The sequence below is a fragment of the Anopheles marshallii genome, chromosome 3 (assembly GCF_943734725.1).
Source record: "Anopheles marshallii chromosome 3, idAnoMarsDA_429_01, whole genome shotgun sequence".
In the NCBI taxonomy this organism is placed as follows: Eukaryota; Metazoa; Arthropoda; class Insecta; order Diptera; family Culicidae; genus Anopheles; species Anopheles marshallii.
This window is the reverse complement of record NC_071327.1, coordinates 22,948,207-23,063,712: the sequence shown is the minus strand read 5'-3', so window position 1 is coordinate 23,063,712 and position 115,506 is coordinate 22,948,207. Positions and strand designations below refer to the sequence as shown.

Sequence of the window (115,506 nt, the reverse complement as noted above, 5' to 3'; positions counted from 1 at the left end):
ACAGCCGAAAGTAGAAAGAAAACCATCGAAAGCTTGATTCTCGGGAGCGATCCGCACGCTGTACTTTCGGAAGAGGATGGGTAGGCCAGCAGAAGCCAAATCCCGGGGGTGGTGGGAGGTGGGAGAGGATGTTTCTACATTGCAGACAGAGATGCAAGACACACGGAAAGGCATCGAGGCACAAAGATCTTTTCACCATGCGCCGCCGCTTCTTGGCGTGATTCGCGATCGCACCCCTTCCTCCCCCTCTCCCGCACACATACACACGGGGGGAGAAACCCTCAACACACACACACACGCACACATGAAGTCCACTCTCTTCTGGCTCTTCTTCCTTCCTTCGGTCGTCACCATCGTAACGCAACACGGGGTAACACACAACAAAACACACTACACACAATAACACGCCTCCCAACCCCTCTCTTTTCTCCGCCTTCCGCTCCTTCCTCCCGTTCCCCGGCCCACCAAACAAGCATCTGATTTGGCCCACACCGAAAGGAAACCGAATGGACAAGCATCGCTGCTTTCTCCTCCGGTTTGCTGTGAACGGGGTGTTGTGTTTTTGGAGTGTATCTCTCGCACGCGGCCGATTGCGGGGGGAACGGGGGAGGGGGAGGATGAGGTTCTTCGATCACCGAAGGCAACAACAATAGGCACACCGCACAACAACTAACAGCAACATCATCACTAGACGCACGATGGAAACGATGGGCGGGGGTGGTTGTTGGGGAGTTGTTGCCTTCGAGTCGTCCTTTGTCATCTTCAAACCCCCTGTTTGGCTGCTCCGGAGCTCTGTGACAGCTGATTCTTCTTCTTCTACCCGTCAAAGGGTTCGCCTTTGACCAAGGCACACCTTGCGCCACATTCCTCGGACACAGTGCTCCGGGCGCCGTACGCAACCAAAATGGGCCTTGCCGATGTCTCGCAGGGGTTTCAACGCAAATATGCACACACGCACACACGGTACACTACGTACGGTCAGGTTTTAACTATATTCACGCAGCGAAATTCTTGTGCCTTTTGGGCACCCAGCGCCATCAGGGAAAGGTGGCGCTTTCTCGTTCTCGCGCACTCATTTACGCTGCGGGACTGGATTTGTTGATGATGCTGCCCCGAAAGGTTGTTGTTGCAGATGCACGAAGATCTAGGTGGTACAATGTAAGGCCCCCGTCTGCCTTTCTCCTCCACTGTATATCCGCACTACCACTCTCTCTCTCTCCCTCCTATTCGCTCTATCGCGCAAACGGCAACAGTGGTTGCGGAGTGTTTTATCTGGAGCCCACCCTTCGAGAGGGAGCCCCACGGGGTTTGTTGTAGAAAGGGGGAAAACGTTTGTATTCACACACGCACGTCTAGGGAACTTCAGCACCATCCAACACGCTGTATAGACCGCCATAGCGCAATCTCTTAATAGACCGTTTGTTATACAGGTCGGGATGGTGGTGTTGTGCCGTACCGGTGTACCAGTATGTTGACTTACGCACTGTAAAAGCTCTCACTGAGAACACTGGCGATAAATAAAAAACGGCAGCACAATAAGGCAGACAGACCTACAGAACCCTCCGTGCCCCAAGTGCTAGGTTGAAGATTTTGCTCACCTTTTCACACCAAACTTTTCACACACACACATACACACACAGACGTGCACGCACACAACCCTCCACTCCGGGTGGTGGAGTGATAGCGGGGATAGGTGTGGACACGCAGACAGATGATATGATGACCAGCTTCTGCTTCTTCTCGGCGAACAACCGACGAAACTTCACCACGGGACAAACCAACAACACAACAAAACTCCACCGAAGGAAGAAAAGGTAGCGAAAGAGCGAACACACACACACACACTCACACGATGGTGCAACAGAAGCAGAAAAAATAGAACCGGACCTGGACAGAGGCTAACCGCAAATGCCGTGAGATCGTCGAACGTTTGGGTGGCGTGCGCTACTAAATCTCGCGAACAGCAGAAAACAAATGAATGAACCGGGAGCTGCACGGATCGAACCGAACGCCACAATCCGAAACTGTGTGCGAACTCCCCAGCGAGCGGGAGAGAGCGAGAGCGTATGTTTGCTGAACAAAGTTTGGCGAGAAATGAGCTGCGTTTCCAAAGCTCCCTACGAAGCAGCGATAGATGCGAGAGGGAGAGCGAACACGTGAAAAAGAGAGAGAGAGAGAGATGTACGAGACTGCTCTCTGCGGTGTGATGAAGAAAATGCGTTTTCATGCCGCACAAAGAGTGCGGGTTGCAGAAGCGGTCCAGATTGTGTTGGAACGGGTTTGGAAGGGGTTTGACGGTCGGAAGGTGGTGGGCAGGTGTAATGGAAAGGGAGGCACACATCTTCACTAGTGGGGGACGGGGGAGTAAATTTGAGAGCACGCATTCGCCCTCTCGCTCGCACAATCGCTTTGAGAGGCGTTGTGTCTGCGCGAATCCAACCTGGAGAGCCAAAAATTGGGGAGCCCAAGCGTCAACGGAAAAGACCAACAACCAAAAAAAAAAAAAACACACACACACGCACATCAATTTTGCCGGGTTTGGGGAAAGCAAAAACTGTTCTTGCTGTGGGTCGCACTTATGTTGGTGTGAATTAAAATATAGAAAATAATTACTCAACTGCCAAATTTCCTTGCCCGATATCGGGCAGGCGAGGCGAAATGTATGAGCAGCGGAAGCGACTTTCCTGCAATCAGTGGCCTCGCACGACAATTCATTCATTCCTTTCGGACCTAGCGAACCTTGCGATGACACAACTGCAGCTGTTGCCGGATAGATGCACCGATAAAGAAATCGTCCCGCGGTACAAACACCTGCCTCACTAACCGGGGCTAGTGAGGTAAGCCAATTACACAAACAGCAGCGATCGTCAAGAAGCTAGAATGAAGAAAACTGCACCAAACCCAAAAACCATGCAGCCATGCCTTTGCACATACTTCCAAAACGCTTCGTGTGTGGAGTTGGTGGCTGCCACACCGCACCGCTGGAATTGCTTTTGCAGCTTTGGTGGATGACCACCACACCACGGAGGAAATGCCTCTGCTGCCAAACACGCTCCTCTCCTCTCCACCTCTGGGGCAGAGCAACGCTGAAACGCTGAAGATATGCAACAGCCACAGCAAACCAAACGAAACCGATATCGGTACCGTCTTGTACAGCGGCGATAGCTCGCCAAGAGGGGCGTCACACCTGGATGCATCTGCCGCACTGGGAAAGCTCGCACCGACTCGACAAGGCCGGTTGTATTGCACCTACCTGTCGATAACATTCTTCATACACCGTACGGCTCTATAGTGCTACAAGCCGTACGCAACACATATACCAGCCAGCCCGGTTCTATACGGCAATGACCTGAATAGCAGCAAAATGCATTTAAACAGCGTGTACCAAATTGCCACAATTTCTGAGCAACAGCAGACATCAGGAAATCGGATCGACGCGTGCCAACTCCTCTTTTTATGGGAGCCGTTTATTTGTTGCTGTTTGATAACCGGCACCGAAGGAGCTTGTTTCGCTTTTCGTAGCAGTTTCGGTGTGCAGGTCTTGATAAGAATATTGAATATTGACCCCCCAAAAAAAAACACACGAGCTGAGCAGCTTGGGCAAATGCAACCTCAAACAAGCAATCGAACATTCTATAGGAGATATGCACCAAACTAGTATTGGGTAAATCTGATTCAGATTCATGAACGTGACTGAATCTTTGAACTGATTGAATCAATCTGAATCTCTATTTCAAAGATTGAGGAATCCTCTAGAATTCATCATTCGTCCAAGAGATATGGCATCTACCTACGAACTTGTCCGTCCGTCAATTCCAGATTTGAATGATGTCTCACTACAGATGCATATGAATGACTCTTCTCAAAAGATTCATTAGGCAAAACACTACACCAAACACTGTCTCTTTGAGTTCCGTTGTAACTATAACGTACCTCAGCACCAACTTTACGCCATCTTTTGCTATCTAGTAGAGCAGGGTCACAAGAACTGAACCTGTACAGTGCGATCAGTTACTTTAAGTGAACGTACGAACTTCGTCCGTCTGATTAAGTTCCAGCAGTTCACGAATAGTGAAACCCCGGATGAACTACCTATATAGGAAGGTCGAGTGAATTATGGATGCTTGAGCGAACTACATTCTATGAGCGATCTGGAACGGCAGATCGAACGAACTACCAGCCGATTGTGGGAACAACCCTCCGGTCATCAAAGAACGAAAAATCCGTTCAGTTCTTCGCAAAGAAAGACGCAGTTCGCTCAACTTCATACAAAACGAATATTTTACCCAACCCTAGCAGTAAGGTGAAATACGAAAACAAAGGAACACTGCTGAACAAACACATTCTGCCGAGATCGCTTTGGATTGGAATTTCATGCCCATGGAAAGCGTTGATGCGATTGAAGGCGAAACAACAAAAAAAACCTAACAGAAAAAATTGGACAACCAACGTGCGCGATGACGATCCTCGCCACCAGCCTGTCATGGTTCCCTGCTCGCTAGGAATTATAACCGGAGCTTCGTCGCCAACCAAACGCAAACAGGGGTTGGGTGGAATTCCGCGGTCATAACACCTAACCTAACTTTGCTACCCTCATATTTCGCCATTAGACACGAGGAAGTTCAGAGCTGCTAGGCTTCTACCCACAGTTGCTACCAGAGATAGTGGTTACGTTGGGCTTTCCACTTGGATGATATATGCAACGACTTCCTTCACGGGCGATACCATGTGAAGTAAACCATCGGAACACTTCATCTAATAGATGTGTATTTAATTATCCCACATTTTGAGATAAGATGCATAAGATCACACAGCTTAGCATTCAAACAAGCACTTTATTCGCAATCGTGAACAGATTACACAAGTACTGCCGTGGAGGTAATCTGTTTGGTTGGAGGCTTACGTGCCTTCCCAAAAAAATAGCCCCCCAGCCTGTTCTCCCTGGAGTGGTTGAATTTCAATTTTACGATTGCAAATTGTACCACACAATCTCACAAAGCGAGCAGAGCAATTAATCTCAATGTATCACGATGACCGATGACTCATAAACAATTCCACCGGAGGTCGTGGGTTTTTGTTTTTGCACATTCTCGGGACATTGTGTTCCGGGGCGATATCTTCCCAGGGCGCAGCGGCAGAACTCCATCCTGTAAGTTGTCCGGGCGCTGTTGCTCCCTGGAGTTGGTAGTAACTTGGAGTTTACCCCCGTCTATCGGTGTGTTCCGTTTCTGTTTTCCCAAAGCCTCATCGTTAATTACATCTTTATGCAAGTGGAGCAACAAACAACCGCGACTACCGCTAAGCGGATGGTAATAAAAGTTATAGGAAGAAAGCAAAGCAACGAAAAAAAAACATCTCGTACACGCGCGCTCGAAGCCTTTCCTGTGAACTTCAGAGCCTGAAGTGGTTGTTCTACGTCGTACACCACAAGAACTAGTCAAAAGACTATGTTTTCCCACACCGCATGGGTTCTAGTGGTGTAGCCGAGACGGTTGGTGGGGAGCTGTTGGGCTTTAAATGATTCGGAACTGCGGACACTGCGCCGCCAACTCCGGTGCGCGTTAAATTCAATCCAAGTGCATGGATCCGTGGCGGATCGCGATGACGATGGGGGTTTTGATGAGGCCCTTCGGTGGCAGCGAATCAATTCTACCCTTGCGGTACGCACTACACGAGAAACGGCGGTTACCGGGCGGTTTCGAAAGGAAGGTAGACAAGACATTAACAGCTTTACTCGCATCCCGTTCCTTGCGGGCAATTCCAGGCATCCCGTACTGCTACCATACGCACGCTGGACGTGTAGTAAAAGGAGAGCAAAGAGAAGCGAACAGAAGAAAAAAAAACATACAGAATCGTTTATTAACCTTAACTTGATCTTCCGGGAAGGCAAACGCGATGTGCGATGTGGTTAGGCTCGGGTGCGGTTTTGAAGCTTGTGTTGCTTGGTGATGAGTTCTTTACCACACGCACCACCATCATCAGATGGCAGCATGTTGAACCAGTACTGGCAGACGCGTCCGGGCAAACCTTTCCATTACCGTGGCGGACGCAGGGCCGTGATCCGAACCCAGTTCCCCGGCCGTACTGTTTGTTGATATGATAATAACTTCAATTACACCATTAAGCAGCCGGTTCCTTGGCGTAAGGAAAAAGCGACCGTGATTGCACGCCGGCCCACTATCAGTAGATCGGTCGATAGTGGCGTTGCGTAGCAGAACAGGTCTTTGTTTGTTTAACGATTTTCCCCCCACGGACACAATTGAGGTCTTGTTATCTTGGTTTTCACCTCGATTTGGCACGGGCAATGGAAATCGTTGCGGAAAACTGTTCTCCGCCAATGGAACCTCACGTGACAGATGGCTTCGTGTTCACACGGCCAGCTTCCGTTCGGTCTTTGGTCACACCAACATCGATCAGAAACCGAACCGACCGTGGTTATGCTTTGGATTTGCTCCGAAATGTCCAGATAAAATTCACCGAAAATTAAAACCATCACCAATTGCGTCACCAATCGCCATCGGGTAACGGGTAAGACGGACGGAACAATCTCCCAAAACAGCTGACGATCGGCGTCACGATCTGTCTTGCTTTGGCCCGATTCCCGGGATCATTATTGCAGATCCGACGACCGATCTGCTGCCATGATTGATGGCTTATTGCGGCTAATGACGCTCCGGTCTGTTTTTGGTCAGCTTAACCTCCTGCTGAGCTATACACACGACGGCAAAACTCGATCCCTGTGTGCCTTTTATTTTCATTTGCCCGTCGTCCATTGTGTGAAAAATGCCGGTGGTCAATTCCCGTCCCGGGAAATAAGAAGTCGCCCGATTTACAGCGCATTCGGGTTCACAGGCGTTGATCTCGCCGGTGAGAGTGGCATTGCCATCCGGGAGATTTACTATGCAACCGTGCACCGGCGTGACACGGCTGCTCGGCTGTCAGCTTGGTTGCCAGCCGCGCAAACCATCGATAACCTTTCGAATTCGTTGCCGGTTGCACGACGGGCTTGCCCGAATGACGAAAGGTGCCCCCTTGCGGGTTGGCGCGTGATGGAAAATCAACGAAGCGTGCACGCGACGTTCGCTCGTGATGCAATTTCCACCGAGCTGCCTCCCCACGGCTCGATCGACAAAAGGATCGGCGAGTAACAAATCCAACAAAAACACTACACACTCAAAAAAGCAGCAAAACAAGCGTCGATTTTCATAAACAGAAACCTTGAAGTGTATCGTCTTCAGTGAAGCCGGGGAACTACACACCATGCGGGGTGTGTGCATTGCGTCGTGTGATGGCGATGGCGTTGCACAGCAACCGTTGCCAAGCACCACAAACGATTTGCGATCGGTTGATTGGGAAGCATTTAATGGTTCTTTTCTTGCTGCTGGTTTGGTAGGTGGCTATCGGTTCCTTGGTACGCTCGACCTTCTTTGGCATTTCGAACCGATCCCTCCCCACGGGCACGGGGCAGTGTAATTGCATCATGTAAAAAAAAAGAAGATGAACCAATGCATTACGGCTTACAAACCAGTAACAATGCGAAAGAAAACTGGCTCAATGTCGTACCGGTATGAATGGGTAAGTGTGATGTTGAATGTTTTCTTTGGCGCTTGTTGCAACACCCAAAAAGGTGTTGAGGTTCCTAAGTTTCCATTACTTCCAATTTGTAGCGAGTGGCAAAAAAGAAAGATGGTTTTGTTGAAGTCTTTCAATCATTAGTTGAATATCGTCCCGAACTTGGTACAGACTGAAAGAATATACTTACGATTAAACTTTCCATCATTTCTAGAATTCAATCTTCTGAGACTACAATTCTGAGCTCTTCAGCACGATGGTTCTGCACTTTGTTGGCGAAGACTTGTCCCATGCATGAAAACCTCACTATTTATCGATGCCTATTTATTCTTTATCCTTTTTTAGCATCCTTTCACGCCACCGAGCCACCCCATGCCGCTCCAATGCCTGCAGGTCCAGATGAATGGTAGGCTACTGCTACCATACTAATGCTCCAGGATCTCCAGGAACACTAGTTTGACCTCCATCACAATTTAATATTGGCTAATTGGAAGAATTTACAATGTACAAATAGGGCTCTTTCGAAGTGGTCCAAAATTTCAGCTATCTTGGGTCAAAAGTCAGCACCGACAATAACTTGATGCGCTCTAAGGTGCTGGCTGCCAATCAGTCATACTACAGTCTGCGGAAACTTCTCCACTCAAAATACCTGTCGCGAAGAACAGGAAGCTGGGACTATATAGAACCTCTATAGTTCCAGTACTCACATACGCCTCTGTGACATGCACTTTGTCCAAAACTGACGGAAATCCTCTGACGAAGCCGTTAGAGAGTTAGAGAAATTCTCAGAAGGATTTTTGGCCCCGTATGTGCGGGAGGACAATGGAGGAGCCGCAACAATGACGAGCTCTCTGAGCTGTACTGTGAATTTACTGTCGTACAGAGCATTGAATTCGCCAGGCTACTGGGTGGGTTGGTCACGTCATGAGAACGACAACGGACGACTCCACCCGTAAAGTCCTTTTAGATCGTCCACATGGACAGAGGTGGCGTGGTAGGCTTAAACTGATATGGAATGATGGCGTTGATGCGTCCGCCAGAAAGGCCGGAATAATGGATTGCTAGACGAAGGCGCTCCACTGCGAGCGGTTTAGAGGACTCTTGCAGCAGACCAAGACGACGAAGTAAATAAGGCTGGATGGTATGGTAGTTACACAGGTATTGAGGACTACAATATACCCACATGGCAAGAGATCCATCGTTTAATATCCAAAGATCTTGCCATCTATTCGGAAAACTATCCTGAACCTCCAGTCACATTACAATTTTTGCCTGTTTGGATGACTTTTCATGACGATTGGTAAAAAAACCATTAAAAATAAATGATAATTTGGATGAAATCAAATTTCTTTGGCAATTGGCAATTGCATCTCACCGATTCCAAACTTTTTTTCTTACGAATTCATTCCCGTTGATAAAATTCACCAGTTAAATAAAGAATCGCATTGATAATGGTAGATAATGTAGTCAGTTTTGAGGCTAGTTTAGCAGATTCTCCTTCGTCTCTATCAAAGATAACGTGTATTTCTATTAACTATTCTTCAACATTCAATATCTTTCAAGATCTTTCGTACACGATTGAGGCAAATCTTAGCTTTAACCTCAAATCAGTGTTGATATTCTTCCCTTCCGGCGCTTGAATGACTAATAAGTGGATACATTCACAAGAAGAAAGAAAAACTCCAGCGAACGGAACACAGATTGCCATTACGCAATACATTAGGGACAAAAAGAGAGAAAAATCCCCGAAACACGTCCTTCCTTGCACAACAACAAATAGCTTCGAGTTCGGCGGTGGTGAAAAACAAAATCTAATAAAAGCCCGGCCTGAAAAATTGGCAAATCCCCATTTCGCTCCGAAAGAGGCCACCAGGCTGACCATCACACACACAGCCATCGGCAATCACCGGTAGAGGCTGAATGTTGAAATCACGTCACGTCGTTCCGCGGCGCGCCGATATAGAACTTCCTCGAGGACGATTTATATGTCACTCGAGTTGTGTTGGCGCCACACACCACATGGAGCAGATCCGTCGAGGAGTGTGGCAGCGGGTTGGGAGGGCGCGAGTTTCAGTTCCGACTGCTTCCAGGGAAGACAAATATTTGTGCCCACCCCATCCACACCTTCGCCCGGCCACAATGCACAAAAAGTTTATCCGGGTTCGCTCTCTTCAGGGCATTCCCATTGAACCATGGGAAGCAGGTTTGTGATGTATTCTCCTATTTATTTTTTCCTTTTTGCCACCTTATCCATATTTACAGCACCGACAAACACGACCGAGATAGTGTCAACGAGCAGAGAAGCACTTTAGGAGCGCCAGCAGCAACATCAGAGTACGATAACTCGATGACTCCGGCGTTGCCCGACGAGACATCCCGTTTAACGGGACGACCGTACGCCTGTACGCCGTTTCCCGAAAGTAGATTATAAATTCTAATTTGCATCGTAAATTGATCCACAGCGCTGTGCGTTTGATGCAATTTGCATACGGTGCAATGGCCCTTAAATTGCTCCCATCGTCGAGCCAAGCGACAGTCGAGCTCCGGAAAAGAAACCGGTAATATGTTGCCATCTCTAGCACTGCGAATATTAGCATGAATCTACTATATCTGCTAATAGTTGATGTACAATTACTGTTTTCAAACGCTTCGAACCTCCAACGACTCCCAAATGCGACCGTTAAGACAATATCCACCGCATCGCATTCCCACCCACACGGTAAGTCGCGCGCCGGGTCTGGACATAAGGCGTAAGGCGATTAGCACGGAAATAGCCTGATCGTAACCAACGCATGACCTCGACACCATCGTCGCACCGGAACACCTACAGCGCTTATATTATGGCGTCTTTCCCGTCCGGACCTGTATGCAAACAAACAATCGGCTTTCGGCTTTCCGTTTATCGCATTCGCCGGACCCAGTGCTTTGCGTAATTCCGCCACGAAGGGAGCAGAGGGACGGCGGGGAAGCGATTTCCCTGTCAGTGAAGGGATTTTGGAAGATGGTCTACACCGGTCTTTGCTTAACATTCCACACCTTCTTAAACGCCGCTCATCGACAACGCTGAACGGCTTATGCCGGAGGAGGCTTCATGTCATGTCGGCACACAACAGACAACTCATTTCGAGGATTCAAACCGATCAAACCGACAAATCATCGGGCGCCTCCATCGTCGTCCCGTTGTCCGTCCGCTCGCCTCCTTCACACACACACACACACTGTGAGGCTTCCTCGATCTTTCCTTTTGGAGGAGCCTTTCGCGATAGGCCCCAGCTGTAACGCCCCAGCGCGGCACACCATAATTTGGAAGCACCAGCTGCAAATAGCAAGCAATTTGTAGTGGCGTTTCTTTGTTGGATGTCTAAATTTTTGTTGTGGATCATTCGATTAGCTGCAATGTGACACAATTCGGTCACATTAATGTCAGCTGTCAGCAGCAGCAGCGCGTGATGCGATGTGGCATTGTTGGGCCCTGTTCGTCCTTGAGCTGTTATACAACGGACGCCCAATTCAAGTTGATCACGATGGATATGAGATAGCATAGCGTAGGAACAACTTTGAACTGTGTTTGCAAAACAAAATACAAGTGGAGTTCAAGTGGAATGGAATTTATGGATCAAATGGAATCGTTTAAATGAAATCGTTGTCACTTTCTAATTTTTTTGTTCCAAATGAATTTGGTACTGTCAAAAACTTTCTTTACTGAGTCTTATTTGTAGATTTAGCAAGTGTTTTAAATTAAGAAAGCTTTACTCAGACTCTTGCACACCTTATAAAAGACCTACATGCTCAACTTCAACTTGAAAAGTATCTATAAGTTGGTCCCAATTTCCCTACTTTCACTTAAAAATTCTGTAATAGCTTAATACTCAAAATACCTGTCGCAAAGAACAGGAAGCTGGGACTATATAGAACCTCTATAGTTCCAGTACTCACATACGCCTCTGTGACATGGACTTGGTCCAAAACTGACATAATCCTCTGACGAAGCCGTTAGAGAGTTAGATAAATTCTCAGAAGGATTTTTGATCCCGTATGTGCGGGAGGACAATGGAGGAGCCGCAACAATGACGAGCTCTCTGAGCTGTACTGTGAACTTACTGTCGTACAGTGGATTAGACTCACCAGACTCCGGTGGACTGGTCACGTCATGAGAATGACAACGGACGACCCTGCCCGTAAAGTCCTTTTAGATCGCTTTACTCAGACTCTTGCACACCTTATAAAAGACCTACATGCTCAACTTCAACTTGAAAAGAATCTATAAGTTGGTCCCAATTTCCCTACTTTCACTTAAAAATTCTGTAATACCTTAATACAGTACTTCAAACTGCAAGTTCTAGGATTTTTTATTCAATTCTTACCCATGGACATTAATGAATAATCGCGTCATCTGTCTATGTGAATGACCTAAACAGACTTTACGGACTGAGACGCTCGGTGTCATTCTCATGACGTGACCTGCTCACCGGAGCCTGGCGAGTTTAATCCGCTACCAAAAACCCTGAGCATCTTACTTTCGAGGCTAAGTAGGTTTCGTCAGTTTTGGACAAAGTCCATGGCCATGTCCATGTTCATGTCTAATAGGTGACAGGGTCACTATGTTCATGTGAGTACTGGAACTTTATAAGTTTAATATAGTCCCAACTTCGTTCCTCGCGAAAAGTATGTTATTTTCAGTAGAAAACATTCATCAGACTGTAGAAAGACCCTAACGTGTATCTCAACGTAAAGGAATTTTCGACGACTTTCAAAGTACGCTCACCTAACTGTACATATCTGTACACCTCTCTGTACTTGCGTAGCTTAGAATCAGTTAGCAGTGTCGCCACCAATTTGGCTTTTGCCTCGTGAATCTCCAACCCGAGCTTTTCCGCTGCTCAATCCTTTGTTAAGCATCCACTACGTAGGAGAGCCGTAAACCAATGATGTCTATGTCAACAGCGAATGCCAAGATTTGGATTGACTTATAGAAGATAGTGCGCGAAGTTTCCACCTCCGAGTCGCGGATGGCCGTCTCTAGCGTTAGGATTAAGAGAAGACAAGCTAGCCCTTCTCCATGGCTCAGATCCTTGGTGGTAGCAAAGGGCCCCGAGAATGTTTCATCCACACAACACCTTGTGTGTCATTATCATTCGTACGAGTCCGGTAAGTTTGACCGACATAAAAAAAGAGGTTTACTTACCATAAAAACATCAGAAACATGCAAAAAATCTCCAATTAATAGACGCCTCCGGCTCAAAATTTATCGAGTTGGCGAATCAAATCTCGCGCCTTGATCAACGATCTCCTATAACGCAAATGTCAGTAGCATTGATCAACGCCGTTTGGAACAGTTGATGGTCACCAATTATTGGGCAACCCCTCTTCCATCGATCGCCCATCGAAAGCAACAAACTTCGAACCAAACAGAACTGAAGCATAGGAACGGCCTCGCGTCTTGGTGGGTAATGGTCGGCGTAAAATGAAATGCCAAATAGATTTCAAAGTTCATCACCATGTTCGTGGCGGCCGTTAACAACATGCAACATAGCATTCATTCTTTTCCTTCGCTTTCGCAATTTAGCAAAGCAACATTATTTATGCTTCGTCGAGGCGCGGAAAGATAGCACACGTTGGTTGGTTGGTTATGCTTGGCAGAATTTTTCCTCGCTGGGTTTGTGTTTTGCTGAATGCTCGGTCGGCGCACAAATTTTCCGTTCCGAATCGATTGTACTGTGGCGTATGGGGTTCCGTTCTTCTCCGGCTTGCGGCGAGAAAGGGTAGAGACCGGCGGCCCCCAATCCCCCATTCTAATTACCATACATTGGCGGACGTCTCGTCCGTACGCCGTAGTGAGTGGCCTGACATTCGCCTATACCCATTGTCGAAGAGCTGGTGAAATTCCACGTAGTGCTAAACCAAGTCTACGATCACCGTCTTTGATAGACCTTTTGCACCACCTTTTGCACACGCGTACGGAAACGAGGCTTTTCCTAGAGACATTTACATACAAATCCTGGGGGAAATAACAACACTTCCAAACGTTCTGCTTCTGCCATCAACAATTCACTGTTGCTCTGGGGCAGTTCTACGGTCTTCACAACGATACGGAACACTATCTACGAGCATAATGGAAGTTTATTACATTTGCTCCACAAAGTGCCCCAAAACGCGTTCAATTTGCACTGGAGATGTGCACAATGATGCAGAATAAATTAATGAATGATTTAAATCTTACTAGAGAGAAGTGTTGCGCACAATGATTCAGAATGAATGAATGATTTAAATTTTTCTAAGGAGTAAGTTAATTTAAATCTCCAAGAAGAGTATTTATAACTCTTTGCGATTTATCTCTCCATGGCGACCTTCAACTCACGATTTAAATCTCGCGATTTGATTCTTCACGGCGACCTCATTCTAACTCTTTAACTCGGATTTAAATCCTTGAAAAGAATGAGATTTCCAATCTCTACCAGAGAGTGAGTTTTTTTTGGGTTAGCTAACTCTTCATGGTGTCTTTTAATTCATGATTAAAATGACGATATAACTCATGCGTGAATCAACTGAAGATTTAATTCATAAAAGCGAATTTCAACTCATAAATTTATTCGTGATTTAAGTCATCCGTGAGTTATTTAACACATGAGTTAGTTACTTTGCCAATCAGCGCCAATAACCCCTGCTCGTTTACTAAAATGCTTTAAACCCTTAATGAGTGAGTTAAAGAGTTAAATATTTATTCTAACTCATTGACTCTTATTTAAACCCTTCAAATGAGTTAGATTTCTCACCTCCCCTTCTTCGTAGCGATATGATGATCATCAAGTTGTAAGTCAAATTGTTACGATATCATTTCCGAGTTCTTCCGTTTTCGGGACAAAACTGATTACTGACTCATCATAACACACGACCCAACAAAAGGGATAAATGACTGGGTTGTTTGGAATTTCTTTGTTATAAACTTAGTCGATGATCACCGCGTGTTATTATGTTGGAATCATCGTTTTACTTCATACATAAACACAATGTTTAAGCTTTAAGCATATTTAAACATACCACATAATCTTCCATTTTATCTGCCATTCTGCATGATACTTTCGATTCGTTTCGCATGTACATTGCGCCCTGCAATCAAGCTGAACTTGCTGACTAAAAACCACGGGGCGTTTGCACATTTATTTGCTTTCCAACTTATCGCCTGCCTCCCCGCCAGGCTTTTTTGCCACTGGCCGTCCCGAACGACACCACCCAGACCATAATCTGTTATGTGGAGCTCATGCTGATTCATCGTCAAACATTGCCGGGGACCCGTGGTTGCAACGAAGTCACAAGAATATTTACAATCATTTAAGGTCTTCCACCACTGGCTGGCCACAGGCCCCCCAAGCGGCTTGTCTGGCCCACTGGTTGCGGTTGTTTTGCCTACAAATTGATACCGCTTCCCCATGCACACACGGATGGACTGGGAACACTTGGTCTGTTCAATTGCACCACCCTTTCTGTGGACAGACGTTAGCGAAATCGTGTGAATATGTGCTTCCTTGAGCTCTTCCTGGTTCGTAGCAAACAGGCCCCGAGCGTGTGTTTTATTATTTTTTGCTTCGCTGTAGATTGCATGTACAATTTGAAGTAAAAAAAAACAACTCTCCTTATACGCAAGGGTGGAGAGTGGTTTAGTCTCATTAAAAAATACGCCGTATCATTACAAAAAAAAAAACGGAACGAAACGGAAAAAATGCAAATTTACGCTGAGACAGCCAGCCTGGCTGTACCATTCGCGACAGAATTTGAAGCCCATTTGTTTACCGAGGACGCTTTTGTTTTTATCCATTGCAATTATTCACACCACAATTGCATACTCCCTACTTTATTCCAGACCACTTCAGATCTCACAGTCTAAACGGGGTTATCTCAACGTTGGTGGTATGAGATTTGAAACAATTATTTTATTTTTCCCCTGCAGACTCCACTGGGAGCCCGTAAGGAGGAGCGTGTTTTTAGGTTAATTGCAAAGCACGTTAGCAGATAGTTGGAAAATATCACATATCGAAATTGATTTTATGCGTGTCGTCTGTGGATCGATCGAACAGTCTGCCCCCCTCCCACCAATATGGTGGTGAAAATCATCATGCAAAACATTGGAAGAAGGCACCTTCACGGCCGTAAGTCCTTGTGCGAACTGACGTAAATGCTATCAAAATTTGGAACTTGGCGCTAAACTCGATTAAAACATCGAACCGAAAACGGGGAGCCACTCAGTGAGATTGAACGGCATGGGATAGCACACCTGAGACACCGGGAGACCGGGATTCTTATAGAGAAACATGAATTAGTATGGGAAATATGGTATTGTGCGAGAACCTAAAGACTTGTGACTAAAACTGATAAATTGTTTGCAAAATCTTTACAATTATTCTATAAATGCTCTCCAACGGTGAACGGTGTAAAGCCCGAAACGAAACCAATTAAGCACGCTGTATTTCCGAAAATTAAATGTTCTAATTAATTAATCCAAAATGGCACAATCTGGCCCATCGAGCAGCTCCCCGTTCCCGTCCCGTTCTTTGCATGGATGTATGGTTTTTGGGCGTAATGAACTATGAAATGTTTCACAAGATTGATCGATAGCACGGTAAGTGGAGCAAACGAGTGAACCGTTCAACGCCTAATTGCATAAATTAGGCGTCTGGTGATATTGCCAACATTCTCTGGTCGGAAGTGTCACGCCGCTTTACGAGACCATCTCACGCTTGTCACAAGTGCAATGGACATCACGAAGCAAACTTTATTGTTTAAGCGGGAGTAGTATAATTTGTGCTTAACAAATTCTTTGGAGTGTCTTCTCTAAAAGCTAAGCAGTGTGGCAGGAACTCCAAACTTTACCCGGCGAGATATAATGCTGCAAACCATGTTTTCAAAGTTGGCGAACATCATTACTCAAAAACGGTACGTCCAATTTGCTGTCGGTTTAAATTTTAGGGTTCTAAAACATTGTTGTTCTTTCATCGTACGTAGCCGTTTTATTTTATACTTAAATAAAGGGTTTTCGGTGTTAGCTGCAATGTCCAATTTTGCCCCAATGATTTCTGCAATGATGTAAATTTAGTCAAATTTCAACCTAATGGAAAAATCCTACGCACAATGACAGATTATTTATTGTATTTTAAAGTAAAAATATTGTTTTATAACAATGCGTCCTCTACCATATCCGCCATTCTGCAAGATGCCGTGCCATAATGCATTTAATTTAGTGTGCATTGTACATGGAAAATTTTTGTTTTTGCAGTAAAAAATACAGCAGAAGCTACTTTTGTCTTACATTCATAGTTTTTTCAAAACGAAAACCCCGAAAAAAAATGTTTTCAGTCTGCCAAAGTGTACTCTCCGCCCTTCGGAGTTCTTTTAACTGTTCCGAAATTGGGGTGGATTGTTAGTTTCTTGTATAATAAATGTGTCTAAAATTATACAAACAAACGGAATAAAAGTTTATGTAATGATTGGGAATAGTTTTAATATTAATTCGAAACACATGAAAAAACCTTTTGCCCGCATTCTTACAAAACCTGCTGCAAAAGGAATGAAAAAAACAGGTGAAAAATGACATTTCACACAGCGCTCGGCTCGTTTCTCAATGGCTGTAAACAATTCTTCACAGCAATCAGATTCTCTAGCCTACTCTGTTCTGATAACATATGAAATCTCTTAATCGCACGCTCTCTCCCTCTCAATCTCTCTCTCTCTCTAGCTCTTTATCCCTTTTCTCAAAAGTCTTGTAGATGCTTTTTGACGCGGGGGCAAAAGTACTTCAGATGTAAACACGACGCAAATGTCTGGCCACTGCATCATTTTGCTTCCCAGCATCTTGGCTACTGTGCTCCACCAAATTCTAACTGCACATCATGTACCGCCCGTCTACACAGACTCAAACTGTTGCAGCAAAAAGGTGTGATTTAATCGCCATTTTGTACCTGCGCGCTGTTTTGCACGTGCAGGCGACGACACAAAGCTCAGAAGAAGCTGATTTTTTTTGTAGTAAACTTGCACAGCGTGCTCTGTGCATATCTTGTTCGGTTCTATTAGTATTACATTCCAAGAGATAGCAAGTTTCCAAGTTTATATTAGGCCAGACTTACCTTCTCTCGATGGCTGCTGAGTCGGGAATGTTTTATCTGCTTCCGATAACAATATTTTGCACGTTTCTGGTTGGCTTTTCTATCACTTATTATTCTTCGCGTATCGTTATCGTTATGTAGTATAGCTTCCACTAATACTTTCTCTGCACGTATAAACCATAAACACTGGAAACTACTAGCTGAAGAGTAGCGAAAGAAAGAGGATGCGATGGCGTAGAGTTGACCACCCACCCAGCAGTGGATGTGTAATATGTGTTTTATCACCAAAAGAAAGCACTCCCACCAAAAAACGCACTGGAACGCACCTCTCACCGACGCGACGATAGATAGGAAACTGAAGGAAACAAACGAACTCCGGACCCGAGAACGGTGAGACGATACCACGTTCTACAGTGCGGGCCAAGAATAATCTAGGCAGGCGACGAACGGTTGCAACTGTCGCTCACGGCAACACTCGGGGCTGTGGTTGTGTATGGTGAGAAGGCGAACGTACCGAACACACAATGGAGATGATGGATGCTCCGTTTTTGCCATGGCTGTTGTTACTGTTTGGTGTACACCCGACTGTATTTAGCGCACCGCGTTTCCCCTCTTTCGGTTTTGGGGAACGTCAAAAATGGCGCATGCGTGTTACCTTTCTCCGTAACGTACGCGTACAGAGAGCTTTGCTCCAAGCGAGTTGGAGCTTTTCCGATGGAAATCCTTACCAAAACCTCTTCTCCTCCGCGTAATGCGTCGCATGGTAAAACGGTTTCGTTCAAATAATGTTCCACCAACTTGACGAATGTTTTGTGTTTCGTGCCACTAGAAACGGTTTGGGGAGCGGAGTAACCTGCGGGACAAGTAGCAGGTTGTGTGCGTAAAAACCGAACGATTGCTATTGATTTTTCCTTCAGTGCAGTGCAGGACTGTCACCAGCAGATACCTTGTGAATACATCCAAGCAAGCGTTTTTCCTTTTGTGTCGCTGTGTTAGTCGTCATTAACCGTTCTGTTGGTTCTATTTCCGTGCGTATTGCAGTACTTGTAGTGAAAATTGCCTAAAACTCGTATCACAGTGGAGAACAAAAGAACCGAAAGTTGTTCCCTTATGTTACCAGTTCTGGCAGTGCACAAGGTGTAAACATTGTAGAATTGGTAGGGAAAGCAAATAATCCACTGGAACCCCGCGAACCACAGCGAGCTGGCCGTCACAGATGTCACCGAACGTCCATCAGAAGACTACAAGCAATTGAGGTGCTTCTTTTGTGCATAACGATGTTCACGAAATGTGTTACTATCTTTCACTTTGTCGTCTTAGAAAACACGTCCAGTGAGCAGCGGCGGTCGATTTTTCATCCAACAACGTGAAAAATATCACACCACACCTCGAGAACAAACAATCCCGCCATGGACCTAACCCGGAGGCAATTTAACTTAATTACCACCACAGGAAAAATGGCTCCCAGCGTTCTTTCGCTTTTGTTGCTGCTCGCCACCATTGTTCCGTACCGTGCAACGGTTGCCCTGACGGAGGGAACGTTTCCGGTCGCGAAGCGTATGAATATCGAAACATGCTCAGGTAGGTGACCGCCTCTTTAAACCCACCAAATAGTTCGCTTAACACTACTTTTTTTTTGTTTTTCCTTCCACACGCTGTCTGCAGTTCGGTTCGATGTGCATCTTAATACCATCATACGCACGGAAGAATCGCGATCGATGGGTGCACGCTTTCTTGACGATGCTGATCTTAATTCGCGCGAGCAGTGTCTACGGCTTTGTTGCGAAACGGAAAACTGTGACGTGTTTGTGTTCGAAGAGAAGGTAAGCCGTCGGGTATAATCCTTTAGAAGCAGAATGAAGAGTATCTGGTGCATAAGCTGAAGTTGTCCGGTTGTGTTTCAAGGGTATATCCATTAGGCCAGTTTGATATATAAGACTTTTTTTTTCTTGATAGATGTTAGGCTTTCGTTATAACGACCATCAAACACCACTAGTGTTGGGTGAATCTGATTCAGAGTCTGATAAATATTGTAAGTGTAATGAATCATCATGATGACTCTTTACTAAAGATTCGTATGAATGACTCCTCACTAAAGATTCGCATGAATGACTCTTCTCCAAAGATTCATATGAGTGACTCTGCTCCGAAGATTTATATGAATGACTCTTCTTAAAAAATTCGTTAAGCACAACACTAAACACGACGACTTGCAGGAGTTGTTAGATGCAAACCCAACCAAACCTCAACCAAAATTTGATAAACAGTTCTTTAACAGTTCCAAAGAAAGTTCTTTTTGAAGAACAAAATCTGATCTTTTTTCGAGAATTATCTTGCTTTACTTAGCACAAGTGAATTATTTTAATGTGGCATTGTTGCAAATCTGAAACATAGCTGGGACATTCTATCACACCCGCATTCATTATCAATACTGATGGGGAATCCCCAATCTTTTTCTTTAAGATGAGCAAACACATACTACATTGTATCAAACTACTTTGAAGTTATTCTGAAACTTATATGTTTTCATTGTCGCTGGTGAAATTCATAATCATGTCTTCTGTCTTTCAACCCATAAACTCACTTCTTCAAAGGGTCATAATGGGCAAAGATCTTAAAGCTTGCCTCAATGATCTCATCTACCCTCATCCATTAATAGGACACAATGGGTTGAACCTCGGTCCCCAAAAAAAACACAAAATTATATGGAAAAAAAACCTTACGCAGGTGTTACATTGACGCTGGTAAAGGTGAGAAAACGTCACACGTTACATGCAACCCAAACCCACCATTCTGCTTCTTGCTGAACGCCTCAAATTTACACAGGTTTTATTATGTGTAAATATGAAACTTCCTCTTCATTCGCTTCTCAAACATTTCACAAACAAGTCAACCCGTCAATTGTAGGTGTTTGCTGTGGAACGGCATCCACAGTCAATCCAGTTCCCGTTACCCACCACTGCCTAAATGTTGCTTTGTTCTAACGTTGCATTATTCGTTCCCATGCCCCAACCGTTTCCCTCATCCCGCAGAGTCCGGGTACGTGTTTCCTCTTCCAGTGTGGTCCGCCGGAGAACTTCCGCTGTAAGTTTACACGCCACTCGAACTACACTAGCGCGGTTCTGTCCATCCCACCGCCGCCTCCAGTCGAACAACCGCCTCCACCACCACCGCCACCGCTAGCCGCACAGATACAATCGTTAGCCGCACAGCCGGCCGCTACCAGCAATGGTGCCACAAAACTGCTCTCCCAACACGAAATGGAGCTGGTCAGCTTGAAGGACGGTGGGGGCGGCAACAGCAAACTGCAGGGCACCAATTTTGTGCTCGCCTCATCCACCACGCCCTTGCCACCGTTGGGTGTTCGGCTTGGCGAGATGCTCACTACGCCCAGTGCCAGTACGCCCAAGCAGCAGCTTGTTATGCCTGCGCCGCAATGTGGCCATTTTGAATTTCCTTGCCATTCTGGTGAATGTATCGCGGTGTACAACGTGTGCGATGGCATCCCACAGTGTGAGGACGGTAGCGATGAAGGTGCCGAATGCCCGCAGAAGAACGCTGGACCGATCGTATCTTCGTCCGCTTTGAACCAAGGCAGAGATCAGGGTACGGAACACGGCAGGGCGAGTATGGGCGGTGGTTCTGTGAATCAACCCGTCATGATGATATCCTCGGTGCGTGGCGTTGGTAGCGGGAATAGCCCGTTAGGGATGGGCTCCGCAGGAATGCTTCCACTCGACCAGCGAATGTATCAACCGATGGATTACCAGCAGACACCCAATCGTTTCGGGTTGTCGTTGGAACAGCAGCAGCAGATACACCGTAACCGGGAAGATCCGATGACGGCTCCAAAGCCTTGGCCTCATCCAGCCATCAATGAGCCGAACTATGTCGGTAAGTGCCGTACAATTTGCAAACGAAGAACTGCTGCTATTTCCTGATCACTTTTTTTTTGATGACCCAACTTTAGATACTTCCGATAGCCGTATCTTCAACCATAAGGGTGGGCTGCAACTATCGGCAGTTAACAACCTGGTTCCACCGTCTCAATATCAGGAAACACTACCAGAGTCGAGCTACATGCCATCTTCCTCCGTCATACGTGCGGGAGGTGCAAAGTCATATCTGACTATGGCCGGCAGTAATGGCTATCCGCAGCAAGTTTTACCACAGTTCCCAGCCGAACAAACGTCACAACAGCTGTCGCCGTATAAATCTGCGCTTCCTTCACAGTGGATCGGAAGTAACAATATGCGAGCCTCAAACTGGCCATTACAACCGAGCGATGTTTTGCCAAGCGGTAGTGATGGAGTTCCTCCGAGAGAACAGTACATACAACCACCCGTCCAACAGCAACGTCCTTCGATCGCAACGCAAGACATTCAAACCACCTCCAACGGTGCGGATGCTTCTGCGTCCTCCTCGATTACGCTACAGCAACCGGCACCGAACCAACCATCTCCAGCTGGTGCACAGTGGTCAATGGGATCACAGGCAGTGGCGGGAACACCAACACCACCGGGTACACCGTCTACTGGGGACGGATCAGCGAATCGCGCCGGGCTCGAAAGTTCCGTGAAGGATCCATCCACAAACCATGACACGTTACCTGCTGCAGGTGTTGCCGCTCAAAGTGGAGCCAAACACAAGCCTGCTGCAAGCGTTCCATCTGACGGTGGGACAGAGTACGAGGAAGATGCATATGACGATACCTACCCCGAGTCTACGAATACAGCCGGAGCGGATGATCAATCGCAACCACCTACCCAAACGGAACCACCGAAGAAAAAGGTTCGAAAGCATCACAAACACGAACACGACCATGGTGGTAAGCAGGCGGGTAGCGGTTCGGATTCGGACAACGCAGGCGAACTGTCGACCGAACAGAAAAGAAAGAAAAAATTAAAAACAATAAAAAAAGATAAGGCAGCTAATCAGGCAGATCATGACACCGGCCATCATGCTGGAAGTGATCCTATCGTGCATGAACATCTGAAGGCGCTGCACAAGGAGCTCGAGATCGAGTTTGCGGATCACGATGGGTACGCCGACCGTCCCGGTGGCGCTATGCTATCACTTACCCTCGGTGTGTTGTTGACCGCGGCCATGGGCATACTCCTGAGCTGCCGGATGCGTGTGGCTCGTCGAAGAATTCGTCGCCCGGGCAAATCGTCCTACGCGCACGATGCCGATTTTCTCGTTAACGGCATGTATCTGTAGTTTATAAGTCCTGTTGATAAAGAAGAACAGCATCAAGGGTTCCCGATTTTTTGAGGTTAGCTGCTGGGTTATATACGGCAAACGGTTAACCTCCCCGATTTGTTTGTGGTACACCATTTTTATGTTATATCCCTTGCATCCCCCTTGCTGCTGTGCTTGGATGTGTTTGGTTTCTTTCCGCCCGTAGAAAGATGTGGGAGTGGCGATAGCGCTAGGTTTAAAATATTTTATTCTTAGAGCTGTATTTAGTGAAGATCAGTAACACAGAATTATACAGAAAAAAAGAAATAAAATTACAACCCGAACAACAATATTGGCGAATGAAACAGAAAAACTCAACTGATGTGTGTTGGTTTGACTGCTTAATGAGGAGCTCTATCTCATACCTTATTTCTCATCCTTTTTTTTGTTAAATAAGAATAAATTACTTGAACTAGACTAATCATTGCAATATCATCGGATGATAACGTTTTAACATTCGTTCGATAATCTTACTGTTTTCGACTATCTTCCATGGTTTGAGTTTAAACGGATAATAAAATCAATCATTCATTTATTCCGGTAACTACCGACGAAAACGTAACAAACCGCGCCCTTCTGTGTGCAGTGTGTTCCCATATTTCCTTCAGCTCAAGTTATATGGCCTCAGGCCATCCCAGGATCGGTAATAAATATTTCAGTAGTTTTCTACGACTTCTACTGAACCATCATCACAATATGGTTCACCGTGTATAGCCTATGCGATTAGCGTTATGCTGTAACAAAATGTCTTATTTTTCTGTAAGTCATTTAGTTCGGTATGCAATCCTTAATTGTGCCACTTGTTTCCTGCTTTAGTAGTTACGTTTTAGAATGATGGTATTCAATTTTAGGACCGTCGTGTGTTAGTATGAGTTAATTATCATTAACGGTTTACTGTTCATTGTAACGAATATCGGGTGGCTTGCATTCACTCTAGTCAGCTATTTATCCACTCTCTTTGCTTCTGTTGATTAGGTGTTTCTTCTTGCTTGTTGTATAATTCTTTACATCCACCTACAAACCTACACTAAAATCAGCCTATAATTCTTTTTCACGTTTTCATATGTCTTTTTTTCTTCCTTCTCGCAACATTATGGGCTTATTTCGTACTCTAACAAGAATAGATAAACTCTAGCTTGTATTTTAGCTGCTACCTAGCTTTAGAGGCTAGATACTTATCGACTGAATCGGGATCGTGTTGATTGAAAAATAAATGGAAACAAATCAGTGCTTCATGTATGAAAAGTTTACATTAGATGCAATAGCAGAAGTTACAAAGCAAAACTTAAGGCAACTGTTCACATCCAACCACGAGTCGGGTGCCTATAGAAACGAAATTTCTAGCAATTATACAATTCCTGGCGAATTATAGAAAATTTCGTGTCAGCAAGCTGCTCGTTGCGGTGTGTGGCTTTTACTGGCTACTTAGCCGGGTATGCTTTCCACTACAAATCACAGATCTTTTAGTAACAATTACGTGTTGTTTCATAATGTCTTTCCTCCCGCTGAACGGATTCCGGTAATATTAGTTGCTGTATTAGGTAGGCTGTTTATTTAGGTTCATTACAGCGCACAGGTTCATTTTGATGATTTCACTAAGCACAACAGTACAATCAATTACCTCTCCCATATCTAACACATTCAATAAATAGAAACCACTCGACGTCGACTATCTAGAACGAGTGCAAAACGGAAAAATGGGAACCTTTTGTACGTATATGTTATTAGCGCCTATCTTACACAACACACAGTTAAAACGAAGAACTATGCAATGGTACAAATTTACCAATTCGTAAATGGCAATACAAAATGAATATTACACATTCCTCTATACACATACACACACACGCTTTGTAGGGATTAAAATTTGATACACAGTACGCGTGTGTCCTGTGTGTCCGTCCTTCATGCCGTTTTGCTGCAATAAAAACTAAACCGACAGTAAAGGTATCCGTAGAAAGTAGATACGGTATTGGAAATATGGGAAAAACAGTAAAGAGCATAGGATATAAAATAAGCTTCGATCATTTTTATAGAAACAACCGTATAAAAATGACGAGACTACATTAGGCCATCGTGTATATGAGGGAGGAGGGCATACAGCGGAGCCGCGAAAAAACAAACACTAAAACAAATGGCAAAAATCTTACCCCGATAAACATAATGACCGATTTACAACAAACAAAAACACCCAACATAGAGGCTCTCCATGTGTTCATCGCCTTTTCGCTTACTGGTGTGTGTCGACAGTTAGCAGACGACGCTACGGTAGCCCTGGCATAATGCCACCACTCAACCCGTGGTGACTGCCCGAGGACGAGTTTGACTGGCTGTACTGCTGCATCCAGTTGGCACGATTACATTGATGCTCGAGCCGCTGCACCTGCAACATGAGCTGGGAATTTTCCGCGTACATGTCCTTGACTAGTATATCGTTGTTGGCCAGCCGTGCCGCCTGGTCCGAGATGACAATGCACTGCGCTTCGAGTCGGTTGCGCAGATCGTTAATCTCGCTGCGCTGCTGCTGCCAGATTTCTGTAACAAATAGAGCAGAGAGTGTGTGGATTACCAATCGTCGTATGCTAGCAGTAGCTTTGACAATGCCACTTACGATGCAATATGGACTCAGAGTATTGCTGCTGCTGTTTAACCATCAGCTGGAGATGACGATTCTTCTGTTCAAGGTTTTGTATTTTTTGTATCTGATTAGGATGTGATGCCGTTTTGGCGTATGATCTTGCCAAAACCGATTTCGCTTCCTTTAGTTGCTGCAGCTCCATCATGAGACAATCACGTTCATGGGTAAGATCTTTAATTTCATCCTGCAACTGTAGCTGCATTAACCGCATATGCTTCGCCTGCATCCCACTGGCACTTCCCTCTGAATGTTGGCTGCAGAGAGTAGAAGGACGAGTTAAGTTGTGTAAAAAAAAACGGCAACAACAACAAAAAAACGTTCAAATACAAAAAAAAACGAATATAACATCAATTGCTCAAGGTTGAACAGCTTGCCAAAACGTGTGTTTACTTACATGCTGTGCGTTGAAGCGAGACTGTGCGTACTGCGTGCCGATCTAACGGAACATGCATCGGACGCATCGACTTGATCCAACACGGCCACGGTAGTGCAATGTTGGCTGACGTTTTTTTTCGCATCAGAGCTTTCGCCATCAAAGATTGCCACAGTCGTGGGTTTCTGGATCGGTGAAATAACACGAGCGAAATTTGACCCATCCAAACCATCGATCTCCGCCGTAGATGAAACTCCGATACATTCATTGCCACCCTTTTCGATCGCCGGGTCGGAGGATAGCACTGCCGCCATGTCGGCCACGGAGCCCTTGCCATCAGCTTCAGGAGCACATTCCGAAATGGCATGGATAACCGCCGGTGGACGCCAATTGGGATTCTGATAATCACGCACCGGTCGTTGGATTGTACTTTGATTCCACAGATAGCTTATCGGGGAGCTGGCTGGACGATCCTCTACCTCCGGTGTATCAACACGCGGCGAAGGAGAACTGCTGATCGTTTAATCGGGAAAGAGAAAAAGAAAACAAGAATTTATCAAGCATGCACGTACAGTCCACGTACCCAGTACATCCAACTTACAGCAGCATCTCCGAGGGATATTTGTGCATCTGTTCCATGTCCTGTATCCTTCGTCGCAGCTTATCTACTTCGGCCGTCCGTTCCTCCAGTGCCATCTGGGCCTGCTCAAAATCGGCCTCCAGTTCGAGATACTGTTGCTCTAAGCCATCCTTTTCATCGATCGGTGACAGGCGACCATCCTTCTCGAGCTTCGAATGGCCCGCAAACTGTTCCTCGTACTCAGCCACCTTCTTCAGCAGCTCGGTGAACTTTTCGTCGTTTATTCGTTGCTCTTCCTCGTACAGCACTCGCTCATCGTTCACCTTCGCCTGCCAGTAATCCTCACAGTCTTCGTACTCTTTGCGCATCTGCTCCAAGCTGGATTCGAGCTCCTCGCAGCGTGCCGTCAACTTTTTGCACTCCTCATCCTTAGACGGTGGTGCAGAGACCGGCGCGGATGATACCGGTTGAGCCGAATCCGTGACATTCTCCCCCACGGCAAACACTTTTTCCGGCACATTGATTTCTTTTTTCGCTTCTCGCAACTGCACCTCCAGCTCTTCGATTCTCGTGCGCAGTGCTTTGATTTCATCGTCACGGCTCAATGACGATTCGTTCATGCTTGAAATTCCTGACGATGCACCGGTCAGCTCTGCACAGCTAGCAGGCAACGCACCCACCGTATCCTCAGCGCACCGGATGCTCTGTCCAAGTTCCGAGTGCAAGGCCATCCAGTCCCCGGACGAAGAGTCCGATTCGATGTCATTCTCGTTGCTGCATCGACGAAATTTGCCCAGCCGGGGACTTTCATCCGACAGTCTCGCCTTGCTCGGTGAGTCACCGCGTCGCTTGATAGCGGCCGAACTGGTCGGACCATCACCTATAGCAGCTACACTCAAATCATCCCCAACCGCAGTGGATCGCTTGAGCTTAAACTTGCTGAGCTCCACGGTGAGCATTTCAATCTCGGCACTCAGCTCATCGTTCTTATCGCGCAAACCCGTATTTTCGTTCTGCAACAGCGATATCCGATCGATCAAGTCCAGCACTTCTTCACTATCCTTGCGCACAAACCCACAATCATCGTCGTCCGCATAATCGTTGCGATTGTTTTCCTCCAGCTCGGCTATATCCCGGTTGAGTTTGATGTTTTTCTCCAGCAGATCGGTAATCTCCTTCGTCAGATTCTCCTGATCCTGCCGCAGTTCATCATTTTCCTCCGCTAGTCGGGACATTTCTGTCTTCAGCTTTCCTTCCTCGTTCTCCAGCGCTTGGATGCGTTTTTCCAGCATCGCATTCGCGTGCGACAATTGTTCCCGTTCGAAGGCTAGCTGTGACGTGAGCTCCTTGACCGTTTCGTGATGACGCTGCTCCAGATGACGGATTTTCGTACGGGTAGAGTTCTCCAGCGAATTGTGCCGCTCGTCCACTTCCTGCGCAAGGACCAGCGCCCGATGGTTAACCTCCTTGTTGTCGGCGTACAGTTTCTTGTTCTCCTCCACCAACTGATGGAACGCTTGCCGTAGTGCGGTCACTTCTGCCTTATGCAGTACCAGCGAAGCCTACGCGGTGCGAATGGTCGTGGAAGAGAGGGGAAAAATAAAAGTTGAAAAGCTTTATCAATCGAATGACGATAACAACGAAACGACGATTACGAACGATGATTATGATTGCGTGTCTTTATTTGTGTCCCATAAACACAACTGAAAAAAACCCATGATACTCAGCTGCTAAACCCATATCACCCAAAACCTCGTAATCATATTAAAGGCAATCTCAAAACAGTCCTATCTTTCTTTTTTGAAAGCCTCAAACAAAAATCCATTACGAAAAGGTGCAAACCGTTTTCGCATGAGATAAATTCCATTGCAACCGATACCAGAATGGCAACAGTTTTGCCTCCATCTTATCTTTTCTTATCTCGTTAACAAATTAGTCGTAACGGCAGTCAGAACAAGATAACTTTCAAGGCGTTGGAAAGGCTTACAAATGAAGCATCACAAAATTCTTAGTGAAAAAAATAAATTTTTTTATAGTGCTTCTATGCAAATAAATTATACAGTTCCATACACAGTTGCTTAAGGAAGGCCAACTGGTTGATAAATATTCATAACTTCCAACATAGTGCCAACATCCAATGCTTGCAAAGGCAATTGACACTCACGGGTTATGATCAATTAGCAGACAAGTGAAGATGTGTGGGTTAGATGGAACGGTGCGAAACGGTTCCGACTATACATTCACCTACGCATTCGTCATCCGGTTTGTGCAATGGCCCTCAAAAAGAGCAAATATAAACATTGTCACCATGACAAACGCTTTCTGTTCCGAACCCAGATATTAAATACTCACCCGCACGATAAGTGCAGCATCGTCGAACGGATTGTTGCTGATGTTGCTAATGGTGCTGCTGTTCATGTGTCCACTAATAATCCGCTGATGTTCCTCCTCTAGCGCTTGCACCAAATCCGCCACATGTATCACGTCCCGGTTGAAGCCCAGCTCGTGCAGCAAATTCCCCGGAGTTTCTATACCAGCTGATTCCCACAGGTCGATGATAATTGACGCTGCCAGTGATCCTATTTCCGATGTCCAATCTGTAGGCACCCCCCAATCAAAACGAGAGAAATCAAACGTTAAGACGGAAGAATTATAGCCGACAGCCAATCAAACGTACCTGGGGGCAATGCAAGTGTGAAAGTGCTTTCTTCTGGCGTAACAACGGATGAAACGGCGGTGGAACCACCGCAATCATCGAGCTGCAGCTCCTTGGTTTCACCCATCGGCAACAGATCGGTATTGCTTTCGAGCAGGGCTATAAATTCCTCAAAACCGATACCCTCGCTCGGTTGCAACGACAGCTTGTTAAACACTTCCTGGGCCGCCAACCGGGCCGGCACTTTCTGCAAACCCACACGCTCACACACTTCCTCCAGCTGTGCCTGATTCAGCAGATCTCCCTGCCGGCGGTCACAGTCAAGCAGCAGCGAGTTCCAAATCTCGCGCAAATTCTCCGACAGGTTCATGAAGTAGATCTTCTGATCGATCCGCTCATCATCCATGTGGAGCTGCTCGCGTATGGTGACCGTGGTGGTGTTCCGTTTGCTTTCCACTGCCGGACGCTGCCGGTGTGTCGGTAGTGAGGCACATCGTTTTAACCGATGTACACCCGTACTACCAACCACCGGACGACGCCGTTTCGAACCATGTATGTCACTTTGGGATGCGGAACGCTGCACTTTTGAGGACGCGGCAACGGTACCGGTTGCAGTGATAAAACTTTGCCGCGTTCTGCCAGGCAGCTGTTGCTCCACGATCACACCATCATTCTCTGCCGGTGTCTTGTTCGTTGCCGATTGGCCCGCTACCGATTTCACCGTGACCGATTCATTGTCCGAGTTGGAGGAAAGCGAGGATGAATCGAGTCCGTTCACATCCTCCCGTGGCCTTGACCGGCGACCGTACTTCTTAGTGCCGACGACAAACTTCGGCGATACTTCCCGATCCGACGAGTCATCCAACGTGGCTTCTTCCGGTGGTAGCTTCTCGGCATCGTTCCGCGCTAGCTTCAACGCACGGTTTGGATGATTCAAGCATTCATTATCAACCACTGGAACGCAATCATCGCACGCCTTCTTCTTGTCGTGCTGTGGCTTCGCTTGACCGATTAACGACGAGAGGCTTACGTTCTGCTTCTCGTACGCTTTGGTGAGGTTTTGCTCTAAAGTTTCCACCTTGCGCTGGACGCTTTTTGGGGCCGTGCTGCGTTGGGCTGTCGCTCGATGTTTGCTGCTGCCAATCGACACATTGCTCCCGGTAGTATGGAATGATGGCGAACCGGATGTGGATGAAACTCCCGATGTACTATTACTACCAACGCTTCCGTTAGAGTTACCACCACCACCATCGGTGTGATTATTTTTGCTAGAAACTGTTGGATGACCTGTCGACGAGTATGAATCCATTTGTTGCACCACAAACTGCTGTTGCGGTTGCTGCTCCTGCTGCTGCTGATCTGGCTGATCGGAGTCTACGAAAAAACGAGGAACAAAAACACTAATCAATCCAGGTGTGGCAAAGTTTACGATCAAATGGTCAACATTACATAGTATAATAATCATTTTGACAGATCGACTAGAAAATCCTTCTCCTCTTGCATCAGCACCAAAGGCACCAGGGCGGACTAGAAGCGATGACGAAACCAAGGCACGAGTCGTGGTGCGTGTTGGCTTGTTAACAAAAACCCACGCTTGAACACCATTCCATAATAGCACCTGCGCTGCCTGAAACACAACGTGTCTCAGAGTTTTCTCTCTTTCTCACTCTCTCTCTCGCTCCCTCTGTTTAAATTTCAGCTTAATCACACATTTCCTTGCCGCGCACTATCGAAACCACCCCCCGGAAGGTCGAACGGATTACGACGCGATTCGCGTTCACGCACCAGCCTGAACCTCGTCAGATCTTTGGTTCCTCATCGCGTGCGATACGGTTAACTCTCACTCTTCACGCCACGACGCTTGGGTGTTTGCGATACGTTTCTCGCGAACACACAAAAAAAACCCCGTCAATGTTGCGGTGGCGGCTATGTGTGTGCGCCACAGGACTGCATCGAACGCGCGCCACGGCTGCTACACCTTGCGGACAAGCTAACTGACTGATTGACTGACTGCCTGGCTGGTTGCTGTTTGTTGTGCGGTGTTGTGGTTGTCTGTCTGTCCGTTCGGTTCGGTTCATTCCGATTCGGTTTGGGTTCGGTTCGGTTTCGCAGTGTGTTGGTGCATTCACGGACACGGTGCTTTTAGTGCGTCATATACAACGCTGCACACTAGCAGCTACTAATAAACAGCAGCGCAATATTGTCCATGTTGGGGAGCGCACACTCTAGCAGTGTAGTCGACACATCTTCCCCGCGACATAGCCACTTAATTGAGTCGGTGTGCAGCTGTGTGAGTAGCTGCAGTCAGCCGAAGAAAACACAACAAACCCAGCACAATGAAACAAAATTCGGGTGGGTTATAAAAACAAATCAACACATCACTATCGTTTTGAAGAGTGAATCTAGTGAAGAGAAAGACAGCAGGACGGCAGGCGCGGAGATGTGGCCGACTAGGTGAAACCAGGCAGGCAACAATATGCAGTAGAACTCACGTATACAAAGGCGCGGGCGCCCGTACACCAAACCAGGTGTTGATTGGTGTAATGACATTGTTTATGCGGGTTTTTATTTTTTGTTATTTCTGCTGTGATCTGCCGAAATACGTGCAAAATTTAAGGAAAGAATTAAAAGCTATCAAACCACGAAGTGATCGTGTGTCGAAGTCACTTGTAATGAATGCAACGACGCCAGTAATAATAACGTCTTATAGCTACAAATCCTTTCAGTAGAAGCACCAGAACAACTATGCGTGTTAACGCAATAAATGGCGTTTTATTAACATTATTCAATTACTATTGTGTTTCCAGTCCAACAAGCATGCTGCCGATAGAACATACCAGGAGGTTATATGGTACCTTCAACCTAGTGAAGAAGAGAACGCAAGTTCACTGCAGTTTACAGGTGTAACAAAAGAAATAAAATGGAACCAGCACTGAAATTATGGATACTAAAGCCGTATTAAACGAGTTTTACAAGCAAGTGGCTAGAAAAAAGAGGCGATTTTTCATTTAACATACTCTTTTTTCCTCTATTTCAGCGGCAGTGTCATGATATCCTGGTGGACATGATAGAGGATGCACGTTTGGAACTAGAACAAAATCATTACAATTCTCTAAATCTTCAATAAATCTACCGTCATCGTACGTAGGGGTTTTTATGCTTATATTTAAAAAAAGAGTGTTTCGACTTTTCTAGAAAAAAAAACAAGATTTAGAATATAAAACCTATCAAAAAAGCTGGTATTGAGGAATTACATGAAGATTTTAGGTTAAAGAGAAACGGCTAGGTACGATGACAGGAAATATGAAGTGGAAATCAAAAATTTAATCAACTTTAACCAAAGGAGCGTGTTTGAATTATAATGTCCGTCAACTTTACAGCCACGTTTTCCAGATAATCGCGATCGATCGGTCTTAGACTAGCTACTTTTAAACGGAGTTCCTTATGCACTTTTCAGCAAGTTTAGAATAAAATAGACATCTGAATGATTTCTGTCACTACTTTACATCAACACCTTCGCTTTACCTCTCTGTTACATAATCTCTTAAAGCCTCGCTTTTAAGCATCGAACCAAACTGCATGTATGGGCATTATCACTATTACACAAATGTTACGTACGGTTGGTCACAAAGGCACAGCCAGCAAATGCTCTGCAAAAACAAAACAAAAAAAAACAACACGAACGTATTTACACGCTTCACACAAACAATTAATTTTTCCACCCGTACTACACGCGTTTCCCAAGCCCACCGAGCAGTGTATCACAGCGCGGGGTTGGAAAATAATTTTACATTTTCAATTCATTTTATTGTACACCCATTTTCCCAGCCCTCTCACTGTCTCTCAATCTCTCTTTCCCTCGGTGTGCACACAGGAAGGGAACCCGAACCAAACCGAGAAAAACCAAAACGCAATGCAATTATTAAGCGACCACCCTTTTCTCGCAGCATTTTTTTCCTCAATAGCGTCGCATGAGACACGTCGAGAAAAGTTTTGGGTTCTTCTTCACCCGAACGATTGTAAAAATAAAACACAGTCTTCAAGGTCGTAGAAAAGGTTTGTTTCGTGCACTGATCCCAGCACGGAATTATTAATACGCGCGTAAAACCTTTTTTTCTTACTCGCTGTATTCGAGTGTCTTTGAGACATGTAACTAAGGTCATAAGACATACAAAAACGTTCGGTTATTTTGCTGCTGGTTGTGGCCAGTGCGCGCACGGGTACGGGTTCAACTTTTCAAAGCAGTTATCACCATCGATCAAACAGATCTCGTTGCATGTTGGTGTGGTTGGTGGGACCAGATTCTTTGTGGCACGAACAGCCCCCGAAACACCTTTGCGCTTCATTCGAGAGTCCTAAAACAGCAAACAAGAGCAATTTCGACATAAAGAATCATTGTTAATGAACAACCCATCAGAATGTGGATTTTATTGGGAGAAAGATAGTTTAATTATACCACTAGCCTGTCAGTTGAATTTACGATCTTAGCCAAACCCACTTGTATAACAAACTATGCCTTCACCAAGTGGAAAGGAGCTCCGGTGCTCTGGTGTTTTCGTACATACAAGACAAAATTTATGGCGTTCGAATATGTTTACGGTTAGCGTGTTGTGTGTTGTCGGTTTCTCATACATTCGCCCATTGTTGCTTATTGATTACTGGCGCAATACTTGTTGCATTATGTAGGTTGTAATAAAAATTGGATCAAGTTCAAGCTATTCCGGCGGTTCCGGTTTGTTTGTCACCGTTAGCCTTTTCCAAACTGTTGGATAAAAAGACATTGAGTGGGTAAATCTGATTCCGATTCATGAATCTGAATGAATCTTTCCCTCTTCGGGTATCCGTTTGCCAAATTGCCATTTCGCTAAGAACCTCCAAAGGGTCTAATTCGCCACTGTTCTTACGATTCTTGAATCTTTTGAGAGACGATTCATTTTAATGACTCTTTTCAAAAGATTCTTTAAGCACAACACTACACGGGAAGAATTGAACCGAGTGTGGTAACGTTCCAATTAGTTTCATTAATGATTGGTCATGAATTTCACCCATTGCTCGATCGGTTGATAAGAGATCGGTTGATAAGTACACTATGCAAGTTGCAAGTAGCTTTACATTTCATTATTCTTATGAAAAATTTTCGAATATCTGCATTATCGTAAACTTAACCGGATATTAATGACACACTCCGGTTCAAAGCTAAAAATCGAAAAATCGAAGGAACTCTCAACTTCAAACGCCATCATCTTGCGGTCAATACCTTCAAAGTAGTCCGATTTCAATGCGGTTTAAGTTTTTGATCTGCCTTTTTTTGTATTATTCTGTTCTATTCTATTTGAAAGTAGAATTAGAAGGGTCCCGTACTAACTCCAATGATGTCACACTGCAGCTGGTGTAACAGCAGAAGGAGTTGCCCAGTGACAGGATAACCATATGTATTTTATTTACATATTGCGTTTATAGTCGTCTTGAAGCTCCAAAACGCCAGAGTGTGCTACCCCAAAGAAGCCTGTTTGTTGGTTGTTTCGATTTTCACCCGCGGAACAGTCATCACATGACGCAGAACAATAAGACGGGTTGGAGCTTGGACTGATTACCTCAGTAAAAGAAAACCCCCACTACCAATACGACTTGTAAACGTATTTGCACAATGCGACAAGCAGTACGATGCAGCGTGGTATGGTGGGGCCGGCGGCGGGGCTAGATTGTCACCGTTATGACGAGCTTTATAATGGCTACAAAATGTCTACAGGGAAAAGGGGCAAAAAGAAGTGAACCAATTCACAAACAGTGCGTCTTAAAAAAGCGACCAGCGTAGTAGAAACGGGTGGGAGGGGGGAGGGACATGCAAAAAAAACTTTCTAATTGAGAGAGAAGTTTTTTTTTAATTTTTATGTTGCAATAAACTATGCTAAAGCTCAAAAGATGGGAGTTAGATGGGGTGTGTTAATGTCGTTTGTGAAATGAAATTTTTTTTCCTTCTCAACTTATTTCACTGATTTTTAACGATCTCAAACCATTAGTCGGGATATCAATCATCTGAGATTCTTGTCGACCTCCCAATGCTTCACGCAGCGAATGCGAATGCTCCACGTCCAACAAACCTCCGAAACCCGCATTAGTGACAGGGAATTGATGTAACAACACATAAGGTGAAGGGTGGACACACTTTTTGGAACATTGTTTACGTGTCTTACGTGCAGACAACACAGTTGTCTGATGAAAACGCTTTATAGATAACAACAATATTGACCTAAATTAACAAAAAACAATCCAAATTCTCTGTGCCTATCATGATAAACTGCCACACCTTTTAACCTTTAACGATACGTACATCCTTGAACCCCGCGGGTTTCTCATCTGCATCATCAATGACTACGACGGCGATGGCATTGGAAGGGCGTTGAATGTGTTGACCTAATGCCTAACTTTACACCCACCTTTAGGTGAGCTTCCCTCTTGTCGGACGAAACCCGTCCCTACGGCGAGCAACACAGGGCAAACGGTGGGCAATCGATCGATATTCAGTGGGTTCACCGTCAAGAAACTAGGCTCGGCTACAGCAGCGATAACGATTGTTCCTCCTTTACCACTCCGGAACTCCCCAAAACATTCTATTTCACCGTGGTCTTTTCCGTATGTGGCGTTTTTAGTTAAATTAGCTCCCTTTTTTCCAAACGCGTCAATACCTTCCCGCTTTTGCTCCGAGTCTATCCTTGCACCCCCTGCAACACAGTAGGGAAAGGGCCTACTCCCTAGAGCGGCCCTTCCTCGAAGCCATAAACCACTAGTGTGACCGAAGCCACAGAAAGAATGAAATAATTGGGCACCTGACACAGAAGCGGAAGTGGTCGAGCAGCGACATAAAGGGGGTCGTAGTAAAAACGTGATAAGCATCTACTATGCGAGGTCCATCGATCGTTACACCCGTTTCGCGCTTTTTCGATGTTTGAACCGGAAGTCTTGCTACTGGACCGGTCCCATAACATGCACGTTTTAATAACACGCCCTGCTTCGGTTCAAATCTCAACTGCGCGGTCTTGGCTTGGTCGGCGTCGTCGTCGTCAGGAGAACCAACATCCTGGACATCCTTTCTGAACGTATCAGTGGCATTTCTCCACCTGAATTTGGGGCTACGATGTCTCCTCCTGGCTATGTGAACGACATAACAAAGCTATAATCGGGGTTGTCCGGTGTCATTCTAATGACATGACAGTGAATCTAATAATTAATTGAAGAATAGTGAGTTCATAGAACTCATCATTGTAGCAACTCTTCCATTGTATTTCCAAACATAAAGATATATCTGATCATCTTCCTCTCAAGGTTCCTCTCAAGGTACAAATTGTCCATGGACTTGTAATGGCTCGTATTATCAGCAGTGGATAATTCAAATCGCCTAGAGATCATTATCCTTTGAATTGATATGGCGAACCAAATTCACTGACGGTATCAGACCAACAGTTCTAGTGGATATTGCCCTAACTCGTCGTGAGTTCTCTGCATCTTTCAGGTAATTATAGCTCACAGGCTTATTTCCTAGTTCAGTCTAAAATATTGATTATAATGCCCGAGATTTCTTTAATGAAATAATAAAACTATAATATTAAGAAATGCTGTACTGGACTGAGTACGCCACTTCTTCATTTCTTTTTGGAACATTTGTTTCGCAAACAATGGAACAAATGCAGTTTCTTGTTTCGATGATCAGTCATAAATATCTCATTCGGTGTGTGGTGCATTCCCTATCGGTCAAAAAATCAGGTTTTTTTTTACAGATACGGACCCGGCACTGTACACAATATTTCTAAAACACGCTGATACCATGATGAATTGCACACCGGACGTCATTTGCTTTATCTAATCGCTTGTCTCTTGTCACGGATTTGTGCAAGATAAAGCAACGGAAAGGAAAAAAGGCAAAAATTACACTTCCGTTAGACAGTGTAACTTTTATAAACGTTGCTTCGATCGGTTGCTATGAACCGCACACAGCCTGCTGAAGCTGAGGGTTTTTTTTTGTATCCGGAAGCAAAAAAAAAAAATGCCTCGTTTGCTTGGGAGGAAATCTTCCCGCATTCTCTGCGTACGATCGTAACCCGTAAAGTTGAACGATCTTTGCCGTCTGTGGCTCCCATATTATTTTAGGGAGCGGAACAGAGATGCCTGGCGTTACAGCTTAAGCGTTAATTATGGCCGCAACCGTAATTAGATCTGTTCGCATTCGATGTTTTTGTTTTCCGGGCCTTTGCTTTCGTCTTTCCAAATGGCGACCGGTGCGGCGATGGCGTTATTTGCATGTTGGAAGGTCCCGAACCCTGAACAACGGGAATTCAGAGTGTAAAAAAGAGGTGGCTTGGACCAGCAGAAGCGCTGCGGGAGGAGAATGATCATTTTTAGATAAATTTTCTGTCGATGATTCTTACCTTCGTACGCTTCCTCCGCTCTGTTGTTGGACGCCATTATCGTCGGTGACGTAGCGTCCACTTCGGTGCTGTTGCTGGCAGCCGCGATCGATTCTTCGTTACCGCCTAGGATATGCAGGAGACCTTCGCGAAATTCACGGAAGCTGACGTGTGTCTTGCAACCGGTCATCAAACACTTGACCAGCAGATGGCCCCGCTCCTTCAGTTCCAGTGTGCGGCATAGCTTGATCAGTGAATCTCGATCGAGTCCACCGGTACCATCGCCGGTACTGTGCGACTGAAACATATGATACAGCTTCTGCTCGTACGGATCGGATGAGAGCGCCATTTCGCCTATCTGCCACGACGGTGCCACAGATAGGGTGGAGAAACAAACAAACTTACGCAAAGGAACACAATTTCGCTGGCACCCAAGTATGGAAAATTGCACACAAACGAACGGAATATGCACATAAAAACGCACACACGAACAGGCAAAAACGCACGAACGGAACTGCCCTTTACATGAATGGAGACGAAAAAAAAGGGCCACTTTCCAACATTACACACGGCAAAGGCAAACTAGCCTAACTTTCTCACACTCAACACACACTGATTGCTTTTTTGCGTCTTCTCTCTCTTGAATCATCAGAGATGGCGCTAAAGCGCTACTTTCTTGGACGTTTGAGACACGGTGATGGTAACCTGAGCCTGGAACAGAGAGGAGCCAATGAACATTTCTTTACGATTGTATTGCCGAACCTTTAAGGCAATGACACCAGCAACAAATGACACCATATAGCAACCAACCATACACACTGTACCGAACAACGGAGCACCAGATTGAAACCGCACTTGAAAAATGGTCACCCTTTCTGTGATTCCCAATTGACCACTCGCGACGTTATGTGGGACAGCACTGTTTGTTCTACTGCCCGATTTCACCATCAAGAAACGATCCGTCACTTGGATCCAGAATCCATTACCTCTAGGTACTACCGACACGACACACTGGCAATTGGCATCGCGCCTTCGCCGTGGAGAAAATCAATTGAATTTTTCTTCCACGCTCGCTACGATGTGTTTGTGTTGCTATACAGACCATTCCATTGGCCTGATGTTCGTTGTGACCTGTTTTATCCGCTTATCGGCCGCAACTAACGCTTTTTAATCGTACTTACTAAAACACATACCCCACCAACCTCCTCCTATCTCGTGACAATACCCATGACACTACCATTCAGGACCCCGCGAAACACTGCCTTTCTTATGTAAAGCCCCGTAAGAGCCGAGTACGATACATATCCACAACCGGACCAAGTTAACTAGAAGGAATTCTACAGTAAAGGCTTAAAGACTCGTAACACTTTGTGTGAAATTTTACGTTCTAGTCACGGTGAAAATGCGAGTTTGAAAGGATTAAAATGTCGTTTGTCCCTTGTTGTCTTTGGCCCTATGCTATGAATATGGTCTTTCACTTCTGCGAACTGACCGTGTGACTTTTTGCTGTAGTTGCACGCACACATTAACACACCGGACAGCCACACACGCACACAGGCGCGCTGGCATAAGCTGTTTTTGACAGCCACAGAAATGTCATCTCGAATTGAATGTTGAAAATTCTTCGGAGAACGGATGTTATTGTGGAAATTTAAATTACATAAAAAGATAACACAATTATTGTTATGTAAAGAAAAACTAATCTTTCGTTATATTTACAGTTTTTGCTTTTAATCACTATCACTAGATCCGGATCCATAGTTGCACAGCAGCAGTTGAGGGCGAGTTTCGCCCTCAGTCTTGGATGCATTTGGTTCTTCAACATTCGTTTCAGGAACTACTATCGTCGCCACCTTGGGCCGTTTTTCCTCCACTGATTGTTTGGTGGATACCTCTCCAGAGCTAGTTGCTGATCGTTTTACGATACCTAAACTTTTGGGTTCTAGCTTGGCGACTATTGTCGATTTGCTAGACGAAGTCGAGGGCAGCACGGGTCGATTAAGAATAGCGTTGCGCCGTTCTTTGTCTTTTTCGTGTACTGTTTTTGAAGAGTGTAATCGCATCAGTTGTGCCATACGTCGATCGTTATCACTTTCCGGCAGCAAGGCAACCGCTAGGCTGGAACGTACCAGCAAGGCATTGTCCTTTTCCTCTTGAAGTTTTAACTCCTTTTTCCGTGTCTGTTACCGAGATAAGTAAACAAATCAGTATTTATAGTTGGATAATTTATGAATTATAATTAACAACTATTCTACTCACCCTAAACTGTGCCCGTAATCGACTGTTCGCTTCGAAATCATCCCGCCAAACGGAATCGTTACGTTGAAACAATCGCCCCAGCACGGGTTTGGCATCTTCAGCCGCCTTCGTGTCTTTCGCTCCATGTTCCAGCTTGTACATAGCATCGTCGAACAATTTGCGTTGCACTTCCTTCGTTTCCGGTACGATCTGCTCGTTTTGTGTCGGATCCCATCGATTTTCCTGGCGTCGCGCACCGGAAACAATCTCATAATCGAGATTCTGTGGATCGGTTTTGATCTCAAAGTGATTGTCACACAGGTGGCATTTCATCCGGAACTGGTACACGGGCGTGGAATAGTACATGCCGACCTTTTTCTTCTCCGCATTATATCGCACACCCATGCCTATGTGGTTTTTGCACCCATCGCACCAAATGTTATACGGCATCTCGAACCGGATAATCAAGATGCCGAGATGGATTTTGCGGGCGCGTTCCCGCAACGCGTGTGTTCCTTGCCATTTGTTCAAACCACCGGCTTTTGGATCGTAATCCGGTGGATAATACAGATTTTGTCCCTTGCGTTCTCCCATTTTGCCAAAGTGTTGTACGGATGTTTATGGAAGAGTTGTTCCAGGGGGTTGCGTATTTTAACAATACAATCACAGGTTTAGCATTCACTTTATAGACACTTTGATTTTACGCCAAAACTTGATGCAAAAGATGTTCGTTTGGCTCAGTATTTATCGATTTTTCTCATCCAAAACGCGAAATTTAATCGTTTTCCATTTGTTTTGTTTAGATTGTGCGATGTGATGTTGTTAACACGGGGAAATGTCAATGTGTTTTCGTACGTAAGAAACTGAACGAAATCATTCCTTCGTTGAAATAAAACTTTTGTAAGCATTATTTTTTCAAGCGAAATTTTTACTGTTCGCACAATGGGATTTTTCAACCTAGCAATTTATAGTTTTCATCACACATATTTCAAATTAATTTGTTTCCCTTTTAATGCATGTAATTCGATCTTGTTTTTCCCCCAAAATGGAAGATAATTTGGTATACAGAATTTTGCAGATGAAACAGATTCTTCTGCCGTATTTTAAATAGACCACCGGCTAACACTACACTCTGGTCATTGGGAAAGCGCCGGCGTAAAACAACTGCCACCTCGTGTTTTGACAGTAAGCACAATCGTTCTCCTTGCCTTGGAACGGGAATTGGGATTTTCTCGACTTGGGGCTTTTCGATTTTGCGCTCGGAATAACCAGTAGATCGATTGCATAGTAGTTCGAGGTCTTTTCTCCGTCAGTTCACAGAAAGTGCTTGGTTGCAACATGATTATCTACACCAACACCGGTAACCCTTTCGGGTTGAAGCTGCTAATTTGTGCAAATTTGGCCAAAACCAACGTGGAGGTTAAGCATGTTACGCTGGGTGGTATGTAGTAGAAAAGGGTCTAGCCGTATCGAAAATCGGCTTTCATCTGATTTTACCTATTTGTTTTGTCATCTATAGATCCCGCTTTGGGAGATATGAAACATCTGCCCATCCTTCAGTTGGGTAGTGGAGTCCAGCTGTTTTCGACGGACGTGGCGGCTAAATACCTTTTGCCGGGTGATGATGCATCTAAAGTGGTACAGCGTGACGAGTGGCTTGAATGGTCCTCGAAGCGGTTAGCCCCGGCGTTAACCCACAACATGGCGGTCGGTACACGGGCCGACCCAAACACGAAACCGATCCTAAACACGCTGGTAAAAATGCTTGACGATTGCCTCAGCAATAGCACGTATCTGACGGGCGATAAAATCAACAGCGCCGATGTGGCAGTATGGAGCCTGCTCGCTCCCGACGGTACGCTCAAGGGAGCGGTCAATATCGACAATCTGCTGCGCTGGTATCGGCAGATTTCGGCCCTTCCCGAGGTACAGTCGGCACTGTCCTCGCTTCCGCTGAAGGATCTCAGCTTTGCATCACTTCAGCATAGCAATCGGTACGGTGGATTGCATCACATTGTGCTCAATCCGGAAATTGCTGATTTCGAAGGTGAGCTGCTTGCCGACACGTCCGCAAACATTGCCGAAACGGTGCAGCGGGAAGAGATCGAGGCGGCTCGGGCTGCTTTCGGAGATGTGGACGATCGTGCGGTTCGGGATGAGCCGAGGATCGTACTGCCGAAACCGGGCCAGAAGAACAATCTCATCACATCCGCCCTGCCGTACGTGAACAATGTGCCCCATTTGGGAAACATTGTCGGTTGCGTCCTTTCGGCAGATATCTTCGCTCGCTACTCACGGCTCTGTGGGTACAACACTCTCTACATCGGTGGTACGGATGAGTATGGTACGGCCACGGAAACGAAAGCGCTTGCGGAAAAACTTACCCCACGGCAGATTTGTGACAAGTATTTCGATATTCACAACTCGATCTACCGGTGGTTTGGAATTGGGTTTGATTATTTCGGCCGCACGACAACCACCGAGCAGACGCGGATCGTGCAGGAAATATTCAAGGATCTGTACGCCACCGGATACATCGAAACGCGATCGGTGGAACAGTTGCTCTGCCAGAAGTGCGATCGTTATCTGGCGGATCGCTTTGTGGAAGGAACATGTCCCCATCCAGGCTGTGGGTATGAAGATGCCCGCGGAGATCAGTGTGACGGTTGTGGCAAACTAGTAAATGCGATCGAGCTGCTCCGACCACGGTGCAAGATGTGCAACTCCTCGCCCGTCATTCGTGACTCGAGCCAATTTTTCCTCGATCTCCCGAAGATCGAACCTTCGCTACGGGAATGGGTAGATCGGTCAGAGTCCGGATGGACACACAATGCGCGGGTAATTACACGTGCCTGGTTGAAGGAAGGGCTCAAATCTCGCTGTATTACGCGTGATCTTAAATGGGGCATCCCGGTTCCGCTCGAGGGCTACGAAAAGAAGGTGTTTTATGTGTGGTTCGATGCTCCGATCGGGTACATCTCCATCACTAGTCGCTACTGCAAGGAGTGGAAGCAATGGTGGCAACCGGACACGCTCAACACCGGTGTGAAGGTCGATCTGTATCAGTTTATGGCGAAGGATAACGTACCGTTCCATTCGGTCATGTTTCCCGCTTCGTTGCTGGCTGCGGACAAGGGCTACACGTTGGTGTCGCACATCATGGCCACTGAGTATCTCAACTATGAGGATGGCAAATTTAGCAAGAGTCGCGGTATAGGCGTGTTTGGCAACGATGCACAAGATACGGGAATACCGGCTGATGTGTGGCGTTTCTATCTCGGTGCCGCTCGGCCCGAAGGGCAAGATTCATCATTTAGCTGGAGCGACCTGCAAGCACGCAACAACAACGAACTGTTAAAGAATCTTGGTAACTTCTTCAACCGAGCACTGGTGTTTTGTGAGAAGTTCTTCGACTCCACGATACCGACGATGACGCTGCTCGAGGAGGATTATACGCTGCTGGCGCTGATTAATCGGGAACTGAAGGGATACGTGAATCAGATGGAGAAGGCCCGTATGCGCGACGGCATTCGACATTTGTTGCAGATTTCTCGCTACGGCAACCAGCTGATGCAGTCGGAAGAACCGTGGGTAAAGGTGAAGGGAACGGATGATCAGAAGGCCCGTGCTGGCACGGTAATTGCTCTGTGCTGTAACATTGCCTGTGAGTAGAGACATTGTAATGGTCCACTGGTTGATGTGTCTAATTTGTGATGGTTCTTTTTGCAGGTTTGCTAGCAACGCTTATCTTTCCTTTCATGCCTACGACGGCGAGAAATATGTACAGTCAGCTTAACGTTCGTGGCGGATTCATTAACTCCGAGTACGTACATTCACTGATGAGTATTGTAGGCGTTTGCTTTAACCTTCTCTTATTTTTAACGCTTCAGAAAACCATTGATCCGGACTCTTCTACCGCCCGGTCACAAGATCGGTAAGCCGGCAGTACTGTTCACGAAGATCGAGGATGCCCGTATCGAGGAACTGAAGCAAAAGTATGGTGGAGTACAGCAGCAGCAACAGCAACCGGGTAAAGCTCCCGTGCCACCAAATCAATCAGCACCAGCAACTTTCACCTCGCTGAAAGACGCCCAAAAAGCGGTCGACGAACAAGCAGCCAAAGTCCGTAAAATCAAATCCAGTGGTGCCGATCGATCTGTATGGCAGCCAGAAGTGGATATTCTGCTCGGTCTCAAGAAGCAGCTGCAATCACTGAGTCAACCGCGCACCTCAGAAAGTGCTCCAGCAGCACCGGGAGAAAAAACTTCCACGAACAACGTTGCGAAACAGGCAGTGGTGACAAAGCCGGCCGCCGCGACACCTGCAACGGCCAACACCGTTCCAGCAGATGTGAAAGCGTTAGAAGAGGAAATCGCTCAGCAGGGTACTAAGGTGCGAAAGTTGAAAGAATCCAACTCGGATAAATCCGTCTGGCAGCCGGAGGTATCGTTGTTACTGTCGCTGAAGCAAAAGTTGGCCACTTTGACCGGTATTCCGGTGGCTGCTCCGGCCGGCAGTGGAAAAAAGAAGGGCAATAAGAAGTAAATCGCTACTTTCTGCTATTCTGATCCTTTTTGGCACCACAAAGATGTGGTTAGTTTTTGATTTCATTTCATTAACACCTTGGCACCATGTCCGTGGTCCTGCGATCAAGCATTGGTAAAATACTGGAAGACGTACAGTTTCAATTGAATATTACTTTTGGCAATAAACGTTATTTAATAGCAATGAAATTAATGTAAATATTTGAAGGAAAGAGACGTGAGAAAAATTGGACAGAGAATAGTCAAGACTGTTAAGAAGTTTGAATCTATATTCCAATCCTTTAAAATTACGCCAGTTGAAGCATTTTTCCGTACACCACTGTTGTGTTTTGAATGAATGAGCTGTCAAAATTGTTATCAGCGCGGCTGTCAATAGTGTGTTGGTAAACGTGTCTCTCCTGTGATAAAAATAAGTTTAAAATCATAGTTCACCATGAGCGGTTCGTCGCTAGGCAATTCGAGACCCTAATCCAGTTTTGTGGCATCGTACTACTGGTTGCCCTTTCACTAAACTGGATCCGTTCGTTGTGCAATTTTCGGGGGGACCTTTGCCTAGAGCCTACCAGAAACTTGTTTACATTCACAGACACTCCCCTCCCACGTACTGGTAAACGGTGCTAGTGCTGCATTGTGTTGGCGTGAGTGAAACAGAATAGGCGCGTCCTGGTCATGTTGAGATAGCATAACCGAGACTCGTCATCATCGGTTTCCGTGTTCCCCCGTTCACCCCCACAAAGGCCTCTTGATAGCCACACAGACAAAACTGGTCGCGCCTCTGCAGCAGCAACACAACGGCGGGGCAGTGTAGTTCGATGGTGGTTTCATTGTAGTGTGGCATCCGTTGTGCAACGAAACGGTCGCAGATTCGAGTGCGTGTGAAAGTTTTTTAATACGGGATGAGTGAAAGGTACGCCACGATTGCTGGCCAACTGGCCAAATGGGACCAGGGCCATCTGCTGACGTTCTGGGAAGAACTGACGGAGGTGCAACGGACCGGATTGCTAGATTCGTTGTCCGATAGCGTCGATTGTGCCTCGCTGGATGAAGCATTCCGTCGTGCCATGGCAACCGCCACGTCGACGAAGGAAGATTTAAACGAATTGCTAAAACCGCTCGCCCGAGAACGGTACCTATCGGTGGCTGAGGCTACTGAGATCGAACTGGAAGACCTAAGACAGGCGGGACTGGAACAGATCCGGCTGGGAAAGGTGGGCGTGATACTGTTGGCCGGTGGGCAAGGCACTCGCCTCGGTTCGACCGCCCCGAAAGGCACGTACAATGTGAACCTCCCGTCGGGAAAACCGCTCTTCCAGCTGCAAGCGGAACGCATCCGGAAGCTGCAACAGTTGGCCGGAGGCGAGGGTCGCATCAATTGGTACATCATGACCAGCGAGCATACGCACACGGAAACACTGGACTACTTCAAGGAGAACCACTACTTTGGTCTCCCGGCCGAGCAGGTTCGACTGTTCCGGCAGCGCAGTGTTCCGTGCGTTGACTTCCAAGGTCGAATACTGCTGGACGAAAAATGGAAAGTGGCCACCGCGCCCGACGGTAACGGCGGCATTTACCGCGCCCTCAAGGACGAAGGCATTCTGGACGAGTTGGAGCGGGCGGGCGTACAGTACCTGCATGCCCACAGCGTGGACAACATTCTAATCAAGGTGGCGGATCCGGTTTTCATCGGGTACTGTGTCCGCAAGGGGGCCGACTGTGGCGTGAAGGTAATCGAAAAGGTACAGCCGGATGAAGCGGTCGGTGTGGTGTGTGAGGTAAAGGGAAAGTACCAGGTGGTCGAGTACAGTGAGCTTTCGACCGAAACGGCCAACCGACGCAATCCGACCGATGGGAAGCTAACGTTCAATGCGGGCAACATTTGCAATCACTTCTTCACCACACACTTTCTACGCCGGATTGCCGACACGACAATGCCACTGCACGTGGCCAAGAAGAAGATACCGTACGTTGATCCGGCTAGCGGTGAACGGCTTAAGCCTAGCGCCCCGAACGGCATCAAGATGGAAAAGTTTATCTTTGACGTATTTCCGCTGGCGGAAGCGTTCGTGGCGTTGGAGGGCCGACGGGAGGAAGAGTTCAGCGCTCTGAAGAATGCGGACACGGCTGGCATCGACTGTCCGTCCAGTGTGCGGGGCGACATCTACCGACTGCACCGGAAATGGCTTATCAATGCGGGCGCAACCGAAGTGCTTGATGCAGCCGACGCATCGTTTGATTGCGAAATTTCGCCGCTCTTATCGTACGCTGGTGAAGGTCTAGAGGCGGCCGCCAGCGGTCAAAGCTTCCGCTGTCCGGTGCATCTGACCGGTGCCGATGAGCGGCAAGCGCACTAACACCCAGCCGGAGCTAAAAATAATATTCCAAGCTACTGATCCACGCTGCCAGATAGAATCGATGCTGCTGGTCAATGGGAGCAACACAAGCGCGAGCGTGATAACTGAAGCACCTCTAATCGGGCCTTCCCATCGAATAATCTCGCGCGTACTGCTTTGCGTGGGGCCGTCCAACCAGACCACCAATAGAGAGACGGACATTAATTGGGCAGCAAAAAAGAGGAGCAACAGAGTACATCGAACTGAAAGATGTAATTATCTTATTAGCACGTATCGGTGGCAAAGTGATGTTTTTCTTTTTAATGTTGCTTTACTTATGCTCAATGTCCCAAAAGATTGGTCCAAAAACAAAAAAAAAGACTATCAATCGATCTGTTCATGTTACGAATATTTTTCTCTTTGCTTTTAATTCCCAATTCATCAATACCCCCGTGTTGTTATGCGAATAGGCCAGACTAATAGCGGACAAGTTTCAATTACCAGTCACGACGACGTATCTCAATTAACTCGATTATTTCGCGCACACGTTTAACCCAAGTCCCCCGTTTTTCCCAATCCGTATGTATTCTGCATTTAACATTGTTTGTCTAATGAAGCAACACAAAAACACGCATCTCCGTACAGAGATAATAAAGGTTGCCTCACGAAAGGTTCCAACGAGCAATCGAAAGGGGCCCAAAACATTCCGAACCATCCCTCTTTCCCCCTGTGTGGGTTTCAACAGGAACTCAATCTTCAACGTTCGCAGAAATGAATCAACGAAACACTTTCTAGTGCGGATCTCGTGACTGAAGTGGATGTCTCTCGCGCGTTTTACGATAATCTTCCTCCTCCTATACCCGTAATTGTTTACACTGTGCTTGTGACTTATCTTAAAATGTAACACGCAAGCAAACCCCGCAATATGTTATAATCCCCCTCCAGCACCTTTATGTTTGTTATCTGTTTAGTTATAAATATTGAGATGTACTACAGTTGATAAAGAGAAAGAGAGAGATAGAGATAGTGGGTGTTCGCATAAACCGTGTTTTCCTTAGCATTCATATCTAATGAGATTTCATTTACTATATAGAACTGATTTCTTAGCTACGAACCTAGCGCGCAATATGCTATACTTAAGAACAGTGTTTTTACCATTTTATGCATATTATAGATCAATTATATTGGCGGCTCCTTTTATATAGAAAATCAAATAAAATGCGGAATAAATCAAAATGCCTTTTGAATCAAATGTTTATCCTCACTCCTGTTTTATTGACGCTGGATGAAGAATGACTTGCCCCATTTGTAGTGGGTACTACTATTACAGGGGATTCCCAAAATATGGAGCGATCAACTGATGAGAAAGGATGATGGCGGAGCTACAGAATGCAATAGTAGCTCAGGATGAAGCTCTTTTATCTCAGTGAGCTTTTTCTGATCGAGACGATGACAAACTTCGCATGTTAACTGAATGCTAATCTCCTCTTGCCCTGAGTCACCTCGAAGAATCTGCACTCGGCGCATAGACGCACAATATTTCGTTGCCACAACTGACAAAAAGAATCTAGCGTTGTTTGGTCGTCCATATTGCATTTCAATAAGAAAAGACCATGATAGACAGACAGATATTTTAAAAACTCACCAGTTATAATCGAATTCGTTCGAATCGAATATTCGGGAATTATTATTGATTTCGTGATTTTCAGATGGTAGAGCCGTAGTAGAGCCTGTTTATCTTATGCACCGCATTAAACGTGCGCATTCCGTTCTTCACGTGCCGTAGTTTCGAATATTTTTTCCAACAAAGAAAAATCCCAACATTGCAGTATGTTTCATTTTCAGTGCTGCACTTAATTCACCAGCATCGGAATTACATTTATTTTCACGCTTCCTCCTTTGCACCTTCCTTGGTGTTAATTGCAAAACCCCCTTTTCACACAGCAAATATAGTTTGTCCATCACGTTTGCAACCTATTTTTTGTGAACGCTGTCTTTAGTGTTTGCAGCTACCGTGGTTCATTTGGTTGAATGATTTCGAACATTTCACATCCTTCTGTACTGTTCAAATATAAAGTTATCATTTTAAGTTAAATTACATACCTTTTTCATTGAAAAATGTTGGACGTAGGAGAAAGATTGATAAAATTTTCACCAAACTACGATCTTTAACAACCTGTTGTGGCCTAGGGACGATCAAAATGATCGCTTTGTAAACGTATGTTTGTGTCTTTCTTTTCCTATACGACAAGGAAGAAACAACGATTTGTTATTTACAATTTTGCTTTACAGTAAGACCTAACTGTAACAATCAAATAAAATATAAAATAGAAATTCACTATTTCATCCTAACTGCGTTCTCGCTTTCTCGGATGCGCGAAACGACACGCCGTGTGGGGGGTGTGGGTCTTTGTTCAACAAGTGTTCCTAAACTAAACGAAAGTTCAAACTCATTCTCTGTTTCACAATCCCCGGACACAAGAACACTATCCTTTTAAAGGTATGACCAACACTGCAACTGTAAACAAACACGACGTTGGGGTACAGTGGAGTGGAAAGGGTCCACACAATTAAAAACAATACACATTTACAGGCATTTAACATAGCAATTAAATAAAACAGCATCCTTACTAGTCCATTCTGCTGCATCCCTTCGTTATCGACTAATCTTCTGACTTAAGAGGCACATTGTCATACTTATAGGTACACATTTTCAAGTTTGGGACTTTACCCTATAAAATTAATTACTGTACACGGCAACATAGGTACGCTGGTGGCATTTCAAATTACACCCGTACCAACACTGACGCCCGGTTTTGTATAGTAAAACGTTAATTTATTGCCACAACGGTTACTTCCTTCGCCGGATAGCACCATCAATTTGCTCACACTATTATGCTAGCCTAGTTCTAGTTGATTCACCTTATACCTATTGTATGGTGCGTACGGAGTACGACTTAACCCGTTGTCTTGAACGATAACGGAGGTGGTACTCTTTACCAGATCTTGACGCTTACCGAGCAACCAGTCCACGCATGATGCCCGTTGGCTGTCGGTAACATGCTGGTCCAGCCACCGATCAACGACGCTCTTAAATCGCTGATCCATTCGTGTCGTAACTCGACAGTGACTCTGGAACGAGGCAAGACACATACGATTACTATCAGCTCGATGTTTAAATTGCAACGTATGCGTAAACAATTAAGTATTTTTCGTATTAAAAATTCGTTTAAATTAATCCTTTTTTATGCATACGTTAGCACACATTCTTACAACACTTACCTTTCTCGAACGTGTTAGCGATCCGTGCCAATACATGGTGAAATTCTTTTTCTGCACTTGGGATGTTTTGTATGTGTTGCGTGTCACTTTCATCTGCTCACTATCGTCGATGTACAGCAAGTTGCGATCCGCCCCATTCATGTTCGGCAGGCGGCGATCGGCTGGAACTGCTGATGGTGATTGCTTCTTAAAGCTACCGCTACCAAACCATAGCGAAGGATTGCTCCCAATGTTGTTGTTGTTGTTGTTGATATTGTTAGGATTGTTGTTATTGTTACCCCCACTGGTGGTGCCTCCGCCAGTATCCTTGGTCGAAGAAGGAGGCTTAGATTCACCACCTTTCGCCGTTGTCGTACTTCCAGCGGCAGCGCCAACATTCTCATTCTCGTGTTGTGCTTTTCCGGCACCGGATGCTTCACGGACGTCATTTTCTTTCCGGCTAGCATCTCCTTCCGCACCAGCAGCGTGTTGTGGTGGTTTCGAGTTGTGGGTGGTAGCCGTACTTTGCAACACGCTCGCGATGATTGTGTTTGATACGGGCAACAGTGCATTTTTGTCCTCCGCTGATGAGATGCTATCACCTGCCACGGTGTCCTCCTCTATGTCGCTAGCCTGCAGCTCCCCCATCGAGACCGATTTCCCATCGATGGTGACCGAAACCGTACGTTTGGTGTTTTTTCGCCGTTGTTTCACGTTACGGGACAGAAACACTGGCATACGTGCGGCGCCCGACAGTGGTCGTAATTTCTGTGCATGTACCGCGAACAAGGTCCCGGAACAACAAAAGGGAGAAAGAGAGAAAAACAAACCAATCACGATAACAGGAAGGAATAGAGAAAAAAAGAACAAAGAAAACGAGACGCATTAATTGCTTTGCTGTGTGGCGTGAGCTGCAGCAGGTGGCGGCCTTCGTCCCCACAACGGAGACGATGGTCTCTATTTTGCCTATCATTTGCGGTGATGTCAATAGAAATTAACTTGCAAACTTAGAAGCGCGATACTATCAAAGGGACTTTCAGGGAAACGCCACAGATCAAAACAAGATAATGTGTAACAATAACAAGACGGAAAAGCGATATAAAAACCAGGAAAAACCACAGATAAATACAACAAGTGTACTAAACAAATGCATGGACTGTTTTAAAAAAAAAGACAGTATGAATCGCAAATTTAATGCAATAGATAAAAAGCATTTTAAAAAGAACTCAGAAAGAGAGACATGCATTTCATAAACCCACAGCAATATCTAACCAAAAAAAAGATCAAGTTCATACCCAACCACCACACGAAGAAGAAGGATAACTCTGTGTTGAACGAGACACACAAACACTTTTTGTTAAGGATGAGAGGGAGGCAAATGTTGTAGTTTTGTAGCAGGGGACAAGATAAATACTTTCCGTTTTCTTCGTACCAGGTCAAACATAAAATTAGTTTTATAAAAAGCTAAAATTTCCTTTCTCTCACTGAACACAGTTTTGTTTAAATTTGAGGTTCCCACATCATATTGAATTAAGCATATATGACTGTAACGTAAATTACCCTAACAACTAGCGACCAATTAATCTATTCCTAAGTTTAATATAAATTAAAAAAAAAATAGATTCAAACGACGTATTATGTTCGTCACTACTAAGAACTTTACATAAAAATACCACACAGAAAAAAGAGTAAGAGAAAAAAACACACTTCACTTCATCTACAAGCTATTTAAATGTTTTATATAGGGGAAATAAAGGGAAGTTATACATAAATAGTACCCCAAATTGAATTAATTAAATAAAAGAACTCGGGAAGAATGCGTTTCTACCTCTAGTGGCAATCAGAAAGCTTGCATTAAGCAAAACATTAATCAATAATATAATATGATAAATAGTAAACGTAACAGGGCAAGCATTAACAATGAAAAAATAGATCAAATGTAGAAAGAAAGTAACGCGCGTCGAGAGATAAATCTACTTTATATAAAAAAAGGACCCACCCAAAGAAGTGTGTTTTGGGCGAGAAGTTTTCAACATACCTATATTGGCAAACAATGTTTAAGTGGCCCCACATACCATCATATCGCGCGCTATTCCCTTCCGATCCTTCTGCTTTTGTGGTCATTACGTGCTCGTTATCAGTATGTGTATGTGTGCAAAAAGTATTCCTTTTCACGCACTATTGCACAATTCGTAAAACATAAGTGAATCATCTCGTCGACAGAAAAACAAAAACATTAACAAAACAATGTTCAATTTGATAGCATTGAACAAATGAATACAAGTAAACAAATCTAATGTACGATTTAGAAGCAAAATAAAATTAACAACAAAACAAATTGCAAAACTGAAAGCTACTTTATGATTTCGGGTGTTATCATTTTTTTCCGCGATGCAATTGCAGTGTAAAGACACGCATGCGAAGAATTAAAAAAAAGAAACGATTGTTTGTTTGTTTCGTAATATTTGCAAATTTTCTTTTGTTATTGTTCATTTTCATGTTTGGTTGAAACATTCAATCAGACACAACTCGAGTTCCCTTCTTTTTTTGCTCTTTTTAGACGTATAGAAGATTAGATTGCATTTTGTTCATATATAGATTTAAACTTTTATCCTTTACACCATCTCCGTTAGCACACACAACGCGGCCATACACTCTGTTGTGCGCACCGCATGATTTCACATTAAAATTACGGAAGAAATGTACCCTCGCGTTTTGCAGTATTATTATGCGTTGTGTGTGTGTGTTTGGGATGAATTTTCTTCAGCGGTCGGGAAATTGAATTCACTGTTTCTCCTGTACAACAATTCATCATTGCCATTCTCGTGTGTTTGTATAAAATCATGCGCATCCCCTATTCTTTCCCTGTCAAGAAAGTGTACATATGTACATTTTTGCAAAATACTGTCAAATAACATCCTTTTCCTCGATGCTCTGTTGATGCTCTATCTGATCCACTGAAGCACATTTTGTCCAAGGAAAGTTGAAAAGTAAACACAACTCGTTACTATTTACAAATTACTAAATTTAAACTATACCTCGACTCAGTCTCCTGCTTCTGTTATATAAATTAAAAATATTATCTGCATTGAATATTGTACAGAGATTGTTTTATCTTATGGTTTGATACCATTTCCGCTTATTCACAACGTTCTTCTGCTACCACTATTTGTGTAATCGCTGAAAGCGTTCTATTTTTTACATAATTTTTTTACAACCCTTAGCTTCGACACCGCCACTCGGCTTACTGTAACACTAAAAAACTAAACTGTTGTCGTCACCCTCTTTCCTCGTTTCGCTGTTCGGTTCAACGTTAGCTATCCAGCAGCAATACATAATATTCCTCCCGCTAAGATAAGATGCTTGTGTTTCTAACAGAGGAACATTTCGTTTCCATATGGCAAAATTAACAGAATCGCATCGTTTATAGTACATCACTGTTTGTTCCTTTATCATTTCCCATTTTAAAACCTCTGTGTTCTGTTTATTAGGTATTGCTATCAGCAAGAAATGAAAGCGTTCATCATATGCGGAAGAAGCTTTTTGCTCTGTTTAGTCCTTCTACAAGTCGTCGTAAATGAGCAGTTGCACCACAAAACCTTTTTCTTCAGTGTGTTACGTTACGCGAAGGATCCGAACTAATACCTGCCTGTCTTGCTAAGAAGCTTTACTAAACATACAAACCACCCTGTGTCTTTGTACGATCACCCGCTTAGCGTATGATCAAACATCAGCGGCAGCAGCAGAGAAAAGGGATAACTGAAATTCAATCTTTTCGTATCTTTTCTAAATATTGCCTCATACATCCAGTCAAACATTGAAAGGTTGAAGTTTTTTTTTAATTATTCCCTTTTTTTGTTTGGAGGTGTTGTTGTGCTGTATATGCTTCCTTCCTTCATTAGCCAAAAATATACATCTGTTTCACACCATTTCAGTACCCCTCACGCACGCCGTATCCTTTCGACGCACGTATGCACCGAGAAGGTAGTTAATAAGGAACTGATTTGTCACTAGTTATTCTCACATCTTGGTTGGTTGCCTTCTACGTACGTGCGCCTTCGTGTAGCAGCAACGAGAGGCTTTCGCTAACAGCCAAATAAAGCAAAGGCATGCGCATCTGCCAAACACACCATTAAAATGTGCCGGGGAAAAATTCCAACAGCAAATAAATAAGAACATCACACTCGGAATGATCGTTGTGTATATGCATGGATGCACAAAAAGAAAGAAAAATCACGTTAGTCCAATTTTACATCCTTTGCACTATGCTAAACCCTATGCAGCTGTAGAAAAATGAGCACTGCTCAAAATGTTTCGATATCGAATGCGATCGATTTTAGATCAACCACAGATCTACTGCTTGCGGGTGTCTACCGTTTCTCTTTTTCATGTTTTGTTGTTCCTATCAAATTGAACGCTGAATGAATGTTGGATTCAAGTGATTAGAAACGATTTACAGGTATGCGATAGTAGAAGTACTAGTAGTAACACAAGTTTTGGTAGTGGTACACAAGTTGGTAGAAGGGGGAGGGATGTTGTGTGGTCGTGCTCGTCCCCCGTTTAGATCACAACTTTGATTCGCAACAGTGGCGCAACTTGCGTTTGTATGTAAGCATTGTTCAATTTGTATGCATTTTAAACATTTTGTTTGACCTGGCACAGAAAAAAGAATGGTTAAAAAAGAGAAGAAGAAGGTATGAAGAAAAAAAGCTTAAATTAGTCAAACGTATTTGGAAGAAAACACAGTCGATTATTTTTAAATGTACTATTGCGGCAGGGTGGTAGCCAAAAATTGAATTGTTTCTTTTTAAAACCCGAATGGCAAATTGGTGGCTCGTCTTTGACCATCAAAACGTATGTATTTCTATCGCCATAAATGAAAAAAAAAAACGGGTGGGGCGAGGGCCACTGGTTTTGTAAGTTATTAAAACTAAACAAAAATGTAAAACGTTTTGCTCGATAACAGGGGCGACATAACAAGTACGAACATAAAGTAAAATAAAAAAGGGAAGAGTAACGAATAAACTTTTGCATTATGGCAAGTGTGTGTATCATACATCTGTGTAAAGTAAGTACAATGCGCTCGCGAAGTGCACTTACTAACAAGTGTACAACGGAAAACGATCGGAGCGTATAAAAAAAATAGAAACGAAACCCAATGATGAATGTAAATTTAAACAACACTATAAAAGAAACAATAACCGTAATCGCGAATGAAAACGTCAAAAATTCAGTCACTTTCAACTGAAGTGTGTGTCTAAAAATATCAACCGATTAGGAAAGCGCTTAAGGGCGATCGTTAAGTTATTGGTATTGGTAATTGATAACATATTTTATAAAAGATGAGCGAGAAAACAAATAAGTTTGCTTCTCTCCTATTACTCCAACTTCTGACTATCGTTTCAAATTCTCGATTCGCGATACCGGTTAATGTTTTTTTTATTTGTAATTTAAGCGTGAAATGAAATTGCGTGAACGAATTGGTTACAAATATATGTACATTTTTCAATTAGCAATAAAAACGCGTTCCCACCAATCCGCCATCCACATCCCCAAAGAAATGGCCTATAACACCTTCACACACTAGGCAAAAAATTAGTTTTGAAAAGTGCAACAAACAAATTATTCAGCACACACACACACAATTATGGGGGAATAAGAGGGCAGGAAAACGATCAACGATCAACTCGAGGTAAACCCATTTCCTGTCACTCCAATTTCGCACGCCACGCATTGTGAAGTAGGGTGCGATGTTAATAAACGGTTGACTAACATTTGCTACTTACCAGCTCCTCGTCGGGAGTTTCTGTTTTGACTTCGGCATTTGTTGTGCTGCCGCCAGTGTTGTTACTACTACTGCCACTGCCAGTGTTGGATCCGGTGGGAGCGTTATTGAGATTACTACTGTTCACACTGCTGCTGCTGTTCGAGCTCAACGGTGCACCGGCTTCTGCAATTCCACTGCTACCACCACCAACACCACTACTACCAACCACACCACTTCCACCGACAACACCACCACTTCCACTAATTGCGCCACCACTACCTCCGCCACCGCCACCACCACCACTATCACTGCCCGTACCGGTGGCAGCTGGGTTTGAGAGACGATTCACGTATGAGCCGTAGGCTTGCGTGTTGGCGAAATTAGTAGCCGTATCATCTGATTCGGTATCCAGAAGCTCGATTGTTACCCGACAATCGATTTTGTACTAAAAAAAAACAATCATAACAAAACCATTTAATACATAGCTCTGGAATCCTAAACCAACCTTCACAAGAAGCAAATACTTACAATGTAAATTTTGAAACAATTTTCATCTTGTAGAGCTGTTTCTGCTTTCCGTTGGTAGGCAAGCTCGGTGGCAATTCGACGATTAGCCGTCCGGCAAAGACCACCAGCACCTCCCCGTCGTTGTTCGGCCTGGAACAATTCCACACACTCTAGTGCTCCTCGCTCAGTAACACAATGTTGCAACTGTCGTACCGCGTTTTGTACAACCTGTACAAATTACACATACACAAAAAGGATTCTTATTATTCCGAAACTAATCCGAAAATGATCCGCCACTACATACCCGATCGAGCGTAAATGCGATGTAAGCGTGAATGCCAAACATCTCGCGCAGCGTGTCCTCGTAGCTGCTTGACTCCATATTGCCGTCGAGAAGATTTTTCAACATCTCCAGAAACGTGTTGTAGTAATCTTCGATGCGGATTTCGCTTTTTGTTTTCAACCGCAACGCGGTAGCGGTACTGTTGTTGCGTGTACTCTCGTACGCGCGTTCCTCTGCGGCGATTATTTGTGCACGCTCGTAAATTGTGCGCAACCGTTCGCATAGAATCGCATGTAACCTCAGGAACAAGTACCAGCTATTGTTGGTGAAAAATAACGTATATGCTTCTTCCTAGAATTTAGAATAATCGCACACAAAATTAGCAACAATGAATTATGCTCACGCGGATAAGTCATAATAAACGGGGGAAACTTTCAATCATCGGCCACTTTCACGAATTATCAAACAAGATTTCACACAAGTGAAATAAGTACGACTCGGGTTAGTGGTCGATTGGTCGTGAAAGCTTCTTCCATTTAAAAGGTGCTTTAAAGATCTTCCATTCACGTACGATATGTTTGCTCACGGCGTGTGGAGGCAATGGTGGACTCAATGGCTGTTGCTGCGGCGATGACGTTCCAGCAGCTGCCGAACCTGGTGTAGCAGCTCCTGCATCCTGCATCACAGATGCATCGTTTTCTTCCTTAATTTCCATCTTTATTGTCGTCGATTTATCCGAGGTGCTATCTTCCGTAGCATTGCTGTTACCGTTGCTATCTGCTTTAGGAGTAGTGTTATCTCCGGTGATTTCGGTGCCGGGTCTCGTCATGGACAACGCTGACGATGTGGAAACAGTTGGTGTTAGTGGTAGCAACTCAGCGGAGGTTGAAGCGATGGAAGACGCTTTTGCTGCCGTTGCATCATCTCCACCTTTGCTACTTTCTCTATCCTTAGACACCCCCTCAGGCTCTACTGTGACCGTAGCTGACGCATCGGAAGAAGCAGCTCCCCCTGCGGATGCGTTAGTGGATGGATTGAAACTACCGCTTGTATTACTGCCGGAAAAACTGGATGCAACCAATGAAGCTTTCTTAACGCCGGTAGATGATTTGCCTGTGCTGCTCACTTCTTCATCTTGTTCCATTTCGGTATCTTTGTCGTCTAGCGAAAAGAATAAAGCTAAATTAACCAACTTGAACTGAAGCAACTCAACTTAAATCAACTCATTATGAGTTGCATCACCGGCCAAACACATACCTTCTTCTCGCTCATCTTCACTGAGCTGCTGCCGAGGAGCGAAAAATAGATCCGGCACAAATTGTCGCAATATGTGCTTTATTCGGGCTTTCTCCTGCTTTTGAATGCCCGTCTGACGCTTCACGTGGTGTATGAGCAAATTCGCTGCATCCTCCAGTATTGTCTTGTCTTTGTACGGTATTGTCATGTGGGGCCCACTGGCCTGCGGAACCGTCGCCGAATCGTCGTTCTGTTCATGGCGCTGCATAAATTAGAAACAATATTAATTTGCATCACTGAATTACCATTACCACGCTATCTACTCCTACTTCTTGCTCCCTTCTTTTACTCTCCCTCTCTATTCAATACAACTAAGTAAACAAAATCAACACAAGGTCAATTTATCCCAAAATAGACGCAAATTTTGCCAAACATACTAACTCCCTACACGACACGAATACGACAACTGTTTTACCACAAAACGACAAAGATGACACAGAAAGAAACTCATAAAAAAGAAACTGGGGACGATCGTGTTTACCTTCATGTAACTCACCTCATCAAAAAGTGTCTCAATTTCATTGAACAAACTTTTCGATCGGAGGGCTTTGATGTCCGTTTGCTTGAAGTTGATACCCTGATGGTCCAACGATTTTAGATAATATTTTTCATTCTGCTCCCGCCATTGCTTGTTGAAACTCTGTCGAAAAATAGGGGGGAAAGCAAATGTTAGAAAATAAGATGAAAAATACAAGAAGAGAAAGCAGTTGCATTACCTTTTGTGCTTCTCGCCATTCCTCCTCCTTGGCTTTCATTCGTCGCAAAACGACCGGCACGGCCACAGAGGGATTCTTTTTTAACCCTTGTATAATGTCCGCCGCTTTGTCACCATAAATTCGTCTAAGCGCTCGTTGATGAATCGTCGATGACGTTCCACCGAGACAATCGTCCAACCGGAACCGGCTGACTTCGTCTTGCGACATACGGGTCAGTTTTTTCTGCACGCCTTCCAGCACGCGAATGGTGGCACTGTTGGATTCGATCACCACGTCCAACTCGAACCGCTCGTCCTCGCACCGGTAGATGAACTCTTCGTACTGTGTCTTGCGTGACGTTACGAACGTCGAATCTTCGGCCCAGGTCGGGAAGGATACCCACGTATCGTTCAGCACATCCCGGCATAGGCTCGTCCGACCGGAACACTTAACACCTTCGTGCGATTTGGGCAGCGCACAGTAGCTAGCACCGAAACGTTTACACGTGGACAGATCCACGTCCGCAGCAAGTTCGCTTTGCGTGCGGTCACGATCCTGACGGGCGGCGGCCGCTGCTGCTGCCGTCAGAGGTATACATTCGTTCGATACGCCAACACCAGATCCGGTGGACGGACCGAGGAAATCCTGGAACCACTTTAGCAGATCCGGAAACCGGCTGAGGAACGGTGTGATCAGTGTCTGCAGTTCCGATTTCGATACAATCTCCTGATTGTACAGCGTTAGACAGCGCAGGAAATCTTCGTACACGTCCGGACTGCGTAGTGCTTTCCGGACCTTGTCGAAGAACGCGTAATCGTTCAGTGTACCATACTTGGACGCTTCGGCTAATGAGACATCGCGACAGATAGGTTTATGTCGCTTAATTGGCGGTGGTCCTGTACCGTCGCCGCGATCACGCGCTGCGTTCATGTTGTTACCGTGACCCGACGGGCCACCGGACCCGACGAATCCAATCTGTGACGCATACGAGGGCGATCGTTTGATGGCATTCACACCACCGCCACCACTACCAACACTGACCGGCACTAAATTTGCCATTACGTTCGAAACGACATTAGGCCCACCGGGTTGAAGTACATTACCGCCTACCAGTCCAGCAGTCGGATTCAGTGCAGACAGGCTTGCGCCGTGAATATATTTCGCGTTTAGACCACCGGCACCACCGAGCGATCCACCACCACTTCCCGGTCCTACGCTTCCCATGTGATGGTTACGATCTTTCTCCACCATTACTGCACCGCCGGCAGTAATCATGCTTCCGCCAGCGGTTCGAATGGCACTGCCCACGGGAATACCACTGCCCGGTGGAATACCACCAACTCCAACACCTGCACCATGCATTCCCACGCTATCCGCTCCCATTGCGGCATATTCACGATCCTGCTGCAAACGGGCCAAGTTCGAGGGTTGCATACTATTGTACACCTTCAGGTTGGCGAGTGCACCACCAGGAACGCCTCCGATATTGGAACTGCCAAGCTTTTTTCCACTGCCACCATGCACAACCGGGACGGCCGCATTTCCACCCAGACCAACGATTGCGGTCGTTCCTGTTGTCGTTGGTCCACTTCCTCCTCCTAGCTGCTGCTGTTGCGAATGTTGATGATCATGCATTGAAGCGTTGACCACTAGATTGTGCGAGTTCGTTTTGCCCGATGCCATATGGTGCTGTTGCATAGCTGCCTGATTGTGATGGCTTGTCGCGTCCGGCAGAAATTGACCGAACTCGCGCAACAAATCTTCCTGATTGTCGAACAGTTGCGCCACTTGTGTGTACACTTCTGCCTCGGTAAGCTGCTTTGCGTTCGATAAGCAACCGCTCTGCGCGCCCTCTTTGTACGTTTTCTGCTCCTTTTGGTAGGTGTGAAGAATCTCCAGGAACCGTTTGTACTTTTCTGGCTGCGTGTGGAATCGATTTTTGATTTTGTTTACGTACGTAATGGCATGATTGAATTCGACCGGCTGATTTGCCGTTGCCGTCGGCGTTGGCACAACCGTCGTCGTTACGGTTGCTGTTTGCGCTTCCGGGGGTGGTTGCACCTGCTGCATGGTCGTTTGCTGATGATGTTGTACCTGTGTCGGAGCGGATACCATGCCTGTCGGAACCATTCCACCAATACCGGCAGGGCCTGATGTTTGCTGTTGCGATATAATCTGCTGTGTTAATATCCGATGTATGTTGGACTGTGTTGCTTGTGACGGTTGTTGGCCCGTCACGACCGTCGCACCGGCACCACCAGCCGATGAAGCGTCCACCGCTGTCACAACCGTTGTCGCAGCGGTTGACGATGCGGTTACGCCTGCAGGAAGACTCGCATTGCTTGCGGCCGATCCGGTCGATATCGTACGCTCCCGATGGTGATCGCCCCGTGAGGAAAAGTTTTGTGCCACTTGCGGACCTGATCCTCCTCCACCACCACCTGCTCCCGCCGTAGTTGTTGTGGTTGTAAGTGATTGGGCATTCTGTGCTGTGGCCGGACTGGCGTTACCACCAACCGAACCACCTGTCGGTTGTTGCAGTGTCGTTCCACCGTGCACTGGAACACTCGCACCAGGCGCTGTTGCTGCTGTGGCTGCATGTCCACCGCCATAAGCCATGAGATTAACGGCACCGGTTGTCGTACCCCCGCCAGCATTCCCTCCAGTGCTAGCGGTTACTACGTTCGAAACGCCCGCTGCTCCACCACCGCCGCTTCCGGTCGATTGCACTATTTGACCGCCGCCCTGGAAGATTGTGTTGTACTTGTGCGGTGAAGGTTGCGGTGCGACCGACGCACCAGACGATGCCGTCGGCTGTACGGACACTGACACCTGGAACAGATAGCATCCTTGATCGTTCGCTTGCACCTCGATTTTGTAGCCGGGTGGCAGGAACGTGTTAAACCCGACGATCAGTTCCGGGTGGCCACGGAATAGGTTGGACACACGCTGTATAACGCCCGGCGTGTCGATGCTTTGAGATTTAAACTCTTTCATGATGTCAAGGAAATCGTTGTACACTTGCGGCTGATTGCCGAAGCGGTACTTCACCTGATCGAGATAGCTGAGCGCATCCTCGACCTTTAACCGCTGGAGTTGCGCTTGGCCTTGGGGTGGAGGAGGCGGTGGGCCTTGCGCCGCACTCCCAGCGCCCGGTAGAACGCCTGGCGACATACTGGTTGTGATCACCTGCTGTACACCTCCGGTGACACCGGTCGTACCCGGCCCGCTACTTACTGAAATGTTATTGTTTGGCGTAGCCGCGGCGTTGGTCGCGACCGCAGTAGCATTGACTACCGCGTTCTTGTGGCTTGGACCGCGCACTTGATTGGACGCGTTAACTACGTGTATTTGTTGCTGTTGTGGATTTGTCGTCTGCTGAGCTTTTACCAAATTTGCTCCAAGCGTCGTATTGTAAGCTGTTAACGAAAAAAGAAACACAGTATACCATGTGTTAGTTACCGTGCTTCTCAGAATGGAAACGCATCAGCCTACTTCGATTCTACTTACAAGTCGTGTATTGGACACTAGTAGCTTGTTGTGGTGGTACTACAAGCTGTGTCGCTTGCTGCTGCTGCTGGCTGCTCAGATTCGTCACTGAATTGACCGATTCGGGCGGTGTAGACGTCTTGATGACGTTCGGCGGGATTTGATACTGTATGGTCGTGCCAGTACTACTGGCCACATTATGCGGTTGCGTGGTCGTGATAATACGTTGCTGACCCGTCGGTGGCTGAACCCGCGGTTGCCCAAATTGTATCTCTTCCGTTCTACCGCGCTTCATGATGGGTTCATTTTCTATTATTTTTTGTTTCCTCTTCGGCTGCTTCTCTGCTGGAAAAAGCTTTACACACTTAACTCAAACAGCACTCAAATCTTTTTTTACATACACACTTCATGTACAATTGGGAAGGATGATACACCCCGCACAGCTTCACACTACACTCGATTTTTTTCTTCTTTACTCACTTAAGCTATGATTTTGTCAATGTTTGTTTTTTCTTTTACACTTTTACCAATCCTTGCACCGTTTAAATGTATCTGCAGTCCTGCCCGCTGAAGCTGGAACTGTTTTATAGTCATTTGCACTCAGATAACTGGACGAAATCGCTCTGATAAATGCTGCAAAATAGAAGGGAAAATAAATCTTACGTTAGTGAAACTACTCAAGAATGTATTGTAACTTATTTATCTCAAAATTACACCGTTTTTTCTCATTAGAATAACACACAAATTGCAAAGAACTTTACAGCACACGCTTCCTTCGATTAACAAACATTTCGGGGTAGGAAAATAATGTTTCTTTGTTTCGTTCTCTGCTCGGCGCTCTCATCGAAAAAGCCGCGATCGTAGTAACACACACTTATAGGGGGGAAACGCACAATTCCTGGCCTGTGTTTCTCTTTATCAACAAAAGAGAACATCATATCCATAAACATACATTGGCGGGGGGGAGGCTTTTTATCATAGAAAAGTGTGATGAGAAGCATCCTGTGTGTATCAATTATCTTCAATTTTTGCGAGCGAAGCAAAAGAGCGAAACATCTGTTCGAACGGATCGATTTACAAGCGTGCGCTTCTCGTTCTTTTCCAACGTTTGCCGGGTGCGCCCTTTTGTCTTGCTCGTGCACAAATACCGAGCAAACAGTATACAACACGGCGAAGTGCTCTCGGGACTCCCGGGAATGCCATTGTGGGCCTGCGCACTTGCATAAGAGTATATTATCCCGTCACATTACGAACAAGCATTTACACAAGCGTATAAAATGATATCCTTGTTCCGCTTCCGGAGGCAAGCATCAGAATGAGAACTCAAACTGAGAGTAAAAGTGCTATTATTTCAACAATGAACCACACGTCCAAAGCAAAAATTTGCAGTATTTTATTACCAAATTCTTTTGACATAATAATACTGCAAATTTTTATTTTTACAAATTTCCTTAAATTAATGTGTAACCCTTTTCAAAGGTCCACAAAGAGAACTCCGAGTTTTCAAGAGCATCATCAGAACATTCTCCCATCTCTTATTCTCTAACAAAAACACAGCACAAGCACCCATTGAACCGGTATTTACTGCATTATTGTGTTCGGCAAGTCCTTCTCCCGGTTCGGCAAGCGAGACCGGAATGGGACGACTTTCCGGGGTGACACAAAAGGCGGTGTGTGCCGCGTGTGTATGTGTAGGTGGTTTGGAAGGTGCATCAAACTACTTGGGTCAGAATGCTTGGGAGAGAGAGATCGGGTGCATTTTTATGTGCATTTTGGGGTAGTAGTGCGCACCGGATCTTGGGCGGTTGTCTCTGAATTTTTCGTCTATTTGAGGGGCGATGGTGGATACACTATTTATACTAAAAACTGTGGAGGAGGCGCACACAAAAAAGGTTCATTTTTGCTTCCCTAATGATGATGGAGAACGCATACAACAAATATTACAGAAGCATTACATTCCTGATAAAGAATTCATGTGGTACTGGGGAATTTTTAGATAGTGCCGATATGCAAAAGGATATTTCATATTTTATGTTATATAAGAATTATGTTTTTAATAGTAATATAACAATATTCGACAGCGAAACCAATAATCGAATTATCCGAATCCATGAAAATACCGGTAAAATCCTCTAATAAGGGTATATTGCAACACATTGTATTACTTTGCTACAAATGATAGACAAGATCTTCCTATTTCTCAAGTTCCACAAGATTAAATGAAAAAAAACTACAAACAAATAGAAAACAAATTCTTGCTCCGAAAAAAAAACTTCGAAAGAAGGAAGCCTCTTTACATATTGAAGTAACGAATCATACCACAGCAAAACATAACTTTGCACACAGCAGCATAAACAGCTACCCTTCTGGGTGTATGCAGAGATAATACTGCATTCGCAAAACATATCTAATCTAAGCGGTTTCTGTGCTGCTACGTTGGTCTTTTTCCCCCATGCGGAGGACGGAGATTCTCAGCCTTTCCTCATCGCACAACGCACAAATGTTGTATCATTGGGAACGATGTATTGCCAAACCCCTTCCACTAGAAGGTAAAGGTGGCATAACAAAGTACAACTTATACGAGATTTATACATTTGAGAGCAGCATAACAGCATTGCTCCTGCTCTTTTAACCCGACAAAGCTCACTGTGCACTCGCTCACTCATTTACAGCACACACACGCACGCAAAGTCACAGATCGCCAAACACACACATACGTGTGTGTGAAAAGATTGCTCTCACACATTCTCGTTTGGCTGTAACCAGAAAAAGGCGCGGATTACACACGATCTAGTAGTCTCTCACGCAAAATAAATAAAAAAAAAATACTATCAACGCATATTTTCTTGCACCGTTTAGGGCTTTTTTTAACATAAAAAGTTTATCATCACACACTTTTGTAGGAAACTGTTTTAGGTACGTTAGCAATATGTGCACTTTCGCGCGAGGGTTAAGCAAAAAAAAATCTAAAGAAGAAAAGCGAGTCTTGGGATACACGAAGAGCGACAACAGCATAACAAGTATTTTTTCCACTTTCTTCTGACCTACATAAATAAAACTAGATTCACCAAAGCTCGATATTCAACAAACTCCCTTCGTCAAAATGAAGTATTCATGTTGTGTTACTATGACGACAAAGGCGGCTTGTAGCAAAAGTTCTGAACGAATTAAGTTTGTTACTACTGAACAGGTGAAAAAAATAACAAAAAGACATCTTTCAAATGGAACAAATTTTCAATGAGTTATCACTTCTGTTAAACAACATTTTTGAGCAGAAAATTGTCCGACACACCAATGATAGTGACACCCGCAGGCAGAACACACGCCAAATCAAGCAACTACTTCTTTCCCTGTTCTTTATCTCGTTTCTTGTTGTTGCCCACACACCACACACCAACCAGAATGTTCAACCTCCCCAAATGGGACCAAATACCGCAAAGTCAAGAAGGAGGCCAACACACCATCATCAACGGTTCTCCTCTGGCGGTCCAACCAGGCCAAGGCGGTAAACACCAGCGCGTCACACGAGAGATATGCTTTGCTGCGTCGTGTATGCGTAACTCTCCCTCACAAACACACACACATCCACATACACACACACTTTTAACGAATGGCGATTACGTTTTCACCGCGGACAAGGTAGCCATTGCAACCATGGCTGCTGTTCTGTGTACGCAGCAAAATGTGTTTGTTGTATGGGAACACGCACACGCACACACTTACGCGACCGTTGTCTCTTTTTCTAGTTTGTTGAAACCGTTTTTAGCTCGGAAAAGATAGTCGAAAGGAAGGGGGTGCTTCGAATCACACACATGGAAGAGAAAACATCACACAAAACATGAAAATACCTGTCTGCAAATTAATATTAACAATCTCTGGATGCTTGGTCAATAGTTTAGAATACTCTATTGAGCGACATTCAATTTGGTGTTCATTCTTCAAACTGGTAATGAAGATCAGAATTGCTTCAACCGATTCTAAGTGCATATGAGTGTTTTGCGTAGATGATCATTTCCTTATTATTTGAGGTTTAATTTTTTTTCTTGCATCTATACATTTCGAACTAGCGAGACATATCACAAACACATACGTAGCAATACACTCACACTACTCACGCACTTCAAATGCACTCAAACTCACACCAACCGTACCAACCCGGTGTCTTCTGATTTTACCTTCCTGAACACCGAGACGATACATTCCCAAACAACGTAAAAAAACCCGTGCAGAAAAGCGTAGAAAAAAAAATCCAAAAAAGGAAGCAAATGGGAAAAAAAACTCCCAAAGCGACTATCGCACAAGAGACTGCGTCGTGTGCACACACAGTAGTGCACACGGCTCTGCGTGTAGTGGTGACAACATTAGCCAGTCCACGCTCCCGCGCGATATTTCCCGCTCTCACCACTACACGCAGGCATGCACATATACTTTTTTGCTCAGTCTCCCCCCACTCCACTAATATGTGTGCGTAAGCGGGTACAGTACGCGTCACGAGAATATGAGACCCACGAAGTGGTAGGGGTTGTGCGCGACAAAACTAAAGGGGGTATCGGAACGACAGGCAACAAAAAATGAACGTATCGGGACCGATCGAATCAGCGCGCGGGTCATACACTAGGGGTGGAGAATGGCAAGAAAGAAAGAGTGGGAATAATTCGAGTCGCAAAAATGGAATATACACACGCACACGGAGTACACACATGCCTAATAAAACTTATTAAAATGTCCATGGTCAAATATGCCCAACCGTCGGGTACGTGGGTGTGTGCGAAAGAAGTTTATTGTGTCCTTCACAGTTTAATACACAATAATATATTTCTATAAAGCCCGCCAGACTGGAAATACCTCTCGTTCATCTCTTCTACACGGCGCACACATACACACACGCACTCTCAACCAACCAGCACTAGTGAGAACACGAAGATGTGCAAAAGTGGCACGAATATTATTACGTTTATCACAAGCAGTGGACAAATAATCACACGCATCCCGAACACTTCATCACAAGCAAACAAAAAAAAACACTGAACCACAAGAAATCAAAGGCCCTTGAATCCTACCCCAAAAAAACGGGAGCTCACCTTTCGTTGGTCGGAATGCACAGCACGCTACGTGAACAAACCGAATATGCGTTTACGCTTTGTATTATGTCTTGCAAAGCACTGTAACCCTTAACCGTAACGCTACAAAGAAACTGTAACTCTTTATCAATAAACTTTGTATCTTCACCAATTTCACCACAAAACTACTATAAACCCAGGATTGACACAATGACGGAGCGAGCACAAAATGGGACTTTTCTTCTTCGCATACGCGACGCGTCTCTGGGTTGCACGAACAGCCGGATGAAGCCTGGCCTGCTCTTTTCTTTACAGCGACGGATGACGACTGCGGAAAAGATGACAACGAAGGCCAGCAGCAGCAGAGCGGGAGAGAGCGATTTTGCTGCTGCGTTTGGGTAGATCCAATACCAACACACACGCAACCGTAGGGTGCGCCTGGACGCACACACGCGAACCTCGCGGCGAACAGTGCGAACTGTCAAGTAACGCCATTGGTGTGACGTTCTTGGGCAATATTATCGAAGCATGCCTCGGCGAAAACGAAATTTGTAACAAATTTGGTGCGTATATTAAAACTCCATTAACTTTCGAATATTGGTGCCGACAAGTACAGTGTTTTGCATTATTCTTCACATTCTTTTCCTTATCCCTATTCTCCAATTTGAGGACCATTTTTTGACGTTCATCTATACCCGGCGTTATAAAAATATATCAGAGTTTTGTCAATTTAGAGCGAACCACACACGCAAAAAATGCAGTATCAATCTTATTTCCTCTTCCTCTTCCATTTGATCAAGTGATTCAACAAAAGCTGATCGAACTATCGTCAACCTCCAACATTTTTTTTACTCTCTGGGCCCGTACAAGTCAATGCAAAAATTTAATTGTTAATGTACCGCAGAGAGTTCTTGTCAGTGTAGTCTATTCCTGGCTAGGATGGGTTATAACTACTGATCATTGCTGATATTGAGTTCGAGCTTCGTGTAGGCTGCTCCATTTCTAATTACATTGTGAAAAATCGTGGTTCTAACCAGTGACTGAAAGAAGACACTCTCTGTACAATGTCAGCAACATCAGCAATTTACGATAAACAAAAAAAAAAAAAAACACTTCCGTTCCGTCCCTTTGAGTGGCGAAGAATTCATGTGGTTTTATCACCAGCAAAACTACAGTGGTGTGACATTACAATGTGTACACAAATAATCAAATATCTAATCACACACATTCGCTCTGGAGCCCTGCACTGCTTAATATTGTCCATTTGCCACGGTGGCGACGGCGACAGCAGCAGCCAGACAGGCACACAACCTCCTCGAATGTCGATGTCGAAAGTAAAACCATGTGCAAACTATACGCATAGTTCTGTACCAAGTTCCTAGTCGTTCGAGCTGGTTGCGAACACGAAACACATTTGAATTCTTTCCTTTTTGCTTATTTAGATCTAACACTCCAATGTTCCAGTTTTGTTTATAGGGTTTTGAGATCAGTATTTGAAGATCCTGGTCCTAATCTTGATTGCGGAGTTCAAGAGCACCACATGGTGGGGAGAGCGCTCTTTTCACTTCACATAGAACAGCGGTTGACTTAAATTTACATAACAAACTGCCATGGCCATACGCGGTTATCGGGTAATCCGACAAGGCAGAGCAGTTTAAGAAAGAAAAAAAAGTCCCAAATACGACGATACCTATTCCCTGACCAGAGACGATTCGTTTTGTGCTCTTGGCGAATAGGTTTCTGTTTTGGTTGCACAAACACACACATACACACGCACATCGAACGTTGCACTATTCCCGTTGAGTAAGAAATTGTTGATCTAAGTGTGCGCTGCCAACAGCTAATTCCAACAGTATTCTTCAAGCAGGATGAACTTCCGACGGAGGGAATGCGCGGTGGGAAATAATACACCCCTCATTCCCCCACCGTCCTCCTGTGCCGTTTCATCCAGCTACCACACAACCCGTCGCCCTGCTTTTCCGCTCATTATGACTATTATTATCTTTCTATCTATTACGCATGCATCCGATCGTTGAGGCACGGTCTACCAGCCAAATAAAAAGTTTTGCTACCTTGCGCGCCGCAAAACCGGGAAAAAACAAAATGGCGCGTGAAAGTTATTTTTCTTGTTCTTTTATTTTGCTTGCATCAGATGGTAGCGGTCCCGTCCCCCCAACTGTGTGTACACGACCTGTGCGCGCGTTCGGTTGTGTGCGTATACGATTTGCCATCCCGAGTTACTAGTGTGTGTGAGAGATACGTTACATCAACTCTTTGCCCATCTCTCTCTGCTCGTCGCACCCTGTGCCCTACTGTCGTTCGAACCCAGAAAAACCAGCAAAGGTGGTACAGCCACGACGAACGAAAAACACCAATCTGACAACCGCAACGAAATCTAGCGCAAGTGAATCAAAAGGGAAACAGGGAACAGGGCAGTGGTTGGGAGAATGTTCTCTCAACGTCCCCGGCCCAATGGGAGAAGGAACTCCATCCAATGCTTTGCAAAATAGCAAAGGACGCCACCTTGAGGACACACATTCTTTCACACAAGTTCCCGAGAGATTAAGGTGAAAACTTACCTTATATGTAAAAGATGGCATTTATCATTTGCTTGCTGTTGTGTGTTGTTTGCTTCAACCCGTACAGCGCCTCCTACGTTACGTTCCACGCTAAGATTTCGTCAGCTTTCAAACCTGACTTGAACATACCGCACATGGATATTGTAGTTTAGGGCCAATGGGCCTGGCGAGGAGTAGACTTTATGCTGCGTCTTGGCCAACCTCCTCAAAGGTGAGATTGGACTTCAATAAGCACCACCACCAGAAACAGGCAGGCTACCAGCTCCGGCGGCAGAGGTTTCTTGCACGCGTAATTGCACGCACGGCACGACGGAGAGCACACCAAAATGCCTAATCACATGCACATGTACGTTACGTGCCTAATCACGACATGCACACCGTTGCATCGAGAACAATGTAACGCTGAACGCTGGGAATTCTTTCCTGCTTCTTGCTTTGATTTTCACTGCAATTTCACACACGAAATTAACTTTCGTCTGATGGATCGCCTCGCGCGGAGGATGCTTTTTCCGATAGAAGATAATTTTATTCTCAGCGCACACATCCAAGTGAGCATGGAAGAGGTTGCACCATGACGGGGAATGATGTCAAAAAAAACCTCTCCGCTGTCAATCTGACAAACTGCTTGCTGTCAAATTGATTTCATAACAACCCAATTGTTTTGATTAGGATATTTTGTGAAACCGGGCTGTTTTACTGTTGGAAAAATATTTACAGTGATACATAATTCGGCAGAATCTATCCCAATACCCAAATGATGGGTGAAAGTCGGGAACATTCGGAAGATATTGACATAGATCCACAATCGGAAAGGGTAATCAGCGACATGGTCAACTCGTTAACAAACATACGAACTAATGCTTGTGTACTATCGATTTGCAGTCTTTGATCATTTTTGGACGAGATGTGAGCACGATCCCGTGTTTTCGGAATAGCTTTTTGTATGGAATCAGCATTGGAATGGGGGTAGGATTTTTGGCATTTCTTAAAACCTCTCGTCCACAACTGTCCACACACATCGGGTTTGGATCGTTTATGGCGACCACACTGGGCTATTGGTTTCCGTGTCGGTACAATTGGTCCAAGCAAAAGTTTGATACTGCACAGCTACAGCAAGCACTGCAACAACAAGCTATTTATGAGGGTACCGAAAAGGAGCGTGAAAAGATAAACGCCAAGCTGGAACAAGCCTAATTGCAGAAGAAACTCGGTCATGTAGTTGAGTGTTTTGTCTTGTAAATTGTATTAATATTGATTAAAAAAGTTACCCTACGTTTCGACCAAATATTTACAACATTTTTTATTTGTTTCATTCCAATCCTAATGCTCGTCTCATTGCTTGCGCTTCATCGAATTCATTCATGGGAGAGTGTCCGTTCGGTTCCATCGAGACGCTTGCCGTACCGGAGCTTATCGTGCGTAGTACTGTGGAATAATCTCCCAACTCTGCCAGGGGCGCATTGACTTTCACTACCTTGTTTGCTGAACCACGCTGGGCAACGTCTTCTATGCGTGCCCTTCGACGACTAAGATCAGCTAGGATCGGTGGCAGGTATTCGCTAGGTGTGACAATTTCCAGAAACATGTCCGGTTCCAGAAGACGGCAGCGAGCGTTCTTCAATACATTGCTTATGCATTGAGCAGCGGCAGCCATAATGAATGGATCAGCAGTGCCTCTCCCGATCGTGAGCGCATGCAACTTTATAGCGCAATTTGCCAATTGACCTCCCAATTTTGGACCTCGCTGAAGTGCACCGAGCGCTCCCTTCCGAAAATATGTCATTTGCCTTGGACGAACAAGTTTGAGCGTTTCTTGCGCTTCGGCAGAATTATCCAAAACAAAGCGCTCCACATTACTCTCGACAGCAAGTGGAAAGATGGTCATATCCATGTGTACAGATTGTTTACTACCGGCTATTTCCTTTTCCGCAGTCCACTGTCCCCGGCTGGGTTCATCAAGCGTTTCCTTGTACGCAATCTGAAGCGGACCCAAATCAGCATCGATTCGATACTCACTTAAAATGCGAGACTTAACTATTTCTAAATGCAGTTGTCCCATACCCCCGAGTACAGTTTGTCCGGTTACGTCATCGTATCGTATTCGTAGGCTTGGATCTTCACGTTGGATTTCACGCAGCGCATTGTCCAGTGCCGTTTGTTGTCCAGACGATGGAGGTTCTATCGAGCAAAAGTAAACTGCATCCGGAATGGTGTTTTGCAGGCCCAGCTTTGAAGCCAGCAACAGCTCATCGTCTGAGTTTTCTTCCGTGGTATTGTCAGTCGCGGAAAGTCGCTTTAGTGCTTTTTTTAAAGCAGCCGCGTTTGCCACTACCAAGTCCCCAGTAACGGTCGACTTAGGTCCAGCACAAAGTCCTATATTGCCTGAGCTAAAAGAATCAATTTCCCGGTACTCATCGGCAAGTGGTTCGTAGATACGTTGTATCGTCTCCGAACCTCCGGTGGCTGTGATAAATTTCGAACCTTTCTTTGCCGTTCCCCGAAATGCGCGTATCATCGTGATGGGACCACGCTGTTTGTCGTGCGTTACCTTAAAAACCTTTCCAACAAAATCAGTCCTAAAAGTGTTGCATCACATAAGATAAGTGTTTAATATTTCTCTCTCTCTCTCTCTCTCTCTCTCTCTCTCTCTCTCTCTCTGTCATATACATACCCAAAACAGTCATATATATGATTTCGCTCACTTGGAGCAGGCAAAAAATTCAAAACGCTGTCCATTAGTAGCTGAACTCCAACATTTTTATATGACGATCCCAACAGGACGGGCACGATTTGCTATAAAAGAATTCGATAAATTAACTATCGGAATATTCGTTTACCGATAATGCTACTCACCTGCTTGACCGTGCAATTACGAATGGCATCCAGGACAAGGTTCAGTTTAATGTTTTCGAAACTATTCGCTTCAATGATGGCTTGCGCCAGACTATCGTCCATACCCGACAGCAGATCAATCAGTTCGTACAACTTCTCTTGAACTTCATCATGCAGCTCTTCGTCGGTGATTGGAATCGCTTTGTAGGATCTGCCTTTATTTTGGCCATCCCAGATAATCCTGCACGACGAAAGCACATCAATTACACCTACAGAAAGAGTGCCAACGTTAGTGTTTGTACACGAGCCAAGAAACTATCTCCATCGATATCTTACCCACCAATTTTCCTTGTTCTTTAATAGGCATTTGAAGTGGCACAGGGACGGTGGACAGCTTTTGCCGGACGTCCACCAAACATGCTTCGTAATTGGCACCTTCTTTGTCCATTTTGTTAACGAACACTATGCGCGGCAATTGATGCCGATCGGCTTGACCCCACACGGTAACGGTTTGTGCTTCTACGCCCGCTGATCCATCTAGAATGACCACGGTACCGTCGACTGCCCCGAGCGACTGTTCAACTTCCATGGTAAAATCTATGTGGCCAGGTGTGTCGAGCAGATTGATTCGATGCTCCTTCCAGTTGAAGCTAACCGCCGCGCTACAAATCGTAATGCCTCGTTCACGTTCTTGGAGCAAAAAGTCGGTGACTGTGTTGCCCAATTTTACCTCACCCAACATATCCGTGCGACCGGAATAGTACAACATACGCTCGGTTGTTGTCGTTTTACCGGCATCGATGTGTGCCAGTATTCCAATATTGCGGATACGTTTTTCACTAATAGTTCCATCTGAGTTGTGAAAATGTCTGTAGTGGGGTAATTTGTCTGGAAAGCGCTTCCTAAGGCACGTAAATGCTGCTTTGTGCAACCGATTGCACAACATTTTTGGGTTGGGTGTGTGGAGCGCACAACGAACCGCGGATATGTTTATTTACGTTGTGCACAGCTGACAATTCACGTTCCGGTAGATAGACGTTTGCCAATCGACTGACAACTGCTGACGTTTGACATTTCTTTATTTTCGTGTTTGCTTGCGTTTCACTCACTTCAGCAACAGTGTAGCACCACCATGACCGATATCAAACACAGTCCAACTGCGGAGATTAAAAATTGAACAACAAAATTGCGTGAAATGGCTGGCAAATGAGCCAACGGCAGAGTGATTTAAGCGGTGTTTGCGTCTTCAAGTGTAGTATCCATACCCCTTTCTGCCGAATCCGAAATCGACCAGAATGTTGCAGTTTCTCAAGAAGACAGGTTTGTGTTGGTCGTTGTTACGGGCCAAATGGCACATTCTTTCCACAGCAAAACAGCCTGTACTATATTCATGTACTGCAGAGTGGTTCAATGCATTGGACGGTGGACAGCAAAAACGCGAAGAGGAAGCTGTCGGCAGAGCAGCTGAAACGCTTTCCAACGATCAAACTTTCTCCGTGTAGTTGATAGGGCTGGAAGGGAAAGATAGGGAGAAATGGGCGGATTGTTGCTATTTATGTTCCATCTCGTTTGGTTTTTTTTTCCACCTCCCTTCTGCACAAGGGGTAGACGCCCCAATGAACTGACGCACGAGCGTGGAATCCGAGGGAGTGTAGTAATTTTCCACGCTTGTATTCATTTTACAGGTCGAAGAAAATCTATCACAACCGGTAACAGCAGCGAATCATCTTTAGCATCGATACTGAACAATGACCCAACGACGACAACGATACCATCATCACTCAGAACATCCGATGATGTCATCGATGGTGCAAAATCACCTGAAACAGATGAGGAGGCGCTAAGACTAGCGGAACGGTACTGCTTCGAGAAGCGAGGTATGAGAACTGCATGAGTTTGTGTGTTTGTAGCGTGTGTAAATAATTGATCACATTCGGCGGGCGACTTTCTTACATCCCACTTTGTTTTTCAGATACTGCCGCGCGTGTTTCGAAACTTTCGCGCCGTATGATTGACATTCTGGCGGAGCAGAGTTGCATCTGCTACTTTGTTCAGTTTCTGGAATCGAAAAATGCTCTTTCATTGATTAAGTTTTGGCTAGAGGTGGAAAGCTTCAAGGCGGCAGCATCAGAAAGTGTACGAGGCGTGCTTCGATCGTCTGGCGGTTCTACTCACGCTCATGGCCGATTGCACCGTAGTGTCTCCTCCGATGGGTACGATAGTCTATCGTATTTCAGCATAGATTGTGATTCGTTATCAACGAACTCGTTTTCTGAAAATGCCTTCGAAGACTCACAGTCGGCGGACGATGTACGGGAGCTTGATTCGCGTACGTCGCAAAGCTGTACGCCGGTTCCACCTCCAACACCGCTGGAAGTGCTGGAAGAGGTAGATATTAAGGATGATGCGTCCGAGGATGGGGTGGCGATAGTGGAACAAGACCACCCGGTTGGAAAAGAATCAAGAGGCAAACACCTGGAAGTCTGTGATATAACCGTCATGCGACAGTCGCTAACCGATGACGAAAAAACACAAATCTGTGAAGCGGGTAAAGGGACGACGATGGAGGCAATGCCCGCTGCGTCAGTGACGAAAGCAACGTCCACCATTAATCGGCCCTTTAACTCGCTCATCAACTCGGACGCTGTGAGAATATATCGGAAGTATTTGATCACAAATTCACCGCACTGCATTGAAATGCCGGCTACCATATTGTCCAACATTTCGCTAGCGCTGTGCAGTAGTGGGACGTGCAGTGAGATGATCTTCAACGAAGCTCAGCACTTTCTGTTGGAGATGTTAGAACAAAACTATCTGAACCCATTCCTGGAGAGTTCCTTCTACTGCAAGTACACGCTGGAGGTGCTAACAAGCGATAACCTTACGTTGAGAGACATTCTCGGGAGCGAAATGGCGCTGTTCTACTTTATGGAACACCTAGAGCAGCAAAGCAAGCGCCACTATCTAGAGTTCTACGTTGGAGCGGTACACTTTAAACGTTCGTTCGAAAATCAAGTTCAAGCACAAAAGGATGCGGTCGTTCTGTATGAGAAATATTTTTCCCTACAGGCCACCAGCTCGCTCGGTTTAAGCGATAAGATACGCTTTCTGCTCGAGGAACATATCTGCTCGGCCGATCCGACCATCGTGGCGGAATGCTTCGAGCTTCCGGTGCGAATTATTGAACAATTTCTCGAGCAGCGTTACTTTGCCGGGTTCATTAAATCTCAGCTTTACTGTCGGTTTATTAGCGAGCTGCTTGGAAAGGTGAAGACGAGCACAAGCAGCGATGTGAGTGGGATACTTCCCGGTGGTCGTGCGGCCGAACAACGGACCGGTATGAACAGTGGAGCCAAACGAGGCCATCGGAAAACGCTCTCGGACGTAACGAGTGACGCCAGTGCGGGAGGTGGACGACGTGGAACCACGGTTGCGTTTATTTCCTCGCAAAACACACTGCTCGCCATGTCCGACACAAACTATCAACGAAACCGCAAACATTTGGTAGCCGTTGCACTTGCTGCCTCGAATGGACCTTCCGGTGGTGGTGGAATTGGTAGCGGGTCTGTAGGTGGTGGTGGTGGTGATATTATGCAGATCGATTCCCGTCAGTTGTACAATCCGGATCTTTTGTGGCGTCGGAATTCGCCCGTCGCCGGTCTAACGTTCGGTCGGATTGATGCGCTCGGTCGGTACGAGCGAGATTTCGACATCGCCGAACCACCGTCGGGTGATGACCGTTGGAATCGCAACCGGATCAAGAAAGCGGTACGAAAACTTGTTAACTTGCCGGAAGACAAGGCACAGGAAGAGCTGGCCTGGCAGGTGGCCGAGATGATTGTAAAAGACATTACTAACGTTACCATGAACAGTAAGACGTGATTGAAGAAAATAACTGATCCTCTCTGAGTGTTGTGTTGCAATTTAGGGTGCTGGGAGCAACAGCGACAATTTCTCGATAATATTTGGATATTTTAATACTCCTATTCCACCTACATCTAACATGTGGAAACCCTCGGGGGTTACAAACCTTGGCGAACCCAAGGTTTCGGACTGTTGAAGCAAAAGTATTACCGTTAAACTCACACTGATGAGGATAGGAGGTCCTCCCATCGCAACGCGTTCGTTGCTGTACGTAATATTATTAATTAGTAAACCGTGGCGAATCTCTCCACTACAACAAGATGGTGCTTATATAAACAAAACCTAATATGAAATAACGAATTATGGTTCATGACCTTATTATTTACTACTTACAGTAGACATCCCGTCCTCCGAGAAGGACGAAAAGTGTTAGTTGTATTATACATATACGCTCCTACACTTTTCGATATGGAAACCACTAGCACATTGTGCGGGGACGGAATCGGCGCAGTCTCGAATAATGTTGTCCATGTGAGTGCCCATCCCTTTTTTATTTACTCGTTGTGTATTTCCGTAAGATGTATCATTTTATTCTAAAATTAATTTTTATCTCGGACAAAAAGATATCAGTGGGTTGGCAATTTTAATCTCACACTTCGTTAAGTGCCGTGAGGAGGTTAGAATCAAAAGAACAAATAAAAACAAACCTTAGTAAGGAGATTACTAAGTTTCTTAGTATTAGATGTAGATGTGCCAACACAGTTTTTGGGACAGATTCGGGTAAGTGATGATGAAGATCAAAGCGCAAAACAGGGTCTTAGACCGAACATTATCGAAAAAAACAAACAAACTAAATCGAATCGTTGTGCTACCGCTTTCAATGAATAGTCGAAGTATTCCTCGAACCGCATGGACCGCGTATTCAATGTTGAATCTGTTACTTTTTTTAAATAGTTGATAAAGAAACATTAACATCCCCATCCATTTTTAAGCATGTGCAACTCTCAAGAGCAAACAGTGGCTGAGAGCCGCCATGGGATGGGAAGAAATAGGAAATGCACGACGCAGACAACATCGTACAATGTCCAACTATGTTAAGGATATTTAAGAAATGAAATATATTTTCTTATGATAACAGAATACCTTGTAAGATGATGAATTTCTTTCTGCAGAGCCCAAGGTTAATGCTTGAAGTTACACAAAAAATGTCCACATTTTATTCGCTATCAGGGAAGATCAAGACGTTAAATATGAAGAAAAGATGTAAAACGCACTATAATCTAGCAAAATGTCGCAAGAAAAGAGCCGAATGTTGCTTTACCTTACTCTATTATACAGCGCACATTTTGATACTGTTTGATGCTACTAATACTGTTGACGTTTTGAGACGAACACCTACTACAGAGATACATGTTACTGCGTGTTGCCATGGAGCTTTTAGAATGATTGTGTAAAACCGCGCAAAAATACTCGTAAATGCAAGCCCCCTCCTTATTGCGCTCGGGGAGGTGGATGGGACATCTTACCTAGCGGAGCAGCAGCTACAAACTGTCTTCCACAAGTCAGCACACGTGGCTTAGTATGCTGTGCATATTCGCGTTGGAGTGCTTTCGGAAAGTTTAGTCCTGTGCTGCTTTTCGGGCAAATTGTGTGAGAGACGAAATTTCGCTTGGATTCGAATCAGAAGGCAGATTGCTGAATTCTATCTCTTCGCTCATAATGTTTTCTGGAAGAAATATAATCGAACCGACGTTGCAGGAGACAAGGTAAGTAACATTATGAAATTCCAGCATCACTTACCCGTAGTTTCGTTGGTGGGCCATTTTTTGTGGCTCGGAGCGTACAGTACAATCAGTGCGAAGATGTAAATGTTCCACATGCCGTACACGCCGGTAAAGAAAGCGGAGGTAAACTCCAGGTCGATGTTTTCGTCCCATTTCCAGCGTCCCTCGGAAACCTGCCCAATTATAAAGCCAATCACGGTCATAGCAGCACAAAGAAGAGTTGCCAGCATCAGGAACTGGAAGCGATAGATGATGCCTTCGTAGTGAAGACGCCGTGCAGATGACATTGACGGGAGCGATGTACGCTTAATGTTGATGTTGCAAAACACCTTCCAGATCATGTAGCACAGAAAGCAAAAGTATAATCCCGCTGAGATGCCTGCTAGGATGATGAATCCAAGCTAAAATGGGGGAAAAAACACAATTCCGTGTGAATCTTAATTTCGCAGTGAAAGAGAGCCCACAGAAACACAAGCATACCGCGACGTTTGCACCAATTTTAGAAACCCAAATCGAGTAGAATGGATTCCGCAGCTGGACGCCTCGTTCGCACATATCAAACAAAAATAGGGACACACATCCAACTGCTACCGCGCTCAGATGCTTCCAGTACGTCTTGAGACCCGATTTTTCGCCCGTCTCTTGAATCTGTGAGGGTACAAGTGGTGTGCGTGTTAGATAACGAAAAGGGTTCGAATATCTTCACGAGAATAATTCACTTACCAGCATGTGTTCGCCGGCAAAAATAAGCCAGAAGGATAGCAGCGTAGCATAAAACACTCCCTGGCGTATGTCGCTCAGAAGCAACATAAACGGCATGTCGAAGAAAAGCGTAAAATATTCGAATGGCATGTTTAAGAATGTAAGCGCACAGCCTAGCGCCAGCAGCATCTCTTCCAGCAGGGCCGGTTTGCGGTGCAGCAGATGGACACGCTGCCAGAACCAGGCCATGATGAGGACAATAAAAGGCAGAAACACCGTCTTAAGTGATACCCAAACCTTCGTGAAGCCACCGTTCTGGTAGATCACGGATAGGTGCAAATCTTTTATGTGTCCAATGTCCAGATTCATGCGTCGTTCGCTATCCACCGGCAAACGTACGTTTAACAGGTAAAAATCGTGATGCAGCGAACCAAGCTCAAACAGAGGAATCGTGTTGCAGTTGTACAGATAGTCATCGGTGACGTTGTTTGCCGTACAGTCGAGATCTCGCTCTTCCAGCGACGAGGCCAGATACTTCCAGTCCTGATCAGCATCTCCCTTGTTCCGGTACGCCAACCGTGCATCGATCGTAATCTTCGTGTGCGGTTTGTGCAGCACGTTCGCATCGTACGCAATGTCCGTTTGCAGCACACCGATCAAATTCTGCTGCCAGCGGGAATAGTCCAGCTGGCGACCTTCCCGGGGCAGAGGCATTTGAAAGACAAACACTATCTGATTGGCCATCTTCATGTCGTCATTTTCGATGTCGAAATGGTCCAAGCTTTGGCAGCGTTCTTCACCCCGCGAGTACAACCATACCGAGGTATCGTTGTGCGATCCGGGAATATCTTTACATATCGTGGCCAGAATTGTCTGCACACTTGCCGGTACCGGCGCTGTGAATGAGGGTAAATGGAGAAAAATACGGTCATAAAAAACTCACACACCTACACATAAATGAGGCAGACAGAGAAAGGGTAGTTGTTATAACGCATGCAATCACGCACATGCTGGCGCACCGTTCCAAACGCAGACGCGGTTTTCAGGAGGATGGTTAAATAAACAAAGAAAATCTAGAACGCTTCTGATGCGCTTCTTTTAGCCAGATGCTGGAGCACAAAAAAGAAAACGTCGAATCAATGTATCAATCCCAATGCGTATTTACAAGCGCATTAATTTTCAGAAGCTATATCTGGTTTTGTTTTTGGCATAAATTCTCACCCTTTCTTCGACTGCAAGAGTTCAGACCAACACTTGTGTATATGTGGGAGGGACGAGTCGTCCAGACGACGCCACCGCGTTGCATTTATTACTCACCGATGAGACCACCCAGCAGGAAACAGAGGAATTGCAGGAACAGAAGCGTTGCCACCAAAATGCTCAACTTTTTGCCGCTAAGATTCTCCAATATTGTGCCCGACATCTTGGGACGGGCTGGTATGTTGCACTGCTAAAGAACCACCGCACGGGCTTAGGTCGCCCGGAGATAAATGCGCACAGGTACTCCCAAGGAACAATGTTTACCCCTCAACAAACAGTTTCACTGTGTTTCACGCCGGCTGACTACACATACTGAGCGGCTCTTGGTAAGATATTATACCTATCCCTTTCGTAAATTGTATTGCTTTTTGTACCTTCTCGCTCTCCTGAGTCTTTTTTTTACCCTTGAACATGAACACAATCGCAGTAGTTAAAGGCGACGCTGAAGAGAAGTGCGAGGGTGTATTATTCTACAATAACCTAGGATATCGGTTTAAAATGATAAGTAAACCAAATATAATCGATCATTTATACTGTCTATTCAAAAGTTCACAGGAAACTCATCGCAACAGCATTCTACCGGCGTTCTTTGACGGCAACTGAGCTGGATGTGTATGTGTGTGCGTGCAAGAAGTGATTTGTTGCAAGGATTTGCATAGTGTTCTGCTATATTAAAAAAAGCTTAAAATAGGAAAGTGCCGCTAAATGTTGCTACTATCAGGACGTGTTAATTAACCTTAACCATTGCAGGACCGCAAAAGCCATTCGCGTATGGCTTCCAAGCAGCCGCCTGGAAGAACAGCAAAAAAGTGCAGTGTGATAAGTGTGTGTGTACTTTTACTTTTAGTACCTATAATTTTAATTGTGTTCTTATGAAAAATATAATAAAATTTCACTTGATGCTCTAGAAAATGTGCATCAAATAGTATAAAAAATGTTGCATATTTGTTTCTATTCAGCCGTTGCGTTGCGCGAGACAGCTTCCATCATCGCTGTCCAGGCACTCGCACGATCCCTTCGTCGTTCCTTTAACACACCCACGACGGGCCGAACAATTCTGCTATCCGGCCTTAAAACGGCCAATCTTTCGCTTCGTGCCATCTTCGGAACACCCCCGCGGTACCGCTGACAGAAACACGAAGCGGTGCATTCCCCTGGAACAAAATTCAGATAAACGCCAAACGTGAACTGCCAATGGATATGTTATTCGTGCATAACCATATTTAAACAATCAATGTTTAGAATCAAATTTTATTAAAATGCTGCATAACTAAATCATTCAGCATGCACCTGAAGAAATGTCTCCACACCTCTGCCTGGTGCAAGGTCTGCGATGCAAGCGTTACGCAGCGTTACTATTCCATCACGCCGACGGGGGTACCAATGCACAATGGGACGTCACCTATTATTTTACAAACAGTTTTAAATTTTTATATTTTTCCGATTTGTACTATTTTCAGTACCGTACCGGGCCAATCTAGTCTAAAGGAGCTCTACGTACATGCGTGCGCAGTTAACTTAACTTGGATGATTGATAAAGAGAGTAAATAAACAACTGTTGCAAAGTTTGAATCCGTTTTCCACCAAAACTTCGTTGAATGGAGTTGGTTAATTGAATGAAAACCGTCGTAGACAAAACCTCTGAAGGGATTGAAAATGTAAATTGAAACGAATTGAATAAAAGTTTTAAGCTTTGCATTTTCTTTACAAATTATCAAAACTATTCAATGTTTGGGACTAAATAAAAAATGCTGCGTCTTCCTAATGGCCAGATGACTGACCCTCGGTGCGTAAAGTGGATGACGTGACAAGAGGAAGAAGTGACAGGTTTTTGGCCAGCAGAAGCAACTTTTTTGAGCAAAAAGTTCCGAAAATCTATAATCTAAACCTGGCCGGGGTGCGGTAATTTCAAAGCAATCTCGCAAAACGGAACACAGCTGGTGCGGTTGAGCAATTTTTAAGCGCCAGCTCCCATCCAACCCTTCTTGCCTGATAGTGCCCCTTCGTACCAAAGTCCTGCGTGAAACTTCTGCATCGCCAAAACGGTACACGGCGATTGAACACGCACTCGCATATAGATACACCGATTGTTTATTATAAATCCTCCAATCGATTTCGTACACACACGGTGTGTGGGAAGTGGGAAAGAAAGCATAATAGTGCCAAGTATCTACAATATGCCAACATCTTGCACACGGCCGCGATTCCAGTGAACGACACGCGACGTGGATCGCCTAAAATCTGGATGGGCAAACGGCACTAAGTGCTGACGCGAAGCACCACCATTCTGGTGTAGCATGACGATGTGCAGATGCACGTCTCCGTAACAGCAGCAGCAGCAGAGAAAAAGTACGTTAAGTCACGCTTTTTGCCGGTTATAATTAGACTGTACGGAAAAACGTGAACTGTGAAACGCCGAACGGGAAGGAGGCAACGGAAGGACTGCTATTTCGAGTGGCGCGGGAACCGAAATTAATAATCAACCGTAGGATAAACAAAGCGATACGCGATGGCAGCGAAACTTGACGACCTCTTCGATTTTAAACCAGACGTCGCTGGCAATACTCGGGGCGATAGACCACATATCAAAGGTATGTACAGTTGCCAACCATTGTTCGGTGGGTTAATGTATCTTTTCCTTCCTTTGCAGCATCGTTAATGAAAGTTAAAACGTACCTATCGGCACTACGACCATGGTCCCTATCGGCCAGTTTGATGCCAACGCTACTCGGCACAACACTCGCGTTACGTGTGCGCGGATATGAGTCCTTCAACGTGTGGACATTCTTTTGTACCGCGCTAACGGTCATGACTGTGCACTGTGCTGGAAATCTAGTCAATACGTATTATGACTACGTGAAGGGTATCGACGATCGAAAGGCAGACGATCGAACGTTGGTCGATCATATTCTTAGTAAAGATGAGGTAAATATCAGAAGCTGCGCGCTGGTTAAATTGTTCTGGTTAAAAAATGTGCTCTATTTATTCGGTAGGTTGTTACCTTAGGCGTGTTGCTATATTTAGCCGGCTGTTTGGGATTTGGATTCCTTGTGTACCTATCACCCGCCAAGCTGGAACATCTTGCCCTGGTGTACTTTGGTGGACTGTCGTCCAGCTTCCTGTACACCGGTGGTATCGGCCTGAAGTACATTGGGCTCGGTGATGTGCTCATCTTGGTCATCTTTGGACCCATCTCCGTGCTGTTTTCATACATGGCACAAACCGGGTACATCGAATGGGCTACCATTTTCTACGCCATTCCGCTCGCGCTCAACACGGAAGCGATTCTACACAGCAACAACACGCGGGATGCAGAATCGGACAAGCGGGTCGGCATTGTGACGTTGGCCATCCTGATCGGTAGGACGTGTTCGTACGTGCTGTACGTTGTGCTACTCTTCACGCCGTACGTGATCTTCGTGGTGCTCGGTATGAAATACTCCGTACTGTTTCTGTTGCCAATGGTTACGTTCAAGCAGGCATTCGCACTCGAGAGACAGTTTCGCAACGAGAGTACCGTGCAGAAGGTACCCCGTCAAACGGCCAAGCTGAACCTGTTCTTCGGTATTTTGTATGTCGTGGCCTGTTTCGGTGCATCCCAGCTACCGCTGATAACGCAAAAGTGAACCAAAACGCCGAATGCGTCCAAGTGCATTACACATTTATCGTTTGTGCGATGTGTGCACTTTCATTAACTGCTGGTAGAACGTTTTCTTGATAACGTGCTGTAATTAAGCTCTAATGGCACAACACCTCAACGCTGAAGCGGCTCTAACCTAGTTGTTCTATTTATTCGTTAAAATATCGAAACCATGCTGCCACACACACACTCACACACCTGTTTGGTAGATTAGTAAGACCAGTTTGTGTTTACTTAACTGAACACACTCGGGTATGTGTGTAAGATTTGTTGTGTGTTCATGGCTCTGCCGCTGTCCCGCATCAAAGTGCACGCGTACGGATAGAAGTTGAATAGTTTCGTAAAGCTTAAATGTATTATTTAAAGTTATTGCTGAACGAAGAAATGTCGAAATACCATCCGTTTGAAAGTCTATTAAACCCTTTCAACGCCGTATCAAAATCGTGCAAGGCGGTTTCCATAGAGCATCACCCAAATTCGGGTGATACGGTACTGAATATGTTAAAGAATGAGCTCGTTTTGATAAATGACTGTGTTTGTGTGTGCGCGGTGTGTAATATGCAGTGGATCGGATGGCAGTTTAAAGTTGTAAACTAATGTAACACATCAAAGATGGAACGGACTATGAACATTGTCTTCGAACCAGAAAAAAAACATCCTTTAAATTCGGTAAACACATTTTCTTCCATTGCAATAATTTACCTACTTCTCCGTGTATGGTATGATAACGATTTGTAGATTTGAAACATTGGTTTACAACTTTAAACACGCCCAAGAATCACTGTTATGGATGGTTACTATTATATTACACTATGACTTTACTTCACCTGGTGGAAAATACTCCATTTTTTCTTATTCCATTGACGCTTCAGATTGGTAGGAATTTCGTCAAATTTGAGTAAGATTATGAGTAAAAATATAATAGTTGCTTTTCCTCCATTTTCCTTTCCATGACCCTGCGGCGAAACATAATAACATATCAATCAAAAACATAAAATAAATGGATGGCACCGAAACAGTCCACGCAAAAGAAAAACTAGCTGGCAAACAACAAGAACAGCACTAAAACTGTCTGAAAAACTGTTTTTCGTTTTCTCGTAGAATAATAGAACTACAAAACCATTATCAAAAAATACGGACAAAAAAGGAACCTGCTTGCGAAAAGACCAAAGTAACGGCAATTTTACGAAACCAATCAAGAGTCATCGCAAGGATTGAGCGTTGTGCGTAAAACAAAATGTAATTATTATTCTGTGTAAGTAGTAGAGGATATTTTTTCCTCCCTTGTCAGCTTCTATTCAATGCTGTAATGAACTGTGGCTCGATACGGTAGATTATCCAGGGGGATGAAATTCACTAAGACGCTATTTTCGGAAACGAATCATACTTCTTTTTTTTTGTTCAAAAACCCAACCGTAAGTGAGAGACAATAATTAGCTCATTAGGATTAGCGCATGTTGGATTCAACATCGATTATAAAAATATGGTAGGAAGGTGAGGTATCTTCGGTGCTGATGCAAAGCAAAGAAGAACAAAAACGAATATTGTTGCGTTGGGAGCGCAAGCGGTAGATGCGTACTAACCTCAGCTTTTTTATAGCTTTCAGTCAACTCATGCACCACGGTGGAAAGAAGCAAACAGATGATAATTATGCTCGTTAGTGTACGCATTAGCTGTAGGCATGTTAGGCTTAGCCTACGGACGATATACACTCGGCGTGGAATGGAAAATTGATCGATAAACCCTCGCGAAGGTGTTCGTAGGCATTAATGTATTGTCCTATAAACTCAGAAGAAAAAGAAAAACAATTCGTGCCTGTTTGTGCAAGAAAAAGCGTGCGATTTATTTCAACACAGCAAATGAGGTGTTGGGTCCCGCAGAGTATATTAGTGCCATCGTGTGGGCAGTATGGCGGTGGCATTTGTTTACTCCCTGTTAGGAATTAGGAAGGACAAGGAATTATGCAAGCCGAATGAATGAGCTTTGGTTCATTTTTGCATTCGCACATACACGGGAGATCTGATATATTGGTTCTGAATGTCCGTGCATTTTGGGACACGGTGGGGATAACAAGATCGGGATGGATACGAGCAATCACAGATGATAGGGAGCGACTGTTGACTGTGGCCAATGGTACTCTGTTAGCTAGGCGCATGTATTTGTATAAACAATAAGTTACATTTATAAGGAATTTGCGGCATTTTGCTTACAAGTTGATTGTTTCTTAATTCAATTCGCAAAAAGGGTAGTCACAGCAGCAGTCCATGCAGTCATCCTTCCTCAAATGCTCGAGGTTTGTTGATTCAGCCTATAGTAAAGATATGTTTACCGTTTTTGCTAATATTGCGGATAGAAAACAAGGAACTTACCCGAATATATCCGAATACAACACTTACGAATACACCTACTTTGCATATAGTTCTCCTATCTGTTTACACCAGATGTAGCATATTCTCTAGTTCGGTAGTTTGGTAGGAAAGAATGAATGCGTTAACGTGAGGAATCGAGTGCGTCAACTCTCAGGCGTGAAGGGTCTTCCATGCATAGCATTGTTGCCGGTACAATCGGTCAAACACACGTGGAAAGGGATTTGAATTGAAACGTGTCTGCATGTACACGTCGGCAGCGATATTCCGATATTCTGTGGCAACTATTTATTATTCGAAGGTCTCGGTTTTTGCTCACGCGGTTAGAATTTGTATTAAAAAAAACATGATGAAAATTGCTAGTAAGAAATAAAAATCATTAGATGAAGTAAACCCAAGGAACCCCCATACTAATCCATCGTAACTGAAACATTTCTGCCGAATTGTAGGTTGAGAAACACTGCACTCTAAGCGAACAGGTGGATTCGAAGGGAACGGAACAGAACGTTTGTTTACATCGTGCGATATTTTGACAGCTGTTTGTATTTGCGAATGCTTGGTTTAGCTGTGTTTCGCCATTCTTGTGCAGGAATACACTTTTGAAACAGCTGTAAATTTAGAAGAAAGGATAACGGAAACCTGTGAAACAGTAAGCATCTTTGTCTCTCGCTCTTTTTATTATTATTCTGTATAAGTTCATACGATAGCTCAGTGATTGAGAAACATTGCGAAGTGGGGTTTCTGCGGATGTGTTCTATGTCAATGCTGAATGGCTTCATCACATCGGTCGGGTTGTGAGCCGGGTCGCGAGAAATAATTGAGGTTATGAGAGAGAGAGAAAAACAAATCTGTGTACGACATGTACATGTACAATGGGTGGCAATTTGGAACGATTGAAATATCCGATGAGGTAAAATTAGACTACGTTAGAAGTTATCTGATGATTGCTAATGGAGCTTCACTTTAACTAAACACTCACACACACACGGTGCATTGCAAATCGAACGTCTACACTGCACACTCATTGATGTTGGCTCCATCGTACTCCCCATAATCCAGCTCGTCCAGCTGGTTCCCTAGCAGAATGTGCTGGATGCATCCGTTGAACGATGTGGCAAAGTTGCCTAGCGTGCGGTTGTAAACATTCTCATCGGGAAATCCACCTGTGGAAACAAATATAACCAGAGATAAATTAACACATCTACTTTTATACATTTTAGATACGGACGAACCTAAATAAGTTATTTCCTCGCTCAAAACGGGCTTGTCAAATGCTTGCGTGTGCACAGTACGTATGTTTGGGGTGAGCCTACCAGCGAGCACTTCGTAGCCATCTACAAACAGGTGCAGTTGATGGGATTTTGTCTCGAGCAACACATTATGCCAATCGCCATCGGCCACAAAAGCTTTCCAGGGTCCTCCACTACTGGCACCATTTGTGGGATCCTCCTTTAGCATGTTACTAACCACGACCAGGAACCCATCACGAATCCCAATGCCAAAGTATCTTCCCACCTCGTCGGTAGTCCAAGCAAGCATACCGTCCTCCAGTGTGGAAATGTTGAAGGAAATTTGCAGCCCAAACGGCAATTTCCCTACCATACTAGTGCTATCATCATTACGTTTGTCCTTCATTTTGATCTTTTGCGATGGAATTAAGATGTAGCTGCGATCGTTAAACCCGAGCGAAGAATACTTGGTGGTAGCAATTTCACAATAATGACCCGTCCATCCAACTCCACAACTGCAGCGACCGTTTTTCAAGCACTGTCCATTATTGCGACACTGAACCACCTCGCAAGATTCTTGTATCTCACAATTAACACCCTTCGAGTACTCGGGACACTTGCAGCGTGGTTGCGAGTGTTCATCCAACCAGCAAAGGCCACCATGCGCACAGATGTCTCCACCGCAAGGTGTACCGTCACAATCGTTGATGTTACGCGAGGCCACGATCGAGCTGTCGTTCAGTGCGATACGCGTCCCGTTCAAATTAACATGCCTGATACAACCGCGGAAAGACACGGGGTAGCCAGATATAGCATCGTACGGTAGTGTGGAAAGATCCGGCAACCCGCCCAGGTATAGCTTGTTCGTAAGACTCACATACTCCTCACGCACAGAGCCGATAATGGAGGTGCTTTTTCCCTCAACCCACAGTGTTAAACGTTTGCCATACTTAACGATACGGATCAAATGCCACTCACCAGTGGCAAGCACATGGTTACTTCGGACAACTGCCGTCTGCGTGCGGGTAGAAGATATTCGGTACTCCACCACGCCGCCCTGCAAGCTTATGCTTATAAATCCTTGCTCCTGCGCATTGGAATCAAAAGTACGGACGAACAGGATAAGACCTTTCTCGGACAGCGGGCGCACCTGCAGCTCTATGGTCAACTGTCTTATCCTTAACTGTCGGTAGTTTTCCGATCGGGGTATCACCGAATGGCCAGCGTACTGTTCGGTATCGTTTGAATCTGGAAGTACTTTCAGCACATCGTTGATCTTGTCCAGCTCACGGATCGATTTCAGCAAGATCGAATGGTTGTGCGGGATAATGTGCGAGTGCTGAACGATCTTTTCATAGCGTACTTCATTCTCCCGGTAGGCAGCAATCCAGTCTCCGGAACCAATACTGGGCCACCGTAAGGCAAGATACGATCGACGACCAGAAAACGACACGTCACTGAGATACTTCAGATTAGACTCGCACCGCTTGCCCACCTTACCGAAGGGACAATCACACTCGTACCCTGACACGAGCGGGAAACATGTGGCATCCGATGCGCACTTGCTGACGCTTTCATCACAGGGATTCACCTTCTGGGAGCACAGTATCCCGTTCCAATCCTCCTGGCAGATGCACGTGAATGTGGAACCATGCTGCAGGCAAGCACCATTATTCTGACAAGCGTGCCGATGACACTCTTTCGTACCACACTGACCAACACTTCTACCCCGCATACCTCCGATATGTTGCAGCGGTATATGCACCGGCCCGGCGACAAGCCTTATATCGAACAGACACCCCTGAAAGCCGGAGTGAAGTGGCAAATCGTGCGGTAGGCTGGAAAAGTTAACACCCTCATGGCCACCGATGTAGAGCTGTGGAGTTACGTTAAGCTTTCTGCTGCTTCCGGGCGAATTTCCGGAAATATTCACCTTGCCGTCGATCGACAACCAAGCGGTACGTCCATTTCTACCCGCATGGATCGTGGTGGGACGGGACGATTGTACCTGTATCGGTTGCTGCGTGAATATCCTGCGTGGGCCACTCCCCAAATTCCACGTTACAAGGATGAATCCTGTGAAAAAAGTTTAAGAACTCGTTACAAATAACAATAAATAGACGTCGTCTCAACTTTAGCAAGTACCTTGTATGAAGCTGACGGAAAAATGATCACTCAAATCGTGATGATCGTACGGTTGGCCGATGAAGGCAAGCAGCGAAATTTGTGCCGTTGTGGTAGGAATAATCTTAAAACTAAACTCAAACCGATCCTCCACCGGAAATGCGATTGGATATGCAACGTAGGAAGAGATGCCCTTGATGCTGCCGAAGAACGATGGCTGCAAGATGTCCAGATCGTGCTCACAAAAATGTCCATGCTTGCCGTACGGACATAGACAAAGGTAACCACTTTCCGGAAACGTTACGCACGTGCCACCAAACCGGCATGGGTTGTTATCACACACGGATCGTTCGCAAGTTTTGCCCATGTAACCGAACGAGCACTTGCAACTCCACGCACCGACAGTGTCTGGTTGTGCGCTGATGCTGGGCGAGTAACGTCCTGCTAGCCCGCCGTAGCCTTCCGCCTCCACACATACTGCTCCATTGCGACAGGGACTCGAAAGACACGCCAATGAGGTACATTCGTAAATTTTATACGCGTCTTCAGCGTTGCTGCAATTTCAATGATATCATTACATCGCACCGAAAGCGCTCGCTAGTTCAAGGGTTCTGTACACTTACTCAAAGATCGCAACCGGAGCACTATTGATTTCCAGATCATAAACACATCCCGTAAACCCGTGGTATCGCGAAATATTATGACTCAAGGTGTACATCGTTTTGATGGGACGTCCACCCAAATGGAGCCAACTCTGCTTGATTGAAGCTAACGCTGCTATTCCGTAAGGTCCTTCCTGCCCCTTTTGCTGCCTCGCGCTGAGCACATTGCCGAGCCAGGTCGGTTGTTCGCCACTCATGGCTAGCGTTTCGTTTACATGTAGCGACGCATTGCAATGGCTATAACGATCGTTGAAATTTAACCTGCCAAGAAAAGAGCAGTAGAATATCATTTCCACGAGTAGTGTTGTGCTAAATGAATCTTTTAAGAAGAATCATTCATGCGCATCTTTAGTTAGGAGTTATTCAAATCCAGAGCCGACACTCAACACTTTCATGAATCTTCAACGATACATGAATCTATGAGTAGTCATGAATATCGAGAATTTATGAATCTTGAAGAATCATGAACCTTTGAGGATTCAAAATGTTTTAAGATTCTTCAACCTTAAAAAATCGTGAAGGAATCTTTGGAACAGAAATTCAAATTCATTCATTCAGTTCAAAGATTTACTCAGATTCGTCTCGTCCCACTAGCTTTTGTCTCGCACAGACACTTACTGTACTTTAACGTTAAGTTCATATCCATTATTGACGGTGCCTTCGATTTCACTCAAAAGCATCGTTTGCAGTCCGCAGGAGAATTGAAACTGCAGCAAACCCTTGTGTAGGAACAGAGCCACATAGTGATTCCCATCGTCACCTTCGGCCGTGGCCAGTAGAATCAACCCCTCGCGCGATGTTAACTTCGCCTTGAAGCGTACCGCCATGGAGGCTAACTGTTTGAGCGTATCCACGGGTTGGTTGGTAGGATCGATCGTATTGTTGCGTCGGTAAATGATGTGACGCAGGAAGGACTCCTTCGAGAAGGCAGCATTCTGTATGCTGACCGGCACGTCACAGAACGGTCCTGCGTAACGAAAATCGCAATGACATCGAATGCCGTTCGGTGTCATCGCACAAGTGCCACCATTTGCACATACGGTATCGTCGCACTCTTGAAACACATCCGGTGATCGTGTTGTACCCGGTGGTACAATGGAAGCTGCTGAGGTGGTGAACGGTGACTCACGGGTAGTTTCGTCCGCAATAGACGCTGTTGTGAACGGTAGTGTGTCGGTAACTTGATCTTCACCCTGGAACGGTGGAGTTGATCTATTTGTTGGTGATTCCGTAAAGAATGAACTCAACTCGGGAGTGAGTGTGGATACTCGTGGAAGATCCAAGGTTGTGAGTAATGTGTCCATTGGTGTTGTTGCAAAATCGGGCGATGTAGAACCATAATCAACGCTAGGATATTTAGACGATGGTTTAGAAGTAGTATAATCCGCACTGGAAACGTCCAGAGTATTATCTTGTGTGAACCCGGATATTGAAGAAGGTTTTTCCTCTACTCCGGATACTGTTGTTGCGTTGTCAGCAATCGTAATAGTTGGAGTAGATGTTTTATCTTTCGAGATGTCTGTTTCTCCAGTTTCTTTTTCTTGATCTGGTGATACAGTTGCTGGCGACAATTCATTACTGGCAGTACCACTTTCACCAAGAGAAGTTGTAGTATACGGTTTACTTCCTGCGGGAGCTGAATAGCTGGGAGATACTTGTACGGGTGTTCCGGTGTAGGTCACTTCCATGGAGGGATCCGTATATTCACCCACAGCTGTAGGTGTAGCTGAATGCGTATACAGCGGATAACTCGTAGACCTTTCTAACGAAGTGTCGGTACCCTTCCAAATGCCCTCAGTCGAAAATGGAAATGATTCCATGGTAGACGTGAAGAAGGAACTGTCCGTCATTTCATCCGAGGTGCTGACAGTTGGTGCCGTATAGTTGCAGTCCATTTCGATCTGACCGGCCACCTCCAGTATGAGACACTCGCAGTTTTCCCCGGTAAAATTAGGCGCACAGGTACAGAAGTATTCATCCACACCATCGACACAAGTCGCTCCGTTCACACACCGCGGTTCCGGTCCTAGCTGACATTCGTCGTACTGTAACTCGCACCGCTCGCCGTGAAAGTCGGGCACACAGTAGCACGTAGGCGAATCTTCCTCCATCAGGCACAGAGCTTGGTTGGCGCATGGTGAGCTAGCGCAGACCATTATCTCCTCTTCGCAGTTTGTACCACCGAAACCCATCGGACACGCACAAATGTACGAAGCGAACTTATCGATACAGATTGCACCATTCTGGCATGGGGACGATGCACATTCGTTGATCTCGGCATCGCACAAACGTCCCTCGTATCCTTCCGTGCAGCGGCAGGAAAATTCTAACCCAGGACCTTCAATGCAAGCAGCACCATTGTGACACCGATCACCGGTATCGCAGACAGCGATGTCCAACTCGCAAAACTCCCCTTCATAGCCGAGCGCACAGGTACAGTAGAACGCGTTATCCTTGTCGTTGCATAGGCCACCATTCTGGCAGGGGTTCGATTGGCATTCGTTGAAATTCTCTTCACAGTTCAATCCTGTCGGGGTGAAAAGACATCGAAAGACGGTAGAGTTTGGAGTCGGAGTTGTATCTTCGCACTACACCATCCGTACCTAGGAAGCCTTCGGGACAGGTGCAGTTGTACGAGGCGACTCCATCAATGCAGATACCTCCGTTAAGACACGGATTAGACCAACATTCATCCCAGTTCGTCTGGCAATGGACACCGGTGTAACCGTCGATGCAATAGCAGGAGTATGTGCTGGAGAAGAGAAAAAAAAATGAAACAAAAGCAATGAATGGCTTTTACTGGAATGCTACCGTAAACATAATTCCACACTCCACCAACATTCAGACCGTTCAGATACGAAGGTAAACATATCTCCAGGTTACGCGACAAATTTGTCCGGCCCCCCCATTAGGGTGGATAAACAAACAAACGTAAAACGCGAACGCTCACTTCCTATCTCTCCGATTCCTCCCCAAATGGGGGAAGTATTAATAAAATCTTGCGCATAGTTCACTCCCACTCCGGTGGTTGGCGGATAGTTCTGTAATACGGATGTAATACGGCGGGCCCATGTCTACGCGGTTAGCCAACACGGGTTGGCAGGTGGCATGGCGTTAAGATGTAAATTATACCATTAACGTTTTGGGGAACTATCAATATCGATTATACAGCCATACCTTCACAGCCAGGTTTACAACGAAGGCCCCAACTCGAATGCGTGCGAGTGACGCAGAGTGGAGTGGATATCAGGTGAATTACTTCGAAACCACTTCACTGTCTAGAGCAAGTGTCCGGTTTAATAACTGTGGCATGTGTTACATGTTACACACGTGAGCTTCCAGCCGGTACCTTACCGCCATTAATCGATCCTCTGTTGATCGATTTTTAATGAGCGAAAGGGGTGGGAACAGCGAATCGGAACCAATATCCGCCGCTTTTGAACTTTGACTCCAATTCGATGAGCGATGTGGTTATTAAATGTTGTAGGTTGTGTAGGGACCATGCTGTGCGTAGTGGTTTGGGATGATTACCTATTTAGATCATCGATACACACTCCATAAACACATGGATTGCTAAGGCAGGCGAAGCCTGCTTCGGTCAGGTGAACCAGCGAGCAGGAAATTAGGCACAGTGCTAGTGCGGGCCACCACCAACAGTACTGTGTCCTTTCGGTAGCTTGGTTGGTTTGATTTATCATCCTGTTTGCACCATTGAAGACACTTCTTCTCTTGTTTGCTTCCATTGGAAATTTTCGTTTTCCTGAAGCTTTAGATGTAGCACACTCAATAATTCGTCAGAACTCCTCAGGAAACGTATCTTTCCTTAGCACACTTTGACGGAGCACGGAACACTTCGATGCACTATTTCGGTGAGGACATTTTAACATCCCCAAGTGCAACTATGTATGACGGGAACACCATTCACCGAAGAACGAAGAGCTAGAAGTTGTTCCACATTCGAGGTACCACGTTCTAGCACGACCCACCAAATACTATTTACGGTCCATAAACAGAGCAAAGGTGTTCGTTGGTTTGGTGTCGTTGCTTCCGAAGCCTGCTTCTAACCGCTGGTCTATGCGTGTAAGAAGGGGATGGCTGAAAGGGAGTACTATTTCGTACGATTTTTCATTGCGTCTAACACACACCCACACACACCCACACACCCACCAGGTTGAAGCATGTCCGAGGCGGTGTGACTAACGCCTGTATCCTGGGACCAAAACACATACCACACGTAACTATCCGGGTCCGGTTGTCAAGGGTTACCGAAATAACAACCAATTTCAGCTGATCCAGCAGGAGCTGCTATGTAGATCTTCGCCGGGAGGAAAGAAAGTTGTACAGGTAGGCTTGGAACACTACAATGATGTAGAGCACATGGTTTGCTACGATTGTCCGGAAGCACTGGAGTATGGTGGGCGCTTTATTATGTTGAAGCATGCAATTATATCCTTGTTGCATGGTGACCGCATATTGCCGGTATGCAATACAGGCGCGAGGATGAGCAAGCATCGTGTTTTAGTCGTCAGCTATTTGGCGCGTACCACTTGCCACAGAACGGGGAGAAAAGTTCTGGCAGGAAAACAATTTACAAACTATTGGGAGTTGGAAAGTTTTAGGAGAGGTAAAATAATTTCCCCAGTCCAGGTTCGAGAGTTGCCGGTGTTGTATGGAATGTTAACTCGTAAAATATCAACATACCATTACATTTGTTCAGTCTAAATTAAACAGCACTTCTTCTGTTTCTTTATCGGCACAAAAACCTCCAGAGGTCTCTTAAGAGGTCTTAAACGACACCAGCAGTATGTAATATGACGAAGAATTTTAATTTGTTCTTTTTTTTCCGTTTTTAGAAAGATGCACTACAGCCAAGATTTGATGTGCGTACGCCACTGCAATCAAACGATATTTTCGTATGATATTTTGATCAGCTGCCCGTTGTGTAGCAAATCGTTGGGTGAAAATCTGGATAGTGTACCGATCACGTACGTAATCGTAGTTCTCAAACGTAGTTTGGATATAATGACTTGTCTTCGTGTAGGTTACCTTGTCCATTCGTCAGAGCATGCCAGCACCCTTGTTCCATTGTTCTGAAACCTTCAGTTGGAGATTTCCTGAGGTAAGATATGAGACTTCAACTGAATCTGGCGAATAAAAAATACAGTTACCCTGTCTTTCTTCAAGCTCCTTTCAAAATCAAAACAATCTACACATTGGATTAACATCCTCCAACGGAACCATCGTAGAATTTGACGCAAATGGTTTAACGAAAGTACCACCCAAACGTGATAGCCCCTCGGTCGATTGGGACCAATGCCTTGTAATTGCTCGTGTGCCTGAATCATGGTATGATCGTTGGGATGAGGTTTTGGAGAAGGTTTCATGCGATCCTTCATGGAGCAAAGAAATGTACAAGGAGAACACAAATAACTGCTACGCATTTGTGTTAAGCTTCCTCGGTGCGTTGGAGTATGGGGAATTCTACAGCTTCTGTCATGACAAGTATTTTAACGGAATCTTTAGGTAATGTGTGATGGATCAATTTAATTAATTGACCTTGTCTTTTAGGTTGTCGTTCAGTAAGCAGATCATTGCATCGAAGACGCAGAGTGCTGCTAAATACATCACCATTCATCGTAAGCTTCAAGCACGGAACTATTTCATCGAAGAACAAGGATGATTTCCTTGCTCTCGTGTCTCGTGCTGTTTAAACTAATACATCGAAGACGCAGTGCACGAAAGAATACATCTAAGTGCATCTCATCTGCACCGAGACCTCGTCGTAAGAGTGAACCGTTCGTTAGCCTGACCCAGTAGATCGTTAAGCAGGAGAGAAGATTTTATGACTGACCGTCTGACTGCAACTGACTGTGTTATTTCAGCATTTCATTAGTTTAAAGTTTAACGAAAAGATAATTCTAGGGCTGAAAATAGCTAAGATTTTCAAAAATGTGTACACAATGCTTCAAAAAGTAGCTGCCAGCAGTTTACATGAAACGTTTCTGCCTTTGTTGCTATCTTGCATCCCAATGAAATGAAACTGTCAATTTAAATTTTCACAGCTTTAGCGTTCATTATGTTGAACTTGGATTAGCAAAACAGCTTGTACAATTAAAACTGACATGAAACAGTTCTTTTCATTATATCATGTAAGTTTATAGATAATTCTGAACTTTTGTATTTGAATGTCCGTTTCCAGCGTTGTCCATAAAAAAAATACGGCACACCCAGTGTGAATGGTCAAAATTGCTCGAATGAAGGATATTAAGGCACATTTACACAGAGTGGGAATGCGTTTTTTTATTCTTCAAATGCAGTGGGTAAATTGTGATCAAATCACTTCATCATTTCAAATAGGCGAAACTTGGTGTTACAGTGAAACACATTCCTTTCTGTTGATTTTGACTTTTGCACCATTGTTTTCTTATAAATAGAACGAAGGAAACTAATAAATAAAATCAAAACCAACCGACAGCATTCACACGCATCGCGATGTTCCGCGCTCGCCTATTGCACAGCTCGTGTAGATGCCGCTTTACCGTTTCGAGCGGCTGCTCGAATGGTTCGGCATGGGTGTGTGAGTGCGTGAGAGAATTCAGTCGTCATAATTTTCTTCGCCAAGATCCAATTTTTTCATTACCAATTTTTGCTACCAATTTACCATCGTGACGAAAAGCAGAAGGTGCGTGGTTTGCTAATTTAACGATTGTTGCATTTCACCAGCATCGGAATTGCACGGTCAAAGCGGGAATTAGGTACTGGAGGTGTGAATCCAATTTGGAATGTGTTTTGCATAGTGTCGTAGAGTGGGGGTTTGTACGAGTTAAATGGATTGTTTGTCGTAGATAGTGTGCTTACGTGTCCGTGCGTCTTCTGGAAGTGTTACTCATCCGTTTGCCCTCGTCGGGGGGCGAGATAATTGGCGTATCGTCGCATCAGTTCAAGTACCAATCTTTGTCACTAAACGGAACCATTGGGACCTGCAAAAAAGGGACTGTGTGCATATCGTGCGTAGATTCACCATCCATCATTGGCGTAAGCATCAAGTAACCACAGGGTTGCAAAACTTGAAACGTTCTGATCGATGATCCTCCGGACGAAGCGTCGCTGCGAGCGGATGATCTCAGTACGGGCGGGGAGAAATTGCAATTGCTTTGGAGGCGGATGAACAAAGCAAAAACACCCAGTGTGCTCGCAAAGAAATATGGGTCCATCTTTGTAGCAGGGGTGCGGCAGTTTCTATCTCGAGGCTGGATTTGTAACAAAAAAAATCCTCCTGCTTTGGGATAAACAGTATCGAAAGAGATGGCTATAGTGAGAGAGCGAAAAAGTACAGTGCGAGTGTGTATGTGTGTGAGTGCGTGTAAGAGAGGGAATGAGAACGCGTATTTGCATGCCGTATAAGAGCAAGAGAACAAAAGAGGGCTATAACGGGGTTTTTCCTTGACAGAACGGAAACATCCAGGTTCCGCGTCATTGACACCCTGTAGGCCACTGCGCCCACCCGCACGGTAAAGGGGGGCCCGTTGTAGGGCATCGCAATTAGCCCTGGACAAAGAGCACACGAATGCACAGGTGATGATGATGTGTGTGTGTGTATGTCAGAAACAGCAACAGACAAAAACAGTCCACGGTCATGGTGACAAAAAATCTGGCAGTAAATTGAGAGAATCAATGGCTGAGATTGTCAATGGTATGCAAGCGAGCATGAGTGATAGAGAGCGATAAAGAGGAGAGAGAGAGAGCAAGCGAGCGAGCGAAAACTGTCATCAGTGGTGCAGGTCCAAATGGAATGGCTGTTGAGAACAAGTGTATGTACTAACACTACGGCAACGCAATAGTAATCTCGATATCCCATGTACATCACCTATAGTAACGGGAGCCAGCTTGCTTTTATTACGCTGCGATCGATACGGTAGTATTGCAAGAGCACACGCTCCGGGCTCAGCACAATCAGCCAGCCCAAAACTATGGCCGTACGGGTCTGAGTTTCGAGTAGAACAAAACACGAGAGAGACTGCACCGTTTAAAGATTAAAAGTGCATTCGGCAAAGAAGTGATCATCTGCTCTCAGGGCAGCTTAAACGACAACCAACAAGGCAAGGCGGGCGCGATAAAACTTTGATAAGAAAATAGAAGAAGATGAGCAACAAGCTTTGGTGCGAAGACACCGCTGAAACGCAATACGGAAACCAGTTTACGCGTGTATACGTGGTCAGCAGGAAAGCAGCGGCTGTGACTCGCTGGACATCCGCTTGTTTGGTGATCGCGTTTTCTATACTATCAGCGGCTTAACGGTGTGTGCGTGTGCCATTAGTACTGGATACGTAGAATTGCCTCGAGAACGAGAGAGACTGTGCCGCATTGTCGATGGAAGACCCAGAACAGGGCTCCATTTAATTTGACAGAACGTGGATTGCAAGACAAAGCAAGACAAAAAGAAAGAGGAAGCACCGAAAGGCATGAACGAGGAATCATGAATGGAATGCTCGACAATTGAACGGTGCTGTTGGCGGTTCTTTATTAAATTATCGATGGAAAAAGGTGGTCAGATTGTGTCTGAGAAGCGTCCAGAGCAATAAGGGTGACGCATGATGGTTGCAGCACAGTCCACACACTACTCCGTGCGTCGATGCCTCGTGCAATCGTGGTCTCTTTGTTTGTAGGCGTTTGTGGTTGGTGGGAACGCGTAGTACACAAATAGTGTTGGGGTGGTTGGACGTTGACAGTGGGACAGAACTTAGGAGTTTCACCATCATTCCGTAGCCTTGGGGGTGTAGTACGTGCCCTAGCAAGCTATCAAGGCATATCTCACTCAGGTCAGCTGATGGTAATAATTGTCAAAATGGTGAAATAATATCCCATCACTACGTGGCTGCTACTTGGCGAACGTGGACATTGCTATCCACCCAAAACATGCGGGCAATTCGTCGATGTTACGGATCCTGCATAGATAGGCGATAATTGCTGGTGATACATGTTTGCAACCTCCATCATGTGATGTGAAGATGACGCTTCACATTGCTTGCCGTACAAAAAGTGCGTCGCGAATCGTCATCTTCTAGTTGCCTGGACCCGACAAACGGGGGTCTCGTCACCTGGGAAATATGGTTGTTGCTGAGTTGAGCGCGTGTTTCGCCGAGATGAGCAAAGCCTACTGTAACGCCCCTTTTCGTAACGTTTGCTATGATGTTGCTAGGGAATACACGCAGCTGTGTGTGGGAAAATGCAAACCTGCTCATGGTACATATTTCCAGTGTCAGCTGGACAGTGTGTAAGTGCACGATAAGGGAAATGTAAGTTGCAGGATACGGGAATATTCCCGGGAATTGACTGATGCTGTGCACAATGGGCGTACGGAGGCTTGGAATTCTTATTTGCTTAAGTTGTAAAGAACTGCACAACGAAGCACTTTGGTGGAACTCGGCGTTTTTGCAATGATTCGAACCCTTTTTTGTTCCATTGGTCGCATCCGCAGGTGTGGGTTGTAAGTGTAGTTAACGTAAATATTGTCTGTAAACATTGAGCGATGCGTAGTGTGTTAGTGACTGCGTGCAGGTGCTTGTATGTGTGTAACGCATGGAACTCGTTCTTTGTTTCTGACGCATGCCACAGCACAGTGAAGTTGTATCACGGTTTTGCAACGATGAAGAGATCCTTCGTCCGGTACAATAACATCCAACTAACGCGAAGGTCTCCTCATTGATGCGGTACTACTTATTATAAAGCCAATCCTAGTGTGCTGTTAACCACGACGAGATTGGACGAGAGCACACCGAGTTATACAACCCGCGTTTTATCAGTGGCATTCCATATCAGTGTGTTGAAACCTCGACCAAGGGTCGTCCAAGTTGGCCGTGATCGTCCTGTGGTTGTGTGTTGTGCGCCACAGGCAAGTTTTTTGCCAAATGTTTTGGAGACTACTGTTCAGTTACACGGATAATTCAGCATCGGGTGATGCATCGGAGGTAGTGTGGTGTTGTTGACGGTGGTTTCATTAGCACACAACGGGAGTGAAAAATTAAATTAGCAATCAGTTTCCTGCTGCAAAAAGGGCATCTGCGTGAAGAACTGTGTGTACTTTCTTTTTCGCTGTACTCTCGCTCTCTCGCTCTTTCGTTTTCTTGTTCTGTCCGGCAGACATACGACTACGACTCAGCGTTGATTATAATTAAGCAATTGTTTTTTTTTTTGCTGCAAAACATATTTCTAGTCCTTGTCGACCCATCGACTTTGTTCATCGACGTAATCTGCAAAATAAGTAAAGGAAACATAAACCAAATGTTGTACGGGTTTGTTGTTTGCATGAGTCACACATTTTCATATGTTCGTACTGAGTCACACTGATATTAAAATTCATTCTACGCTGCTTGTATGGCTCCGATGTTTAAGTGTGTATGGGAATGCGTGCTATCCTCTATAATTCCGATATACAATCAACGTTGCTTTGGGGGAAAAACTCATTCCGACCTGCTATGTTAATTAGATAGAATATGATCAAAGCAAAACACGGATGAAACTGTCGAAATGTGTAAACGCTAATGATTTTTTAAATTTTCTCTTCTTATTTCAGTAGCAAGTAAGTAGGATAAAGTTATCCTACCCGCACGGAAACATACGATTGTTGCAGGTTTATTCCAACGTGGAAGTGTGTGAATTTCACAGCGGTACAGTGACTACCTTCTGAGGAAGCTTGATCCTACTGAAGGTTTACATTGAAAGGATCTGGTAATATCGGTTAGCTTAGAGCCCTCTCTCGTCCGATTTCCAATCCGATGGCATCGAGTCCGCGAGCCGGTGGCGCTGCGCAGCGCCCGAATGGTGCCACACAGAACAAAATCTGTCAGTTTAAGCTCGTGCTGCTGGGTGAATCGGCGGTCGGCAAATCCTCGCTGGTGTTACGCTTCGTCAAGGGCCAATTCCACGAATATCAGGAAAGTACGATCGGTGCCGCTTTCCTTACACAAACCCTCTGCATCGATGATACGACAGTGAAGTTCGAGATTTGGGATACTGCTGGACAGGAACGGTAAGGAATGGGAAAAACGCTCGGCGATTAGCGAATGTTTATTATTTGATTGATGTTTGTTCAAAACTGTTTTGGGTGTAATCGTTTGCAGGTATCACAGTTTGGCGCCCATGTACTACCGAGGCGCACAGGCCGCGATCGTGGTGTACGATATTCAAAACAGTGATAGCTTTGCGAGGGCCAAAACGTGGGTCAAGGAGCTTCAAAGACAGGTAAGCGCCCCAGTGAGATAACCCTTGTTTGTTTGCTGTACGTCTCCTCACGTCCCTCGTTCGAATCTTTGAATTCACACACGGCCTCTTTCCTTCTTTGCCGCAGGCATCGCCAAACATTGTGATTGCATTAGCCGGTAACAAGGCCGATCTGGCGAACAGTCGTGTCGTAGACTACGAGGAAGCCAAGCAATACGCGGACGACAATGGGCTACTATTTATGGAAACATCCGCCAAGACGGCCGTCAATGTGAATGATATATTCCTTGCAATAGGTAAGCAAAAGTGGGTTACAGGGATCCGGGTTGGCATTCTGTTGCTAGTTTTTTTTTTAGGATTTGCGTTGTTGTGGTAAAGGGAAACTGCTGACAACTGACACACCAAATGATGATAGAAAACGTCTATGATAGAAAGCTTGTATGGAAGCGTAGCAGCGTTTAACCCTCCAAAAGTCATAGTTACCGTGTCATACATCTAGAGGTTTTTTGGACGATCAACGCCTAGAATGTCCACAAAGATGGATTCTAGTGCTGCGATCATAATAGATCTCGCTAAAGAATCTTCCTTTCTAGAATCTTTCTAGAAAGGTCATGCATAACTCTTCAAAAGTCATTGAAAAGGCAATCATGAGCTGACTGTCAACAGATGTATGAATTGCTGATGATGAATGCATCTCCATAATATTCTGACCACGCGTAGTCATTAAGACTATGAGTCGACTCTAAATAATTGGGTATATCTAAAGATTTTGATGATTCTTGATTCTCTAAGATTCATGTAACACAAACAATTATGAAGATTCGTGAATCTCTAAACATTAATGGATTTTAAAAAGTTAATCTATCTCAGAAGATTCACTTTCAAAGGTAAAGATTTTACGAAGAGATTTCTCAAAGTTTATCAAAATGCAGCAAGTAAAACAAAATAAACTTGTCGAACATATCATAAACTCCAATATCGGCAGTAATTTTTGGTGGGTAAATAGTGTACGTCAGAGTGAAGGGCTGTTATTGCCGCGGTTCCTTCAACACTTGTTGATGTGTTGCCGTGTGCAAGGAAGCGTAAAAATAGCGCTAAACTCTATTGCGTGCAAAAGGGTTGACCGATTGTTCTAGGTCTAGGTTGTTACTAAGGTTTCGCTTAATTTGTTTGCTTCCACAATTGGCGTCATAGAGTTTAATTTTGATTCTGCCCTACTCCATTACCTATAACGAATGATTGTAAGTTCGTGGAAACTCTGACCCAAGAAATATCAACCGATAGGTTTGATTTAATCCTATTTGTGGAACATGCTATCAGCAGCATCGAGGTGCGCCGGTATGCTTTAATTATAATGTATCTTTCATTGCAGCTAAAAAGTTACCCAAGAATGAGGGTGCTGGACCGCAACAAAACATTAGACCAACGCAAAACGAAACCAACAGGCAGAACAGCGGCTGCTGTGCTGTGAGCAAGTGATGTTATTCAGCAGGTACGTGTTGTGTGCGGACCCTTCCGCAATCGCTATCTTTCTAATCGGATCTAGTGGATCTTTCTAATGGATAACGATCAGTATGGACTAAGAATGGTTTCTCTCTTTCTCTTCTCTTTTAGCAAATGGACTGTTGAAGAATGCGTGTGAAAACTGCTGCATGAAAAATTGTATAATGGTAATTATCGTTATGTTGATGAAGCCGGCAGTGGTGAAGATACTGACGGCGGCCGGTGGTATGATAAAGATGATGAGCAAATTGATAGGAAGTAAGACCGATTCCAAACTAGTTATGGCAAACCAGAAAACAGTAAAGCATTATATTTAAAGGAAAAAACAACACATACACACACACATAGACACACATACACAACACAACAAAATGTAGAAACAAAACGGGAAAAAAATCAAACAAAAAAAAGAAACCCAAAAAATCATCTGCAGAAACGAACAAAACTCACACAAGAATGCATTGTGGCTGAGATGATGGAGCAGGTTTAAGGTAAACAAATGTGTGGAGAAGGATAAATTATAGACGTGCCGGTACGGACGGAACAGAGAAGATGCAGACGGAACGCTTGCAGGAGAAGAATTGAGATTTGAGACAGAATGATGATGATGATGGGGTGGGTCGTCTGACACCGGGTCGGTTTAGTTTAATTGGGATGTGTAGAAAGCAGATATTTTATTTGAGTCTACGCGGTGGAATGATAATATAATAGTAATATTAATATTCACTCTATACTACTAGCAACGAGCCGCCGCTGCCGCCCCAAAGCAAAATTAGACCATCATAAATGTATCACGCGGCACACTCACCCAAAAGCCTATCAACAAAACCAAAACAAACAGAGAGAGCACACCAAGGGCAAGAAGAACCAAGCAGGTAGAGGGTGTTGGCTTACGCGTGGGGAAGGCATAGGGGGAAAAATTGTGGACGCCCTCAGCTCCCTTTTGACCATTGACGAACAAAAACAATATGAATGCAACACATCACGCTCCGGGATGGTTAGAATGGTGTGATGGGCTCTGACGAGATATATTAGAATACCCTATTATTTGTGTCCTTCCAACTTCCATAACGCTGGATCATGTGACAATTTCTATTCGATGGAGCTTCTCGTTCGCTTGTCGTATGCGTAAGCAAAGCTATTGCTACTGAAACTGTTGCATTTGCGGTCCAATTCTTTAGATGTGTTCTTTTTTTTTCCTTTCTCTCTCTCTCTTTCCAATTTTCGTCCCGTGTGACCAAGAAGTATTTAGTCGTACGTATCCATTTCGCGTGTATTTGTGTGCAAACGGAATATCAAAACGTGTCTCTTTACCGCATTCGGTATACACAATTTGCCAAGCTTTTGTTCAAACATTCTAACAAACTCACTGACCGATCGGTCTCGATCACTATTTGGTGGGTTGCATTTTTGCAAACGTTTGAAATGAAATTGTTCGAAACACGGTCTCCAAATGCATCGTACCCAAGGTGCAACGATCCTCGATCGTAAATGGATTGGAGTGATCGAATGGGTTTTGTTTTTGCTAATAGAAGATAGAAAAGAAAATTTAAACACACACAAAACTCAATATTGTACTAGATGGGAAAGTGGCGGAAGGTAGACGAATATTAGGTTAAATTAGTTTAACAAACTTGATCAGTCAATCAGCCAGACAGTCACAGCTACGGAAGTGAACAGGATAACCCCCTAAATACAAGTTTGCAAATTGTACTATAGTAACAGGTTGCAGGAGTTTGTGAGTGGCGAAGAAAAAAAGTATAAATTTATTGGCAAATTTTGAAAAAAAAACCTGTTTCAACAAGCTTTATGTTTTTTTTGTGTGTGTGCGCTAAGCTGCATATTTTGAGGATACAGTTAAGAACGATTGTGCGTATGTGTGTGTGTGTCTGTGTGGGTTGGATTCGGAGAACAAAACAGTGTAAAAACAGGGGAAAAAACAAGGAATTAGTATTCAACATTCTATTGTGCTATTCTCGTTGTTGTTTAATGTAACACATTTTTGTAACAAATTCCTTGTTTTTGTGGGAGAGTATCATCTTGTGTGAGATCTTCAAACTATTGAATGAGCACATTCTAGACTTCTGTGCTAGAATCTAGCCACCTGGCGCCCTATAATGCACTATGGGACTCCCCGTGCAGCACGGCATCTTCGTTTCATGCAATTCTAGTTGTGTATCATTTTATTCTTCTCCTACTTCTGACCTTTTGTTTGGCGTAAAGACGTATTAGGTCATGCTGCCACCGCGTATATATAGGCTCACATTAAACTTATCACGTTACTATCACGCAGCGCAGGATAGTTAGTCCTTAGTGCGGAGCGGGGTCAGTACAGTTTAGAAGAAGGAAAGCCCACAGTCCTGTCGAACGTTGAACACCTTGGAGATACTTTTTTTTATTACCAGCCATTGCAAATTGCTACACAACCGTTGGACAGCAGAGGTTCGGTTGAAATGAATCGTAATAAATAACAGAGATCCCCAGCAGACGTATAGTTCTAATCGCGGAGTTAACAACACATTCTTATTGGCATAATAACCAGTACACGGCTCCTCCGGTGCTAGTAGTAACTAGAAGAAAACAAACATTCATTACACATTATACATACGACGATACAAACCCAACCATTTGTCCTTAATTAAACATACAGAAGATGGAGAAGCAACTATTGGAAAACAAAATTTACAAATGTTGCTAACTTATGGAAAGAATGCGTTTGTGCGGGATTCACGCGCACGTACGGTATCTGCTAAGCCCCCGTTTGTCCATCAATTGTGACCTCCCAGTAGTACGGTGGAGTCTTTTTACATCGAGAAAGAGAGAGAGAGAGAGATAGAGAGTGGCAGTGGATCTCGGCAGCATCGTTCCATCGTACACGGAGGATTGGCAACATGGCAACACAGAGCAACACACAAAAATTCTTGAATTATTCCACCAAACCAACCACAAACACAAAAAAAACAACCCAAAAACTAAATCAAACACGCTGCGGAAAAGTGCTATAATTGCGGGATAAGCGCGGAACACACCGACGGTTCGAAGTTGAAGTCAATAAAGAGAAACATGATACATTCTGTACAGTTAAATGTGTTTTGTTTTTGTTGCAGCATTATAGCTTCCGAGAGAAACATTTCGCATGGAGATGAGATTAATTTTTGGGGCTGAACTTTTTCTGAAATTTATACCAGATAATCCAAAAACCTCAAGCTTAGAAGGACTTTTCGTCCTGTATATGGATTGCTTGATGAACTCGCTATGGTAGAGTGAATTAGATTCAACAGACATCGGTGGGTTGGTCATGTCATTGGAATGACACCGGACGATCCAGCCTGTACAATCCTTTTAGGTCGTCAGGTCCGAACAAGGAACTCTGAATTGATAAGGATTGACCGATTCCTGCAGCAGGCCAAGACATAAGGAAGTAAGTTCACGTAAGGTTTTTACCTTAAATTTCAAGCAATTACCCAACGATTTTCACAGAAATGTGGACTGCGGACAATCACCCCTATTGTATTAACAATTGTGCACTAAGGATGTAGCTTTATTCTTATACTAGTGAGTACATACATATACTGGGCGCGCATTACACCTACTCACAAATCCTAGCTCTCGTACAGTCGTATCCTGATCTAAGAAAAGTCGTCCACGGCAAGCAGTGCGTCCCAGTCGATGTTGTTGTTATATACTTCCTGCTGCAACCAGAGCTCGTAGTTCTGTTTGAATTCTTCACTCAGTTCGATTTCTTCCGGCTTTCGGGCTAGCCCACCGTAGCAAGCGTTACCCCGTTCCGATGGGCCCAGTCCCGAGGCAATGCCGGTTGCACCACCGCCAGCACCACCATTGACACATCCGCCGAGTGAACCACCGGCACCGCCACCATTCAACCCATCGCCACCGACACCACCGCCCAGTCCTGCTACACCGATACCACCACCAATGCCGCCGATGCCCTCGATCGGATCATCATAGTCCAGCCCCTCGATACCGGCCAGGATGCCATTGTTAACCTGCAGATAGCGCCGATTGTTGAACCGATCCACACCGCTCTTGAGTGCGCACTCGTCCGCCTGAAAATCCCACGGACGCGCATCCAAATCATTGCCAAACGCCCAGTCATCGTTCAGCCGGTGGCGTACCTTCGCGTAGATCGCGCTGATCGTCTTCATGTTCGACTTGCGCCACTGTCGGCCCAGGTACTTTGTTTGCATTTTGAGCAGCTTCAACACGTACAGCTGCATGAGCGCGTGGCGCACCTTGAGCGTGCGCTTCAGTATCGGCGCCGACTTGAACACGACCAGCATCATGATGCGCGAGTGCTTCCACTTCGTAAGCTTGTTGAGAATGCGCAGCAGATTGATGCAGGAGAATACGTTGCGCCACGAGTAGGTCGCGGAATCGCCCACCAGCATCGATTCGGACGTCAGTTCCGGCTGCTCGCCGATTACGCACGAGGGGAAATCAATGATCGGAATACCATTGTTCGCGCCAACGTAGCCCATTATGTCCTGATTGAAGAACTTCAGCACCAGCGGGATACAGTTGGCAAATACCAGATGCTGCGAAATGAACTCGAACTGATAGATGTGGTTGATTTTAAAGTGCTTCAGGTAGAGCAGCAGGATGGCGGACACGGCCTTTACCGTGATTTCTTTATGCCGGCTCACGTCGATACCGAGTTTCGAGGATTGCAGTACCGTCATTCTATAGGGGGCCGGTACAAAGAACAGTTACTTAAAGTAAACTAAAAGAAAGCAAGATGTTCTACTTACGGCATATCTTCCGGCAGTACGTCGGCCATGATGTTAATGCTTTCGGTTTTGGCTTTCGAGGTTGGAGCAGCGGCCAGCAGGATCTTCAACAACGAAATCATATACTGCGACAGATTGGGCAACAGTGCTTGGTACAATATTTCCGTTGGCGTTAGCGGTATTTCGCCTTCCGACGTAGAGAGTGGATTGCGATTAATTTCCTCTTCGCGTCGTATCTGCACGTCCGCCAGACTCACGTACATATGCTGCAGAAGAAATAAGGCGCAGATAAAGTTATCATTTTCAGTTCTAGCACAACGACAGTACATTCCTACCTTTGTCAATGTTTTGAACCCCTCCTGTATCGGCTGCGGCAGTCCCGCTATTGTCTCATGATCGTCCTTCAGTGTGTAACCGATAAATTTGCTGCGCGAATTGTTGAGAAACACGTCTATATCCTTACGGCGTATCTTCGGTGCCCAGGGCAGCCGGTTCGTAATCTCTTGCGGAGGTTCTTCCACCGGTTCGGCCGGTGGTGGCGAGCATTCGCCATCCTTCGGTTCACCGTTCTCACCCGCTGTTCCAGCAGGAGCGGTAGCACCTTCGTCACCGGTGCCGGGTGCCGCCGGATTAGCCCCATTTATTGGATCCTCGTACTGGCGAAAGTAGTCGGAAATGTCTTCCTCATTTTCGGTGGCCGCCGTTTCCATCTCCAGCCCCAACTGTTCCTGCTCGTCCAGTGAGCTTTGCTTGATCAAGCTCTGGGCAGTGGTGAAGTTTTTGGTTTTTTAACGGGAGCGCGCCGGCATCACGAAAAGCATCGAAGAAAAAGTGATTAGATTCAACGGCAAAATGGTGCATCTGTGTCTAGTGGGAATGCAATTCCGGATACATGGACTAAGATGGTTTTGTTGGTGACAATGAATGGTTTCTTTTTCTCTATATGGTGTGATGGTGGTTACGATGGCATTGATGCGCGCGTGTATTTACGTGTACGTGTTGTTTTAAGGTGGATGTTTCGCGAAGCAGCCGAGAATGAACGGAACCACCTTGCGGGAATGGAAAAAGGAAAATGTACGTCTAACAGGGTGTACGATTCTGGGCGCTTCAATAGTGCATGGTAGATGAGCGTGTGATAAAGCATACGGACGGGAACGCGGGAGCGTGTCGGGGGAATTGTGGGAAGGCTTCACAGTCAATGTCATACACACGATATTCGGCAGGATGTGCAACACCGATTTAAGGTGAGGTCATCAGGAAAAGAAGGGGAAATTTAGTTAGCTCTCCGAAACAAACCAGGGTATCAAAAGTAAATTTATCTAACATCTCAACAACATTCAATAGAGGTTTCTTTATGTTATAGAAAATAACAAAAAAAAGAAAAACAATTTGTAATAAAAAAAAATTCTTCCAAATTATTTGCTCCCAAGTGTACAGTTAAAACGATCTATCATCGTACCAGGCAGTCATCAAGGGGGAATGTCTTGAATGATGAAATGTTTGAAACTGAAGTTGATTGCTTCGAAAACAAAGGAACAAAACGGATCGAATGATATCGAAACGATGCACAATGTTTCAGCGCGAGGAGATGAAAACACATTTTTTAACAGATAGTATATAAATGACGAAGGAAAGAACAAGAAACACAATTCAAAACGAACGAACACAAACTACACAACAATCGTGTGCGTGCACTTATTGTATGCACGTATCCTTTAAAAAAGCGTTTGCCAGTGCCGAAAAGCTGATAGTGACAGAGACGGAGTAACGGAAAAACGTTCTATTTACATGTGGGTGTATGCTGGTACAGGCGAAAGCAAAACGCTATGAATTCTACCGGTTGCACTAACTAACAACGAACATCTAGCGTGACAGTTGCACATGTAGGAATATCATGCGATCGGCAAAGCGGCATGGTTCTACACGATCCGTAAGTAAATAGTAGTACACGATCGTCGCACGATCGAACAGCCGCTTGTGTTCATTTTCCGCAACAAACCAAGCCAAATTTCGCATAGCGACTTCAACAACATCAAGGCAAATTGATAGCTTAGCATCAATGGGCAGCCACAGGGCAGTTGCAAAAAAGGAACACGCGTCACAGGTGTGTATGTGTAAAGCCACAAACATATTCCTTGTATATGCGAACGATCATCGACAGTTGTAACAATTCTCTACGCACAAACGACTACACGAACACAACAGGGCAAACAGGACGAATACAAAAAAAAACAAACACATGGCGCGATACTATACTCTCGGGGCAGGGAGATTAAGTTCGATCGAGCAGAAACATGATGTGTGATGTTTTATGTTCGTATATAATGTGTGTGTGTGGTTTGTGGTGCTAGGAATGTTTTAGCTTTTTTTACATTCTTGTAGGTCACATTTCGATTACAGTGATATACGATATGTGGCGGCGAAGTGGTAGCATTTGCTCTCCTGAGTTCTTGGAAAGAGAAAGACAACAACAAATGAGAAAGAAACAAAAAAAAAAACGAACAAAATCGGGCGGATAGTACTGAACGCAAAATGAATTATGAAACCGATGTTTGGTTCGGTGGCAATTGTGCCTTCGAAACGACCTTTCTGCGGTACTCTTTACACACGGTTGATAAAATAAACCCCTTTTTGGGGAGCGGTACACAGCGAATTAGGACTAATCTCGGACGAAGCAATACCAGTGTCCCAGCAGTAGGTGTGATATGCTTGATTCACCTGCAAAAGGGAACACTTAGCACAAGCATAGTGCTTCTCATTGAGAGCTACACGGAGATTACTTGCAAATTGCAAAACAAAACGATTATCTGACGGAGGTTACGCGTTACGCGTAGCTTATATGATCGATAGCGGTTTTCCCTTTGCCCTTTGTTTTCTGATCGCACGGAAATGTATTTTGAGTGTTTTGAGATATCTTCCGAAGCTTGTATCTTGCAAAAAAAGTTAAAACAAATCAATTATATTCATCGCTTGTATAGAGAGAGAAAGAGAATAGAAAAAAATTGCGGGCCAAACAAGTTTCAGCAGTATTGTAGCAAATAGTGTAGATAGAAAAATAGAGCGAGAGAAAAAACGATTTTGACAGTAGAGATGTGAAAAGTTATTTGTAGGAGGAAAAATAGACTAATAGAAGAAGAAATCATACAACTAAAACAAGAAAAAGAGAGTAAAAGATGACAAATGTAAAAAAAAACTTGCAGCATTGGGGAAAGAAGTTCAACAATTTTGGCAGTAATATAGAGAAAGAGAGCAGTCACAGTGAGAAACAGAGTTGCAAGTTGATAGGAAAGAATAATGAAAACAAAACAAGAAAAACTGAATAAGTTTGGACGATGAAAAATTCAACAAAGACATTTGTTTGCCAAACGACAGCAGTGAGACAGATATAGATATTAGAGAGAAAAAAGGGTGAGAGGGTTGGAAAAATATTTTCGTAGAAGTATAATAAGTAAGAAAGTTAGTAAGTACTAAAGTGGGTGGGTAAAGAGTTATAGAAAAAAGAGGAGGGGCAAAGGATAAGTAAAGAAAAAAATAATGTAAAAAAAGATTAGGGAAGTATAAAGAGGAGGGAAGAAAAAGAAATCAAGATGAGACTCAAGAAAGCTTCACTACCTCTTGCGTTTGACTAGGGTTCGTACATACTCTTCGGGATGGTCTGCTACGCTTGGCGTTCTGATTGTCATCATTTGACGGTGCCGTGATAGGTGGCGAACTCGCACGCATCACCTTTGATATCTCTAGTGTGTCCTCCCGGTTCTGGGAAAGGCCAGCCGCATTTCGATATTTATCTGCAATTAGTATTCCACAAATTAGCACATTGCACCTGTCGGAACATTGCCCTTGCTTACCTTTCAAACCTTTTAGCGTATCCATGCCTCCCAAGGACACTAGAGATATCTTCCACAATAACAGTAATACCTTTTTCATTGGAAAATGTGGCGCCATGCCGGAGCAGAAGTGTGTGACCATCCCGAGCAGTTTTACGGACAGCAACTCATCGCCGATCGGATAAGCTAAGGAGAGCGAAAGATAAAGGTGTAGTATGAAAAGGTATGAATATTCAAAAGTAGCCCATCTAAGTAGCCTAAACAAAGGCTTCCCAAGGCTTACTTATTTCGGTTACGAAATTCGAAACCAGCTGTGAGTATTCTTGATTTTTGCTCTCCTTTTCCGCTCTCATCACCTCGGTGATAATGTACAGCACGGACAGAATGACACGCAAATCAATCGAATCGGCCAGTGATACAGCTATTTTGCGCAATGCTAGGTTGGCTGTCGAGGAATTGCTGTAAAGAAAGCACGCATTGCAGTTACAAGCTTATTGCTGATAGTACTCCATTTCGTCCACTTACTCAATTTCCAAATTCAATAGTTCCACAAATGCCCCAAACACTCCTGCACTGTACAACATCATGACGTTCTTGCGTGCCCACGTCTGTTGCTCCTGGTCGGATTGAACCTCCACCCAGCATCCTTGCGCAAGGTACAGTATGCAACGGGCCGCCTTCATACGCTGACTCTTTTTCGACATGTCAAGCTGATCGAGCAACTTTAGTATGATGCCATTCTGTTCCGTTTCCGACAACTTCTGCCAACTCGGTGGCAACTTGTATAGCTCCATTTGGTCTTCGAATGCCTGCGGTTGGAAGAGAGAGAGAGACCAAATCTTTAGTATACACAAAATTCCACGGTTGCTAAATATATTAATACCTTAACATTTTGCTGGAATTCTGCCTGCTCGGTATAGCTGTACAGTTCTGCAATCTCGTTTGCATGAGTGTCCGCATCCGCGTAGATAAAATCTAGATCGGGAAACTCTAATGCATTGTTCCCCTGCGAAAGAAACATTGGACATGGTGTGTATGTGGCGTGACTACGAAATGATAGCAAGGTGCTACATGAAGTTGTTCTTTTTGGAGCAGAGTTTTGTTCTTTTTGGAGCAGAGTTTTGTTCTAGTGCATGGCGGTATTACCATAGGTTTTGGAACTCTCTCAATGAAAGGAAATCACCATCGTACGTGGGAGCAATAATCTCGGATGAAAATTATTTATATGACACACTACCAGGAGAAGGAATCGGAAATGAGCGTGAGCGGTATGATAGATGGTTGATCGTAAAAAAAAGAAACAATAGGAAAGAGAGAAAACGGACGGATCGTAGCAAGCAGGCACGGTGTCCATTCTTCCTTCGCATATCCTGGCACGTTCTGTGATCATCCTTGCGATCGAAACCATGGATACCACAGAGACGGTGTGTAGTGAAGTTTGACGATGGCAAACTTATAGTAATACACGCGCTATAGTTTAACCAGAACCAGAATCAGTCGCTTCTGTTGGCAGTGCCTTTGCTGGCCGTACAATCCATTCCGCGTTGCAGTTCATGCTGCCACTTGTTGGATGGGTATTTAAAGTGTGGGCTGCTTGCATTGCCTGCGGGTCACTTACATCAAACTAGTGGAAATGGGGTAGTAGAAAATTATTGTCCAAACATAGTTATGCACACCGACACAGCACTTATACAAACACAACTAACTCCACCAGCCTCCTATTGTGTGTGTGTGTTGTTTTGAAAGAAAGTAACACCTTCGCAACAAAACCAATTCGCATATGCTTAATGCTGGAACGTGGGTGTTTTTTCACTTCTCGTGGAACTTGCTTTCTTCAACACCACACAACTAAGGGAAGCGACGCAATCGATCGATCGATTGGTATGTGCGAAGAGAAAGGAGGGGTTTGGCTGGCAAACGGAGATACTTACGTCGGGCATCTCGTTTTCGTTGAAATTGTATATCGCCAACATGTCGCCTTCCATCGCGATTTGCACGACGCGACACGGATAAAGAAATGGTTCACGTTTCCTCTATCGAACGCATCTAGGAGGGGTCGGAAGGATTTTATCTTTTCATAATCACTTCACAAGCACTTGGGCAGCGAGAGAGAAAATTTTGTTTCTTTTTTGCAACTTTTGGTATGTTGTGTTGTGACAGTTGTCTGACAGGTTGTCAACAGGGTGGCAAAGCGTCCTCTTGAGGCAAAAGGATGAAGCTCGATGGACAGTGTGAGGTCTTTGCAAGAAATATTGTGATCTAAATAATAATTTAGACCGTTTGTTTTTGTTATCAGTTTGTGTAAATAGGCGCATTTAGTGCAATGTAGTGTAGCAATTTAATTTAATTCGAGTCTAGTTACATTGAAATATAAACATATTTTCCGAAAGGTGGTTTTTCAAATGGTTAAAATGTTTATAGAAAAACTTGACGGTTGAAAAGTCTCCGAACGAACGAAACTTGTAATAATTCTAATAAACTTTACGTTTTACAACAGTCCTGCAATTTTGCTTAATGCTTTTATTGCAACTGGAAGATGTAGCGCAAACAAATTCACACATATCGAACGAATAATTGATCGTATTAATAGATATCTATCCGACTCGATTGGTTTAGTTGTTTGTTTTTTGTTGTTGCATTTCTTTCACGTGCACGCAAGAGCGGCATGTACTTGAAAATACCGCAACCGGGTCGACGGTTCGGTTCGGGCTTTCTTTAAGTTTAATTTGCCTGTGCATCCGAACCGGGTTGGACGTAGTTTCGTTGTGCAGTGCCGCGCGTTGTTAGCTGCTCCGTTCCGGCTCGACTGAAAACCACTGGGGCCCGCCCCACTTTCAAAGAGCACTAGCGCAAACAGTTCGACGCGGCCTGTAATGGCAAACGGTTGTTGTTGGTTGTTGTCGGTCAGCCTACACACTAAAAGGATTATCAAGCGCGATTGCGAATGTTGCCGCGGCTCGGGCAGTTGTTGTAGTGGCGTAAACAACGAAACTTTACCCTGATTCGAGGGCAACTGTGACCTGAATAGTGGCCACCCCCCCCCCGTGAGCCAGTTCGTGAAGGTAAAACATGGTGATGCACCGAAAATAGTTTCCAGTACCCTTGAAACGGAAAACAGTTGGGTTTGGAAAGATGTAACCAAACCAAGACACTGTTATAGGCGGGATTAAAGTAGGAGCTAAACCACGAAAAGCTGTTACTGAACCACGCCATCAATCATCACGTTTCGCGATGGGATGGAGGCGCATGGTGTGTGACACAAAAGAGTGCTTGAAAATTGATTTAAATTGTTACGACTTCCGGTTGCTTCGGCGTGAATAGTGCAGATTATATGAGCTGTGTTACTTCAACAAGCAAAAATGAGCCAAATTGATCGTAAAGGATTTTTATGCGTGATCATTTAAATTGTCCATGCAATGGTCCGGGGCTTGACCGCAAACACTTTGTTATTCTAAAATAATAATAATAATAGTGTCTTCAAATCATAGGTTATTACAAATGAGCAAACTTTCAATACTCTTCAATAAAATGTAATGTCGATGAGAACTAAACGATTGCATTGGTTGCACACGCGACGTTGGCTCGCTGCGAACGTGTGCTCCCTATTCATAGCCCTACAAAATGCACTTAGCAGCAGCGGGGAGCATTGACTGCAAACGGTGGAGGTTATTAGCGCTCCGTACTTACTCGCGTATTACGTTCCTTTTACGTTGGTATGCATTGCGGCGCATACACAGGACGTGCATCCAAAACGGGGACGACTCGCCATCAATTATAAAAAGAAGAGCTAATACGTAAAAAAGAAAATCGATATCGAATCGAACAGACTTGCAAACCCACCCTATTCGAAGCGTACGATGCATACATACACGGATGCAACCCCCAGCATTACGCTGACACTCAATTGGTAATGGAAGCCGGGGTCCGGGTGGCAGGAGGAAGGCAATGGGCAATGGGCAGAAATTTACATAAGCGCAATGAAAAGGAATAAACGAATCGTTCCCATCTTGATTGCCGACCTTCCTTTGCGTTGATATCTGCGGGGGCCTTCATCTCTAATAAGACGCCAACCTGCCAACAGCCGATTCTTGACGGAATGGTGCAGCTGACGGTTTCAATTGAGCGATTGCTAGATATGGC

The 115,506-nt window shown here is 45.0% G+C and overlaps 15 protein-coding genes across 15 annotated transcripts; 8 read left to right on the top strand and 7 right to left on the bottom strand.

Moving 5' to 3' along the window:
• Positions 1 to 19,075: 19,075 nt before the first annotated feature.
• On the top strand, positions 19,076 to 22,886 carry LOC128714462 (uncharacterized). Its single transcript, XM_053809336.1, has 4 exons — positions 19,076 to 19,247; positions 19,332 to 19,489; positions 20,699 to 21,560; positions 21,637 to 22,886. Exons 1-4 carry the CDS (start codon positions 19,076 to 19,078, stop codon positions 22,884 to 22,886), a joined length of 2,442 nt encoding a protein of 813 aa, XP_053665311.1.
• Positions 22,887 to 25,170: 2,284 nt separating this feature from the next.
• Positions 25,171 to 37,905, bottom strand: LOC128710772 (blastoderm-specific protein 25D). The gene is made up of 8 exons (XM_053805625.1): positions 37,578 to 37,905; positions 31,325 to 31,333; positions 29,176 to 30,528; positions 28,851 to 29,095; positions 26,520 to 28,060; positions 25,940 to 26,431; positions 25,519 to 25,799; positions 25,171 to 25,442 (listed from the first exon to the last, which is right to left on the bottom strand). The coding sequence occupies exons 1-8, from the start codon at positions 37,903 to 37,905 to the stop codon at positions 25,171 to 25,173; spliced, it is 4,521 nt and encodes a 1,506-aa protein (XP_053661600.1).
• Positions 37,906 to 39,286: 1,381 nt separating this feature from the next.
• LOC128714013 (coiled-coil domain-containing protein 130 homolog) lies at positions 39,287 to 40,388 on the bottom strand. The gene is made up of 2 exons (XM_053808889.1): positions 39,816 to 40,388; positions 39,287 to 39,736 (listed from the first exon to the last, which is right to left on the bottom strand). Exons 1-2 carry the CDS (start codon positions 40,386 to 40,388, stop codon positions 39,287 to 39,289), a joined length of 1,023 nt encoding a protein of 340 aa, XP_053664864.1.
• A 744-nt stretch (positions 40,389 to 41,132) lies between these two features.
• On the top strand, positions 41,133 to 44,339 carry LOC128712235 (methionine--tRNA ligase, cytoplasmic). Its single transcript, XM_053807131.1, has 4 exons — positions 41,133 to 41,235; positions 41,314 to 43,458; positions 43,524 to 43,617; positions 43,685 to 44,339. The coding sequence occupies exons 1-4, from the start codon at positions 41,133 to 41,135 to the stop codon at positions 44,337 to 44,339; spliced, it is 2,997 nt and encodes a 998-aa protein (XP_053663106.1).
• An 895-nt stretch (positions 44,340 to 45,234) lies between these two features.
• On the top strand, positions 45,235 to 46,689 carry LOC128715749 (UDP-N-acetylhexosamine pyrophosphorylase-like protein 1). The gene has a single exon (XM_053810663.1). The coding sequence runs from the start codon at positions 45,235 to 45,237 to the stop codon at positions 46,687 to 46,689; it is 1,455 nt and encodes a 484-aa protein (XP_053666638.1).
• Positions 46,690 to 49,566: 2,877 nt separating this feature from the next.
• LOC128712381 (paired amphipathic helix protein Sin3a) lies at positions 49,567 to 62,269 on the bottom strand. The gene is made up of 10 exons (XM_053807275.1): positions 61,988 to 62,269; positions 58,499 to 61,896; positions 58,264 to 58,422; positions 57,744 to 57,984; positions 57,058 to 57,647; positions 56,508 to 56,837; positions 56,225 to 56,431; positions 55,716 to 56,141; positions 49,951 to 50,697; positions 49,567 to 49,800 (listed from the first exon to the last, which is right to left on the bottom strand). Exons 1-10 carry the CDS (start codon positions 62,259 to 62,261, stop codon positions 49,567 to 49,569), a joined length of 6,606 nt encoding a protein of 2,201 aa, XP_053663250.1. The 5' UTR covers positions 62,262 to 62,269.
• An 8,093-nt stretch (positions 62,270 to 70,362) lies between these two features.
• On the top strand, positions 70,363 to 70,799 carry LOC128713876 (cytochrome c oxidase assembly protein COX20, mitochondrial). Its single transcript, XM_053808747.1, has 2 exons — positions 70,363 to 70,419; positions 70,488 to 70,799. Exons 1-2 carry the CDS (start codon positions 70,363 to 70,365, stop codon positions 70,797 to 70,799), a joined length of 369 nt encoding a protein of 122 aa, XP_053664722.1.
• Positions 70,800 to 70,914: 115 nt separating this feature from the next.
• Positions 70,915 to 73,383, bottom strand: LOC128713345 (ribosome-releasing factor 2, mitochondrial). Its single transcript, XM_053808204.1, has 4 exons — positions 72,774 to 73,383; positions 72,459 to 72,706; positions 72,277 to 72,398; positions 70,915 to 72,181 (listed from the first exon to the last, which is right to left on the bottom strand). Exons 1-4 carry the CDS (start codon positions 73,381 to 73,383, stop codon positions 70,915 to 70,917), a joined length of 2,247 nt encoding a protein of 748 aa, XP_053664179.1.
• Positions 73,384 to 73,732: 349 nt separating this feature from the next.
• Positions 73,733 to 76,319, top strand: LOC128714259 (A-kinase anchor protein 10, mitochondrial). Its single transcript, XM_053809134.1, has 3 exons — positions 73,733 to 73,757; positions 74,123 to 74,314; positions 74,410 to 76,319. The coding sequence occupies exons 1-3, from the start codon at positions 73,733 to 73,735 to the stop codon at positions 76,317 to 76,319; spliced, it is 2,127 nt and encodes a 708-aa protein (XP_053665109.1).
• A 1,601-nt stretch (positions 76,320 to 77,920) lies between these two features.
• On the bottom strand, positions 77,921 to 80,210 carry LOC128712225 (protein wntless). The gene is made up of 5 exons (XM_053807121.1): positions 80,105 to 80,210; positions 78,809 to 79,683; positions 78,566 to 78,733; positions 78,102 to 78,486; positions 77,921 to 78,027 (listed from the first exon to the last, which is right to left on the bottom strand). The coding sequence occupies exons 1-5, from the start codon at positions 80,208 to 80,210 to the stop codon at positions 77,921 to 77,923; spliced, it is 1,641 nt and encodes a 546-aa protein (XP_053663096.1).
• A 2,346-nt stretch (positions 80,211 to 82,556) lies between these two features.
• On the top strand, positions 82,557 to 83,673 carry LOC128712380 (ubiA prenyltransferase domain-containing protein 1 homolog). Its single transcript, XM_053807274.1, has 3 exons — positions 82,557 to 82,638; positions 82,698 to 82,972; positions 83,041 to 83,673. The coding sequence occupies exons 1-3, from the start codon at positions 82,557 to 82,559 to the stop codon at positions 83,671 to 83,673; spliced, it is 990 nt and encodes a 329-aa protein (XP_053663249.1).
• Positions 83,674 to 87,061: 3,388 nt separating this feature from the next.
• Positions 87,062 to 93,811, bottom strand: LOC128711899 (protein eyes shut). The gene is made up of 7 exons (XM_053806788.1): positions 93,600 to 93,811; positions 92,672 to 92,820; positions 90,687 to 92,595; positions 90,030 to 90,329; positions 89,428 to 89,960; positions 87,286 to 89,358; positions 87,062 to 87,216 (listed from the first exon to the last, which is right to left on the bottom strand). The coding sequence occupies exons 1-7, from the start codon at positions 93,809 to 93,811 to the stop codon at positions 87,062 to 87,064; spliced, it is 5,331 nt and encodes a 1,776-aa protein (XP_053662763.1).
• Positions 93,812 to 94,925: 1,114 nt separating this feature from the next.
• On the top strand, positions 94,926 to 95,748 carry LOC128712379 (MKRN2 opposite strand protein). The gene is made up of 4 exons (XM_053807273.1): positions 94,926 to 95,053; positions 95,110 to 95,187; positions 95,253 to 95,570; positions 95,637 to 95,748. The coding sequence occupies exons 1-4, from the start codon at positions 94,926 to 94,928 to the stop codon at positions 95,746 to 95,748; spliced, it is 636 nt and encodes a 211-aa protein (XP_053663248.1).
• A 5,095-nt stretch (positions 95,749 to 100,843) lies between these two features.
• Positions 100,844 to 102,979, top strand: LOC128716046 (ras-related protein Rab-5B). The gene is made up of 5 exons (XM_053810970.1): positions 100,844 to 101,097; positions 101,189 to 101,309; positions 101,416 to 101,584; positions 102,661 to 102,780; positions 102,903 to 102,979. Exons 1-4 carry the CDS (start codon positions 100,844 to 100,846, stop codon positions 102,765 to 102,767), a joined length of 651 nt encoding a protein of 216 aa, XP_053666945.1. The 3' UTR covers positions 102,768 to 102,780; positions 102,903 to 102,979.
• A 3,441-nt stretch (positions 102,980 to 106,420) lies between these two features.
• On the bottom strand, positions 106,421 to 113,351 carry LOC128711163 (striatin-interacting protein 1 homolog). The gene is made up of 10 exons (XM_053806028.1): positions 113,298 to 113,351; positions 112,985 to 112,990; positions 112,250 to 112,372; positions 111,892 to 112,175; positions 111,650 to 111,825; positions 111,388 to 111,552; positions 111,152 to 111,327; positions 107,875 to 108,300; positions 107,561 to 107,805; positions 106,421 to 107,492 (listed from the first exon to the last, which is right to left on the bottom strand). The coding sequence occupies exons 1-10, from the start codon at positions 113,349 to 113,351 to the stop codon at positions 106,421 to 106,423; spliced, it is 2,727 nt and encodes a 908-aa protein (XP_053662003.1).
• Between the last annotated feature and the right edge of the window lie 2,155 nt (positions 113,352 to 115,506).

Coding starts and splice junctions, on each gene's coding strand:
- LOC128714462 (XM_053809336.1), top strand. CDS start 19,076: ATGGACCTAACCCGGAGGCAATTTAACTTAATTACCACCACAGGAAAA. Junction 19,490..20,698: donor TGTTTGTGTTCGAAGAGAAG/GTAAGCCGTCGG, acceptor CTCATCCCGCAG/AGTCCGGGTACGTGTTTCCT. Junction 21,561..21,636: donor CAATGAGCCGAACTATGTCG/GTAAGTGCCGTA, acceptor ACCCAACTTTAG/ATACTTCCGATAGCCGTATC.
- LOC128710772 (XM_053805625.1), bottom strand. CDS start 37,905: ATGGCGCTCTCATCCGATCCGTACGAGCAGAAGCTGTATCATATGTTT. Junction 25,800..25,939: donor CTCGCTTCAACGCACAGCAT/GTAAGTAAACAC, acceptor TACTCTCTGCAG/CCAACATTCAGAGGGAAGTG. Junction 25,443..25,518: donor CTCTGAGTCCATATTGCATC/GTAAGTGGCATT, acceptor TATTTGTTACAG/AAATCTGGCAGCAGCAGCGC.
- LOC128714013 (XM_053808889.1), bottom strand. CDS start 40,388: ATGGGAGAACGCAAGGGACAAAATCTGTATTATCCACCGGATTACGAT. Junction 39,737..39,815: donor GATTACGGGCACAGTTTAGG/GTGAGTAGAATA, acceptor TCTCGGTAACAG/ACACGGAAAAAGGAGTTAAA.
- LOC128712235 (XM_053807131.1), top strand. CDS start 41,133: ATGATTATCTACACCAACACCGGTAACCCTTTCGGGTTGAAGCTGCTA. Junction 41,236..41,313: donor TAAGCATGTTACGCTGGGTG/GTATGTAGTAGA, acceptor TGTCATCTATAG/ATCCCGCTTTGGGAGATATG. Junction 43,459..43,523: donor TCTGTGCTGTAACATTGCCT/GTGAGTAGAGAC, acceptor TTCTTTTTGCAG/GTTTGCTAGCAACGCTTATC.
- LOC128715749 (XM_053810663.1), top strand. CDS start 45,235: ATGAGTGAAAGGTACGCCACGATTGCTGGCCAACTGGCCAAATGGGAC.
- LOC128712381 (XM_053807275.1), bottom strand. CDS start 62,261: ATGAAGCGCGGTAGAACGGAAGAGATACAATTTGGGCAACCGCGGGTT. Junction 57,985..58,263: donor ATGAGGTGAGTTACATGAAG/GTAAACACGATC, acceptor TAATTTATGCAG/CGCCATGAACAGAACGACGA. Junction 50,698..55,715: donor AAACTCCCGACGAGGAGCTG/GTAAGTAGCAAA, acceptor GTACATGCACAG/AAATTACGACCACTGTCGGG.
- LOC128713876 (XM_053808747.1), top strand. CDS start 70,363: ATGGGTGAAAGTCGGGAACATTCGGAAGATATTGACATAGATCCACAA. Junction 70,420..70,487: donor TAGATCCACAATCGGAAAGG/GTAATCAGCGAC, acceptor ATCGATTTGCAG/TCTTTGATCATTTTTGGACG.
- LOC128713345 (XM_053808204.1), bottom strand. CDS start 73,383: ATGTTGTGCAATCGGTTGCACAAAGCAGCATTTACGTGCCTTAGGAAG. Junction 72,707..72,773: donor AGAACAAGGAAAATTGGTGG/GTAAGATATCGA, acceptor CTCTTTCTGTAG/GTGTAATTGATGTGCTTTCG. Junction 72,182..72,276: donor CATATATATGACTGTTTTGG/GTATGTATATGA, acceptor CAACACTTTTAG/GACTGATTTTGTTGGAAAGG.
- LOC128714259 (XM_053809134.1), top strand. CDS start 73,733: ATGTTGCAGTTTCTCAAGAAGACAG. Junction 73,758..74,122: donor GCAGTTTCTCAAGAAGACAG/GTTTGTGTTGGT, acceptor TTCATTTTACAG/GTCGAAGAAAATCTATCACA. Junction 74,315..74,409: donor GTACTGCTTCGAGAAGCGAG/GTATGAGAACTG, acceptor TTTGTTTTTCAG/ATACTGCCGCGCGTGTTTCG.
- LOC128712225 (XM_053807121.1), bottom strand. CDS start 80,210: ATGTCGGGCACAATATTGGAGAATCTTAGCGGCAAAAAGTTGAGCATT. Junction 79,684..80,104: donor CCTGCTGGGTGGTCTCATCG/GTGAGTAATAAA, acceptor CCTCATTCACAG/CGCCGGTACCGGCAAGTGTG. Junction 78,487..78,565: donor AAATTGGTGCAAACGTCGCG/GTATGCTTGTGT, acceptor CCCCCATTTTAG/CTTGGATTCATCATCCTAGC.
- LOC128712380 (XM_053807274.1), top strand. CDS start 82,557: ATGGCAGCGAAACTTGACGACCTCTTCGATTTTAAACCAGACGTCGCT. Junction 82,639..82,697: donor CGATAGACCACATATCAAAG/GTATGTACAGTT, acceptor CTTCCTTTGCAG/CATCGTTAATGAAAGTTAAA. Junction 82,973..83,040: donor ATATTCTTAGTAAAGATGAG/GTAAATATCAGA, acceptor TTTATTCGGTAG/GTTGTTACCTTAGGCGTGTT.
- LOC128711899 (XM_053806788.1), bottom strand. CDS start 93,811: ATGGAAGCAAACAAGAGAAGAAGTGTCTTCAATGGTGCAAACAGGATG. Junction 92,821..93,599: donor TGTATCGATGATCTAAATAG/GTAATCATCCCA, acceptor TCTCTTCTCCAG/CACATACTCCTGCTATTGCA. Junction 90,330..90,686: donor GAACTTAACGTTAAAGTACA/GTAAGTGTCTGT, acceptor TTTTCTTGGCAG/GTTAAATTTCAACGATCGTT.
- LOC128712379 (XM_053807273.1), top strand. CDS start 94,926: ATGCACTACAGCCAAGATTTGATGTGCGTACGCCACTGCAATCAAACG. Junction 95,054..95,109: donor CTGGATAGTGTACCGATCAC/GTACGTAATCGT, acceptor GTCTTCGTGTAG/GTTACCTTGTCCATTCGTCA. Junction 95,188..95,252: donor TCAGTTGGAGATTTCCTGAG/GTAAGATATGAG, acceptor TCTTTCTTCAAG/CTCCTTTCAAAATCAAAACA.
- LOC128716046 (XM_053810970.1), top strand. CDS start 100,844: ATGGCATCGAGTCCGCGAGCCGGTGGCGCTGCGCAGCGCCCGAATGGT. Junction 101,098..101,188: donor GATACTGCTGGACAGGAACG/GTAAGGAATGGG, acceptor AATCGTTTGCAG/GTATCACAGTTTGGCGCCCA. Junction 101,585..102,660: donor TGATATATTCCTTGCAATAG/GTAAGCAAAAGT, acceptor CTTTCATTGCAG/CTAAAAAGTTACCCAAGAAT.
- LOC128711163 (XM_053806028.1), bottom strand. CDS start 113,351: ATGGAAGGCGACATGTTGGCGATATACAATTTCAACGAAAACGAGATG. Junction 111,826..111,891: donor CTATTGAATTTGGAAATTGA/GTAAGTGGACGA, acceptor CTTTCTTTACAG/CAATTCCTCGACAGCCAACC. Junction 107,493..107,560: donor GTACTGCCGGAAGATATGCC/GTAAGTAGAACA, acceptor GGCCCCCTATAG/AATGACGGTACTGCAATCCT.